Source organism: Biomphalaria glabrata, chromosome 7 (assembly GCF_947242115.1).
Source record: "Biomphalaria glabrata chromosome 7, xgBioGlab47.1, whole genome shotgun sequence".
NCBI lineage: Eukaryota > Metazoa > Mollusca > Gastropoda > Planorbidae > Biomphalaria > Biomphalaria glabrata.
In genome coordinates this window covers 33520209-33645943 of record NC_074717.1, presented here as the reverse complement: position 1 = coordinate 33645943, position 125735 = coordinate 33520209, and the positions used below count along the sequence as shown (strand labels likewise).

The 125735-nt window shown below is 35.8% G+C and overlaps 5 protein-coding genes across 13 annotated transcripts in view; all 5 read right to left on the bottom strand.

Annotated features, from left to right (window-relative positions):
* Nucleotides 1-4322: 4322 nt before the first annotated feature.
* Nucleotides 4323-23949, bottom strand: LOC106076438 (uncharacterized). Of its 2 annotated transcripts, XM_056034258.1 has the most exons (16): nucleotides 23810-23949; nucleotides 22267-22381; nucleotides 20714-20813; nucleotides 19961-20107; nucleotides 18307-18383; nucleotides 17313-17473; nucleotides 16639-16702; nucleotides 14777-14868; nucleotides 13539-13718; nucleotides 11992-12144; nucleotides 10736-10900; nucleotides 9582-9649; nucleotides 8552-8594; nucleotides 5383-5446; nucleotides 4805-4881; nucleotides 4323-4473 (listed from the first exon to the last, which is right to left on the bottom strand). In XM_056034258.1, exons 2-16 carry the CDS (start codon nucleotides 22379-22381, stop codon nucleotides 4408-4410), a joined length of 1572 nt encoding a protein of 523 aa, XP_055890233.1. In that variant the 5' UTR covers nucleotides 23810-23949; the 3' UTR covers nucleotides 4323-4407.
* A 2539-nt stretch (nucleotides 23950-26488) lies between these two features.
* On the bottom strand, nucleotides 26489-40011 carry LOC106072537 (bactericidal permeability-increasing protein-like). 2 transcript variants are annotated; one of them, XM_056034256.1, is made up of 16 exons: nucleotides 39854-40011; nucleotides 38939-39057; nucleotides 37424-37523; nucleotides 36933-37067; nucleotides 35058-35131; nucleotides 34527-34681; nucleotides 33874-33937; nucleotides 33085-33176; nucleotides 32775-32954; nucleotides 32404-32478; nucleotides 31769-31924; nucleotides 30314-30381; nucleotides 29759-29801; nucleotides 29401-29464; nucleotides 27111-27187; nucleotides 26489-26813 (listed from the first exon to the last, which is right to left on the bottom strand). In XM_056034256.1, exons 2-16 carry the CDS (start codon nucleotides 39042-39044, stop codon nucleotides 26766-26768), a joined length of 1437 nt encoding a protein of 478 aa, XP_055890231.1. In that variant the 5' UTR covers nucleotides 39045-39057; nucleotides 39854-40011; the 3' UTR covers nucleotides 26489-26765.
* Nucleotides 40012-44907: 4896 nt separating this feature from the next.
* Nucleotides 44908-63208, bottom strand: LOC106072536 (lipopolysaccharide-binding protein-like; the record flags this gene model as incomplete). Its single annotated transcript, XM_056034366.1, has 16 exons — nucleotides 44908-45223; nucleotides 46021-46097; nucleotides 47163-47226; nucleotides 47803-47845; nucleotides 48825-48892; nucleotides 49862-50017; nucleotides 50876-50950; nucleotides 51320-51499; nucleotides 51828-51919; nucleotides 52401-52464; nucleotides 55037-55191; nucleotides 57962-58035; nucleotides 59130-59264; nucleotides 60790-60889; nucleotides 62557-62670; nucleotides 63181-63208. Coding segments are annotated over 16 exons (1473 nt in total), but the record flags the coding sequence as incomplete, so codon positions are not given.
* A 5513-nt stretch (nucleotides 63209-68721) lies between these two features.
* LOC106057878 (lipopolysaccharide-binding protein-like) lies at nucleotides 68722-95560 on the bottom strand. 4 transcript variants are annotated; one of them, XM_056035185.1, is made up of 16 exons: nucleotides 95415-95560; nucleotides 95036-95153; nucleotides 93187-93286; nucleotides 92541-92675; nucleotides 92370-92443; nucleotides 89939-90093; nucleotides 79914-79977; nucleotides 79626-79717; nucleotides 78279-78458; nucleotides 77656-77730; nucleotides 76527-76721; nucleotides 75252-75319; nucleotides 72425-72467; nucleotides 71539-71602; nucleotides 69139-69215; nucleotides 68722-68958 (listed from the first exon to the last, which is right to left on the bottom strand). In XM_056035185.1, exons 2-16 carry the CDS (start codon nucleotides 95139-95141, stop codon nucleotides 68911-68913), a joined length of 1476 nt encoding a protein of 491 aa, XP_055891160.1. In that variant the 5' UTR covers nucleotides 95142-95153; nucleotides 95415-95560; the 3' UTR covers nucleotides 68722-68910. The 4 variants fall into 4 exon arrangements, with proteins under 4 accessions (XP_055891160.1, XP_055891159.1, XP_055891157.1 ...); XM_056035184.1 differs by lacking the exon at nucleotides 95415-95560 and adding an exon at nucleotides 95301-95399; XM_056035182.1 differs by lacking the exon at nucleotides 95415-95560 and adding an exon at nucleotides 95321-95399.
* Nucleotides 95561-110487: 14927 nt separating this feature from the next.
* The window catches only part of LOC106057877 (bactericidal permeability-increasing protein-like), a 16947-nt gene continuing 1699 nt past the window's right edge, over nucleotides 110488-125735 (bottom strand). For all 4 annotated transcript variants that reach the window (XM_056035190.1, XM_056035188.1, XM_056035187.1 and 1 more), the window contains exons 3-16: nucleotides 124153-124252; nucleotides 122028-122162; nucleotides 121845-121918; nucleotides 120945-121099; nucleotides 118379-118442; nucleotides 118097-118188; nucleotides 117032-117211; nucleotides 116159-116233; nucleotides 115365-115520; nucleotides 114353-114420; nucleotides 112510-112552; nucleotides 111859-111922; nucleotides 111669-111745; nucleotides 110488-110680 (exon numbers count right to left, since the gene is read on the bottom strand). In XM_056035190.1, the coding sequence (XP_055891165.1) occupies nucleotides 110633-110680; nucleotides 111669-111745; nucleotides 111859-111922; nucleotides 112510-112552; nucleotides 114353-114420; nucleotides 115365-115520; nucleotides 116159-116233; nucleotides 117032-117211; nucleotides 118097-118188; nucleotides 118379-118442; nucleotides 120945-121099; nucleotides 121845-121918; nucleotides 122028-122162; nucleotides 124153-124252 (1331 nt within the window). In that variant the 3' untranslated portion in view covers nucleotides 110488-110632. The remainder of the gene's footprint in view (nucleotides 110681-111668; nucleotides 111746-111858; nucleotides 111923-112509; nucleotides 112553-114352; nucleotides 114421-115364; nucleotides 115521-116158; nucleotides 116234-117031; nucleotides 117212-118096; nucleotides 118189-118378; nucleotides 118443-120944; nucleotides 121100-121844; nucleotides 121919-122027; nucleotides 122163-124152; nucleotides 124253-125735) is intronic.

Sequence of the window (125735 nt, the reverse complement as noted above, 5' to 3'; positions counted from 1 at the left end):
CTATTAAAAAGCTTGAACGATACCTCTATGGCTCACATTTTATCTTAGAAACTGACCACCTACCTCTGACGAATATCCACAAAGGTAAATTGAATAATGGACGTCTGATGCGATGGGCTCTTACCTTACAGCCACACCGTTTCACTGTAAAAAGTATTAGGGGCAAAGACAATGTAGGGGCGGATCTTCTTAGCAGGTGTCCTATAGAATAGGCTGGCAGGACAGTATGACTGATAATGCCACTGTATGAACCTAATGTGCACAAGTCAGTCAATCTACATTTGCATTATTGTATTCACTTAACTTCATTTTTATTATTTTATTATCATTTATTCTATTTCAGCTTAAGTAGATTTGATTCAAATTCTCATTTTTATTTTTGTATGCAGCCTTTCGTGCTTATTGTCATATCTTTTCAGAGTTGTATTAGATTAAGTATCTTAATTTTGATTTTCGTATATCTACATATCTAGTTTAGTTCTATACACTATACTCATGTATGTTAAAACTGCTTGTATTTATACCTATTATTTACTTGTTAAAAGGAGACTACATATTCAGATACTACGGGTATCGAAATGAATACCAGATGTCTTACTACTATGTATCTATTTGTTTCTTCTTTACATAGCTGAGTATTTATATACTATTCATTGCATTGTATCCATTGGGTTCGTTTAACTGAATTACTACGGTACTTCTTTGTTCACGTGTGTGTGTGTGTGTGTGTGTGTGACCTCAATGGGTGATTAGAATACATTGTATTACTTTGTAGCAATTTCTTTAATTTTTACTTTTTCTGCCAATGGGTAGACGAATGTATACCTAAGAAGTTTTTTTTTCCCAATTCTCTGTTAGTTGTAGAGTTGTTAGAGAAAGAATTTTTGTGTTTTTCTTACCATTTCCAACAGTAACCAAAATGACCCTATTAACCGTGTTGTTCTGCTTGAGTTGGGGGGTGTGTCACAAATGGCTGTGAGCCCACAACCGTTTGTGTGTGTGTAGCAGAACAACCGTAACCCACTACGGGCCTAGCTAAGGAATGTTAACCTAGCTGACCCTTAGTTAATGTGTAAAGTTTTAAGTTGATTTCTGTTATTTATATTTTAGATCTAATGTCATTATTTATGTTTTAATATATTTTAATTAGATTTGTTGTATTATTGGAAGGGGAAATAAGTATTTTTTGTGTGCTTTAATGTTTATTTTGTTGTCACGGGACCAGAGTACCTAGGCTACAACGAGGGCGGGGTGATCTGGGAAATCTAGGGAAAGGGGCAGTGGCGCGGCCTACGTCATCACTGGTCAGATACCGATGATGCATGTAGACGTAACCACTGAGGTTAGGCGTCACTGATGATGCAAGGGGACGTAACCACTGTGTAGTCCACGTGGGAGGAATTTTTGCTCTGAGAAAGGGAGTTAGTTGGCGTGGGTCTTGTAGAGCGGAAGGTTGTATTTCCCGCTCCTGCTAGTTTCCTAATCTGGTACGAGAAAACTATAGCAGAAGGACTTCATGATTAGAGACATAGTCATTAGACATCTGAGTTTAGTTTTAGTAGTTGATGTACCTGTATATAACGTTTCATTTGGAAGTTTATTTGTTGTGTGTAAAATAAAGTTACAGGTTAAAGTGATAGCCTCTAACTACATTCCGTGTTGAGTTGCATATCTCAGTTATATGTATGTTAGTTATAACACCAAAATCGCGACAAGGCTAAAGCTACCAAAGTTCCAGCGTCAACAGTCGGGCCTCCTGAATCACCCTAGACAACGACCAGTTGCAGGAGGCGCCAGCACACTGCTAGCGTCTTGTGACAGTAACGATGTACTGATACACAGGGATGAAATACATTCGATAAGAGACGAAAAAATACTCAATGAAATCCTTATGACATACTTTATATACATTATCGATAAGCCGTAAGGGCTTGATCAGAAACTTGAAAATATGAGAATACTTAAAAAAACAACAACAAAGATTGTATTGATTGAAATTGCATCAGTCATTTTGAATCAATCATGTAATTAATTTTAATAGATCCTTTTTCAAAAGCAATTAAAAATATAAATAAAAAATTTGCTCGAGTTAGAATATTTTTTAAAAAGTTTATAGTTTAAAAATTTATGTATAAGATTCCACCAAGACAGTATGAGACTATATAACTTTGTTATTTAAATGTAATCAAAAGTACTCGGTTGGGTACTAGAAATATCTTACTTTTTTAAAACTGTCCTTTAGATGTAAAGGTGGTAAACATAATTAAATTGGTTTTAGATTTTGCCTTACACCTTAGCTAGGGTATCACAGTATCTCCTTTGCCAGGCACTAGTACCTACATCTATTTATAATTTGTAACTAAAACATGTACTAGCTGGCTAACGTGGAATTTATGATTTATGTCCAGAGATGGCCTTTGGTGGTTGCAAACAGGGATGACCGGCCAAGGCTTAGCGCCTGAGTGGACCAAGCGCTATGGAGATGATCTAATCACTATCAACTATGCGCGGCCTCTGCCTAAAATTCTAATGCACCGTATCAATGCACTACAGACATGGCTATAGAGTTACTATGGACTATAAAACTAAGTACAGTGCAGTGTGATTATCGTAAAACAGTTCTCCTAAACATGGCCTTGTTACTCATTATTTTTGAAACCATTCTGGCATCTTTACCAATTATCATGAACGCTCTTAGCATCATATTTTGGGTTAGACTAAATGAAAGGCCTTGCATTTGAGTCATAACACTCGCCTAGGACCCTGTTTATGATAAAGGCCACCTCTTTTATTTAATATTATCTCTTTGTTCTCAGAATATGACTAAGACTTAGACTAAGACTGCTTTATTGATCCTTACGGAAATTTGTTGTGATTACAAGGACTCTTTTCTCATATAAAGACAACACAACAGAAAAATACACATAAATACAACAGACAACATAAAGAGTTCATTCAGCTACTACACACAGGTATCTTGGTGCATTTCATGTTCCCTGATCAATGAGTGGCGGTGATAGAGTCTGACCGAGTGAAGTACGAACGAGTTTTTGTACCGCTCCTTTCTTGTTTTGATTGACAGCAGTCGCCCACTTCAAGACGACCTGACGTAGTTCTGATGGAGCGGGTGGCCGTTGTCTTCCAAGATTTTTTCGATTTTTCTTAGGCACTTTTGTTCAAAAAGTTCCTTTAAATGTGGTAGTGTTGTGAGTGTTATTTTTGATGCTTTTTTAATGATGTTTTCTAGACGTCGCAGCAGTTTAGATGAGGCATTGCCCTGCCAACAAGTTATTCCGTATGTTAGCAGATTTTGTATAGTCGCGCCGTAAAAAGTCTCAAGGATCTTCTTGTTAAGTTTAAAGCTATTGAGTTTGTATAGAAAAAAGAGTCGCTGGGCTGTTTTCTTTGTCAGAGTTCCAAGGTGGTCTTCCCATGAAAGCTTGTCTTTGATGATAACGCCTAGATATTTATATTTACTTGTTCTATAGATGTAGTGTTTATTTGCCGTTCACGTATAGTTTGTATATATGAACTCAATCAACAGACCTACCATCACATCTCAAAACAAGCTCGTCATTTTATGTGGGGTCCTCTTGACCTGTTCATCTTATCAACCATAACGGTTGAGTGATCTACTCTAGTGAAACCTTCCTGTCTTTTTCAACTCCTCCTATCAGCTAGCACTCTCTTAATTGGTGAAAAGAAAAGCTTAAGAAAGGATGGTATTTCGAAAAATGATATTCTTAGGAATTTTAAAGTTTCTGAATATCTCTAAGAAAACAAATTGTTGGATGGAATTTTTTGTTATGGTATATTGCTCAGAGCGCTCTGGTCTAATTCCCCTCGTGGACGTATTGTGGAGATTTCCACAGTGCACTTCTGGATCTAACGTTTAGTGTTATACAGCATCACTTTTCTTCTATCACCAACCATTGAACATTTTTGAATGAAGTTTAAAATTCAAAGGAAATAAAAAAAAAAGTAATAACACACTTCATCCTTTCGTTGTTTTGATTGTGTTTTTAAATCAGTGGATTTGTTCTTCGGTCGTGAGCTCAGAGCGACGGAGAGAGAGAGTTAGACGTCATGAAGTGATTTGATCCAAGTAAAAACATACAAGAGATTTCTGAAACTTAACGTCTGCTTTGCGGTGCACCAGTGGGAGCCGATGCAAACAGCCTAAGTTTGTGCCCATTTGATATCAGAATTAATCATTGATTTCAAATGGTGTTGGTGTTTATGCAATACAAATTTTGTTACAAAATTAACACAAATACTTTTTTTTAAATTTTGAATAACAGACAGACAGACGAAGAGTAAAATATTTTTAAAGAATCCATTTATGCAGAGTTTATTATCTCTTCGAGTTTATTGGCGATTTATCGTTTTTACTCTTTTGTTTTGGCATCAAGGGAAGAAATTGAGGTAATCCTCCTCCTTATAACTAACATCAGTTGACACGAGTATAGACCCCTGAAATAATTAAAATACTCCTTTAAAATTTAACAGCTAAAACAAAGCAATGATAAAACATTTTGTTTTGATAAGCATGGAACATGAACACTAGGGGTACATTAATTTCACTAAAAAACACATTTGTTAGGCTTACTAATAGGTTATAGATGGTAATACCTAAAAAAAAAATAACACCGCCACACTAAATTCTTATATTAATTACTGGAGGTATATAGGTACACGACATTATACTATTGTATAATTTCATAACTGCTGATTAGCTAATCCTCTAATTCACATTGATAATGACTGAGAGTTCAAGACATAGGTGAAGAAATGTGAACCTTACATTTAAGTGAGTCAGGTTAGATCTTTCCAGCTTGGTTCCTTCAATGTTAAATAGTGGAAGTCCAAAAGTTGCGAGCCCTTGTGGAGACATTAGTAAGAAAGATATTAAGTCACAGATATGCATTATGTCACACACTCATTATTCGGCTAACAATTAACGCGTAGAAAGAATAAAGTGAACATTGTATGTTTTCAGCCTTAGGACCGCAATGGCCTTAGGGAGGTATGAAGCGTGTAACCCTCTCATCTTTTTTTAAAAATGTAAGCCACATTTTGTATGCTGTTTTTAAGTCTGATTGCTATTCTTAGGTCTATATGTTGTTCATAAGTCTCTATGTTGTTCATAAGTCTGTATGTTGATCATATGTTGTATGTTGTTCATTCATAAGTCTGTATGTTGTTCATTCATAAGTCTGTATGTTGTTCATTCATAAGTCTGTATGTTGCTCATAAGTCTGTATGTTGTTCATAAGTCTGTATGTTATTCACAAGTCTGTATGCTGTTTATAAGTCTGTATGTTGTACACATGTTTCAAAACTAATGTAGAACAACAAAGAATCACATAGTTTAAGACTTACTCTTCACTTGTGGGATGAGAAACAGGTCTAAAAGAGTGCTTACAAATTCACTGGTTTGCGTCACCTACAATAATAGAATTGTATATAACGATATCTTAATTATCTTTAAGCCTATAAAACGTGTTTAATTTTTATATTTATCATTATTAATATGGCTGTGGCATAGTGGGTCTTATCTGCTGCTTTAGTAAGTTTTTTTCGCTCTGGTACAAACTTGTGGAACTGGTTGGGTTGGGGGGGGGAGTGCCTGGGCTCTGTTCTACGCCAGGAAGCGAGGATTGGACTTATTAGCCATATACGAATTTATAGGGAAAAAAATGTGGTCATCTTTGACCACGCTAAGAAAACACAAGTCAAATGTAGAATTAAAAAAAAACTCTATTCTGTATGGGGATTCAAACTCTAAGTTAGGTAAGTAAAAGTATTTTTGGCTACTCAGCCACACTATCCACTACATACTATTGTAAATCAGTTCCCCCGCCCCTTACTAACAATTGTTTTCCATGTGCGAACTAGTTTAATTTTTTGTTTATTTTGGAGGGCGTAAAATGACCCCTGAAGTCTGTTACTGTGGGACATTTGTTTAGGATTTTCTAGATAAATAGATTGAAGATTGTTTTCTTTGTGCGTTTGTGGATCAGAGTTTGTGAATTCTATATGGAGTATTGTAAAGTATTTCTTTTACTGGGTTTAATGACAACTGTATTGTGCATCAGCTAGAAGTCTGCAATCAGATTGATAGCGGCGTCCGAAGAATCGATAAGTTCTTTTTTTTTTTTTTTATTGCTTTAACCCTTAACCCACGTCCTAATAAAACTTTTAACTCTATGTCTCCCAATCGTACTTTCTCTTCCCTCTACCCCATCCCCCTGTTTAGATGTTCTCACACTATATATAAAAATCTTGGGAACAGAACGGCTGTAAGATAACATGGAAAACTAACACAAAACAAGCTCTTAAAAAATCAATTCCTAAAGCTGATGCTGGACTATAAATTCTTATTCTATTTAATTCTTGTAATGCTTCATTATAGTAAGAAATCTTTCCAGTGAGTTTCCACAAGCAAGTTCTTCTATTTAGAGTCCTGCTGATGATTTCTACATAAGACAGTGCACACAATTTACACGAATGTCTATTGACAAAGCTTAATTCAACTCACTCTGTCTGTCGGGTAAAAGCTTGTATATGTTATTTCTTAGACTTCCAATCCCAAATTAAGTTGAAATTTTGCACAATAATTTATTTTACCTGACAACACGAGAATCACTTAAAAAAAACAACAACCAATTAGTTAATTAACTATATGTAATTATTTTGTTTGGTATAGTGAACAAGTGAATGAAATTTTACTTGACTGAAGTGGTGGTATAAACTGAATTATTCCCTTTTATACGTCGCTGCTTTAGAGTAAGTTTGAAACAAAAAATAATAACTATACAATCTTCTATTTTCATAATCAATATTTTGTTAGGAATATCGTTAGAGATGTTTTGGAAATGATGAAGCATACAAGTTTCACCCAACGTAACCCTTACCTTTTTGAACCAATAAAAATTGCACTTTCAATATTTTATGACCAATTTGTTACACCTAATACTTCTTCAATATGAAAAACTGTTACGTGAGCAGTCAGACGTAATACACGGTGGTCAAGATTTTAGACAAAGTCGTGATATGATTACACGGGAATATACTTTTAAAAAATGATCATATCTTATCTTATATAATACAGACGTTACTTCAAAACAGACAAGGTTACAAAGACAGTTTGTGTGGAAACACAAACTTAAAATCGGCCCCCTTAGTTGTCCTCCCAGGCAGGCTTCAATATTTTCAGAAAGAACATCCGAATGAAATTATATAAAAGACAAATGAGAGATAAGAATGGAGAAAGAAGGTTGACAGATCTTATGTAGTGCCCCAACGGTGCAGCAGATCAAAGGATAGGTGCAAGTGAATGTAAAGTTAGATGTGAACCTGGCCTAACTAGTTCCCCTTTCAGACCTTGTGGTCTATAGGGCAGATGATGTAAAGTTCATCTGTTTTTATGGCCTACGGTTAACGAGGGTGTCATGTAGCCAGCACAACGACCAACCGCCTTTACTTTTCCTCAACTAATGTCAGGTACCCATTAGAGCTGGGTAGACTCAGAGGCGCCCAAGGATTCCGAAGTTGAATATCCCAGTCTTCACCAGGATTCGAACCCGGGACCCTCGGTTCTGAAGACAAGTGCTTTATCACTCAGCTACCGCGCCTCTCCAGGCCTAACTGAAGTCTTATTAAAATTGTAATTGTTTTGAAAAGGCTCAATCTCTTATTCGAATCTTCAAAAAAAAAAAAAATTCCGCTAGAAAATAAAAATTTTCACAAAAATAAAGTTTATTAGATTACTATTCGTTTTAAATTAGGTCTAACTTATAATGCATACTAATTAGCTTTTTCTCTTTAAAAAACTGCTTGCATAACTGATTTTAAAAATTAGATTTTTCGCTTTCAGGAAAAAAAAAAGTAGCCGTTGCATCAGAACTTTGAATGGTCTAAAATATTGTGATGTCGGATTTTCAATATCTTTTCTAGTTTACGAGATCTAAACGGGACAGACGGACAGACGGACAGACATTTCACACAAAACTAATAGCGTCTTTTCCCCTTTCGGGGGCCGCTAAAAATGATTACGTCCTACGTGTCATGCATATATATATATAGATATATTAATTTATATATATATATATGTAATTATATATATATATATATAAGGGAAGAACTGCATATTTACACGCATATAGCTCAATACTGTAATACTTTTCCCCTTTTCGCTATCAAACAACATTTATTAACAACCACTAATTAACTGACTAATTGGTTAATTTTTCTAATGATTCATGTTTCGTTAATCATAATAAATAATTGTGCAAGGTTGTAACTTGATCCGAGAATGGGAAGTGGGAGAAATAACATTTACAAAATTTTGTACCAGACTGACAAAGGGAAGAAGTGAGTTGGTATAAGCTTTGTAAAAAAAAATATGAATAACAATTTATAAAGCATTTCCTAGTTCTCGAGCGATTAAACTATCCCTTGCAGCAAGACTCAGGGACTCTATTATCTAGGCCACCTTGTACTAACATTAATGTGGGCAGTGTTCTATGCAATCTTTACAAGGACTTACATTTGTTTGCAGAATGATTGATGTTAGGTTCTTGATCTGATAGCTGAAGAAGACAAAAAAAATTATAAGGATGTTTTATAGATATTTATTGAGATAAAGCCCTAGATAGGTCATTGAAGTACATACTGTAGGCAAAACTTGAAATTTTTTTTCTGAACCAAATAAACTGAATTTTTATTGACACATATCTTCATGTTTTCTAGACCAGTGCAGAATTAGCCAAACTAGAATGGTTCACAAGATGTTAAAAGACTTTTTATCCATCTCCCAAAACATGTGAGTCTTTTGGACTCGCTGGTCAGTTTGTAGACAAGTCCCTCTGCCATCAGATGTACACATGCAATCCATGTCTCATAAAAATAACATACTCATAGTACACGTATAACGTCAGTCTACACACACACACACTAATATATATATATTCAAACACTCAGACGTTATAACGAAGGCCAAAGAAACAAATATTTTTTTTTCACATTTCAAATCAGGTGCCAACTCTAAATTGAAGCTTAGCATATGAACACTTTTTAATTTTAACCTTTCAATTCTGTATAACTTTCTATAGTGGCTATATGTTATATCTTGATCTGATGGAGAAAGGATTTATTAAGAAAAGGTGAAAAAAAAAGGTGAAAAGATAAAAAACCGATATGGCACGCTCGTGGCTATACATTGGTTATACCAGCTTTACATTTAAAAAAATATCTTTCGGATGTTTCATCAGAATTGAAGATAAGTACATTCTTGCCCAAATCTCCCGCGGAGGTCAGGGTTTCGAACCCGTGATCATCGAGAGGACAGTCCAGAGCGCATGCCAGACGACCAGAGCTAGAAATCAGTATGAAAGCTTATACAATAGATTGTCGTCAAAATGTCAACATATTGACTTCAACCACACCACCTCCTCACAACTTCACTCACACAGGTTTCATTTCACAACTACCATACAACTCCCGATGTGCACCCTCCACACCCACACACAACTTCCAACACTCCTCCTACAACAAGAGACGCAGTGACGTGGTCTAACCTGTATTGTTGTATTTTAGCTGCCAGTCTGTTTCCTTCAACGTAGCTTGTTCCATTCAGGTTCAATACCTGGTACAGTAACAGAAGGACGTTACAAACATCTATCTAGTCAACACATAAGTGATAGAACATACACTCTTCAGTTTACACTATAACAAGACGAAAAACATGAAGTTTCGAGCAGTCTGAACATTTCTTTTTTTTTATCGTACTATCTGTAAAGAAAGTACCATTAGGTAACAAAAATATAATGTTACACTAGGTTACATAGTTACATTAGTACATGTCTCAATTGGTGTATATTAATAGAAGGTTGTATCGGATAACGCACATAAGGCGCTCTTGTTTCTATAAACGAAAGCAATAAACTAAAACACATATTTTATGACTTAATATGTGCTTTATGAATACTATTCTTTCTTTTACAAAGCTTATTGATATCAACTCACACTCTGTCTGTCTGTCTGTTTGGTAAGAAGTGTGTACACGTTATTTCTCCCTCACCCATTCTCAGATCAAGCTGAGAATTGCACAATTATTCATTGACATAGACAAGACATGAATCAATAATAATAAAAAAAAATTAGCCAATTAGACAATTTATGGTAATTAATTAATTAGTTAATTAATCAATGTTTCTTTTATTTTCTGAGCCATTCAAGCCATTCAAGTCTTCGCTTGCTTGGTCATGTCGGTCAGTTGGTGGACAATCGTATCTCGAAAGTCATCCTTTATTGACAACTCGCAACTGGTTCAAGAGAAACTGGTGGTCAGCATCTCCGATACGTGGATGTAATCCAACTGGACCTCAATGCAGATGATATATTGATGTTCACTGCTGGGAAGACATAGCCCTATACCGCACTATGCTATGCTAACTAAGAAAGCTATGGACATCGAAAGAAAGCATTGATGTCTGCTCTGGAACGAAAAGCGTGTTAAGCTTGAAATAGCTGGCTCCTCTACCCTCCCCCCAAGCAAATGTCACCTTAACCTGCGATACATATGGACGGGAGTGTCTCAGAGAATATGGCTCCACACACAGTCACGTGAAGGAGCGTAAAAGGAAACGAACTGTAGTCGTTCCACGGGTGAAGGAGGTCAACAAGCCATCACATTTGGTGACAGTGTAATGCAAAACGTATAATCACTGACCATTTTAATGTTGAGCACACGCGCGACAGTATCGTTGGTCTTCACATCCAGGTTCAGGCTTCCGTACAGGGTGACGGCCAGCCCTTCAGCCGTCAATACTATGTCCGGAACTTGGTAGGACCTAATGGCCACGGCGACGTCAGTATTCGGGTATCTCTGCTCTATCTGTCAGAAGTAAAATGAGATTTGAATACCAAACGTACTTTTACTTATAACAGTCCATCTTCAAGGGAGGCAACTCAATATCAGGAAAGCGGAATAAAAAGGGAGGGGGGTAGGTGGTAAAGGGCGAGGGAAGCAATAATGTAATAAAAATAGTGTATTAATTGAAAAAAAAATCACTTCTAGATTGGTGTGCAATCTTTGAAGAATAAAAGATAATTACAGCGCGCTTTAAAGCCAGTTCGGTGGTAGTGTGAAATGTTACGTTAAGAGGTATCAACAGTTAAATTAAAAGAATCAACTGTCCATTTGCCACACCATACAAAACATCTAGCAAATTTTTTTCTCTAAACCACTCTATTGACAAATAGTTAGTTAATGTCACAAATATAATAATTACTTACCACAAAGTAGCATTGCGGCACTTCAATTAATTAATTAATGGTTTATTATTAGCAAAACAATGTTTCATTGTTTATTGATGATCTTTATACTCTTTAAAAAGTCATCATTGTTAAATAGTTCTTACTTTGGTTTTCTTTGTCTAAAAAAATATAGTCCAACTTTGATTGAACAGTTATGATGCAAGAGTTCCCCTTTCAGACCTTGCAATCTATGGGGCAGATGAAAGGTCATCTGTGTCTGTGGCCTATGTTTAACGAGGGTGTCATGTGGCCAGCGCAATGACCAACCGTCTTTACTATTTCTCAACTAATCAGGTACCCATTACAGCTGGTGGAACTCAGAGCCGCCCTTAATATCCCGATATAAAAATTCACAGTCTTCATCAGGATTTGAACCAGGAACCAGATGAGTGCTGAGCATAACGTGCCTCCTGGGTGTGGCACAGCCCTGAAGGTAGCCACCGAGGCATCGTGCGCCCCTTGCCCCCCCCCCCCTAACAACGCCTCTACCCTGAACCATTCGATTAGGAAGCCAAGTGCTTTACCACTAAGCCACAGCGCCTCCCCATTAAGACAAAACAGTTGCAAAAGCAATTTATAAAAGTTGTACTTAAACACAGGGGAATAGAATGGTGCCCACTCGCCCCCTTAAACATCCGCCCTTGATAATGTCTTAGGGCGTCTACCTACCTCTTTGATAACACATCCTACACATTGTTTATCAGGGCACGAGGTACGAAGGTAATCGTCCAAAGTGTCTTGAGTCAGACACGAACTGAAGCGAGAACTTCTCGGGTTGCACAAGTAGCGGTCACGATTCAAGTCCTGTAGGCCAGGTAAATTCTGTCAAGTGCAAAACAAGAAAGTTGTCAACAGAAACAATGCCGTAAAAAATCAGGAGAAACTACAACCAAATAATTAACAACAAAATCTAATTCAAACATTGGAAGATTAAGGACTTATTACTGCACATGATTAATGGATGCAGTGGCGTAGCTAGGATGGGGGGAAAATCCCCCTATTAAATATTATGCCATTTTTTCATGTCATTAATTTAAATGTCAAAATGCAGGGGCCCCCTAAAAAGGTCAAGACTCCTGTCGGGGCGTAAGCTATGGTATTCTAGCACCAATGTTTATTATGTGCACAATTTTTGAACGCACTTTCTTTGTTGCCTTGCTTTTAAGCTTTTGGAGGGGTTCTGTTATTATGCTGATGTAACGTTTCTTTCGTCTGTGTACCCCTGTTTAGGGTGAGTATCTAAGGCATTACTTCATTTCGCAGTTGTTTCTCTGCCATAGTGTATTAGACTTGGCCCTTTCAATTAGTCGCTTCTTACGTCTCTACAGGAAGTTAGTTCTGGGATTATCAAGTCTACACTAAAGACTAGAGTTGGCACTGGCAGTGGGTCAGTGTTGGGCGTACTAATGTGTTGAGTTGTGGGATATCAAGGTGCGGAAAGATTGTTTAATTAATATAACCACAATATTATAATGTTTTCAACTCAATGATATTACTCCATCAGTTTGTCATAATAACTTACATTATTATCATTAAACTATTACATTGTTGACAGCGAGTTAATTATTTATTGTAAGCACGAAGGTGCCTGTTGAATGTCAGGGGCCCGAGGAAACTAGCTAAGGCTTTAACACAACCCTGACAACTCCCGAGTCTCAAATCCTTAGCTACGCTTTTAACTTACGTTTAAGCTTGCAGTAGACTTGAATGTAATCATCCTAGATCTTCGGAATCAAATAAAATGGCGATAGACCCAACTTCAATAGACCTAACTCTAGTAGACTTAAATCTGGTAGACCTAACTCTGTTAGCCCTAACCTTGGTAGACCTAACTATGATAGAAATAACTCTAGAAGACCTAGAGTACACCTATCTAACTCTGGAGGACGAAAATTATTCTAATAGACGTAATTTTAGTAGACCTTTGTCCAGGAGTTTTAGCCTCTAGTAGCTCCATCTCTCGTAGACACCCTAGTTGAGAGTGACATGAACTTCGCCAGTTTTAACCTCACTCTCAATTCTTAAACCTAGTTTACTCCCAAAAATATTTGTTCTATGTCTTGAAATGCTTTATTTATTTAAAGAATTCAATAATTGAAAACGTCTGCATGCAGTTAAAATTGCCTACATTAAATTTCTCTCTATTCGACTATTCCCAGAACTCGGATCTTTTGAGGCCTTCCTACGATGTGTACCTAACTGGCCTAACTACTTACCTTGTCGCGCGTCAGAGTATACTGCAGGTAATCCTGGGATTGAGCAGTGTAAGCCAAAGTTTTGGGTGTGTAGTCAGACATTAAGAAGTACACCATGCTAGAGTTATCATGTTGAAATTCTGGCAACTCTGAAGGCACGTAAGGGCTTGGCTTCTTGTCCAACTTCCAGTAGACCTCTCCCTTGGTTGAACAGAGGATGGGTTAGTTTAAATAGTACTAGCCGACCCGTGGCGTTGCATACGCCGCTATTTAGTGACGGGTGAACACTTCCTGAAAGACACAGTAGTCCAAATGGGGTGGGTTTGGGCAAACGACTGTATGCGCATGCCTGGAGAGCGAGGAAGGCGCGGGTGCGGGCGGAATGGGGCGGGAGGAGGGTTAGAGAGTCGACGTGCGTTCGTGGTGTCCCACATGGTTAGGCGACGTAGAGAATTATATATACGGACAACATTACTTGTTCTTCTCCCCCCCCCCCCCTCTTTTTTTTCTGAGCCGCGCTCTCTATCGCCGCGGAAGTTACGTGTGGTTTCTAGTCCGACTTGCAGAAATAAAAGAGTTATCTTTCCATGACTTTTTCATCGAGGGCTAGAGAGTCGGCGTGCGTGTGTGGTGTCCCGCATGGCTGGGCGACGTAAATAACTATATATACAGATATATATATATATATATATATATATATATATATATACAGATATTAGTATACACGATTAGAAATCATTAGAGTGACTCTGACTCATGACTCAAATCTCTTTGGAACGTTTAAACTATTCAGCTTTTCAAAACTTGGGATGTTCGAATTTCCAGGAACTATAGAGAGTAGCAGAAAGATCTTTCTGTAAAGGCAAATAACATTCTCTTTGTCTGGGAATAACTACATATATTGGTAACAGAAAGGGAGAGAATAGGTTTTTAGCTTTTACCTTTCGAAATGAAGAAAAAAAAAAGACCAAGTATGATCTGAAAATGACGCAAACAATCAAAATGATTAGCTAGTTTAATATATACTGGGGAAGGGGACTGAATTAGTTGCTATCGAGAAGATGTTTAATTTAATTTTTTAAATGATGTAATAATATGATTTGTAGGGCTGGTCCTAGAGACAGAAATATCACATAGCGTAGAGACTAAATGGCGAGAATTAGTAGATTCAAAAGCATTGAAAGTAGACGTCAAACTCTGGTAACATGAGACAGTGGATAAAGAACATTACAGCAAATTGAAATTCGAAAACTTCTTACCGAATGACGGGCTTCCATATAATCTTTGTTGAGTTCTATTTTTGAGGTATAGCCATAATCAATCACGAAGGAATCAGCTATTACTGAGTAAACTGAAAAAAGAATCATAAAACAAAATTCTTAGCTTAAAAACATAAAGTTAAAGAAAATGAAAGTGGTTTTAGTCAGTAACTAAATAATGGAGACAGACACATTGTCCAATTACAATATTTATTTACCTAATCATATCCGTTAAGTACATTAGACAAATACAGTAACACTGTGCTTCACAATCACTTGGCTACCTTCTTCAACTTCACCTATCTATTAGTCTGTCGGACCGTTGGGGCACCACACAAGATTTGTCATCCGTCTTCATTCATTCCTGTCTGTCGTTTGCCTTATATACAACCTTTTTCAATGGCAGGCCGTCCATTTTTTTTTATGTTGTCTTTCCATCGCTTTCTATGTCTTTTTCCTGGTACTGTTCCCTGAAGGAAGGTCTTTGCGAGCGCAGAGGACCTTGAAATATGGCCATAGAGGTTTAGTTTCCGTTTTTTTTCTTACACTAGTTAGCAGGTCATCGTGGGGTCCAGTCGCTGTAGTAACGCTGTCTCTAATCTCTTTGTTTATGATGCGGTCTTTAACCCTTAAGATGCGTGTGGTACTTTAGCCTCTAAACATGAACATTGTAATTTCATTTTGTATGTCTTCATTGTAAAACAGCCCAGCACTTTAAGGGTTAAATGTGATACTCTACATTGTGCTGTAGCATCTTAATTCCACATTAAAATTATGTATTCAAATTAAATTACAAAATTGGTGGGTGAGTAAAGAGGCGATATCAGAGATAAATAAACACAGGGATACAAACAATGAATTCATCTGTATTGATAATAGTCAGTATGACAAATAAATAGAAAACAATGCTTTTAAAATTTGATTTTATTAAACAAAAAAAAAAGGGGGGGGGGATTATAACGTTTACAGAGCGCGTTAGTCTAGATCTTCCTTCTCGAATAGATATTTATTGCTTTATTTTATACTACATGCTTTGTCTTGAGATGGATAAAGGCAAATAAGAACAACTGCACATTTTCGCCCGACACATTATGTCCAACAGTCGTACAAATGAGATGCATGTTTCTAACATTTGCCATTATTTCAATGACCACGATATTTCATTGAACCATGTAGTAATGTACAATCAGGCGTGGAGAAATTTTGATATTACTTATGGGTGTGTGATAATGGACCTCATTCACCAATCGTAAATAAACACATTTAGCCACGTCATAATATTGATAAAACAATGAAAAATATGTATCACGTGACAACCACTATGGATGACATACTTTGTATAGACGATATAGAGAAACACGTGGCTAAATGTTGTTTGTTTACTATTGGTGAATGAGGTCCATTGTTTACCAGCTTCCATCAATAGTTGATCTTGCTGAGGTTATCACGCGTCTAGTGATTTACCCCCTCACCTCCTCTATTATACCACTTCCCCACTCTACTGCCAAATTGACGGATAATTTTGTACTCCGGAAAAAGGTTATCTGCCATTGATCTGCCCCGAAAAGCGACGATTGATCCTCGTCGTTCCACTAGACTATATATTTCTGTTCGTCACCCTAAATGAACAATAATGGTTGCCTGGTCCTGCAGTATTCGCGCTGGACTACCGTTCGGTCGACTCGATGTCCCGGGTTCATACCCTTTCCGCTGCGCCCCCCCCCTTTCGTCATGCGGGAGGCTTGGACTAGGAAGTAGATTCTCTTTAACTCTGTAGGAACATCCGAAAACATGTCAAACTTTATTCCCAAGAAGGATTATGCGTTACTAAATTTGACAAAGATATTCTTTAGTTTACTTACACTGTATATTTTTGGTCTTATTAGCAGCGTTCACGTCAATAGCTTTAATTATATATCTGCAGATCTGTACAGAGAAGTAAGTTTTACAGCGCATATTTATTTGTTTTATATATATGTGAAATACATGTAGGACTAGCATTCACAAAGCTGGAAAGATCTCAATGAAAAAAAAATTCTCATTCTGAATACTAAGCAAAATAAAGTCTCACACTGAAAATATACAGAAAAGCAAGTAATAAAGAATATTAAAAAAAAATTATTTCCTACTTTATGTTCGAATAATCAAATGAACTAAACAAAAACATTATTGTTTGATTTTTCTTACGCGTATCTTGCCTCACCCTTCCATGGGTCGGTCGTAGACAGATAAGCTATTACTGATACTTAGTAAAAGAAAAATACACTATGATTGTTAGTTCCCTGGAGTACCATTTTAGAATCACTGGACTTAAAAAGTATTTAATTAAAAAAAAAATTAATTCAATTATTTATTAACAATCTTTCTGAATTGTTTAAATATAAAACAATGCGGCATGAGTTTATGTGCTACATTTCACCTCGATAGGTCAATGAAAAGTGGTCAAAATAAAGTACACAACGATATGACTACAACAAAACTAGGAGTTGACAGTGAGATATCAAAATAACTAAAGAACTCATGATCGAGTAGTCACCTGTTCCTGTATTGTAGTCTTTATGTAGTCTGAGAACAGAAAGCGTATTAAGTTCAACAGCCACTCAAAATCTCCATTAAAAACTACATTGAAGGTTTTAATGTTTACATTACAGCCCAGAGTTTTGATGACTGGCTGGTAGAGGTCTTCATAGTCAGAAGCTGAAAAGCAAATGAAAACACTCTTAATCGCTTTGATTTCCTTTTTTTTTATTTTTGACGTGATTAATATTAAATTAACATAATTAATATTACATTTTGGAATGTTAGGGCATACAAACTTATAGTATAAACACTGTCATGTTAATTTCAAAATACCAACTATACAACAATTCATTTTATTTTAAGTTCTGCAAAGAAAGCAGGACATAACATTGTACAATATGAACTAGAACAAAATACATATTAACATCAAGATTCTGAAGTGAAAGTTTATTAGTGCCGGAAGCAAAGGAGCGTAAATTACAAACAAACATTTTATAGAGTTGGGATAACGCAGTTATGGTAACCTAAAATTACACAAAACACAAAATATAATTTCTTCAAGAATCCAAAAAATGAGCCTAAATCGTTGGCCTACTTGTGAATCTCACTTCTAGTACAAAATTTCAATACGAGGTCTAGTGCTGGGGACTCAGCATCCACATACCAATGTCAGACCTGGAGACTCATACCAATGTCAAACCAGAAGACTCATACCAATGTCAGACCTGGATGCTGATACCAATGTCAGACCTGAAAACTTATACCAATGTCAGATTCAAAGCAAGACAGTATCAGAAATGGGAGCTATAAATAGCACAATAAGCAGTTGCATAATCTGTAAGAAAAACAAAGACAAACGCCAAGAGCAAAAGCTGACAACACTGCTACAGATCCAACCAATCCATGACATGTATGATGTCCAACCAATCGATGCCGTGTTACGGCCGTGTATGGGATCCAAGTATGCAAATTAAAACAGAAAATTTCTAAAAATACAAAAATATACTTACATAAAGAAAGCTTCAAGACTATCTGTATTTGATCCAATTGTGCTTGTGTATAGCCAGAGATAGGAAATTGAATACTTCTATAAAACACATAGAAACAAGGTTACAAAGACAGTTTGTGTGGAAACACAAACTCAAAATCGGCCCCCGAAGTGGTCCACTGAGAGTCTTCACCAGGATTCGAACACGGGACTTCCGGTTCCAAGTGCTTTTCCCCTCAGCCACAGCATCTCCACATATTCATTTAGCGTACACTTATATTTTTTTAAATAATAATTATTAACCTTATCCATACATTCAAAATTAATAACATGTTACATGTAATAAAGAGAAACTAAAAAAGATTTATTCTTCTAACAAAATTAGATAAATTGGCAACGCGAAAAAAAAAAATTCTTAACCTACTTTTAGCAATTTTAACAATTGAGTACAAAGGACTTAACAAGACTTTCCCCCCGCAAATAAAAATTAATCTCCATTGTCATTTCATTATCATTTGTCATACAAACTAGACATAGATGTTATTAGATCTAGACCTAGTTTTAGATCTAAATCTAGATTCAAGATCTAAGACTAGGTCTAGAACTAGAACTAGATATAAGATTTAAGTCTCAGATCTAGAAATAGATCTGAACACAAATTCAAAATTGGCGATGAAGTGGTCCACCCAGGCAGGTAAAAAGGCAGGTTTCAATATTTTCAAAAAGACTATCAGAATGAAATTCTAACAAACACAAATGACAGAGAAGAATGGAAAAAGAAGGTTAACAGATCTTGTGTGATACCCCAACGGTGCAGCAGGCCAAAGTATAGGTGAAATTGAATGTCAAGTTAGAAATGATTATCTAATTGATCTAATTGTTTTGTAAAGGTTCAATCTCTTATTCAAAGCCTCAAGAAAAAAAAAATTCCGTAAAAAAAAAATTCCTTTCGGTAATTATTCCGTGCATCCTCCGTCGCGCTATAATATGAATAACTACTTATTAATTGTTGTTTTAAATTATGGTCTACTTTTATATACATATTAAATATATTTTTCTCTTAAAAAAGTAACCTTTTTTTATGTGTAAATGTAGTAGCTAGTATGACAGAACTTACTAAACTTAGCAATACATATGTAAAAAAAAAAATGGCCATCGCTAAGAATGTTACTTCTTGCTGTTAACTCTGTCAAACCAATGATGGCGGTCGCTAAGAATGTTTCTTCTTGCTGTTAACTCTGTCAAACCAATGATGGCCATCGCTAAGAATGTTACTTCTTGCTGTTAACTCCAAACCAATGATGGCCATCGCTAAGAAACAATGTAACAGAGGTTTTGATTGGATGCTTAAGTGAAACTAAGGCTCGAGCCGCGTTCAAGGAATTCACACCTCCATGATGACCTTATCAACCAGTGATGAACAAACTATGACTCGCGACCAACTTCGGCCCAGTGAAAATTTCTGCCAAGCCCATCACATATTTTATAATAAAAATATATCAAAACAATTTCACTCACAATGTAAAAAAAAAAGTTTTATACGAATTGATCTCTGTCATAAGAACAACGCATTCAAAGTTAATATAGAAAATACAATATCAATGGGCGATATCTGGGGTCCATCATCAAATTTCAAACAACCAGCAAGTGCTCGAGAATGTCAAGGAGAAACTCACCCATTTAAGAGTCTGTAGGATGCGTCATACTGTGTAGCCAGATTCACAGCCAGGTCACTCGCGACTACAGTGATCTCCCCACCACCCGATTCGCTGCCACTGAGTGAGATATTCAGTTTGGGTGGCTTCGCGGATTTCACTTCAGTACTGGGGAAGGAAACAGGGAATCCATTGTGTGTGTGTGAATGTGATTTTGTGTGCTTATAATTAATATGGATAGTTCTACATGCTAGTGTATTTCTTCAACTTTAAATTGTGAGATCAATTGAGTATGACAAGAACGTCTTAAATAATAATGCTTGGTCAAGGTAAGTACTGTCGTGAAACTCAAATAGGTTGTACAAAAGTTACAAAATATTATATGTGCATATGATATGTCAAAGTAGTTACATTAAATTCTTATTTAATTTGAAAGAAAAAATATATGCGCCAGGCTATTATATTACACAAACTTTACGTTTATTATATCTAAATATTATTTATTTCAATACTGGTCACTACAGTATATTTATAAAGGAGGATCTAAAATCAGAATAAAAGAGTAACCAAATATGTTTAATACAAAATGATTGGCTATTTCAAAACAACAACTGTTGTCTACGTGTTTCTGTGTTCACAAAGAAGAAATGGAACAAAGGAGTGTCTATATGTACACAAAGATGCCATAGAAAAGATTCGACGTAATCAGATGTTCAAAATCTGTTAAAAATATTTCATAAAAATGTATTTAAAATGCGAAATATAAGAACTTACTTTCTGAGTTTATAGTACAAGCCTCCATTATTACCTTCGATGTCTTTAATTTTCAGATTCCTTACGATGTATTCTATTTGTTTACTAGCGATTGCTCCAACTGAGGGTAAAATATTTGACTTCATTTGTTTACCATGACATATAATGGGAGAGATATTGCTGTAGGTGTTGCTAGAGTACTAAGTATGTAAAGAACTAGTTTTCTATGACAAGCATTTTCATTATTTACAAGTTTGAAGAGATTATTTTTTCAAATTGTAATTTTCGATTTTTATATTAAAAGTAGAAAAACAGAATTTTTAATACAAATCATGGACATCTAGATATAAAGTCCTATCATTGGAATATTATAAAGTGTAGTAGATCTATACATTTATTTAACCAGGATTCTTTCTCGGGGTTTTTAAAATCTAACATTCATTAGTAATTAAGAGCAAAAAAAAAAACAAAAAAAAAAAAAAAACTCTGTAAGTTGTATAAAGAAAGTTATTTTTTTCTTGTTTGATTTAGCTTTTTATGTGCGCTTTTCGTATTTAAAAAAAAAAAAAAAGAGATTTGTCCACGCAACGAGAATTAATATCCCATACACAGAACGCAGAAAAACGATTTCTGGCTATCTTTAGAATTTTTTTTTCTAGTATTTAAAACACGTTAAAATCATCAATTTTTTTTCCAAACAAAAGAAAAAGATAAAACCCTTTAGATTTAATAAACATCCTGTAACGTCCATTTAGATTCCAATCTATTTGCAATTAAAACCCTTCTGTACGTTTGTGTGGTCTCTTTTTGATCATATCCTTTAAACCGTTTTGGACACAACCGTGGGAGCTGATAGCACTCATTCAGAGCCCAGCTGTCAAAGTTTTCTTTTGAGCGAAGGGGGTCAATGGTAAAAGTTTGAGAAACATAGCAATTGTATAGACCGTATAAGGGGATTTAAAAAAAACAATCTACTTTCTACATAATAATTTCTGTTATTTTCTCTAAAAATTAATTTTCTATTCTAATAAAGTTTTAATGTTTGAGTCACGTTCAAACACATATCTGGGTCGTGGTGGCTATCTCTGGGGCGTGGGGGCTATCTCTAGATCGTGGTGGCTATCTCTGGGGCGTGGGGGCTATCTCTAGATCGTGGTGGCTATCTCTGGGGCGTGGGGGCTATCTCTGGGGCGTGGTGGCTATCTCTGGGGCGTGGGGGCTATCTCTAGAGTGTGGTAGCTAAGTGGTTAGCCGCTTTGCTCCCAAATCGAAGGAGTTTTGGATTCAAATCTTGGTAAAGACTGGGGATTTTCAGTTTCGGGGTTACCCAATGGGTAACTGACACGACACCCTAATTAACCGTCGGCCAAAGAAATAGGTGACCTTGACTTCGACTAACCGATAGATAGCAAGGTCTGAAAGGGCTTCTTTATTTTACAAACACATCTCCGGGCAAGCATTGGTAGTATCCAATAACTTATCACTGTCTATCGGATAGAGAATGGCCGCAGCAGTATACACAACGCGTGTGTGGCCCACCCTGATAAGTACGCCGCTGACAAAGTCATGCTTACTGAAACGTATTCCTTTATCTGTCAGTCTGATCTTGACACCACAGTTGACTGCCTGACACTGCCACTGTGAGACTAGCACCAGGAACACAACTGTACAGTACAATCTGACCTCCATCTGGTGCAGGGGGAAACATTGTAGGGGAAATAATCACTTGCCTAGATTCTTCATCTCAAAGTCTCTCTCTCTCCCTTTCCCTCGCTCTTTCAGAACTCTTTCTTATTCTCTTTATCCGCTTTTCTGTTTCGCTCAAACATCTCAAACATTTTCCCTCTTTCTGTCTCTTATTTCTCTCTCTTCTTTTTTTTTATCTCTTCTTATTTGTCAGTTTCTATTTCTATTTTTTGATTATCACACACACACATTTACATTAAATGTAGAGAAACAGATAGACAGATAGTTAGATAGACAGATAGATAGACCGATAGATAGATAGAATTATCACACACACTAATTTACATTAAATGTAGAGAAATAGATAGATAGATAGATAGATAGATAGATAGATAGATAGATAGATAGATAGATAGATAGATAAATAGATAAATAGATAGATAGATAGATAGATAGATAAATAGATAAATAGGTAGATAGATAGATAGATAGATAGATAGATAGATAGATAGATAGATGGATGGAATGCGCAGTGGTTGAATGGTTAAGTGGCTTGGCTTCCGAACCTGGAGTCCTGGGTTTGAATCTATATGGAGACTGGGATTTTGAATTTCGGGATTTTTTAGGGCGCTCCTGAGTCCACCCAACTCTAATAGGAAACTGAAAATAGTTGGGGAAAGTAATGGCGGTTATTTGTTGCGCTGGCCACATGACACCCTCGTCTTTAAAATTGGCCAAAGAAAAAGATGACCTTAACATAATCTGTGCCATAGATCGCGAGGTCTGAAAGGGGAAACTTTTTTTACTATATGTATATGTGTGTGTGTGTGTGTTTGTGTGTATTGTGTGTGTGTGTGAGAGAGAGAAAAGGGTATTGCAACAACTTTTAAAAAGTAATGTGTTTGTTCTGTTTAAACAAAAACACAAACTATGTTTCTCTACATATATCCCTATCGTCAGCATACAGATGTAACTTAAGCATCGCCTTTAAAGCACGATAATGAAAGATTTGTGCTTATTTTTTTTTTTTTTCTAATCTTTGATGATAATAGAATTTAAAAGTTCTTTTAAAGTTATCTAATATATAAAGCAAATTGTAAGGCGCGTGTTTTTATGTTTTATGTCCCGAATAGAAATCAAAACCATTTGACCAACTTGATAAAACTTGGCATATATGTTCCTTAGATCATAGTGAAAACAGTAGTGCGTGTGCAATGACCCCCCTCCCTCCGGCCAAAAATAAAATAAAATTGTTAAATTTATTTCTATTAAACAGCGAAACTCTTTTACAAATCGGGTAAAGCGAGTCATATTCGGCCAGTATAATATCAAATCAAAAAGAAGATTTATTTTGTATGTCAATATTCAGAGTTTAAAAACAACTTCATATTCTTTTGAGTGATGTAGAAATAATCCAAAAATAAAAGTTACCTCATGGATCAGCAACAAACTCCAAACCTTACCAAAAAGTTTTCGCAATTTAGTTTTACTGGAGGCTAATGTTAATTAAATGTCCATTCTGTCAATAGATCACCCGGTGTTGATTGGTTTAGATGGGTAAGTGGATCTCGTTAATATAGAGGTGTGTCCACAGGAATGTAGTCTTTAGATATGAAATAGTAGCGCTCAAACATTTTGTACAATTTAGACATTGGGTACGTCGAAATGGCTTAAACAGTAGAGTCAAGGTTTATATGACATTCCAATAATGACTTTTGCTGTGCACTCTGGTCCTATCCTCTTTGTGGACAACTGGGGTGCAGGTTGGAAAAGGGGGGGGGTCGGTAATCTGAAGTTTCCTTGCTTTCATTGGTTGCTCAGCAAATACAAATTAACATAAGTGAAATGCAAAATAAAAATGCTTTGAGATTCGAGGCACCCTCCAAACTTGTTAAGTGGTCAAGAAGTTAACCCCTGACAGTGGTAGTGGAAAATAAAATTAAAATTATTGCTTGTGTTCATCGTTTGAGAACCGCTGTTACCTAAGTGGTTTTGTTGTGTAAAACTAGTCACTGTACTCCTGCGTGCTGTGAGCTTTCTGCACTGCCGGCTACCGCTGTTTAGTGTCAAGGTCATAACATGTTCCTTTTTCCAATATTGACCACGAAAGAAGTACATGGACGCCGAAGTAGCAGAATACTCATGGAATTACTTTTACAGTTACATAGGGTATAGGAATGATTGTGTTAGGAATTATTTCCGTTAGTTTTCCTTTCTTACAATATACAAGTAGATGTTAGTCATTCTGATGTGGTACTCTGGTCTAGGACTAGGAATTATTTTTGTTTTTAGTTTTAGAGTTAATTTAAAAATGTGAATTTATTAATTATTTTCATAAGATTAGCTAGACCTGATTAACTTAAGAATGTACATCAGTAAACAAAATGACCTTTGGGGCACGGTAGAGTCCGCACGCTTGAGACATTTATGCCTATATCTTTTCTTTAGTCTGGAAGGTTTCCTAAAGGTTTCTCTTTTGTATGTTTAAAAACGTAAATCCAGTCAAATGGAGAATTAGCTCGCTTATGTCTGTAATGTTTGTCACACTAACGAAGCAGGCTTTTAGTCATTTATTTTGTATCTGGAATTGATTTTCAATTCATCAATACATTAACAGTTTATACTCAAGACAGAAAACAAAACAATGTTTTGAAGACTTCCGAGGACGCAGTCGTCCTGAGTGACTGTTTTCCAACATCTACTTCTTCCTACTTTGAATCACCATTGTTGAGACAGTTCGTTGTTATAGGTTATGATCCCCAACTCAGTTTCCAACAGCCTGATTCCCCCCAAACATGAACTGTTCCACGAATCCAACGTGCACGATCATCACCCAGTCATCAACAAACTGTGAGTCTTGTGGGATCGGCAACATGAGGGGTTGTCCAGTGATGAGGTCTGCGGATTTTTTTTTTAGGTGGGGAGAGTGTGTTTACTAGCTGAGAGTTCACGGTTAATTTCAAGTATTATAAATGTTTTATGTCCAATATTGTATATTTAAAACTGGAGTAATCAAAACAATCTTCCCGAATGGGCTTGTGTTATATGTATCATTATGGAAATTTCCTGCGCAAACACGGCCATTAATCATAAAGCTGTCCAGGGGACTATTATTCTTCATATATCGGATGACCATGCATTTCCATCAGTGGGCTTCGCCAGTCTTTCCCATAGAAGCGGAAGGGAAGGATGCTCAGCCAATCTAGGATATTATGAAATAGATTTCAGATCAAACCAAATAGAATTCTTTTTTTTACGTAGCTACACATGGAAGAATTTAATTTTAAGTCTACTTTTTTTTTTTTAGGAAACCTCAGAATTTGCGCTATTCAATTTTAGCTTTATCATCATAGGAATCCTTGGCCTTAGGCTCTTTTCTTTGCATCTTTTTTGGGCTTTATATGCCTCTTTTGTGGGCTTTTTTTTATAGTTTTTTATTTATAAATTCTCATAATTCACAAGTATTAAATCATAAACAATTGAAAAGTGATTAACCTGAAAATATAATAACAGTAATAGAAATACTATTTAATATCATAGACATGCTTCCTAACTATTGAAACCACTAAGGAATATCTTTAACCATCGAGTTTTAAGAACAGGAACTTTAATTTCTTGCAAGTACGAGACAAAAATAGTGTTTATGGTCATGAATAAAAAAACCAATTGCGATGGCAAAAAAAAAAAAAAATTGAGGAACATAATGATACAATGAAATGGTGTCTTTAAACCAAGACATAACCTCAGAAAAATGTAATGAAGTTATAGGAGTTGATTTTCTAGCAAAAAGTAATAGAAAAAACAGTTTTCGTATTAATTTTTCTCTTAAAGGGGACTAATTTCAGCCCCAGAGTTTTCAGTTTAACTCTTACAATGTGGGTTATGTGGCTTAGTGGCATGACCCTACCGACTGGCTACCCAGTGAGCTTCAGTTTGAATCCTGATGCAGACAAGAATAAAAAAAAAATAATTTGACTCCAGCTGTGTTGTGCCACAAGTAAACCTCTCCCTTCCCCCACAGGTCCACTAAAGAGATTAGAGCTGACCATACCGAGCATGCTATAGCACACAAGTCACGCTAGTCAAAATCAATTTAAAAAAAAAAATCACCACAGGTAAACCAATTTTATTGACATATGCTTTACCATTTGACGTTTTAAAAAACAAAATAAACATGACAATTTCACCACATTATTTTTTTCTCTCTTTTTACTAATTAATTTATTCGAATACAACTCACGTGTAAGTATTTAGCACTAAGTCTGTACTTAGGCTGTAAGTCACCAATGTTGAAATATTTCTACATAAAAAAAACTACTCTTTACAACTTCTCCAGAATAAGATAAATTTTGCATGCCATAAAAATTACTCAATTTCGGTTCTATTTTCAGACTATTCCTTGATACTGAACGTCAGTGCCAATGATCAAGGCTCCCTGCAAAACAAAATTGATTAAAGATAAAATTACTGATATTCCATAGATTTTGACTTTTCATAGACCATTTTGTAATAAACTATGTTTTGTGATAGACCCTCTATTTGTGATAGACCGTCTATTTGTGATAGACCCTCTATTAGTGATAGATGCTATATTTGTGATAAGCACTTTTTTTTTGTGATAAGCTCTTTTTGTGATTTACACTTTTGGAAACAATGCCTGTATTTCTGTTGTTGTTGTTGTTTATTGTTTATTGTTACTCTTACTTAAATAGAACAACGTATAAATTCTTACGTCTAGATAGATGAAACTTGGCCTTTGAAACACAAGATCGTTGATCAATGGAAGTTTGACTCCAACATCAGCAACAGCTGGAAATACAGACGGATAAAGTTCAATGTCAAACTGAGCAGGTGCATGATTTTATTTATAAAGCCTATATCAAATCACTCTGTCTGTCTGTCTGTCTGTCTGTCTGGTACACATTTGAAACACGTTATCTCTCCCACTTTCCATTCTCGGATCAAGTTTAAATTATTCATTGTCCATTTACCAAACACGAATCAACAAAAAAATGACCAATTTGTTAATTCAATAGTGGTAATTAATTGATAAAGTTTGAGATCAAAAAAGGGAAATTAATCCTACATTTTTTTTAGATATACGGCTATAAGTGTGAAGTTCTTCCCCTTAGAAACTTTTTAAAAAAAATTCTTGTTTTGAAATTCGAAATAGCAAAGTCTTGCATTTATCCAGAGCACAGGTACTATCCCTTAAAAAGCTTATTAGCTTTCACCCTAGGACTACGCGCCCGGTAATTTGGTTTATCAATTTCTTGATTAAGATTTACAAGACGTCCTTATACTTGTGTTAATTGATCCTAGACTCATACACACACACACACAATCACACACACATGGTCATGTTAATAGTGACGTGGAGTGTGTGTGTGCGTGTTCGTGCTTGCTTAATAGATCTGATGTAAGCACGAGTAAGACCCTGAGGTTATAAATAAGCCTGAGTGGCTGGTGAAAGTCTGGTGAGGTCGGAGACTGAGCGTCAGAAGGACGTATGTTTGTTGCATTTGCGAAATGAGTTGCATTTTGTTTTAAAATGTTCAACAGATCATCATTACACTTCCGCATATCCACATTGGAATTGAAAGCTGTAGTGATGAATTAAAGTCTTTTTTTGTTTGCTTCAAAAGAAGTTTAAGTTTAGTATAAAGAAACCAAAACACCTACAACAGTTTAACTGTCTGGAGATACAATTCAACAACCATGTTTTACTACTAGCTTTTACATTTCGGCTATATCCAGAATTTTCATCCCAAAAGTTTTAGTTCTCCCCCCCCCCCACACACACACATACATTACGTAACCAGATACAATTAGATCACCTTTAAGCTCCTTACCTACTTTAAAATACAACTTGAAACAAATGTAGGTAAATGAAATGACATAGTTTATGACATCAATCTCACGTCGTGGGTGGGCCATAGAAGAGATTAGGCACTAGTGAACATGTTCCTACATGGTGGGAAAAGCTATAAATAGCTCGCTTTTTTTTGGTGTATCCGGTGTATAAACTAAAAGAACTGCTGATGGGCTTTATGTTTGTAGCTGACACTAATATGTGATCTGTCTGTACGTGCGTCCGTCCGTTCCGTTTAGATCGCGAAAACAAGAGAAAATAATGAAAATCCAATATCATGCAAAAGTTACTTTTCGCTTTCTTAAAGAGAAAGATTTAATTTTAAACTAAAATATGAAATATTCACATTTCAGAAATCACACCATTTTTACAACTGTTTATTATTAATAATGAAATAAAACAGGGGAGACTACAGTGATAGGACAAATGATTTATATGTACATTTTAAAAACAATTATGCTTTTTTTTTTCTTTTCTAAAAAATATTTCAAAATTTAAGTGTTTCCTAATATACAAACTGCTAAAATAGTAAAGAAAGTGTATTTGTTTAAAAAGAGAAAGATTATATTTACTATACATATAAGCCAAATATATATATTTGTTTAAAAAGAGAAAGATTATATTTACTTTACATATAAGCCAAATATATATATATATATATATATATATATATATATATTTATATATATATATATTAAAAGAACATAGGTTAAGAATTCTACACATTTAACAATTACATAGACAAAATGCTAAAATGTGGACCAATATTATCCTAAAATTAAAAAAAAACAACAACATATTTTATCAACAAGTCTTGTATGTATAAATGCCAGGTTTTCTCCATGTATCAAAATCTCCATTAGTGAATAAAATTGTACAAACTAGGGACTGCTTTTAATTTCTACTAATTAAATGTAGTATCAATTCTCTTTTAAAAATGGAGCGGAAGTCATTATTATCAAAATATTTTGTCTACTGGCATTTTCGATTTTTTAAATTAAAATTTAAATAATCTTTTTTTTTAAATATTATAAGGGAAGATGGAGAAGGATATTTGACGTATTTAAGATTTCATTTTACTTGTTTTTTCATATATTTTTTTTTAAAGAAACTTTAGGGCCAGAGAGATTATTGCCCAGAACATACGTACCATTCATTTCGGGTATTATTATTGACGTCAAGCCTTCCTCTATTGCATTGTTGATGACAGTCAACTAGGGAAAATATAAAACAGTTTGTTTGAAGGCTGATATATCATGATGATTATTGTAATACATTTTTGAAAGGAGCAAACACACACTGTTGCAGTCCTACGTGTAGTCCCGTATTACATTTCTGTTGACCGCTCGGACAAGCACGTTGAGGTCCAGGAGGATACGGAAACACTTTGTTATGGACTGCGTATGTGTGTGTGTTTCTAATGACTATATGACTTTTTCTAAATTGTATTTTGTCACTTTATAGTTTTTGGCCTAAATGTCACACAAAAAGAAATGACAATAACTTACATCTACGTCTCCAATGACAGAATGAAGAGATTCAATGATAGTGCTGCAACGGAATACAAGTTTCAAACATAAGCATTACTTGGAAGACACTTTCCTAATATATATATAAACCACAACATATAGGGCCTACAGAAACTTATAAGCGGGATATTTAGAGTAGTATTAGATTTCTATACTTTATCATTTATGGGATACTACAGAAGAAGCCCTGCAGGATTGATATATGTGCGTTTTATAATAATTACTAGGCTATAACAAAGAGTTTAGATAAACTGACTGTTTTAATAGTTCTCAATGCGAATCAGAGATTTGATTTATTAGAATAGACAAAGAACCAGGTGTCTTCAATTGTGTACAAGTTTTGTATTGAGATGTACAGTATATAACTAGATCAGCTAAAGATAGACATGAAACAGGTTTATCTAATTTGAACGGGCGAGAGAAAGTTAGCAGTGGTATCAACGGTGTTTACCAGCATTAAACAACAAATAGATTTTCTAGATCTACTGAGTCAGCAGATATATTGTTCTCTTTGCTTTAAAGTCGGTTACTTACCTGAAGCTGTTCACGTGACCAACGATACGGTCATTTCTAACATTGGCCAGTATTCTAAAGGAAACAGTCTGAGGAACAAAATAGAACTTCATGAAACTTATTGTTGAACGTGTAAAGGTTATCACTTATCTAATGTTGCTTCAGAAAGACTCGGCTGAACGTGTAAAGGTTATCACTTATCTAATGTAGGCTTCGGAAAGACTCGGCTGAACGTGTAAAGGTTATCACTTATCTAATGTAGGCTTCGGAAAGACTCGGCTGAACGTGTAAAGGTTATCACTTATCTAATGTAGCTTCGGAAAGACTCGGCTGAACGTGTAAAGGTTATCAATTATCTAATGTAGGCTTCGGAAAGACTCGGCTGAACGTGTAAAGGTTATCACTTATCTAATGTAGGCTTCGGAAAGACTCGGCTGAACGTGTAAAGGTTATCACTTATCTAATGTAGCTTCGGAAAGACTCGGCTGAACGTGTAAAGGTTATCACTTATCTAATGTAGGCTTCGGAAAGACTCGGCTGAACGTGTAAAGGTTATCACTTATCTAATGTAGGCTTCGGAAAGACTCGGCTGAACGTGTAAAGGTTATCACTTATCTAATGTAGGCTTCGGAAAGACTCGGCTGAACGTGTAAAGGTTATCACTTATCTAATGTAGCTTCGGAAAGACTCGGCTGAACGTGTAAAGGTTATCACTTATCTAATGTAGGCTTCGGAAAGACTCGGCTGAACGTGTAAAGGTTATCACTTATCTAATGTAGGCTTCGGAAAGACTCGGCTGAACGTGTAAAGGTTATCACTTATCTAATGTAGCTTCGGAAAGACTCGGCTGAACGTGTAAAGGTTATCACTTATCTAATGTAGGCTTCGGAAAGACTCGGCTGAACGTGTAAAGGTTATCACTTATCTAATGTAGGCTTCGGAAAGACTCGGCTGAACGTGTAAAGGTTATCACTTATCTAATGTAGGCTTCGGAAAGACTCGGCTGAACGTGTAAAGGTTATCACTTATCTAATGTAGGCTTCGGAAAGACTCGGCTGAACGTGTAAAGGTTATCACTTATCTAATGTAGCTTCTGAAAGACTCGGCTGAAGGTGTAAAGGTTATCACTTATCTAATGTAGGCTTCGGAAAGACTCGGCTGAACTTGTAAAGGTTATCACTTATCTAATGTAGGCTTCGGAAAGACTCGGCTGAAGAAAAGTAATAACCTTTCGTTTTGTTAAATATCAAACTTACGATTATGAACTATCAAAACTCTAGTTTTATTTAGTAAAAAGAAAATGATTGAAACTTATTTTTGTGTCTGTAAGAACGTTTGTGATAGAAAGGAATCAGGACACTTACGTCTGAGCTGTATAAACATGCCACAAGAAGTTTGAAGACGTTTCGTTCCTCATATATTCTTTACAGTGACTAGAACTATCGTAAGTAAGATGAGACCTAGCAGTCTACCTACCACGTTTGCGACCAACACTGATCCTGCTGATGGGATGGACAGATCCACTGTACCGTAAAATGTCATACCAACACCGTTAGTAGTGATATTGACGTCTGGGATTTTTCTAGAAGTTATATTCAAAGCCACTACTGAATTGGGAAACTCTTCAGACAACTGTTTTGAATAGGAGACAGAATTGTACCAATAGAGAATGAATGTAACCAAAATAATGATGGTTACAGCATAATAAAAATAATTTAAAATATTACTAATTATATTATTACAAATTAACGTTATGTTATTTTCTTTGACTTACATTCACAGATAAAAACACATATAGTACACACCAAATTACTTCAAATGCAAGGCAGTATATTTGTTTGTTTGAGATAAATATAGAGAAATAATAAATATTTTAATTCACTAGAAATGTATTTGTGTTTTAAGGCCCAATTATTTACATGTACAAAAATATATTTGGATTTCATTTTTTCCCCACAAACTGTATCTCTAATTTAATTTAATTATATCTATCAGATACTACTGAGCTTAAGTTATCAGATGATTCGATTTCTATTTATATGTTCACATAAAAAATTCACTTAATATTGCGTTTAATTTAAAAAAAAATGACCTTTGTTTTTAAAACCTACCTTTGGAATCAGAAACCCTACACAGAGAGAGTCGTCACAAGAAGTGCTAAGAAAATCTCTACGTTCTTCTAGGAGCTACAATATAAACACATTTAATGTATGGACTATGTGGAGCTGTAGGTCTAAGTAATGTTCACATACAAAGATAAATGATACACAGATGAAGACACCGAATGGTTGATGTTAATTTTGAACGGAACTTACAGACAGACAGATTGATAGACAGACAGGGTGAGTTGATATAAGCTTGTAAAAAGAGCTCAAAAAGGTTATTATTTCGAACAGTACATAGCAACAATGAAACTAATTAAATCAATTAAACAGAGCTATCATTTACAGCAATGTGAAAGGATTTGTTCAATAATGTATACCGTGTTGACTGTCATGGAGTATTGCAGACGACCACGAGTGTGCATTATATAGGCCAGTGATTTTAGTGGGTACTCGGTCAACCACAGGTAAAACATGTTACTGTAATCCCCCCATGCTGGTACAGCGCCTGGTGAGACTGGTAATAGGTCATTCCTTGCGGCTTTCCAGAAGACAGTTCCCTGTTCAATTCAATTAAAAGTACAGTAAAGTTAGTGGACAATGTTTTGCAGAGAAGTGACAAATGGTCCACTTAAAACGTGTGTCTGTAAAAACACAAGAGTGTCTACATCCTACTAGCTCGGGACTTACCTTTTGATGCAGCTCTAGGTAATTATTCGTAAACAATAGGGGTGCCAATAGTCTGTAGTCAATACCGACATTGTTTCCTATGTCTGCCTCAACTAGTGACAGAAATAAAACGAATATTTGAAAACATCTGTTATACTTAACACCACATACACAACGTAGGTTTTCATTGGTATTTATAAATACAATTTCTAAGTAGAAAATAAAATAACTTTTCCTATTTATTTCCTTCCTCACAGGGTTTTGTCCCATTACAGATATTGTACGTAGTATACAACTACACATATAGAAAATATGACTTCTTACTGTATCTATTTTTAACCTGGCGTAAGATTAAATATTTATGAGCACGACAGGGGGACTATTTTAATAGCATTTATATCACATTTGCATTAAACGTATTATTAAATGTACACAAATCCTGGTTTAAAAAGAAAGCTGTTGTTACATTTTTAATTTTAGAATAATTAAAATAATGTCTTTTTTTTTTTAAATGTGTAGTCTCCTCTGAAAAAAAGTCATTACTTGAATGAGCATTTTTTAAAAAATTGATCCTTGACCTTTACATCATCTTTCGCAATCAATTTTCGTTGCTACGAATGCAATGGAAGAACCTACAGCTAAACACCTTAGACCTTAGCATCCAAATAGACATAAAGCCTTGCAAATCGGAACGGTAGCCAAAATAACACAAGACATATTGCTACTACGACAATGCGATCCTTCGAGTTAAAACAGTCTTTCTGACAAAGTGTAAAGTGATTCATGACTTCGTTCATCTCTCTCACTTACGTGTCATGCGTCTTAACTTGTTGGCGGCGTCGTTGTTGACTGCATTGACCACTACCTCACAGATCTGAAACAGCACAATTGAGGATTCAGGCTGTTCAAGATGTTTTAGTTTAATTTCTTACATGCATCTATCAAAACCTAACCACCAGAACTGAATTACAATGTACTTATGTACCCACAAGTAAAGTTCTATAACAGAGAGAGAGAGAGAGAAAGAGAGATTGAGGGAGAGGGAGAGACAGAGATAGAATGACAGAGAAAGAGAGAGGGGAGAGACAGACAGAGACAAAGAGAGAGAGACAGAGAGAGACAAAAAGAGAGATACAGAGAGATAGATAGAGAAACAGAAAGAGAGAGACACAGAGACAGAGAAAGACATAGAGAAAGAGACAGAGAGAGAGACAGACAGAGAGAGACAGAGATACAGAGAGACAGAAAGAGAGACAGAAAGAAAGAGACACAGAGACAGAGAAAGACGTAGAGAAAAAGACAGAGAGAGACAGAGACAGAGACACAGAAGAAAATGAAAACGAGAGACAAAAAAAGAGTTAGAAAAGAGTGACATTGGAAGAAAGAGAATGAGTTATAAAGAGATACCACAAAGAAGAGAGCAACTGAAAAGTAGAGTCAAACAAACGTCATTTTATTTTTACCTTATTCCTTATAGAGTTGTGCAATTGTCCACGGAAAAGTCCTCTCAGTAGATTTAGCAGCCAGGCCAATCGCCCATGGAAGTGGATATTAAAATGGCCAATGTCTCCGCTGCAGCTTCTAGCTACAAGCTTGGGGCTAGTGTCTTGAAACTGGTCTGATCATAGGCGACATTAAAACATTAATTATCCTCCATTAAAACAATATACTTTAAACATTTATAGTACTTTCTGTATAGATAAATATTCAAGTTTTTAGTTGCATTATTATAGAAAAAAAACAATGAAATGTATAAGAATTGTTACAGAAAAAGCAATAGAATATATGTGAATTACTATAGAAAAAGAAATGAAATATATATGAATTGTTATAGAAAAAGCAACGGAAAATTTGTTAATTTTATAGGAAACGCACTGGAGTAAAGCGTGGAATTAAAATATTTTATACACATAGAGGGCTACTTATTTCTTCAAATGTTAAAATTAACCATATATTAGTATTTAAATATGTTTATTAAGAAGTATCATAGTTACCTATTCCGATGGTGACTGTAAGGTCAACTTGTCCAAAATTTACCGTCACGCCTCCTGAGTTCGTTAAACGTGCACTGAGAAGAAATGTAAAACAATGTCACCATGACACGCTTGTAGAGAAACAGAAGCTCTTATTGAAGCCAGTTCAGCAGGAAGGAAAATAAAAGTCTTAACTGTACATTAATCCATTCACTGTATTCCCTTTAAATCTAAATATTGAGATAGCCTATGTTGGACCTCATTCACCGAAACGAACGGTCACGTGATAATACTGATAAAACAACGGAAAAAAACGGTCACGTGATAACCATTTTGATTAAAATTAGATAGTAATGTTTTTTTTTAATGGAATGTAACTCATAATAAAGTAGTTCTTAGTCCAGGACTGTTGGACTATTGGTTATAGATAGAGATGAAGTGTAGACTCTAATTCTTTTCTGTGTAGTCATTTTCAGTCTATGGGATATTGAGCTGTTATATTCTAATTGATACTGGATATTTCATTAGTCAGACCTGAGCCTGTATTATATGTTATATGTCCGTGAATCGGCATTCTGAATCTTTATTCTATCGTTAAATGTGTCGTTACAGTATTGCCCAGGACTTGGTTACATTTAGTAATCAGCATTGAAGTACACATACGTATATTAGAGAAGAAAACAACCTTGACACTGACAATATAATTGTTTATGGCCGTAGAACAGTCTACAAGGGTCCGTGTTTATGTTTTGATTAGGCATACAAATAACATTCATGTAATAATAATAGTAATGTCATAGAGCTACTAGTTCTATATAACAAATCAACGTAATGGTTTCTTAATAAAATTCTAACAAATAAAAGAAATATTATAATAGTAACCATGAGCCTAGCCAGGATTTTTTTTCGGGGGGGGGGGAATTCCCCCCGCCCCCCCCACCCCCGCGGAAAAAATTATGTATGTATGTGTGTGTACCTAATTAATCTTTATTACATCCTGACCCTTTCGGAAGACGTTTATTATTTATTGTAGACTCCCCGCCCTTGCTAGCAAGGGGGTCTATGGAAGCTCGCAGCGCTCCCCCAGCGCGGGGCGAGCACTATTTCTGGTATTGAAAGCCAACAAAATGCATTTTCTGATGTATCTACAGTGCATTATCTTGCTATTAAAAAGTTTTATTTCAAAAACCTAATGTGCTATTCTTACTGACTTAGACCCTCTCGCGCCGTTCGGCGCATTTTCCGGCAAGCTGTTTCCGCAACTCTTATTTTGCGTAATTCATTTTTCGGAGAACATGTCCCACAAAACCTCATTCGACGCTCTGTCACAACCTTACTAAGGATTCGACTCCCAGTTCGGCATATGATTTCTTTGATTTAGACCCGATCTCTATGACTGACTCCTTAAATCTGTCTTAGCCATCTTTGTTGAGCCACATTTAATGTTTTTCAATTTCGGCAGAAGACTAATCACACTTTATTAATGGAGCCCCACTTTATTAATTCAAAACCCCATTTAGCTACGATCATAGAATTTGATGACTGTAGTTTGCTTTAAAATAATATTGAAGAGAGAGGTTTTCAACTCTAAACGGTGTTTAACTAAAAACCCCCTCGGCTGTGCCTTGGTAAGTGATGATTTAGTATTACAATCTCACCTAAAATAAACAAAATGAAAGCAAAAATCAGTCACTAAATTCCGTTCCCCCTGAGGGGGGGATTTCAATTCGGGGGGGGGAGGGGTTTAACCCCAAGGAACCCCCCCCCCTGGCTACGCCCATGATAGTAACTAATAATAATCTATCAGAATCATTCAGCTGACTAGACAAGTGTTGTTATGTAGAATCTAATATTAAGTAGAGTATTGATTTAAACAAAGAAGCAGACTTGACTTACAAGAGGACTCTATAGCTCACTCTGTAATCCAAATGAATGTCTATACCAAAGTTTCTCAAGCTCAAGGTCAGTCCACGTTGTCCAGGGTTGAGGTGCATGTTGATGTTTGGTATTCGGACATTGCTGGTACGGAAACTGTTTTAGGTTGGAAAGAGAACATCAAAATACAATCAATTAATACATGTACATTGTGGAGCGGAAACCTATTCCTAATCCTTTGAATGTCTGGGATGTGTGTGTGGCCTAGGCTGCCCGCCAAGGGGGGCAAAAGATGATTTTGTTTTCTTTTTGAAGCAGTCCTACTTACATTTGTGTAGAAAAAGAGATTAAATTGAAAAAGAAATATATGCACGGCAACATGATCTATATTGGTGTCAATTAATTGTATTTGTATCCTATTTTATTTCGTACCACACCTCTACCAGTAAACAAATACAAAACATACATAATAGTTCATAAGAAAGAGCATTTTTGACCATTGTCCGACTCACTTGTGCAGCCTATAAGACGTTTTTCCTTGTCTTCCTTCAACATCATCTAGTCGTATGTTATTCAGCAGTGGGACCAGCGAAGCTCTTGCAACATTTTTAGCTATGGAAGAAAGATCAAAGGAAACTTCAGAAAAAAATAACACAAACATCAATAACATTTATTAGCTATTTACATAAAGAATACAAATATCAGGTACAGACAGCAAATAATAATAATAATATAATAATATATAACACTAGATTCTCGAAGACGCCTTTGTCTGCGTCGGTTATGACAACATGTGTATATAGCATCTGGCTTTGCGTAGTCAAGTGAAATATCACACTCATCTTTAATCTTCGGACTAGAAGACAATACCTTTATATTATTGATCTGACCAGTGTCTCATCTTGACCATTACCCCGAGATCATCATCAGCGTGAAATCTTTGATTTATTTGATGTGTTCAACTTCCGCTCTTCAGCATGCTAAGAGCTTGATCCAGTCTCTATCGATGAACAGTAGGGGAGGGGAGTATCTGGGAGAATGTGTTCGTGCTACCCTGAGGTAATCAGCAAACGTAATTCTGCTAGATACGCTTGGATTTGAACTTGATCCCTCTTCTTGATTTATGTCACTCAGCCACACATTACCTTCACCTTCACCTATCCTGTTGGACCGTTGGGGCACCACACACGATCTGTCAACCTTCCATTCCACTCTGTCCCTTGCCTTGGCTAGAATTTCATTCACTGGGCGAAAGGCCTTCTCGACTTAGGCCATCGGCCATGGCGGAAATGTCCAAAGATGGACTAAACACTCGGCTGTGGTCAGGCATGGAAAGGGATGGGCGCCGCCTTGCAAGTATCTAGCCCTCGTTACACCAAATAAGACCAGCCACCCATCCCGCATCCAATTATACAGATCAATTGCTGACCACTTAGAACTAGGAAGTATGTAGGTATTCGGTATTTCTTAAGTGCTGGTATACAAAGATAAAGTCTTTCGTAATATACTAGTAGAGTCGTGATTAAAGAAGAACGTTGCAGAAGAGATACTGCCCAGAAGGTCCTCGGACGCACGTTGGTCTTAACTGGCAAAAAGGAAAGTAACTGACAGCGAATGGCCTCTGAAAGAAACAGGTGTGACTTTTACAAAGATAGCTGGACATACATTTGAAACTCAAAGAGAACGGCCCGGTGTGGAGAAATATGTTTGTCACAAACGTGACATTCTGCACACATCTTTAAACTTGGGAATCGTGGTCAAAGCCTTAGTAATATCCAGCTTGCCTTAATGAGAGAATAGTCATATGGAAAAGCAAATTAAGAACACATTCTCAACAATAAATTAATGCAGTCCTGGGTCAAAGGTGATGGGAGAATGTGAAGGGGTGACGTAAGGAGAGGCTTTGGGGAGAAAGTGATGGAGGCATAGAACGTGGGGAGGGGGAGAGGAAGGAAATATGATGGGAGGGACGATAGAGGAGCGTTGTATATGTGTTACTAAAAAAATTTATGTAAAAATTGCTATACCGTAATCAACGCCCTTTGCTGTTACTCGGATCTTCACCCCTGGATTTTGTGTCACTGTTAGTCCAATGGCCACACACAGCATTAGCAGGGTGATCGTTCGTGCCATGTTTATGAAACTTCTAGAAACAAAATGTAAAGAAATAAAATAATTAAATCATTAAATAAGAAAAACATAAACAATACGTTGAAAATAAAATTAAAGTTTACATTAGGTGTAGTTGTGTTAGTTTGGATTAGTCATGTAATTAAATTTGTAATAGATAAAAACTAACAATAATTAATCTGTGCGATTACAAATATGTGTACCAATTTTTGTTTTGTTTAGCGCAATTTCATGATTTTAGCTTTACGCTATGATCTTTTCACTTGTCTGGACCAGTTGGCAAAGGGGTGGCGGGAGAAAGAAGGGGGTATCTGGGTGATCGCTTTTCTTTTTTTAACTAATATGTTAACCACTATGCTACGAAGTGCTTATGAAAATATAAAGCTTTATAGTTATCTATTGTTAGTTTCACACTTTTCTCGCTACAAAGTATAAAGGGGACTAATTCACCACATCAGTACAATTTCTCTTTCCCTTGTTCGATATATCAAACAAAATAATTAATTACCATGAATTAATTACCTATTTGGTTTTGCTTTTTTTTTTATTGATTCTTGTGTTGTCAGATAAAGAAATAAGTGTGCCAAATAGCAGCTTGATCCGAGATTGGGTGTGCGAGAGATTATGTGTACAAACTTTTTCTAGACAGACAGGGTGAGTTGATATAAGCTTTGTAAATAGGGCATGGTTAGGGTAAAACAAATAAGCAAAATAATTGTTTTAGGAAAAAGCTATTTAAAATATTTCTTATTCGCTTTGGTCTTCGGGTAAATGTATTAAAATGAATGTCGTTTAAAATAAATTATACTTACACTTAGGCCTGCCTATCCGTACCCGTCAATTACACCACAGCAATCAAGTGGCAAAGACCTTCAGTACATTAAGATCCTAGATTCACAAAGTGGACAGACATTATTTATACTGTAAACAATGGCAGGTATTACGCATGCGCGGCTCATTTCCACCTACACGTTCCGAAATGCGGAAGCCATTTAGATCAGTATTTCCCAGAACAAACGCAATAGCGATTCATTTTAAGAAGATCGTTGGATCTAACTAGTACAATAATAATAAGTTGTTGAAAAAAATCACACACTAAGTCAGTGTTTCTAAAACTGTGACGCTAGCCTAGACGAATAAACAAAAACAATTCATTCGTGCTACTATTAGCCATTTGGGGGTTTGGGGAGGCGCTGCAACCACCATCAGCTAGGTTTAAAAAAGTAAACCAAGAAAAACATTTTTAGAAATACTTAAAAATACTCAAACTTTTTTAAAGTGTATTTGTATCAATTAGTTTGGATCAGTCACGTAATTAAATATGTAATTGATCTAGACTTCTGTGGCATTTTTAGTCTCTAGAGACGATCTTTTCTCTTTGCAACTTCTTGTCTCACTAAAGAGTCCAATCCTTGATACACAGCTGCGGTCACAGGTTGGACATATGTAATCACCAGGCGCTGTTGCATTTTCGCCCTTCCTTCTACTACTGTTGTGTATGGCATCTGCAAACTCCTTTATGCTCGCTCTCCATGTGGATCTTTTCCCAGCTGCCAGTGTCGATTTTAAAGAGCTTCATGTCGCGTTTGCATACAATCGTATACCGTAAAAGTGGACGACCAGATGCTCTCCTGCCTTCTGTTAAATCGCCTTACAGAATGTCTTGTGGAAGTCGACCTTCTGGCATTCTATGAACGTCGCCAAACTAGCCAAGGCGTCTGCTGCTGATAACATAGCGGATGTCGTGGCCCCCTGCTCTTTGTAGCATTTCCTCATTGGTTATGTTATCTTGCCACCTTATTTTAAAGATCTAGACTGACAACAATAAATCTTTGCGATTAGAAATATTTTAACCATTTTATTGTTTAGCGAAGCTGTTCTGGTAAGTACGAGAAAGCATTTGTAGTTAGTGTAGCCAATTGTGTAGCATTGACTATTGATATAGTTAGTTATTAAACTGCCGCATTGTTTTTTGAAACTCTTGTTGTCAAGTTCTTGTGTTAGATGTGTTGAGTTGTGCAGTGTTTACAGAAGACCTGGTTGAGGAGATCGTAACAATATATATATATTTATATATATATATTACAATATTATAAGGTCTTTAGGGCCCACAAAGACCTTCCTTCTGAGAACAGGACCTGGAAAAAGAAGAGGCAGACAGAAAGCGATGGGAAAACAAAAAAAAAAAGAATGGACGGGCCTTCCGTTAAAAGTCTATCCAAGACAAAAGACACAGAGGAATGGAGAAAGGTGTTGACAAATCTTGTGTGCATCCCCAACTTTCAAACAGACTAAAAGATAGGTGAAAATGAAATGTTTAAAACATTGATGATAATTACTTATTACGTATTTTTAATTAAAAAGATATTGAATTTTGTGTGTGTGTGTCTTTAAACATAAATTGAACTCTTTCACGCAACTTATTGTCAGTCAGTACATTGCTCAATAGATGGTTTGAGAAACGCTTCGTTAAATGTACTCAAGTGTTGGTCTGTTAGTTACTAAATCCTGTTTGTTGCTAACGCGCAAATCTGATTTTTAAATTCGCCGAGTCAAATCTTTTTAAAAGCCTTCCTGGCTTACTGGTATACCAGTATTTTTTTAAATGTTGAATTAAATAATTTAGGAAATTATTATTTTTTTTTTTTCAATTTTGTATTACGTTAAAAGGGAGTACATCGTGGACGAGTTGTGTATTATTTCCCTTTATCGTCTGTGTGACTCCTGGGTTATTAGATTGTACCAGACATATAGAAGTTATATGGAGAGTGTACATTCACTGTGAAGCTTTCTCTTTCTCTCTCTCTTTCTCTCTTACTTCAAAATCATTTCTAGTAAGATGGAATGAATTAAACCTGACGAGGGGAGATAATCTAATTATTTTTATACAGAGTTATCCTTAGATATCTGACGTGGCAACGAGCTATTGGTATCCGCAGCTCACAGGTTGCGAGGCCGCAGGTCAGTGGTGAGGCCTTCTCTGACGAATGGTCTTGTCTACATTCGTTTGGATCTCTGGCAATAAGTTGTTAGATTTGTTTGGATCTCTGGTAATAAGTTGTTAGATTTGTTTGGATCTCTGGTAATAGGTTGTTAGATTTGTTTGGATCTCTGACAATAAGTTGTTAGATTTGTTTTGGATCTCTGGCAATAAGTTGTTAGATTTGTTTTGGATCTCTAGTAATAAGTTGTTAGATTTGTTTTGGGTCTCTGGCAATAAGTTGTTAGATTTGTTTTGGGTCTCTGGCAATAAGTTGTTAGATTTGTTTTGGATCTCTGGTAATAAGTTGTTAGATTTGTTTTGGATCTCTAGTAATAAGTTGTTAGATTTGTTTTGGGTATCGGGCAAAAAGTTGTTAGATTTGTTTGGATCTCTGACAATAAGTTGTTAGATTTGTTTTGGATCTCTGACAATAAGTTGTTAGATTTGTTTTGAGCTCTGGCAATAAATTGTTAGATTTGTTTTGGATCTCTGGCAATAAGTTGTTAGATTTGTTTGGATCTCTGGCAATAAGTTATTAGATTTGTTTTGGATCTCTGGTAATAAGTTGTTAGATTTGTTTTGGATCTCTGGCAATAAGTTGTTAGATTTGTTTTGGATCTCTGACAATAAGTTGTTAGATTTGTTTTGAGCTCTGGCAATAAGTTGTTAGATTTGTTTTGGATCTCTGGTAATAAGTTGTTAGATTTGTTTTGGATCTCTTGCAATAAGTTGTTAGATTTGTTTTGGATCTCTAGTAATAAGTTGTTAGATTTGTTTTGGGTATCTGGCAATAAGTTGTTAGATTTGTTTGGATCTCTGACAATAAATTGTTAGATTTGTTTTGGATCTCTGACAATAAGTTGTTAGATTTGTTTTGATCTCTGACAATAAGTTGTTAGATTTGTTTTGAGCTCTGGCAATAAGTTGTTAGATTTGTTTTGGATCTCTGGTAATAAGTTGTTAGATTTGTTTTGAGCTCTGGCAATAAGTTGTTAGATTTGTTTTGGATCTCTGGTAATAAGTTGTTAGATTTGTTTGGATCCTGGCAATAAGTTGTTAGATTTGTTTTGGATCTCTGGTAATAAGTTGTTAGATTTGTTTGGATCTCTGGCAATAATTTGTTAGATTTGTTTTGGATCTCTGGTAATAAGTTGTTAGATTTGTTTTGGAGCTCTGGTAATAAGTTGCTAGATTTGTTTTGGATCTCTGGCAATAAGTTGTTAGATTTGTTTTGGATCTCTGGTAATAAGTTGTTAGATTTGTTTTGGATCTCTGGTAATAAGTTGTTAGATTTGTTTTGGATCTCTGGCAATAAGTTGTTAGATTTGTTTTGGATCTCTGGCAATAAGTTGTTAGATTCACTTGGGTAGCCTGCCACCGGGTCTAGTTAGATTCACTTGGGTAGCCTGCCACCGGGTTTAGTTAGATTCACTTGGGTAGCCTGCCACCGGGTCTAGTTAGATTCGCTTGGGTAGCCTGCCACCGGGTCTAGTTAGATTCACTTGGGTAGCCTGCCACCGGGTCTAGTTAGATTCGCTTGGGTAGCCTGCCACCGGGTCTTGTTAGATTCGCTTGGGTAGCCTGCCACCGGGTTTAGTTAGATTCACTTGGGTAGCCTGCCACCGGGTCTAGTTAGATTCGCTTGGGTAGCCTGCCACCGGGTTTAGTTAGATTTACTTGGGTAGCCTGCCACCGGGTCTAGTTAGATTCGCTTGGGTAGCCTGCCACCGGGTCTTGTTAGATTCGCTTGGGTAGCCTGCCACCGGGTTTAGTTAGATTCACTTGGGTAGCCTGCCACCGGGTCTAGTTAGATTCGCTTGGGTAGCCTGCCACCGGGTTTAGTTAGATTTACTTGGGTAGCCTGCCACCGGGTCTAGTTAGATTCGCTTGGGTAGCCTGCCACCGGGTTTAGTTACATTCATTGATGCACTTAGAGCAACAGGAACTAATTCAAACTTTAGTTCAGCTGTCAGGCTTCTGTAGCTAGATTCTTTTATAAGGTGGTCACAGGTTACACGTTCGTTTGTGTGTCATGAAGCCATTAGATAGCTTCGTAAGGGAAAGGTAGTTAGCCATAGCTTGGCGCCATGTGAAGGGAAACTTTGAACTTAAATAGTCAGATCGCTTTTCATCCCCATGTCAAAACAAACAAATGCCTTTCGTTACAGTAATTCAGACTACTTGGACATACTTCTCATCTACTTCCTGTTACTTCAGTAATACACACTAAGACCACTTCAACGTGAGTCAGAAAAGTTTGTACAGCGTTAAGTGTTTTACCCCAAAAAACAGCCAAGGGTGGCTAGGGCTGGGAGGGGGGGAGGGGCTTGAAAACGTAAGCTAAGTGAAATTATGTGATGCAAATGTCGGATTAATTTAAGGAGAAAGAGAATAAAGATCAAGGTTTTATATACTGTAAAAAGGCAGCTTTCAATATTTTCAGCAAGAATATTAGAAGCTGTGAACTACAAACTATCAACAACCACGACACTATCTCCGACACTACAAAAATAAAACACGTGTGCGTATCGAAATTGTGCCGACATTATGGTTATTTTGAGTTATATTATTACATTGAAGGGTTCGGATAACCGAGATGTACTGCGCTGTAGTTTCCAGATCAAGCAGAACTTCATTCGTTTGTTTGGAGGTCTTATTCTGTCCTCTCGATTCTGTATGTAGTTTTGACGAACCTAGTCGACATTCTCTGGTTAAACTCCACAAGGACCAAATTTTACTAAGTCCCAATGTTCATCTTCTGGAACATATGTTGTCGCATTCTGTTGTACTGATTGTATGGAATTATGTGAAACGTCATACCACTTGTACAAATTATTTTTAGTTTAATAGTATTTTAAAAAATCAGTAAAAGAACAAATCGTCTGTAACCAAAAATGTAACGAGATGTTTTAATAATAAGTTGTATTCCATAGTTTAATGCATTTGATTGTGCCACCTGAACAGAAAAAACCAGCAATAACTCAAAGCCAATTCTAAGAACTGTTTTATTTTGCTTGAACTAGTGGTTACCATGTGATCGGTTCTTAATTATTAAGTAAAAGACTGAATGATGCAGAGAAAAAAAAAAGTTAAAATCTTAGAAATAAAACTAAAACTTTTCCTCCAATCACGAATGTCCTAAGCCAAATGTTTAGGCAATGCCTTGATACTGTACGTCAGAACCCACGATGACTGCATTCTGAAAAATCAAATGTAAAATTCAAGTGTATGGATGGATACTAGCAAACATTCTGTACGTAAACCAACAATATATTGCATTACAAGGTAAATTTTTTTTCATATTGCCTCAGGGTGGTACTTCTCATTTCAATACAATATTTCTTCAGAATTTCACATTTACAGCCATATTTCTCAAAACTGCAAGACATATCCTTTTTTTTTCGATATCAAGCAAAATAAACTAATTACCACTATTTAATTAAGAAACTTTTATTTGATTCATGCTTTTTTAGGAACAATGCATAATTGTGCAATGTTTCCACTTGATACGAGAACGGGAAGTGGGAGAAAAAACGTCTTCAAAATTTGTAACAGACAGACGGACAGACGGACAGAGTGAGTTGATACAAGCTATATAAAAAATAATTAATTTTTGGGATTTATATTTATATATTTTCAGTAACATGGTAAACTTCTTCACTGTTTCTGATGTAAAGAATAAAAGTACTGAGTACTAGTGGTCATGAGTAATTCATAGATAAACGACTTGAGTTTTTTTAAAAACTATTTTACTTGAATCGTAAAGCAATTTGTATTATTTAGTTTTGAGACATTGACATTGTTCAGTTCATCTTTTATTTCAAAAAATTCTCCCAAAGTTCCTCCTTTTATTTTCCTGATGTTTTTCATTAAGTTAGCTAATATCGCCCTTTTTATTTCTCCATATATCTTTCTCTTCTTTACCTTGTCAGCATATTTTTTTTTATTGTCACTCCATCTTAAAAATATATCATGAAAATTCAGCATTGTACTTACATCTTGATAACTGATTCTTGGATTTTTAAAATTTAAATCAGGAATTACTGGCAGCATGACTCCTCCATCAGCTATAGCTAGAAATACAAATGGATGATTCATTAAATTTTGTTAAAACCTAGGTCAAATAATCTAATCTACTTTTTTGAGCTCAGTTATATGATGACAGTACAAGAGAAGTCCTTCTCCCTGGCCAGTCTAAATGAAGAGTTCATCTCAAATGATATTCGAGTTACTCAACTTCCTCGCCATTGGAGCGGATCGAGTTCATAATTACGTAGAGACAGTCCTATGTTGACGTTTTCTGTCTATTTCCAAAAGGCCACACTAATTTTGATGCAACTTCCCAAAGACATATTTCGATATATTTTAATATTTCGGAACTTGGGTTGCCTCATTGGCTGTGCTTTTTTGGATAACTAACAATGAACTTTTATATGATTTGGGAAATAACTGTTACATTTGTTTTTAGGTTCTTTTCAACAAATTGTGTCACCACTTCTGGCAGCAGACTCAGTTCTCTTCCAGTTCTTGACCAACTTGTTCAGATTTTTGTTTCTCTGTACGCTGGAATTCTTTGAAGAAGAGCCTCTTTTGTTTTTTAAATCCAACAATGCTGTCTTGAAGGGTTTAATGGCTGGAAGGACGGACCTGGTAGCTGAGCGGTAAAGCACTTGGCGTACGAAATAAGGTGTATCGGATTGGAATCTCAATGACGACAGTGATTTTGAATTTCGGCATTTTTAGGGCACCCCTGAGTTCCCCCAAATCTAATGGGCACCTGACCTACGTTAGGGAAAGTAAAGTCGGGTTGTTGTTGTGCTGGCCACCTGCCATCCTCGTTAACGGCCAAAGAAACTGATGACCTTTACATCGACTTCCCTATAGATCACAATGTTCTATTGGAACATTTTATGGCAGTAACATTTTAAACGCTGTTGTTTTGTTTCAATAGCTCTTGTGAATAAATTGCGCTATTTTAAAACGCTTTGATGAACCAGTTTTTGTGAGGTCTATTTAATGTCTTTCTTTCCTTGAAAACGCTAATGGTTTATTCTAATATTTTTTTTTACATTAACAAATATTACATTCTTATCCTAAATTATATATTTTTTAAAAAATCTTTTCAAACAAATACTAACCGTTCAATTGAGGAATTAATATCATAGTCATCCCTTCATCTAGTGCTCTGTTGATAGACGCTACCTAAAAATAGAACATAATACACTATTGTCTATACTCTATATGATATAATACTTTCTTTTAACATTCAGCCACTCGTATAGAGTTTAACACATAAGGCAAAGATATAATATCAATAATAATATCAAATTGCATAAAAAGATTTTTTTTCTTATTTTAGAAATAATAACTACACATATATTTCAAACTTGTAAAAAATAAAAAAAAAATATAAAAAAAAAATAGGGTATCAGGATATAGATTTGCCTTCTTAGTGCTACTTAGAAAATAACGTCTAGATTACCATCAGATTCGTTCTCTCTCTTTCTCTCTCTCACTCCATCTCTCTCACTCTCTCTTCAAAACTCATTCACTTTAGACATATTGATCTACATTCCAGATAGACCGTGAAATAACACTTCAAATGTTTTTAACCGCTTTTAGCCTGCCACCTTTTTCTTGAATATTGGCTATTGGGAGTAACAAGTGGCAATTGGGTGGCGGGTGATTATACTAGACAAAACCTTTAACGTCTGCCTAGCGCTGCTATCCCTCTTGTTACTTCCCTTAGAACTAGATTAGCAAAACAAATACACTTACGTCTACGTTTCCAATTTGAGAATGAAAAGATTCAATGACAGTTCTGGAGGACAAACAATCAACATTATTAGAGAAGTCCTAAATACTTATTTTAAAAAGAAGAGCCGGATAAACTGTCTGAGAGGCCCAGTGCAAACTTGAATGTCATGAAGGGTAGCCTCTGCCTCCCCTGTTACCTCACCCCCCCCCCTTTTTCCAACCTTATGATGACAATTTGACCAAAGTTTTTCTGTAAAACTGTGACCGCTACAGAAGTAAATATCTACAGGTTTCTTTCACCCACTCAGCACAGTCTGGCGCAGTGTTACTTAAATGAAGAAATATTGAACTCACTGTTAAAAAACAATTTTTTTTTAAATTAACTAACTTTAAGCATTTATATAGATCCGATGTCTGCATGTTCCTAAAACAATATTCATTTAAGATATCAAAAACTAGACACTCTTACGAAGCCAGCTATCAACAACTCAATTAGTCCAGCCTGTGATGAGGCCTCCCCACTTCCCTACTCTTCGGTTAATGCTGTTACCACAGCTGGCTTTTTAATAGATATGTTTTATTGGTTCGAAGTAATTTTGGTGTACAAAGTCTGCAATATTTATGTAGTTTTTAGTTAAAAAGAAAAGATAGTTCATCAATTCTATTACATCACAGAGTCACACTGGTGTAAACAGTGGCTTAGTTATGGTGGGGGGGGGAGGTCAACATGTGAAAATTCCCCCCCCCCCGGGCTCCTACTTGAGGGCGGCCACCAAATGAGAGTCTGAAATTAGTTTTTACATTAAATATTACGCCATTATCTCTTGTCAAGATGTCGAACGTCAAAATGCAGGGGCTCCTAAAGAGGTCAAGCTCCCCCCCCCCGTGCCCCCAAATCCCTAGCTACACCACTGGGTGTAAGCAAAACAACCACAATCACTTTTCCTATTTACTTCTGAAACCTCACAGGGAAGTGTTAAATTTAAATACATTTTAACTGGTAAAACCAGAGCAAATTGGAAAGACAAAATGTTATTACGTACCTGAATGTTTTCACTTGGCCAACGATACGATTGTTTCTGATGTTAACTGTTCCAACAAGCGATATGACCTGGTACAGTAGCAATAGATTAAAAAAAATAATAATGAGTTATAAACAAATATCAATTCGCTTCTCCTGTCCGGTAGGTATTTCTATATCTACCAAACAATACTTTAAATATTACAGTTACAAACACTATTGTGGTTACAAAGTGTCTGCATAAAGTGTGCTCGTATTCTCGTAATATACTCCGGATTGACTACATTGCGTAGTACATTTTTTACCACTAAAATATACTTATTAAAATTAAAATTAATTTATAAGCACTCTCTTTCTTTCATAATATGGCATGCTTTTAGATATATTGGTTATTTTATTAATACGTGTTGTTTTTTTTATTCCAGCTGTCGATAAAGTGTAGAAGCCTCCATAGAAATTCTGCCCAGGGGTCTTCACATACTTCAATCCGGCCGTATCATTTAGCCTGCTAGATAATGTCATCGGACTGGTCATTTGGGGAAGATGCACAAGGGCCGGTACCTATGAAAGCAGATATGACCACCTAATGGACAACTTTAAAAGAGAGAAAGGCCAGTAAAAGAGTTCATGACATTCTCTTATAAAAGGGTCACGGAGGTTAGTGATTTGCCCTAGCATTATCTTTTAATATTTTTATAAACGATATTTTACATAATTTACAGTGCGATACTAGATCTAGCCTAAAAAAAACTCCGCAATATTGGAAAAGAAAGCCTGGCATTTCCACACGTTTAGGCCAGACGCAGAATGTGACGCAGAGTGTGACATTGCAAAAGATAACATGTCCACTTCTTGATGGATGTCTGGTGATCTTAAAACATATAGAAACCAATTGTGTCAACCCACGCATGCGTGCGATCAGTTTTAGATGCTTTATTACACTTAACATTGTATTGGTTCACATTACATAGTAATGCCAAAGCCGATTTTGACACCCAGTCCGCCCCTGGATATCGTTGTGTCAAGTCTATGTCCAGACGAATGTGCTGATGTACCTACCACGTTAGCTGTCACCACGGCTGATGCTGATGTTGTAGACAAATCCAAAGTCCCAGAGAGAGTCAGTCCAAGGCCGTTACTGGTGATATTGAAGTCTGGAGCCTTGCTTGAAGATATTGTCAAAGTGACCAAAGAGTCCGGGAACTTTTCGGCCAGCTGTTTAAACCAAATTGTTTAATAAAGTAGGAATAGAGAAATATTCGTATAAAGTTATGAGGACATTATTTAAATTGAGTGCTTTCCCTTGCTCACTGACATTAAAATGTGACCAGGTATTGAGATGTATTATTCTTGTCTATCATACAAAAGCGTAGACCAGCGGTTCTCAACCTTTTAAGCTCGGCGACCCCTTTTTACAATATCCCACTATGCCGCGACTTCCCCCCCCCATACACACATACAGCAATAGAAGAATAGACAATAACAATCCTTATTTTTGATGGTCTTAGGCGACCCCTGGCAAATCGTCAATCTACCCCCTAGGGGTTCGCGAACCACAGGTTGAGAACCCCTGGCGTAGACGATATGAAACGATATCATTTAAAAGATAAATACAAACACTTAATAAATGTAATAATAAAATAATTGTAAATAAATGAATGGTCATTGTGCTGGTCACATGACACTTTCGCTAACCGTGGATTACAGAAACAGATGACCTTTACATCACCTGTACTAGTAACTGCAAGGTCTGAAAGTGGAACTTTAAGAAAAAATAATTGAATTTTAAATTTCGATAAAGTTTAGGCTTTATGATTAAAATGATCCAAAATATATTCATTACAGTTCTTTTTTATAGGAAAAATTGAATTCTATTATAACTTGAGATATCTTATATATGTAATTATTTAAAAAAATTATTTGACAGGACACAATGATAAAAAATGTAGGTTAATATTATCTTTTAAATAATTTAACTATTAATAGACTGGTGTTGTTTATTTGGTACAGCGCAATATTCACTGCACTATTTCATCACCATTTATTTATTTTTTTGTACAGAAATAAACCTACCAGAGGAATCAAGGTGCCAGCACATGCTGAATTTGGACAAGTTGTATTCAAGAAACTTTTGGCTTGCGCTGGAAGCTGAAAAATGTAAAGATATTTCTAGCAGCTGATAGTTGGAATGGACTATCTATTTCTAAATAATGGCAAGTAGTTTTTGTAAGTCATTTAATTAGAGCCAGGTTAAGAAAAAGTCTAATGCGAATATATATATTTTCTCTGTAATTCTACTCACTCTACCGTAACTAGATACCAGGGAGGAGGAATAGCGATCACAGCTGATTCATTCACTAGCTCACGCCCATTGTCATCAGAGAATTGGGATTTCAATCATTTTTTGGGTCTCTCACTCTCTTTTTCTCTCTCTTTCTCTCTCTTACAATTTCTCTTTTTTTTTCATTTTCCCTTATTTTCAAGTTTTCTGTTGACTTCGTCGTGGTCAAAGTTTACCCTCTCAGGGGAGATCAAGAATTGAAGATATCCATGTGAATGTGCAGCATAGCCCAATGTCTTCAGTACATAGTCTGTCATCCACAGGTAAAACATCCTGCTGTTGTCTGTCCATGCAGGTATAGCAGCTGGTGAGAAAGGAATCTGATTTTGTCTGTCTGCCTTCCAGTAAACAGCTCCCTGTTTTAAAATGAGACAAAAATATATAATTAACAATTTATTAATTCTCAAATGGTAATTTTACAATTTGTAATATATTTACTGTCACCTGTGCAAGAAGCATAAGAACAAGCCAATCGATAATAAGAAATAATGTTTTAAAAAAATAATGCATATAAACAAATTTAAACATAAATTATTCAAAAATGATTCAAAGCCTAATTAATTTTCATGTTTATCATTGCCTGATGTTACATATTATACCGTCAATGACGTTCCTCAAATATTTCCCCAGCATGTTTAGAACTGAACTGCTTATGTATTTCAATCAGTCAAACTTTCAACATACCTTGAGCGGCATCTCTAGGTAATTGTCAGTAAACACCACGGGAGAAAGCAATCTGTAGTCAATGATAAACTTATCTATAATATCAGCTTCCACTGAAAACAAAAGTTTCAGATATTTACGAATTAGGGAGTAAAAGTGTGATAATATAATCAGAAAAAAAGATCACATTACTACTAAATGAATTAGTAAATTTTTTTTTTTCATGGCATAAATATCAGAATATATTTTGAAGCTAGAGAGTATATTAACATAATAAAAGATACATTTTTTTGTTAATAACTAATCAATTTCTTATAAATTATGGCTTTTATATAGTGTTACTTTCATGCTTATAGTATGCTCAGAGCGCTTTGGTCCAATCTCAGTTGTGGACCAGTTGGGGGAGGGGGTATTTAGGAGAAGGTTTTTCTGTGCTGCCTTTAGGCGCTCAGTAAACACAACTCTGCCCGAACCTCGAGCCCCCTTCATAGGTAGCCAAGCCAAGCCAAGTTCAAGCGCACTTAGCCTCTCGACCACGCTTCCCACAGACAGTGTTGGTACAAATCCTCAGATCCTCAGGTCTCTATAACTCACATGTTATCTTTCGTAACTGGTTCGCAGCGTCATGGTTGATTACATCTTTAACTTTGTCACAAACCTAAAACAACAAATATAGTATTTCAAAACAATGATAAAGTCACTTTCAAACTAACCACATTTTCTAGAGTCACACAAGAATTTATTTTGTACATCATTGCGTGTTTTGTTTGTATACTCTAGCTCAGTGGTTCCCAAACTTTTTTCTTAACGGAACACTTCGCACATTCTGTGTATTTAACTGCTTATTGTTTTAGCCATTAATTAATTTAATATTTTCATTAGTTTGTGGAACACCTTTTCAGGCCTCGCGGAACACTAGGGTCCCCCGGAATACAGTTTGGGAAACATTGCTTTAGCTTACGAATAAATATAAGGACTCTTAAATATTTATTATAATTTTTATCCTTTTTGGAGACCAAACAAAAAAATTGATTTTTAGACAATTCAAATAAAAAAGTCACTTCAAAAAGTCATATACATCCGCAACAGCGTTGGATATTGCTCCAGAGTCGCTGTAATCACAAAGACATTGTTCAGAACACGTGAAGTGTCAGCTGTAACTCTATACAAACACATTTATATTGTGACGATGTTAACGATATGACATAATATTTAAATACAGAAGGTCTTCGGGTTACGACAGTCCCAAGTTACGATATTTCGCGGTTATGACACATCTCCAATATATGTATAAAGCTGTGTTTCGACTGAAGTGTTTTGTGTGGAAAAAGTCGTCAACACACACTTCGTGTGCGGGAAATTGTTGGTGTGACGGGACAGTGAACAGAGGAAGACGGCATCAACCCAGTCGATTTGTACGCAATGTTAGCTTATGGCTTTGTCATCCTCTTTCTAATGTGTGTTCCCATTTTGATTAACCTTTGGCCTTCATCGTGGCTCGGAGGCGTTAGGCAAACTCAGAGGGTAGCCTACTGCATCGAAGAAGAAGAAGCCATTACGATGGAGTAAAATTAGATAGCGTTACAGTATTTGCATGTACGCATGTTCCGACTTACACCGAAAATCGGTTTACGACGCGACGTAAGAACGGTCAACATCTCGTAACCCGAAGCCCCCCCCCTCCTGTAGTTATGTGGTTGACTTATGGCATTGACTTTTCCAGTGATTCCTCATTCGAGCCTCCAGGACTTTGTTTCCTTATTAGCTTGTATCTAGACCTACTCTCTGTCTGATGTTTATCTTGGAAACTTTTACTTCCCTCAAACTCTATATGGTCATGGCCACATTCTTATATGCTCGCGAGTCTTGGACGCAGAGTTAGAGAGGAAGAACCTAGCAATTGAAATGAGATGCTACAGAAGGATCCTAGGTATCACATTTAAAGACCGCATCACAAACCAAGAGATCAGAGACTGCAGCGATTGGACTCCAGGACGACCTGCTAACTATTGTAAAAAAAAACGCAAGCTAAAAAAACTATGGCCATATTACATGATCTTCGGGGCTCGCACTGACTTTCCTTCAGGGAACAGCACCCGGAGGCAAATAGAGACAGCGATAGGAAGACAACGTAATAGAATGGACGGGCTTGTCATTGAAAGAGGTTCTAACTAAGATAAAAGAACGAGAAGAATGGAGAAAGGCGGTCGCCAAATGGTGCCTCAACGGTCCAACAGAATAAGGGATAGGTAAGGTAGGTAAGGTGAGATATATTCTATATCAACGAGAAATCAAGCTATCCCTATGATTAACTCTTAAACGAGCATTTCATAGCACACACACACACACACGCGCGCACACACACACACACACACACACCCCAACTATGATGTTACGTCTTATCTTATAAATTACAGACGTTACTTCATAAGATAACGTCCTACGCGTATCCATTCGCCAATCCAGTCTTTGCTTTTCTTGGCTGATTCAGGCAACCCATTCCAAGTATTCGACAAAGTGAGTTTATTACATGAAAACAGTAGTTAAGACGTGACTGAAAGAATAGTTTTCAAATCTTTCAACTATATGTTATTTGCTAGGTGTTTCTACAAGCATTCTACATTGAGCAACTGTGTCTATAAGTAAACTAAAGTCGTTTAAATTATGCTTAGAAAGATTTTTTTAAAAATGTTATTCAAGATTTGTGTAAAACATTAAGTTATACGCCTTCAAGTACTAGTGGGACTAAGCTTATCTAGCTGTCTTAGGTTACAACCCGCAGACACCAAGAAACAATCATATAATAGATTTAAAATATCATTAGCACCAAACAATAGATTTAAAATATCATTAGCACCAAACAATAGATTTAAAATATCATTAGCACCAAACAATAGATTTAAAATATCATTAGCACCAAACAATAGATTTAAAATATCATTAGCACCAAACAATAGATTTAAAATATCATTAGCACCAAACATTAGATTTAAAATATCATTAGCACCAAACAATAGATTTAAAATATCATTAGCACCAAACATTAGATTTAAAATATCATTAGCACCAAACAATAGATTTAAAATATCATAAGCACCAAACAATAGATTTAAAATATCATTAGCACCAAACCATATATTTTCTCACACATTCAAAGGCCAACAATCTGGACAAGATTAAAAAACTAAACTAGCTCTGTAGATGCAAGCAGCAGACAACCTATCACTGACCTTGCTCTTTACGATATCTTTTATCATTCCACTAAACAGTCCTTTCAAGAGATTCAGAAGCCAGGCCAAGTCTCCCTGGAAGTTCACATTGAAGTCTCCAATATTTGCACTGCAGCTTCGTGATACAAGTTTTGGGCTCGTGTCTTCAAACTGATCTGTTCAAAGGTAGAATATGTTAGGCCGCAACTAATGTTTACTTAGTAGACGCAGAAATGCCACCAAATTCATTTATGTGGTTCTGGAACTAGACATCCGAACTAGTCTCGAACCATTGGATCTAACATCAAAATAACGGAACTAGTCTCGAACCATCGGATCTAACATCAAAATAACGGAACTAGTCTCGAACCATCGGATCTAACATCAAAATAACGGAACTAGTCTCGAACCATCGGATCTAACATCAAAATAACGGAACTAGTCTCGAACCATCGGATCTAACATCAAAATAACGGAACTAGTCTCGAACCATCGGATCTAACATCAAAATAACGGAACTAGTCTCGAACCATCGGATCTAACATCAAAATAACGGAACTAGTCTCGAACCATCGGATCTAACATCAAAATAACGGAACTAGTCTCGAACCATCGGATCTAACATCAAAATAACGGAACTAGTCTCGAACCATCGGATCTAACATCAAAATAACGGAACTAGTATCGAACCATCGGATCTAACATCAAAATAACGGAACTAGTATTGAACCATCGGATCTAACATCAAAATAACGGAACTAGTATCGAACCATCGGATCTAACATCAAAATAACGGAACTAGTCTCGAACCATCGGATCTAACATCAAAATAACGGAACTAGCATCAAGACTATAAACATTTAATGATGTGATCATTATGTAAACGCTCAGATTACAGACTAAATGTGTAGCTCGATCAATGTATATAGGCCTGCCAGCCTCCTCTAAAATCAAGAAATGATGGGGATTAAAAATGCGTACATTATTTCAATCTGCTACGTGCCTTCCTCTGTAATTCACATCTTTTGTCACATTTAAAGCTTACAAAGACGGTATCTGTCGGTAAGGTGTGGGATCAAGGCCGGCTTTACAAATCGATGGGCCCAATTGAATGGACGCTTGCGAGACCTCTTCTCTACATTTTTTTACAATAACTATCACTATTATTTAGATCATTCCATCAACATTTATTATAGAACATACATAGGAAGCAACTCAGACACCATCGAGTTAATTAAAGTTACGCCAATCAAACGCAACACTAATTATGTTAACTCTTTAAGTCCTACATGTTTAAAAGCCCGTGACAAGAGCCATAGCTGATAGTGATATGCTAAATGTAAATTGCGGTGCTCAATTCGGAGCGATCGGTAAAATCGGTTTAAGACCGGCCCTGGTGGGAAAGTTTTTTATATTCTATTTTATTCTACAAACTCTAAAGACAACTCAACCGATGAGTTGTAGGTTATATCCCTTTTGCTCTTGCCTTGTCCTTAAAGTAATATCCACATGGTAAATATGTGTTCAGATCAAGACAGAAAATAACTAGAACTAGACGTCTTCTACTTTGGAAAGGTCACAAAACATTAATGGAATAATAACTTGATTCGAGTTTATAGGTCATACATCTAGGTCATACATCTAGGTCATACATATAGGTCATACATATAGGTCATACATATAGGTCATACATCAAGCTCCTCCTTCGTGGTTGAAGATGTTCATATTTCTCATTTCCAATGAACTCCAAGATAGCTATAACGTCCAATGCTCGCCTTAAAAAGCCACCCAGATACATGGCATGGGTAAATTGGGTCTACTGCAGGGAGGCCTGCTTTTGGTACGATAGTTGGGACTTCCTTTAAAGGACGTGAGCTCCATAAGCAGCTGAGTAGACCAGACCGATGCGTAGTGGCAGCTTAATCGTGTGTTAACAGGTCGTCCTAGCCCAGTTCAGAGTAGGTCACTGTCCAAATGTGCTTACTTCGGACGTTTTCGAGAGAATTATGACAAACGGTGCCGCCACTGCATAGAGGACGAAGAAATGGTAGACATCATTCTTTGTGAATGTCGCGTTCTGCATGAAAGACAATCGGGACAAGGATTTGAAAGAGAGAGAACTGGTTCGTGTTCGACTTTAGGGCTGTCCTTGTACGGGGACAAGGCGACTTTAAAACTCACTGCCCGCTTCCTTTCACGTGCTCTTAGGGAGTGATTCTCAGCATGGTTCGTCACTATTGGGGTTTCTGATTCGGTAGGCCTGCTTCTTCTCTCAGCCTTTTGTTAACTCTGCCTTGTTTCACGCTGGAGGTCATACCAGGATTGTCGAAGGGGGGTAAATTACATTGTTTATGCCTTAATGCAAGAGAATGCAGTAAGCAATGTTAAATACTTGTTATTCAGGCATTGTGAGAACTCAGTAAGATTTCAGGCATTGTGAGAACTCAGTAAGATTTCAGGCATTGTGAGAACTCAGTAAGATTTCAGGCATTGTGAGAACTCAGTAAGATTTCAGGCATTGTGAGAACTCAGTAAGATTTCAGACATTGTTAGAACTCAGTAAGATTTCAGGCATTGTGAGAACTCAGTAAGATTTCAGACATTGTTAGAACTCAGTAAGATTTCAGGCATTGTGAGAACTCAGTAAGATTTCAGACATTGTTAGAACTCAGTAAGATTTCAGGCATTGTGAGAACACAGTAAGATTTCAGGCATTGTGAGAACACAGTAAGATTTCAGGCATTGTTTGAACACAGTAATATTTCAGGCATTGTTAGAACACAGTAAGATTTCAAACATTGTTTGAACACAGTAAGATTTCAGGCATTGTTAGAACACAGTAAGATTTCAGACATTGTTAGAACACAGTAAGATTTCAGAAAATTGTTAGAACATAATAACATTTCCATGAGATTGTATATGATCTATAAAATACAATGTACTGACCTATTCCAACAGTAACTGTAAGATCCACTCGCCTGAAATTGACTGTGACACCGCCAGAATTAGAAATAGGAATGCTGAGATTGAAGAAAAAGTTATTGTTAGTAATTATTAAGATACATTTAAATAATGCACTGCGGCCTGGTATTTGGTCATACATTACTTTACTAAGGCGTTCAAGGGATGTAAGAAGTAAATTATTTTCAACGTTATAGCTCCCTGTTGCTCTCCCTTGATGGACAGTCACACAGTACACACTCGCAAGGACAGGATTTTATCTACGAGTTGATGTTTGGCAGAATATCTTCTTTGATATCATTAGTAGAGAGTCCAAAGATTTGAAAACGATTCGACCCTGTACATTCTCCAGGTCTGTGGCTGACCAATGTTAGTATTAGTACATAACGTCTCTTTGACTGGTAGGGAATCAGCATGTTGTTTTTATTTTCCAGGACTTTTAAAAAGAGAGGAATCAAACCTCCAGGCCCCTGACGGAGTTTGCTGGTGGTGATGATTGCTCTCTTCTTTATAATTTCCAAGCTGTACAAAAAGGCCTGTTATTAGATTTATATACATGAATACTAATGAATTAGGGGAATGCTATGGAGCGAATGTGTAAGAGTACCTCTCGCCCCCCCCTCCCCCCCCAAAAAAAAAGGATTTATTTGAATAACAATCAATGTTTTTTGTAGGCGGTTAAAAAGGATTAAAAACTCATGATATTTTATTTTAACTTATAAACTAAATTAAAGAAAAAAAACTAAAGTTCCCCTTTCAGACCTTGTGGTCAGATGATGCAAAAGTCATCAGTTTTTGTGGCCTACGGTTAACGAGGGTGTCATGTGGCCAGCACAACGATCAACCGCCTTTACTTTTCCCCAACGAACGTCAGGTACCCATCAGAGCTGGACTCGGCGCCCGAAGATCCCGAAATAAAAATCCCAGTCTTTACCAGGATTCAAACCCCGGTCCCCGGTTTGGAAGCCAAGCGTTTTACCGCTCAGCCACCACGCCTCCCTATAAACCAAATGGTTATTTGAAAAAGAATCTGCATAGTTAGCTATGTGCCAAGCGTCTCCCCCCCCCCTCCTTCACAGCTCGTACCCCACTTTGGGAAACACTGTCTTAGATTAACAGAAGAATCAAACGTAACAGAATGCAGCACACTTACAACAAGAGCGTATAACGAACGCTGTAGTCCAAGACGACATCCACTCCAAAGTTTCTCAGGTTCATGGTCAGTCCACGTTGGCTAGGATTTGAAGACATGTCGATGCTGGGAATTGCAACATTGCTCAAACGGAGACTGTGAAAATGTTGACACTCAGAGTATAAAACATAAATTCAACAAAAATGAGACTGACAATGAGGAATTCTTACTATTAATGGACGCTATATTGAATTAAGGTGCAATAATGTTTTTTAAAAAGAATAGAGCTATGGTTTTAAACAATATATCAAGGCGTAGCAGTTAAACTTTATATTTTAATGAATTAGAAAAAAATTAGTTTGAAGTCATGGTCATGACAGGCCATGGAGTGAAATTTAATTGTTCTCCCAGATTGAAATTATTTTGTGCTACAAACGGAATAGCTTAAAACATTTGATCATTAAAACAATATATGATTTATATATATATATTAAAATAAAACGAGAAACATAAAGAAAAATGTTTTATGTTTATTTCGTAAATGATAAATGCAACAGCAATATAAGTTCTTTCAAAATCGTTAGTATTGTTACAAATGACCAGTGACAGGAAGAGGTTAACGTGTGACCCCGACGAGATAACACAGCAGGGGGTGTTCCCTGGAATGTACATGTATAAACAGAGACAGGATGTGACGTGTCCTTACATGTTATTCCAAAAGGTACTAGCAATGTCCAGTGACAGATAGAGGTCACAACTTGTGACCCCGGCAAGATGACACTGTAGCCGATGTTTTCTGGAATCTACATGTATAAACAAAGACAGGATGTGACGTTTCCTCACGTGTTATTCCAGAAGATACAAGCAGTGTTTGTGCAACTTTGGAGAAGCGATTAGGGACTCAATATAAGCTAGAAAGTTAATGTGAAAGTCAGTCGTATGAGTCGTATGGAGTCGTGAGTGAGTCGTGACAGTCGATACAGACGATGTAAGACGTGTGCGGCTCTAGTGGAAGTGAAATGTGTACGACTCGATTCAAGTTAACTAGGGTAGAGTTAACTGGAGTGGACTACTGTCGTTAAAGTCTATACAGAGAACTACAGTGGACTTGAACCGTTACAGTCGATACAGTCGATGTAAGACGTGTGCGGCTCTGATTCGGTAGACTTGAGTACGACTTGGTTCAGCTTTGGGAGACCTGGAGCGACACTGGGAAGTGTGTCGTTGGTCTGTTCTGTGGAATACGGCTCGATGCAAGTTGAGAAGAGAGGAATTGCAACGAAGTGAAGAGAGGCAGTGCAACGAAGTATAGCTAACTGTAAACTGACAGATATTGTACAGTCTTCTACGCTACATGTTACAGTAACGAATTGTTAGAGTTAATAGTCATTAAAGTTATATGAAACTGAAAGTTTAGTCGTCAAGTTCTTTGCAGTGTTTTTATTTGTGTGCCTTCTAATACATTTAGCCAGAAGATTCAGAAATACGTAACAGTATTCAATATATTCAATTGCCAAGTACTCTCATAAAAACCAGCGTTCAAGTGTAATCGGTATTAATCCAGAACTTTGTAACATTTACGCGAAAAGATGTAACTCGCCTAGACTGCTTTTTATTTGCATAACTATTTTTAAACAACTTTTTTTTTATTTTAGATATTGATTTAATTTGTAGGACTTACTTTTTCAACCAGTACTCAAATTGTCCATCTTTTCCTTGCATGTTGTCCAAACGAATGGTGTTAATGGCTTCGGTTAGTTTTTTTTTAGCAACTTTCTCAGCTAAAGAAAATGTTAATAATTAATAATAATAATAATTGACCTCACAGATACATTCATGGCCCTTAACATCCCTAAGAAGAGTCTCGTTGCCTATCAGAGGGCGGTACGGTTGCAGACCAACCACAACGTAGCTCGACCTTGGCAGTGCCAATGAATGAAACTTAGTTCTTTTTTCCCATAATAATAATAAGGCTTGTATTCCGAATAGTAAGAGGAATGCAGTATTTCAGGTGAGAACGGAGACCCAGTTACTTTTTATTTTATCAGTTTGGGAAATGGAAATTCTGATACAGCCATTTGTTGTTCACAGCAGTATTAGACTACTGAGCCACTATGGTCTTAACAAGTGGAATTGGTTTGTGAAATCAAATTTACACAATAAAATTGTTTAGATCTGGCTGGATGTCTTGTAGTGTTTTCATCAACCTACGTTTGGAAAATATGTTTGTACTAATAATGAAACATTGCTAACTAGTAGATCTAAATAGTTTACAACTATTAAAACTAATTTTAAAAATTGCATTTAATATTTTGGTGGACACAAAAAGTTTGCTACCAAAGTGTGATAATCTTAACCTCTTTATTATTTCACTTGAACCACTGTACAAGCATCAAAGCTTATTAAAAGAGTATTAAAACTTTGAAACCAAGATACTTATTGGCCACGAAAAGACTTCTAGGTTTCATAATGAATGCTGTGTTGTCAACTTTGCTCAATAGGCTTAGTCCTTGTGCATAAAGCCTAGTTTCAGTTAGATTCGTTCTGTCGCCAGGTAAAATTGTAATTAACATGTTTCTTAATATGGATCTCAATTGTTCACTGCAACTTTTTTCAATGATGTATCTTCGTGGTAATGGTCTTAAGCCCATCATTACCTATAAAGTGCTTCCAATTGCATGCGTCTCAAATAGCCTCTGACAACCAGTCAGTTACTGAGCCTGGCGGAACCGTTACCACAGACAGGAGAAGGGGCAAAGGCAAGCAACTGGCGACTAAACTAGTAAGCTTCGGGCAGGAGGGGCTCGTTAGCCTTGGTTGGCTACCCATCTAGGAGAAGGAAAACTCTGAATCCAAACCTCCGCTGCCCTGCGGCTATACCCAAACACGGGAAAGGCTTCGGGAGACAACCCTGAGGAAAAATCAGGAGCTGGTGACCCTTAGACAGACTGTGGCACACCGTGCTACAGCCTGGCAGATCCTGCGGCTCTACTGATCCCAAACTGTATTGGATATTCCGTTCCTTTGGCCACATCAGCTGCGCTGATAGGGGGGAACTGATGTGTAGGCAACATCGTTCCGACCATAAACAATGCCCAGGCTTTCATCTCACTATGCTCTGAGATGAACCATAGTCGTTCTACGACTGAAAGAGGCCAATGATCTTCGTCTAATTAAAGCGTTCTGCTTCGCTTTCTTTTGAAGACATTGAGAAATATATGACAAAACGTATAGGTGATTAAGAAATAAAAATCAGGTTTCCTAAATTTTGTATAGTAAATTATAAAAACGTATATGCTTTTAATTAATATAAAATACAAATTAATCATAATGAACTTGTTGACTCTTTTTTTATATGCATATAATAATGTTAATTTTATAATGTTTTATAGGTAACAAATTTCACTTTTTTTTTTGTCTGGACATAAAGAGCCATTAAAAAAAGTACCGTAATCAATTCCGTTTGGTGTCACTCTCATCTTGACCCCAGGGTTATTGGACAATGTCTGGCCGATTGCCAGAGTTATCAGTAACAGTAACAGTGTTGTTCCCATTGTGATTCCTGTTGCAAAAAAAAATTATAATCCTATTAGAAAAAGAATAAATACACTGTAACAACCAAATAAGTCCTTGATTGAAAGACAACAAACATAATCAATCAATCAATCAATCAATCAATCAATCTGTCTGTCTATCTCTATATATCTCTATGTATGTATGTATGTATGTATGTATGTATCTATGTCTGTCTGTCTGTCTGTCTGACTATCTATCTATCTATCTATCTATCTATCTATCTATCTATCTATCTATCTATCTATCTATCTATCTATCTATCTATCTATCTATCTATCTATCTATCTATCTATCTACTATCTATCTATCTATCTATCTATCTATCTATCTATCTATCTATCTATCTATCTATCTATCTATCTATCTATCTATCTATCTATCTATCTATCTATCTATCTATTTATCAGACAGCTGTAACACAAACAGTTCAACATAACTTATCTATAAACACAGAGAGAACATTTGACATGACAAAGAACATCAATTAGCTGATTACCTGAATGCACGAGGCTCAAACTGCGACAAAGTCATAACAAAACATTATGAACCTTGAACTTTATATAACGAATCCCACGCCAACACATGGTACAATATTTGATCACTCAGCTTTAATATCTCAGGTTATCGATCCCGTTTGCAATAATGTCTTTAGTAATAACCTTTTTTTCTCTAAAACTAACAGAAAATAGAAAATGAAAACAGAAAAACGCCTACATAGACTAGCCATTTTAGTGAGTTTAATTGAATTTTTGTTTTTTAATTACTTAAATAAACGTTGGTTAGACATATTTTGTTATTAACTTAAGTTTTTCTAGCAATGTTCAAACACTTTTGCAATCTCAATGGCTATGTACACAGTACCAGATTAAGATTTTAAGCGTTCATTTTTGGTAAGCGCTCTTCTTTGCTACCTCCTCCTTTCCAGGCCAATGCACATCGGTAGCATGGTGGTCATGTACTTTGAACTGCACCATGCTTAACCTCAATATTATTAAAATGCTTGCACTAATTTGATGACATCGCATGATTGCCGAAACGCGTTATCGCCATATGAAATAATCACTTCATCATATGATAACAACATCACATGATCACCGGATCACATGATTACTACATCGCACGTCATATGATTGCCGCATCAGACAATCACCATATTAAAGCATCACCACAACTCATGATCACCACTTGCAAGGTAACTACATCACATAAACACGTCGTCATATGATCACCACATCACATGATCACAACATCAAATGATCATCACATCAAATGATCACCACATCACATGATTATCTCATCACATAATTAACACATCGTAAATCACTTTACATGATACACACATCATATGATCACCACCTCACCTTATTACATCACATGATCTCAACATCACGTGCTAGTAAAATGCTTGTAAAATGTTTCAGATGTTTCTTTACATTTGAAGATAGTCTACTTCCTAGCCTAAACCTCCCGCAGGACGACGGGGGATGTCAGCCGGCAGGGTATGAGCCCGGGATCATCGAGAATTACGAACGAAAGTCAGGCGCACATACTGTACGACCAGACAGCCACATCAAATGATTACCACATGACATGATCGCCACATCAAATGATCACCACATGACATGATCGCCACATCACATGATTACCACATGACATGATCGCCACATCAAATGATTACCACATGACATGATCACCACATCACATGATCGCCACATGACATGATCACCACATCACATGATCGCCACATGACATGATCGCATCTTATGCGATGGAACAAGAATAACTTTTATTCAGATGAAACGTCTCTAGGTTAATGATATTAATTAATTTTTATGAAATCGAATATTAAATCAGATGTCACAACGACGCGTGCTGTATTTGGTATCTCGGAATATCTGAAGACCCAACAATAATTTGATCATATCATGTTGTATTTAGATCTCCATATTGGATCTAGTGGAAAAAAAAAGACACTTAAAAAGTGTCGAAATTGTAACTAGATCAGAGAAAAGATCTGATGAATCCATTCATTCTGACCTAAGCCCATGAAATTGTAACTAGATCAGAGAAAAGATCTGATGAATCCATTCATTCTGACCTAAGCCCATGAAATTGTAACTAGATCAGAGAAAAGATCTGATGAATCCATTCATTCTGACCTAAGCCCATGAAATTGTAACTAGATCCGAGAAAAGATCTGATGAATCCATTCATTCTGACCTAAGCCCATGAAATTGTAACTAGATCCGAGAAAAGATCTGATGAATCCATTCATTCTGACCTAAGCCCATGAAATTGTAACTAGATCAGAGAAAAGATCTGATGAATCCATTCATTCTGACCTAAGCCCATGAAATTGTAACTAGATCCGAGAAAAGATCTGATGAATCCATTCATTCTGACCTAAGCCGATGTAATTCTCAGAGTGAGACTTAAAGTGAACATAGGTCAGAGATTTTGACTTTGTTTTTGTTTACTTTATACTTATTATTTTTTATTATATTTTTCTCTTTTTTTATATTGGTACCGACTATGTTAATGTAATAGTAGTGCAAAGTGTATTTAATCGGTTGACATGAGTGACGAGTCGTAAGATCAGGTAAGTTTAACAAGCATAAGTATGTATTTTTTTGTTGTTTTTTTTAATCTCTAGTTCAGTTTTGTAATCTCTGGAATTAGAAAACAGAAAAATAATATTTTATACGATTATATATTACATAAAAAATATAGAAACGATTCTCGTAGTATATTTTTTTCAACAAGTTACATCATTTAATAAGGACATTACAATGAAATAATACTGGTTTGTTAGTAATAGAAAAGGGCAATAATAAGGATAAACTTAATAAATCTAAGAGTTATGTACTCTTATGCTTTTTTTTCGAGTCTCTCCAACAGAACACAAGACAATAGTAAGAACATTTCTTGTATTATGTGGACGTCAGCTCACCATTTTGTACATTTGGATTAGAAGAGGAACACTTTCATTAACATTCTCTCCCTCTCTCTCCCGTACTTCTGATTCTCTTTCGCTCTTTTTTATTTATTCTCTTTTATTACGTAACTTTTTTTGTTTAGAATAACAACATTTCTGATGCAAAATATTATACCTTAAACTGTGAAAAATAAGCAAAATATTTGAGGTACTGTTGTAACCCTGCCTTGAACCAGTGCTTGAGGTGCGCACTAGCGCACTAGTGAACGTAAACAGGAAGACACTAGAACGGAGAGAAGAACAGTGCATCAGGGATTGTGAAGAGTCTGAATGTTTGGGAAACTAAGAAGCCAGCTTTTGTTGCTGCCTGAAGGTTGTAGAAGGGACCTGGAGCGAAGCGGGAAAGGCTGTCGTTGGTCCACATTCGGGTTAAGTAGCAAAGGACTGGTATACTTAGTAGTGAGACTCTGAGGAAGCTGAAGGATGAATCATCATGTTATGTGTTTACCCTAGTGAATAAACACAACTATTTATTTCCTGTTAAACTGTGTTGAGTTGCATGCCTATTCGTTGTGTGCCTAACCTAGAGTTACAACAGTACTTAAAAAACAAAACAAATCTCATCTAAATTGTAGAGCCCTATATTTACAGTCATATCTCTCAATACTATAAGAATTATGCTTTTTCAATATCAGACAAAATTTAGTAATTATGAGTGATTAATTTTTATTTTTTTTAAATTGATTTTTTTTTCGTATGAACAATGAATAATTGTGTAAAGTTTCAATGTGAAACGGGAGAAATAATGTGTACAAAACACGACAGACAAAGTGAGCTGATATAAGCTTTGTAAAACACGACAGACAAAGTGAGCTGATATAAGCTTTGTAAAACACGACAGACAAAGTGAGCTGATATAAGCGTTGTAAAACACGACAGACAAAGTGAGCTGATATAAGCTTTGTAAAACACGACAGACAAAGTGAGCTGATATAAGCTTTGTAAAACACGACAGACAAAGTGAGCTGATATAAGCTTTGTAAAACACGACAGACAAAGTGAGCTGATATAAGCTTTGTAAAACACGACAGACAAAGTGAGCTGATATAAGCTTTGTAAAACACGACAGACAAAGTGAGCTGATATAAGCTTTGTAAAACACGACAGACAAAGTGAGCTGATATAAGCTTTGTAAAACACGACCGACAGAGTGAGCTGATATAAGCTTTGTAAAACACGAAACACAGAGTGAGCTGATATGAGCTTTGTGAAACACGACAGACAGAGTGAGCTGATATAAGCTTTGTAAAACACGAAACACAGAGTGAGCTGATATGAGCTTTGTGAAACACGACAGACAGAGTGAGCTGATATAAGCTTTGTAAAAGAGATTTAAAAAATCTGGCACGTGAGTAAACGACCGGTTACCAAAAGATGAAAGAGAAATGGCCAAGAAGGCATTAGGAAATAGAAACAGTTGGCGCCCTGTAGATTAAATTAATCTGTTGCGATCTGATAGTCTTGAGTCATGAACAACATGTGCGATACAAAGCAAAGGGTGAAGTGGGACGTCTCCGGACGAATGCAGAGGCGCAAGAAAGACAAAGTTTGACAGTTTAATGACCTAATGTCGAGCTAAGTTACTGAGTTAAGTGGTAGATTACAAAATTAGTGGTGGGCATGGCATCGAGTGTGACGACGCTAAAAAGAACAAAATGGAACATAAAAACAAGGAAATATTTTAAAAAATACTTTAAAAAAACAAAAAACAAAGCTTATTTACTTGTATCGATTAGTTTGGATCAGTAATATAATTAAACTAGTCGAACGGCGGCGTATCATACGCCGCTATTTTGCTGGGCCGCATTACGTCACTGCAACCTATGTGACCGCAGTGTGCCCCGTATTAAATGAAACCATTTTATAACTTAAAACAGATTTTCCCCGCCCTTTTGTCGATTTACCAGGAGCTGCTGGAAATCTTCCGAAATCGCAAAATATACGAAAAATGTCCTTAAATTATACGGAAATATATTCACAAAAATTGTCAAATTGGGGTGTCATTCAATATTGAAAACGCCAATCCTACGCGCGTTAAATAAAAACGGCATTATGCATTAGCCGTAATTGTGTAAGCTGATGAAAGAAGCTTCTCGCACCTCAAACTAATGAAGAATTACTTGAGGTCAACAATTCTCAAAGATAGATTGAAACATTTGGTAATTCTTGCTATTGAGCGTGATCTATGTAGGAAACTGAATTATTATGATATACTGTATGACTTTGCTACAGACATGGATCGTAAAGTAATTCTGTACGTAGTAAAGAATGAATAAAATGCATAGACGAATTTATTTTCTAATACAAACTCTTAAATTTCACTTATTATCCGCTTCCCTACCCAAATTTGGCCCCACGTAATCCGTTTCGCATAGGGCCCCACAAGGTATGCTACGCCGCGGGCCGACTAGTATTCTAATATTGTAACAACATGTACCTTACAAAGATAGACACAAATTCTTTTACTCCTTGACAATCCAATTATTAAATACGATTCAACTGTCTAATATAAACAGTTTACATGTAACATTTGAGTTGGTGTGAATGTATATTTTGTTTTTTATAGTTCTATTTTTTTGGGTGTAATGCACAAGTACAGATTATTATTATTATATTATTATTATTATTATTATATTAGAAATGAAGGAGTAGTCATTCTCTGGCGCTGCCAGGGTCGAGTTTCGCTAGAGAGAAACAAAATTCATCGTAGTCCCTTTAACAGTTTCCACTGAGGAATTTTCTGGTGATGTGGCAGGTCTGCAGCAGTACCGCCCTCTGACAGGCAACAAAGATGTTCCTAGGAATGTTAAGGGCCTTGAAGGTGTCTGTGAGGTCAGTTGTTATTATCCCCTCGGTTGATATAACAATGGGGTATATTGTTATTTTGGACAATTTCCATAGACACTTAATCTCCAAGCCCAGGTTCCCATATTTTCAAATTTTCATCCAAATATAAGTGTGTATATAGTATCTGCGACAAGAAGGATTATTAAAGTATTCCATTATCAAAGTAACTTAAGAAAGTATTTTCAACAATAAAAGTCAATAATAATAGTTTTTATTCTTGCTTGACCTTTGCTTGCCTAGTTTTTTAGTACATTGGTGCTCAAAGTAGGTGCAACAAAACCGAATGGGATTGATAGAAACAACAGTAGAACACATACACACACACAAAGAGACACATTTCTTTGAGAATCGTAAACAGTTTGAGCTAGACCTCTAGGTAGGAGATCAGACAATGCCTTGATACTGTACATTAGTACTTATAATTAATGATTTCTGAAAAATAAATGGAATTCATAGTATTATTATGAGGCAATAAATGTCATAACATTCAAATAATTTCAATCATTTCGCTGTTCAGCTCGTTTTAGCCCTCAATTTAAAACAAACATCTTGGTATCCATAGAAACACATGCTACAAGTAATAGAGATGACGAGCAAGCTCTTTCTACTTACATCTTGATAAATAATTCTTGGATTTTGAAACTTAAGATCTTGAAGTACTGGCAGCGGAAATCCGGCATCGGCAATAGCTGAAAAAGAAGGAAAAATGTACATAATTCTGCATATATTCTGCTTTTAATAATACCTCTATTCAAGTCAGAAATTCATGGAACCTGGAATCTGGAACCTGGACGCAGATCTCAAAAATGGCTCAAACAATTTTCCTAGAATTTAAAAGTTGATGTATGTCGCTGAGAAATGAATTACAAGCTCGTTAGCCATACGGGGAAAACTCTAGTTTGAACGTTATAATATATCAAGTAAAAAAAGAAATATATTTACATTTGACTAGAGAACTAGATCTAGGTCTAGATCTAACATCGGTTCGGGTATTTCCGGAATGTAAGGCATTATTGATTCTAGAGTTTAATAAATTAATGTTCAGTCAAATTTTGTGCATCGTCTTCTAAGTCTAGATCAGGTATGTCAGACTCATTATAGGTTACAAACGTGCAAAACTAGCTATGACCTGAAGTGCTGCAGCCAAAAATCAGTTATAAAAATTTGCCTACTAATTTTATGTAAATTAGAAACAAAACAATAGAATACAAAAATTAATGGAATAAATGTCCCTTATTTAGCTAAATTTGTAGTACGAATTTCATAATAAAAAATTACTATGATTACGAATTATTTTCATTGTTCTGATGCTTGACATCATTTCTGGGGAAAAAAAGTTTATTAATGTCAGGTTTGTTAGCCACTGACACTTTCATCACTGATGACACATTTTGATCAGATAATCTCGAACGGTGTCCATAAAGGAGTTTTTGTAACTTTCATTGTGGAAAAGAACTGCACACAGAGATGAGTGCTTGTAAACATAGCAAGAATTATGGCTTTCTTCAATTCAACATACCGTTCAGGTAAATAATTGTAAAATTTTGTCACAGCCACTTCTATTTACTTCGCTTTCAACAAAGAATCTGACGGCCAAGGGTAAAATTGATAGCGATTGAAACTGGTCTTAGCACATGTTGAAACTGTAATTGTTCTGCAAATAATGCTTCTTAGTGAATGATGCACTGAAAATGAGCAAATTGAAAAATTTTTCCAAGCAGCTTTACACGAACACTATTTTTAACCCCAAAAATGGTTGGTGCGCCATCCGTTGCTAGACTAGTTAGCTTTTTCAAAGGTACATTCTCAAAAACATCCTCGCTTGTTGTGGTTTTATGTATAGAACAGAGTTCAAACAGTTCCTAATGTATCTTAAAATTCCTGTCACAGGCCCATATGAATACAGCCAACAGTGCTACATCCGTTACATCACTTGGCTCATCGAGAGCCAATGAAAAGAATTCGAAATCAGCTCTTTCATTTTGTAATTGTTCATGCAAGCTGACTGACATGTCATTTATTCTATCTGCCAGTGTTCTTAGTTTACGCTATATCTTTGAATGCTTTCACCTCTTCTGGACATATTACTTCGGCAGCTTTAACGACACACTATGTTTGACATGCCTGGTCTAGATCTATATAGTTCGTCCATCGTGGTTCGATGATGACCACTTTGTCATCCAGGGGGCTGAGGGCTTTGCACTGAGGTTTTATGCCTCCTCATGTGGCTGGTGAGACCTATGTGAGCCCGGAATGTTCGGCCGCACACTGGGCAGGTTATTCCAGCTGGAGATAGTGTCGTTTGTCTTGCTTTTCTTTTCTGGCGTTTTTCTTCTGTCAGCGTTGTTCTTTTCTCCTCAGCAACCTGTGCGCCAGTTTTCACAGCGCGACGCCATGATGCTCTGTCATGTGCCTCTGTCTCCCAGGTGCCTGGGTCTATGCTGAACGCCATCAGAGAAGCTTTGAGGGTGTCCCTGAATCGCTTTCTTTGACCACCTTGTGAGCGCTTTCCTTCGCTTAGTTGGCCATACAAGAGTCGTTTAGGGATGCGGTGGTCTTCCATTCTGTAGACGTGAACTGCCCATCGCAGCTGGGACTGCATCAGGATTGTGTGGATGCTTTGCAGACACGCTCTTCGAAGGACTTCTGTATCTGGTATTTTGTCTTGCCATTTGACATTTAGTATTTTTCTCAGACATATCATGTGGAAGTGGTCTAGATCTAAAGGCCTACCGTTGCAATATTATAAAGTGTAGTAGATCTATATTTTCACTTAACTAAGAATTCCTTCTAGGGGTAGCGGGGTGGGTAAAAGTTGTTCCATTGTTTTCTAATCTAACATTTATTAGTTATTAAGAAACAAAATCGCTCTATAAGTTGTATAAATGAGGTATTGTCTTTTTAAACATGTATTTGTAATGTTTTTTCTTGTTGTGAACATTTCTTTTTGGTGTCTCAATATGTTTTCACTTCTTTGGTATTTTGGTATATTTGATAATAAAAAATACTAACCATTCATGTGAGGGATCAATATTAAATTCATGCCTTCATCTAACGCTCTATTGATGGCTGTGATCTGAAAAACAGAAAATAGATTATTCTCTATAAATCAATATCAGTAGTTTGTATTTATTGTGAAATCTAATTTGTAATTAATGCTACAAACAATGGAACGTACCTGATACTTATTAAATATATACTTTAGGAATAGGATTTCTAGTTTTGTTTTTAATACGTGCCTTTGTTCGTTCACAAATTTACGCATGTAAAAACAAGGAAATGATGTAGCTCGGGGTCATAGGTCATGTTTTAACTGGGAAATGATTTGTTTTTTTAAAGTAAGGATCCCGTATTCCTTGACTTTCTCCTTGCCAAGAGACACACTATGAGCTATAACCTTTGTATACCCTATTCTTATTCTCTCTCTTTATGTGACTTATAGCAAGACTCTCTCTTTATGTGACTTATAGCAAGACTCTCTCTTCATGTGACTTATAGCAACACTCTCTCTTTATGTGACTTATAGCAACACTCTCTCTTTATGTGACTTATAGCAACGCTCTCTCTTTATGTGACTTATAGCAACACTCTCTCTTTATGTGACTTATAGCAACACTCTCTCTTTATGTGACTTATAGCAACACTCTCTCTTTATGTGACTTATAGCAACACTCTCTCTTTATGTGACTTATAGCAACACTCTCTCTTTATGTGACTTATAGCAACACTCTCTCTTTATGTGACTTATAGCAACACTCTCTCTTTATGTGACTTATGTGACTTATAGCAACACTCTCTCTTTATGTGACTTATAGCAACACTCTCTCTTCATTCAATAACAGTAGGCATACCAGATAGTGCACGGAGTCTGGAAAACAATATATATGACACTACTCACGTCTACATCTCCTACTTGAGACTTCAAAGAGTCAATGGTCGTTCTGTCAAAGAAAATGTTGGTAAAAGATTAGCACTTTATAACTACATGGTTAGATATAGTCCAACACGAATCTCTGATAGGTAGGCCAGTGCAAGCCAAAATCTCATAAATGAAGCAATATTCTTTCCCCCCCCCCCTTCCAGACCTCAGCATTAGTAAGGTCTAACCATGGGCGTAGCCGGGGGGGGGGGTTCAACACCCCCCCAAAAAAAAATTCCCCCCCGGGATCGGAATTTAGTGACTGATTTTTTGCTTTGATTTTGTTTTGTTTATTTTAGGAGATTTTAATACTAAACCATCACTTTCCCAGCACAACCAAAGGGGTTTTGAGTTTCGAACCTCCTACCAGGGGGTTTTGAGTTTAAAACCCCCTACCAGGGGGGGTTCGAGTTTAAAAACCCCTACCAGGTGTTTCGAGTTTAAAACCCCTACCAGAGGGGTTCGAGTTTATAAACCCCTACCAGGGGTTTTGAGTTTAAAACCCCCTACCTGGGGTTTTGAGTTTTAACAGTTTTTTGCAGTTAACTCCCCCTCTTCTATAAAACAAAACCAAAAAAATGAAAACGAAAATCCCCTAATTCCAAGAGCACAGTTATGGAAGATTTTGATTTTAAAACCCCCTCTAAAATTTACGATAAACCCCCTCTTCAACATAAAAAAAAGCTAATTACGCACTCAAACTGTTATGAGCGTAGCTAAATGGGTTTTTACTCAGTTTTGAGTTTAAATCCCACTTCAGCAGGGTTTGAAGGTAAAAAATACCTCTTTAATAATAAAAAACAAAGCAAATTATACACTCAAAATGTTATGAGTAAAAATGTTTTACATGTTTCGGATGTTCCTTCAGAGTTGAAGATAGTTTACTTCCTAGTCCAAACCTCCGGCAGGACGACGGGGGATGGGAGCGGGCAGGATTTGAACCCTCGACCATCGATAAATCCGAACGACAGTCCAGCGCGCAAACCGCACGACCAGGCAGCCATCCAGTGTAGTCAAAGGGGTTTTGAGTTTAAACTCCCCTCCAAGTGGAGTTTGAAGCTAAAAAGTACCTCTTTAATATAAATAAAAGCAAATTACTCACTCCAAAACCTATGAACGTAGCCAAAGGGGTTTTGAGTTTAAACCCCCCGCCAGGAGGGTTTGAGGCTAAAAAATACATCTTCAGTATTAAAAAAAAAGCAAATTACGCACTCAAAATGCTATGAGCGTTGCCAAAAGGGGTTTTGAGTTTAAACCCCCATTCAGAGGGGTTTGATGCTAAAAATACCTTTTCAATATAAAAAAAAACAAATTACACACTAAAATTATTTGAGCGTAGCCAATCCAATCGGGGGTTTTGAGTTTATACCCCTCTTCTACAGATGGCTTTTTTTTAAAGTTTAAAACCCCTCCAGATGGTTTTGAGTTTAAATTCCCCTACAGAGCATTTTGAGGTGAAAAAACCCCAACAGATGATTTTGACGATAAAACTTCTCTTTTCGATATAAAATCTAAAGCAAACTACAGTCACTTAATTCCAAGAGCGTATTCAAGAGAGGTTACACATTTTTACCAGAGGCAGGGCTCCATTAATAAACTGCATTGAATAGTCATCTGCCGAAATTGTAAAACACTAAATGTGTCTCAACAAAGATGGCTAAGACAGATTTTAGGAGTCATTTATAAAGGTCTAAATCAAGGAAATCCTATGCCGAACTGGGAGTCGACCCCTTAGTAAGATTGTGAGAGAGCGACGCATGAGGTTTGCGGGACATGTTCTCCGACAAAATGAATTACGCATAAGAAGAGTTGCAATAATATCCTAGTACAACTTGACGCCACTCATTCATGGAGGTCCTCATGGCAGGTGGGAAGAGGCTTCAGACGATACCAGTGACAGATTGTTATGGAAACAGCTTGACAGCAAATGCGACGAACGTCAGTAAGAATAACACATTAGGTTTTTGAAATAAAACTTTTTAATAGCAGGAAAATGCAGTGTAGATACCTCAAAATATGCATTTTGTTGGCTTTCAATACCAGAAATAGTGCTTGGCGGCGGGGCTTCGCCCTGCTCTGGGGGAGCTCCTAGCGCTCCACAAGACCCCCTTGCTAGTAATGTCGGGGAGTCTACAATTTTATGGAAACAGCTTGACGGCAAATGCGCCGAACGGCGCGGGAGGATCTAAGTCAGTAAGAATAGCACATTAGGTTTTTGAAATAAAACTTTTTAATAGCAGGAAAATGCACTGTAGATACCTCAGAATAAGCATTTTGTTGGCTTTCAATATCAGAAATAGTGCTTGGCGGCGGGGCTTCGCCCCGCGCTGTGCAGCGCTATTGCTAATTATGGCAGGGAATCTACAATTTTTCCACTAACTCATGGAAGAACCTATTCTAGGGCACAATAAACGTCTTCCGAAAGAATGTAGGGTCAGAATGTAATAAGGATTATGTACACACACACACACACACACACACACACACATAAATACATATAATTTTTGTTTGCGGGGGTTGGGGGCGGGGGGGGGGGAATCCCCCCCCCCCGAAAAAAAATCCTGGCTACGCCCATGGGTCTAACCACCTGTAGAACTGAGACTTCAGTCTTGTAACCTGGCGTTTACAAATAAGCTCGGATAGAAACATCTTTTAATTTCAAAATTATTGTAACTGATAACAATTATGATCTTATCTTATCATATGGTACTGAGGATTTTCACACGACAAAGTCGAATTCGCATACATCTGTAAAATATCGATACAGAATTCGTAAGGTTAAAAAAAACATTATATTAATACCTACCGAAATTGAGAAATGCGACCAACAATTCGATCGCCCCTGACAGAAGCCGTTCCTACAATCGAAATGACCTGATACGAAATTAAAAATAAAGATGAATAAATATATAAATATCCACAGTTGCTTTTTTGAAGCCGATTAAACCTACATTAACAAAACCAAACATTTCTGAACGCAGTGATAAATGTGTTCCTTCACGAGACCAACGAATACAAGATGTCACATTGGTATAGCTAGTGATTTTGTTCCACTATTTTGTCGCATCATTCTGTCACATTACTTCTTCTCACTATTTGTCGCACTTCTTCGTAGCACTTCTTTTGCTTACTACTTTGGCGCACTACTTTGGCGTACTACTAAGGCGTAAACTGGGTCATGCTTAAAATTTTATAGCGGGAAATAATCCAATGACACTTAGAATGACTACACTTGTGGGGTGTGTAAGATTCTACATAAAATAGAGTATATAAAAACAAATTTACCTTTACCGTTACCTATCCCTTAGTCTTTTGGACCGTTGGGGCACCATGCAAGACTCGTCGACCGTCTTTCTCCATCCCTCTATGTCTATGTCTTAGTTAGAACCTCTTACAATGGCAGGCCCGTCCATTCTTTTATGTAGTCCTACCATTGCTTTGTCTGCCTCTTCTTCCTTTCCTAGTACTGTTCCCAGAAGGAAGGTCTTTGCGAGCCCCGAAGATCTTTTAATATGGCCATAGATTTTGCGTTTTTTTTTACGATAGTTAGCAAGTCATCATCAATAGGATAGATAAAAATCATATCTAAACGGCTAGATTACTAGCTTCTCTTTGCTATGGTGCAGAAGTTGATTGTATCAACAATATTATATTGAACTTATGTAGAGTTATGCATTTAGTGATAATTCAAAGCTTCATTTTGACCTTTCGATCTATTAACTTAAATAGCACACTAATCTAAAATAAACTTTATGAGATAATAAATGCTGCTATTAAAATCATTGGAAACAATAAAAAGACAGTAAGTAGACAACTATTAGAGAAATATATTGCTAAGAAAGCTAAAAAGATTTTTTTAAATAGCCTCTGGCTTACAATGTTATTATTTTACCATCACAAAGAAGATAAAAGACACAATAAAAAATAATCCACAGTCATAATAACACTACTGATCATATGACACTGTGCTAAACTTTAAACATTTTAAAGAAATGAAAATAACAATTCTCTTTTCCCAATCCTTGACAAGTCTTTGATTTATTGTTCAAAAAAGTGTAGACGAATGAGTAGATCCACCTACCACGTTAGCTGTCACCACGGCTGATGCTGATGTACCTACCACATTAGCTGTCACCACGGCTGATGCTGATGTTGTAGACAAATCCAAAGTCCCATACAGAGTTAAGCCTAGGCCATTACTGGTGATATTGACGTCAGGAGACTTGCTTGAAGATATTGTCAAAGTCACCAAAGAATTTGGGTACTTCTCGGCCAGCTGTTTAAGAAAACAAAGAGAAGTGAAGTAAATAAGTATCATGTTTGTAGGTGTATAAATTATTAAATTAAACCATTGTATAACTTATAACAGATTTCCCGCTGCTGGAAATCTCCAGAAATTGCAAAATATACAAAAAAAATAGTCCTGGAAATATCCGGAAATTATTAAAATCTGTAGAAAACACATACAAAATCTCCCAAAATATTTAGACAAATATTGCCATTTTGGGGTGTCATTCAATATGGAAAACGCCAATCCTACTCGCGATAAAAAAAACAAAAAACGGCATTATCTAAGCAATACCCGTTAATTTTGGAATCTAGTGAAAGAAGCTTCTCTCGCCTCAAACTAATGAAGAATTACTTGAGGTCAAAAATTCTCGTAGATAGATTTAAACATTTGGTAATTCTTACTATTGAGCGTGATCTATGTAGGAAACAGAATTCTTATGATATACAGTATGACTTCGCTACACGCAAGGCTCGTAAAGTAATGAATAAAATGCAAAGACAAATATATTTTCTAATACAAAGTCTTAATTTTCACTTATTGTCCGTATCCCTACCCAAACTGGGCTCCGCGAAATCCGTTTCGCATTTTGCCCCACAATGGTTATGTCCGGCCCTGCTATTTAGAGTATATTACTTGTTCTCTTTCCATGACTTCTTGGTCACAATGGTTCAGTCCGGCCCTGCTATTTAGTGACGGGTGAATATTACTTGCTCTCCCCCTCCCCTCTTTTTTTTCGCCTCTAAAATTACGTTGGGTAACTCTAGTCCGTCCGACTTGCAGAAATAAAAGAGTGATCTTTCCATTACTTGGTGTCCAAACTCTTGAGCAATGAAGAGAACTGTATATATAGATATAACTGGACAGAAAAGTTTGACTGAATCTCTCTTTCTTCTTCTCCTTTACCTCACAATCGACCTACCAGGGGGATGAGGGTCCCAGCGCATGCTGAATCTGGACAAGTTGTATTCAGGAAACTTTTACTCTGTGATGGAAGCTGAAAATACAAAGATGGATACGGGGAGTGAAAATAATTTCGAATCAAGGAAACTACGTTTTTAATGATTGCATTTTTAACATTTAGATCTATTTATCCATTTGTTCTTCTTTTTCTTCCTCTCGCGTTATTTTATCTTGTTCCCTAGTCTCATTCTTCCTTTATGTCTCTATCTTTCATGCTATATATCACTTCCTATAGGACCTATATTTAACCTCGTACGCTGTCGTGTAGGATATTTCTTTTTAGTAAATAGTTAGTGGTACATTTTGTTATCAAAAAAAAAAAAAGTAAAGCAATAAGCTGAGATGTAGATCTAGAGCCTTTAACTTATGACATACAGACGTTACTTCAATAAAGAAGATGATTACGTCCTACGCGTGTTCCTAGTTTCAATTAACAAGGAAATGAAAGTCTGTAGATTGAATCGATGAGTAACGTTTGTGATATTCAAGTAGATTTTTTAAACACAAAAATAAATGTTGAATAATAACATTAGCCCCTGTGTTCGTTACAATACGACCCCATCAAATAAATGCTTTGTTCACCTTGTCAGGAGAGATGACATATTGAAGATAGCCATGTGTATGTGCAGCGTAGCCCAACGTCCTAGGTACATAGTCTGTCATCCACAGGTACAACATACTGCTGCTTTCTGTCCAGGCAGGTATAACATCAGGTGAGAAAGGAATCTGGCTTTGTCTGTCTGCCTTCCAGTAAACCGCTCCCTGTTAAAGAAAAATGGTAAGATATTATTATCAATTATATATTAAGTTTGATTTTTTTTATAGTTTGTTTATTAAGGATACAATTTTCTCAACCAAGAAGATTTGAAAGAATACAATTAATCGCGTAGATCCTGCAGTGAAAAAAAATCAGATTGATCTATATATAGTAACATTTATAGATAAAATACAGGTTTGTCAGACATTTTTCCTAGGTCTTTCATTAGATATTTTAAAACAAGACAAATCAGGTTTCCAAAGTTTAGTCAGTTGTATAGCTTGATCCTATGGACGTGTACATCAAAAGTACAAGAGATACAAGTTTCTAGCTCCATGGTCAATACTTCTCGGCCTCAACGTGGCGCTCAGGTAGAAACAATTAGAGTAGACGATTAGGAAGATGGGAAAGCAAAACAGAACCACCGTTGTGTTGCCTAAGAACCAAGTCCATTGCACTGACGAGAATGGAGCAAAACCCTAATAAACAAAGTCAATATCCACACACCTTTGCTCAATGGACCTTTTTTTATTGCGGACTGTTGAGGTACAGAGAAAGAAAATATGTGGGAGTTTCCCTGGTGTGCTCAGCCTTTTGGCCTCGCTTGAGGAAGCTTGTAGCTCAGAATCGTGTAAGTAATGTATTCATTCTTTTAAGTATCTCATTTCTCAGATGCCCATTGTCTAATTAGATGGCTGAAAGACATCACACAGTAACATGCCTCCAATCACAATAGCCAAATATTGTATACATAACACGATGGCCGTCTGGTAGTATGGTATGCTTTCTGGACTGTCGTCTCAATGGTTTCGGGGTCGGATCTGTCTGCCGCCCTCCCCAACTGTCTTGGGGGAGTTTTGGGCTATGATGTAATACTTATCAATTCTTAAGGAACATCTGAAACAAATCAAATAGATCAACATAAGTTTTTGTTTGCTTCCAACAAATTCACCAATGTTATACATAACTAGCTCATGCTGTGAAGTGAAAAAATTGTCCCATTTACGTTGAGGCTCAAATTTTGTCATTTACACGATAACTTTATTTTAATAAGCTTTTTAGTTAATCAACGTGAAAAATTGTCTTAATGTTGACCATTAAATGTACAAGACAATTATTTGTTTCACCCTTTGGAAGTGACAATGGATTTAGTAACAACGTCTTCAACGTACCTTGTGCTGAGTCTCTAAATACCTGTCCGTAAATAGAACTGGAGACAGCAATCTGTAGTCGACGACAAACTTTTCGGCAATATCAGCTTCCACTAGAAACAACATTGATGAGACGTTATAAAAAATAGAATTCTAGTTATCTAGACTAGTCAAGTGTTAAACCAAAATCACGAATCAACATGCTCTATATTTTCAATTCATGTTATAATTATTTGAGTTTTTATTTCTGGGAGAGAGAGAGGTATATAGATGTAAAGCTGTAAAAAATCAAGCCTGTATATTACTTACATGGAAGCTTTCGTAACGTATCTGCACCATGAATGTTGATAGCTTCGTTCACTTTATCACAAATCTAAAACAAGGAGCAAGCAATATTTCAAAAGTCAATGTATTACTGATTTCATCTTAAGACTAATGATACATAAATAAAGTAACCGCTTCCTCTTTGTCAATCTAAGTGAACCATTTTTAGCGGCCCCCGTAAGGGGAAAAAGCCGCTATTAGGTTTGTGCAAAATGTCCGTCTGTCCGTCTGTCCGTCTGTCCGTCTGTCCCTCTGTCCGTCTGTCCGTCTGTCACACTCAGATCTCGAAAACTAGAAGAGATATGAAAAATATTATTTCATCATTAAATCCGGCTTGAAAAGTTTAGGTGCAACGGCTACTTTTAGTTTTCTAAAAGCAAACCGTTTAATTTATAAAATTAATTATGCAAGCGATTTTTTCATAAAAATACACCAATTCTAAAACAATTACGTAAATGTAAGGGAGGCAATGTTACAATATGCTAACAAAGATGGACAATTTTTGTGTATTTTCAGTATCACTAAGTCAAATATATTTTTAAAATGTACAGGAAATGTTTACAACAAATACAAATAATAGTTAAAGACGTTTTTTCTGGTCAACTAGCTGCTAAAATTAAAAGAAAACATTTCTGTTTGTTTATAAAGGCTAATAATGAACTTTGTATGTAAATATCACGCACATTTTTTAAATGGACTTTTTATGCAGCGATTTTCGTGCAGTAGCGTAACGTCGCAACATGATCAGGTGCTAAACCAATTCCTTAAACTTTTTTTAAAAATCAGATTTTATTTATTTTTTGTTTAGTGCCCCCATCCGAATAAAAGAAGCTTATTTTTGTGCGTTTTGTCTGTTGGTCGGTCTGTCCGTCACGATTAGATTTAAAAAACTAGAACTCTAAAAGCTATTGAAAATCTGATTTACCTTTTAATGTTCCTCCCATAACATCTCAATAGTTTTAAGTATCTAAAATTGATTGTTCCGGATTTTTTTGTGCAAAACTAATCAACGCCAACAAATGTTTATTTGCTCTTCTAACTTATATTACATTCAATTTCCATGCTTAAACGTTGCAAAAACACATTATCAATAATATGTTGTTCCGTTTTTTATGTAAATAGCATATTAATGCTAAATCATAATCTCTATACTGACTTATATTTCATTAAGTGTAAAAATGTTCCGGATATTGTTTTATAGAACATGAATTATGCCTAATGATTGTTTGAAATCGCATAAGGCTTTTAAAAAAAGTAATTTACTTGAATTGATTACTAAAAATTACTTTTTAGACATTTAATTTTCTTGTAAAACAAACTGTCACCACCTCAAAGTTGGTGCCATAGAGTAGAAACCCTAATTCTGTATTGTGTATGTTAATTCCATATTGTGAATCTTATTCACAACCCATGTTGCACTAAGGTGAACACTTTTGACCTTAGGTGAACCAGGGAGTTAAAGGCAGTCAGTCCACATAGAGATCTTGTAGCAAGCACTTGTATTGAGTCACTTAAGATATAAGCAGTAGAGTTAGATGTTTAAAGTAGTTGGTTATAGAATAAGTACTAAGTTGTGATATTCGTATATTACTGTTGGATTAATACTGACCATTCCTGGGTCGAATTGTATGGTGTATTCACTATGTGGTGTTATATTAAACTTATTGTCTGCTACACCCAGCGTCATTTCATTATTCAGTGATTTGTAACAAGAACCCAATGTCACCACCACGCCTACATTGATAACTACAGCCACATTCATAACATATAAAATAATTCGGTGACATTTATGGTGTCAGAAGTGTCAGCAAACAGCATTTATAGTGTCAGAAGTGGTGTCAGAAAACGACATTTATGGTGTCAGAAGCGGCCGAAAACGACATTTATGACAGCATTGTTCAAAGTCACTTTAACATGATATGCTGAGACAACCTGCGTGGACGAAACTAGACAACCCTGATCTTACAACCTGTGTGGGTGAAACTAGACAACCCTGATCTTACAACCTGTGTGGGTGAAACTAGACAACCGTGATACTACAACCGGTGTGGGTGAAAATCTAGTACTACAAGTCATTCAAGTCATCGTTTGAAGACAGCTGATATATGGTCAGTCGAAGTAGCTGACATATTCAAGAATCATCTACATCGAGTGCTCGTCATAATTCTAATGACACACTCCTATTGTCGCTGTCTAACAGCACATTTAATAAGAGAGCGCTCTTACTCTTAGACCTCTCTTGTCGTCACTACCTATGGTCATTTTTAGTTATTTATATTTGTTTCAGCAACTGTATGAAAATGGATTACCTGTCAAACATCTGAAGTATTTATTGGATTACTTATGAACTGTAACATTGTACTGTGGATTTAACAAGTGGATTACTTATGAACTGTGGATTTAACAAGTGGATTACTTATGAACTGTACTATTCTACTGTGGATTTAACAAGTGGATTACTTATGAACTGTAACATTGTACTGTGGATTTAACAAGTTGATTACTTATGAACTGTGGATTTAGCAAGTGGATCACTTATGAACTGTACCGTTGTGCTGCGGATTTAGCAAGTGGATTACTTATGAACTGTACTGTGGACATATTTTATGTGGAGCATCACCGGAACTTTATGTACAAGTCAAGCATCAAGTGAATATTTAAGGGAAGTAACTTTAATTACCCTTAGTATTATCAATATTGATTAGTTCTCTTTGAACTACACCACAATTTTTTTCATTGTTTACATTTGTATTTATATATACACCTGACTTTAGGGACTAAATTTAATTATCTATTGAGTCTGAGCATTTATATTTTTTTTCAAGTAAGCATCCAGGTATTGGTAGGGACTCTTTAGATAAAGTAAATACTTGATCGTATAGCTGTATTAGTCAAGTTTGTATTTCGTCAAGTATCTATCATATTGTTAAACTCTTGGTATTGTCTTGTTTACATTTGTTGAATTTTTTTGCGTCATAGTTATTTCTCATTGTAATTCTTTTGTCTACTATTTCTACTATCTTGTAATGTCTCTTTAAAGCAGACTGTTTAGTATCTATAGTGTATTTATGTTTGTCTAATTACTTATTAATATATATATTTATTTTACTTCTTATTTCAACCTATTTTTTATTATTATCAACACTACACTACACACTTGATACACTATGGGATATATTTTGATTTGAGATTGACAAGATTTATATTGTATATACTCTTCAAACACATTCAACTATTTTGATACTATTGATACATTGATCACTATTTATCAGACTAATAAGGTTCACATGATTGTGAAGTATTTATTGCAAGTGGAGATACTAAAAAATACATAATCACATAATTGATCAGTAAAGTATTACATTACGAACTAGACAAAGATACCTCATAACCTCAATTGTTTCGCACAAAATATATATCTACTATTACCTGTAGTTACTATTTGAGCAATAATAATTATTTATCGTACAATATTCATTTACAACTACCTAGTGTACACATATCTATTAATTAACTAATTTGAATCTTTGAAAATGGCTGAGTATGAAAAACTAATAGAGATAGTGGATAAACTAAAGTTAAAAGAAGATGATAGAGCTGCATTCATTAAAATTGAAATAGATAGAATTAGAGTAGAAAAAGACAAGCAACGGGAAGAAAGGCTACATGAAAGAAGACTGAGAGAGAAAGAACAAGAAAACTTAGAGAAAGAAAAAGAACGCCAGCATGAAATAAAATTAAAAGAACATGAAGAAAAAATGGCAAAACTAGCAAAAGAAAACAAAGACAATTCAGCAAGTCAAACTTCATCTCATCATCAGTATCATAGCAAATTTAGGAACTTTGACCCAAGAGAAGACACATTGGAAAATTTCATTATTCAATTTGAATACATCTGTCAAACAGCAAATATGAATAGTGCACAAATGGCTCAACAACTTCTAGCTAACCTAAGAGGTGAACCACTAAACATCATCGACACACTAACTATGGAGCAAAGAAAAGACTACAACACAGTAAAACAAAGACTAATTGAACATTTTGGCAAAACGGAGGAGCACTATCGAAAACTTTTTAGGGAAATAAAACTAGCCAAGAATGCAGATTTAAAAAGAACAATACATGACATGCGCCAGAACATGACAAAGTGGCTACAACTCGCAAACTGCAACTTAGATGACCCCAAACAGATATTAGATTTCTTTCTCATTGAGAATGTGCTAATAAATGTTACGGATGCAGCATTCTCATTCCTGAAGGAGAGAAAAATAAAAAATGAAGCTGAATTGATATCAAACTTAACAACATACAAGGACTCCCACCCAAACATCACCATTGACAAAAGGGAATTGTACAATGTAGCTGCAACAGTGACAGAAAACCATCCAAGAACTACAAATAAATTTAAATATGCCAAGAGCATACAATGTTTTTTCTGTGGCATATTGGGTCACACCAAAGCAGAGTGCAGAAAGAGAATGGCATCAGAAAAACAGCAACATGTAAATAGAAACCATAGATATGGAAGAGATAACAGAACTTTCCAGAGCTTCAGTCCTAACTACAATAGATCCTATCAACAACAATATAACAGAAGAACATGGCAAAGCTACAGTCCAACTAACAGTAGATCATATCAAACAAACAGAACCAAAGCAGCAAACAAAACAAATAATTATACAGATCACATAGTTAAAGTTGAAAATCTTTCAAGAAATACTAGATGGCAAACCATCATGAATTATTTTAACAACACAGCTTTTGTAAAATGGGTAGATATCAAAATAAGTGAAGACAAATCAAACAAAACAGCTTTAGTCTATTTGAAAACACAAAGAGATTGTAACAAAATTGTTAATTCATTTGATAATACTTTATTTCAAGGAAGATATATTAGAGTAATGCACTTTAAAGCTAGCATAAATTCAAGGTCATAAAATTAAAGTCACAATTGCTAAAGTTCAAAGATTTAAGATTCACACCTTAAAGTAAACACAATTATTTTTACAACCAACTATGATGTCATTATTCTGTAAACATTGAACATTATTCTGTAAACATTGGGCATTATTTTGAAAACATTGTACTCTATATTTGTAAACATTGAACTAGAACTAAGACTTCATTTTTTTAAAAAAACTCTATTTTTGTAAACAAACTTTGGGATTTGATCACTACATTGTAACCAACAATTTTTTCACATTCTTTTGTCAACAAGAAAAACATTTTTGTACTCAACAAAGTAAACAAACATTGAATTTTTTCCCCAAACTTATTCAGTACCTAGCTTAATTTTTTCCATACAATGTAAACATTATTTTTTCTCATTGTATTGAGAACAACTGTGACAATTTTTTTTTTCTACAGCTATTGTAAACAAGATTGGAATTTTTTTTACTATGTCATTTATCACAATTATATAACTTAGTCACATTTTTCAATACTATTAAAAAAGGAGATGTCAAACCTCATATTGAAGTAAATGGATACATTGAATTGGTAACAATGATCATTAAACAATTTGATGTTGAATTTTGACACATATTTTGAATTTTTCTATACTTATCACTTACATATTGAGACTTACTTGTAACATTTTCTACATGATTTGTACATATTGTACTATTGGTGTCAAAAACCAGACTTCTAACATTTCTATAGTGTCAAAGATTTTTTTTATAAATAGATATTGTGAATTAAAACTTGTATTAATTTTTCACATTGTGACATAGGAGATTGTCATTGAAATTTTCGTCACACTTTGCACATATTATTATGAAAAAGACTTGTAAATATTGAACACATTTGAACATTGATGTATATATTAGAACCACATGTAAAGAATTATTTGGGATGTTAAGTATTTAACTCAGAGATTTATTTGAATTACCTTACAAGAATATGATGGATTAGAGAATTTTGCCCTTGTATGAATTTTTTTTTGATTCAGCAAATATTTTGTGTAACACTGTCATATTATATATTTTATTGCAAGTTTGTAGTTCTATTTGAACTCTGCAATTGTACATTTGATAGACCCCAAGAATTCCAATTGATCCTACTTATGATAATTATGTCGTCAAGCTGAAAAAAATTTCTTCAAAATTTTTTTCAAAAGGGGGGTGATAGGTAATGTCACCACCTCAAAGTTGGTGCCATAGAGTAGAAACCCTAATTCTGTATTGTGTATGTTAATTCCATATTGTGAATCTTATTCACAACCCATGTTGCACTAAGGTGAACACTTTTGACCTTAGGTGAACCAGGGAGTTAAAGGCAGTCAGTCCACATAGAGATCTTGTAGCAAGCACTTGTATTGAGTCACTTAAGATATAAGCAGTAGAGTTAGATGTTTAAAGTAGTTGGTTATAGAATAAGTACTAAGTTGTGATATTCGTATATTACTGTTGGATTAATACTGACCATTCCTGGGTCGAATTGTATGGTGTATTCACTATGTGGTGTTATATTAAACTTATTGTCTGCTACACCCAGCGTCATTTCATTATTCAGTGATTTGTAACAAGAACCCAATGTCACCACCACGCCTACATTGATAACTACAGCCACATTCATAACATATAAAATAATTCGGTGACACAAACATAACATAGAAGTTTTGTAATCGATAAAGAAAGTTCCGGATTTTGTTTCTTACAAATCGTCGCCAGAAATTTCCGAATTTATTTAAAAATCTACTAACGCCAAATAATTGTTTGAACTCCCTCTTCTAATTAATAAACAAATAATCTTCTCATTTACGAAATAATGTTTTTACGGATTTTTATGAAAAATATTTTAACTCACTACTCTCTTACAGTACATTTAACTTTCTACCTAAAACACTAAAAAATCTAATTATCGTTAATATTATGTTCCGATTTTTAAGGAAAACAGAATCCAAACACCAAAGTAAGGTATGAAAATCTCTCCACGTGGCTGTAGTACATCTAATTTTTATACGAGACCATCCAAAAAATTCAATTTAATTAACGGTATTACATTTATCTGAAATTCTCTTTTTCTTTTACTATTTATACAAACATCCGGAACAATCTATTATATAAACTTTTCAATTGTGTTCATACCTAAAAATTATTGCGATGTTTTGAAACGTAAAATAAAGGTTAATCAATTTTTAATAACTTTTAGTTGTTTTTTTTTATATCAAGATAACGGACAGACCGACTGACAGACAAAACGCAAAAACAATGTGGCTTTGATCCTTTTTAAATAATATCTGTTAGAACTCAGTGCACCAATGTCTATGAACCCTCGTTAAATATCTCGTGTAAATAAAGACATTTTTTTTTATGGTACCGGTACTAGCCTATTGTGAGGTAATGGAATTTTTTTTCTTTGACGTCATATGAATGGACTCTTTAAATGTAATGTTAAAAGAACGCACTCGGTGCACCAATGTCTATTAACCCTCGAAAAAATTGCTTGTATTAATGAAAACATATTTTAGTCTAACTAAGCCGTGTGACGTAGTGTTTTTTTTTCCTTTGACGTCACATGGAATGAAATCTTTAAATGAAATGCTAAAAGAACGCACTCGGTGCACCAATGTCTATGAACACTCGAGAAATGGCTCGTGTTGATAAAGGTGATTTTTAGTCTAGCTAGGCCTTGTGACGTAGTGTTTTTTTTTCCTTTGACGTCATATGGAATGAATTCTGTAAATGAAATGCTAAAAGAACGCACTCGGTGCACCAATGTCTATGAACACTCGATAAAAGGCTCGTAATGATGAAGGCGATTTTTATTCTAGCTAGGCCGTGTGACGTAGTGTTTTTTTTCCTTTGACGTCATATGGAATGAATTCTTTAAATGAAATGCTTAAAGAACGCACTCGGTGCACCAAAGTCTATGAACACTCGATAAATGGCTCTTATAGATGAAGGCGATTTTTAGTCTAGCTAGGCCGTGTGACGTAGTGTTTTTTTTTCCCTCTGACGTTATATGGAATTAATTCTTCAAATGAAATGAAAAAAGAACTCGGTATAGTAATGTTTATTAAGCCTCGTTATGTGACTCGCGTTTAAAAAAGGAATGATATCTTGATTTAGATCTAATCTAGATTTTTTAAACTAGATCTAGATTTTTATTACAGTATATCTAGATCTGGATTTATATTCTAATTAAAATTATTTTAGAGTCTAGATCTAGAATTTCTAGATCTAGTTTAGACTAAAATAGACTAGATTAAGATGTAGAATTTCAATTTCTAAACTTAAAGTGTTAAAAAAATGTGTAGATTTTCATTTCCAAACGTTTTGATCAATATTGTAATGTTTTAATATACTAAAACTAATCTACTATTTTTTTATTAAATTTAAATTTACGGCAAATGAATCTTTGAAACATTATTACTTTTGACCATCGGATGGCTGCCTGGTCGTGCGGTTTGCGCGTTCAGATTTATGGATGGCCCAGGGTTCAAACCCTGCCCGCTCCCATCCCCCGTCGTCCTGCGGGAGGTTTGGACTAGGAAGTAATTATCTTCAACTCTGAAGGAACATCCGAAACGTGTAAAACTTTTTACATCAAAATTAAATCACCTCTTGAATATTATTTGCGAATATGCAGATCCGACAGGGATCCGACATCGACGGGGGCCGCCTCTGAGTTTGTGTAACACAAACTCTCTTTGTAATCTTGTTTTAAATTCATTTTTTTGCAGGTTTGTGCCTTTGGTAAAAGTGGAAAATGCAAAGGATGAAAATCTCATAACCAAACAGTGAAGGGAGGCTATTGTTACATTTACACAAATAAAAGTAAAGATAATCCTAGAATGAGTTAAACACACACACACACACACACACACATATATATATATATATATATATATATATATATATATATATATATATATATATATATATATATATATATATATATATATATATATATATATATATATATACACTATAAAGCAGAGAGTAAGGCGTATGTATGGGTGTATGTCCTTAATAGAAATCGAAACTGTTTGACCAATCTTAATAAAACTTAGCATAAATGTTCCTTGGAACAGTAACGTAAGTAAAGTAGCCCCGAGACAAACCTAAGACCCTCAAAGGAAAAGTTTCTCAACTCTTTGAAAGTATTACTATTTCATGGATCTAGGCCATGTTTACATGAGATCGAATTGAACTAGATTAAGAACTAATTTAAAGAACTACATTTTGCACAGTTTTTTACTTTGACACATGAAAATATAAAATTGATTTCATTATTTAATCAAAAGAACCTTCAAATATTTACATAAATTCGTTCCTTATATTTGCGAACTTATCTGACGTACCACAATGACTCACAAATATAGCAAATCGGGTAAACCCGTTTTAATTGTACTTTATATCCCATTCATCTCGCGCTTCTTTCATTTTAATAGCTAAATATATCTCTATTAAAGAAGCTTTTAACAAATCGGGTAAACCCGTTCCATAGTATTTTATATTTGAGATGAATGTAAACTCATTGTCGCAAAACTAGCTTACTTTTATTTTCGTAGCGAAAGAGAAAAACTTGAAAGGATCATTAGCTAAGTTTGATATAGATCTAAATCCAATCCACTAGATTAGTGATACACAAACTAAGGTCCGCAGGCCGCGGGTAATGTCCGGCTAGTATATACATATAAAAGGCTGGAGAGCAGCTGGCGACCCACCATCACGGTATACGGATGTATGCAAACGCGACATGAGGCTCTTCAAAATCGACACTAGCAGCTTGGAAAAAGTGGCACTGGATAGAGCTACATGAAGATAGAGCATAAAAGAAGGTCTCGGACTGCAGATGCCATACACCACAGAAGCAGAAAGAAGGGTAAAATGCAACGGAGCTAGGTTATTACACATGCCTAACCTACGACAGCATCTGTATATCAATGATTAGCCTCCTTAGTCACACAAGGAGTTGCATAAGATATAGATCATTTCTCGAAACGTAAAATGCCACAGAATATATATATATATATGTTCATGTTGATGGTCTCAGTCACAAACCGTATTTTTAATGCTATCTCGTATAGCTCCACTAAAGAGTCCTCTAAAGAGATTCAGCAGCCATGCCAGGCTCCCTTGGAAATTGACGTCAAAGTCTCCAATATTTGCACTGCAGCTTCTTGATACAAGTTTAGGACTGGTGTCTTCAAATTGATCTGTTTAAACAAAATAGTAGTGCTTGAAGATTATCACGATAAACTAAACGTTGTCAAGGACACTAAGTTTAACTTCAAAATTGCCAACTATAAATTAAGTTAAAATCTAGAAGAGCTTTAAACATTTCATTTTGCAGTGCTACAAAGTGCTCAGAAAAATTCATGTAACTTCTAAACAAGCGAAATAAAAAAAACACTTTAAAAAAACTTATTTAAAGGGAAAATACCAATAAAGTACTAGTTATTTCCCTTATTCGATATAAACCAAAGTAATCAATTACCAATAATTAATTGACTAAATTGAGTATTATAGTTTATTGATTCATGTTTTCCTAGGTACAATAAATCATTGTTTAATGTATCAAGTTGTCGGAAAATGCGTGAGGGAGAAATAGCGTTAACAATTACTTAAGGGGACTTAACCCAGCAAATCTACCCATATCTCTGAATACTGAAGTATTATTTTGCTTTGTTGTTATTAATCAAAATAATGAATTACCAGTAATTATTTGTCTAATTGGTTGCCCTTTTTTTTTTGTTATTGATTTATGTCTTGTCTATGTCAATGAATAATAGTGTTAAGTGTCAGCTGGATCCAAGAACGGGTGTGGGCACCGTGTGGGAGAAATAACGTGTACACACTTTTTACCAGAGAGACAGACAGACAGCGTTAATACAAGCTTTGTAAAAACATTACTTATCAATTCTTCCTTCAGCTTGTACACGGGATTCACCAACAAAGCCTGCTATTTAGTATTTATAGGTTTTCCACAATGGTAACGTAAACATTAAAGAATTGATTTCTTAACATGTAGGAACATTCATTGAAACTCATTAGATGATCCTCTCATCTGTCCCTTGACTTTCGTCGCAGGAGGGTGTGACAGTTCCTTAACTAAATCCCTCCATTTTTAACTGTCAGCGGCTGTCCTTAGTAGGATATCAAGATAGACGCTGATCCATTCTTTTACATTGTCAAGCCAGCTTTTAATTGGACCACCCTTTCTTTGTGCTACTTCAACTGTACCTTGAAGGATGACATTGACCTATGTCTTACAAGATGATCATCCGGCTCAGCTTTCGTCTCTTCACAGTATTGAGGAGTTCCTCCTTCTTGTCAGCCAGATTGTTGACATGTGAAAGTACAAACTAATTTGTTTACTTTTCCTCGCTTCTGATATCCAGCATGTTTCTTTAACTTTTACTCTCAAAAGGCTTGAGTTCTTCTTTCAGCCTTATCGTTCAGTGTCACTGAGACCACTAGCGAAGAATACAGCTTTGATTTTACACGGAAACTGATATTACTCTTCGAGATTTCCCACATTTTGCTCATGGCAGCGGATGCTAAGCTCAAACGTGTTCTTATCTTTTTTATTAATCGTCCATTTTTTCTTCTATTTGACCCTAGGTATTCAAATGGGTCAACGACTTATAAGCTTTGGTCATTCAACTGTATGCCACATCTTGTACTATCTCCACCACAAACTTGTGTTTTGCTTTTTTTTTTCTGCACTGATTTCCATGTTTCAATGGAACAGCCAGCATTACAATGACATGACATATTTTTTAAAAAAATTCCTTCAGTATAAATTGATCTTTCTTAGCCATTAACTTTTAGTCCGAATAAAAAATTGTTTTGGTAAATCTAACAGTTGCGGTTTCAATCCTGAAAATGGCTTAGTTGATCTGTGTACCAGAAAAGTAATAACAGGTTTAGTTTAAACTTTCGTATTTGATCGTGCACAGTGTTATGAAGTGTGTGTGTGTGTTTCTATGGTGACGGTGGGAATTATAGCCCCAGACTGCAGTTAGACAACTAAGCCGCTGTAGGCGTTTTATATTATAACTTGTAAAACTGGAAATGACTTGAATAACTTCTTTGTGAACAATACTAAATAAAACTTTTATTAAAATAGAGATAGAAATTAACTTGTGATAAAATGCAGTGAATGTAGTAGACTTTAGTGATAATATAAAATGGTATTTTTAAAAAAATCTAACTCACTACAATGACACTTCTTTTCAGTCTCACGTTCTTGAGTCGTCTTTCCTAACTAGGACCCCTGACAACAATTCCGCCAATCTTGCATCCTTCACAACCAATCGCTAACCTCTTCCCACTGTCACCATAGAAACATACACTCCATAACATACAGCAAGTTGGAGTGCTAAGGATTATTCTTCAGTAATCAGGGCCAAGGATTTTATAGTGTATATTTATGATTAATGCCCTTAGCTTTGCAGCAGACGAGACTAATCAAATAAAGGGCACTAACCTATTCCAACAGTCACCGTTAGCTCAACTTGTTTAAAGTAAACAGTGGCACCTCCAGAATTATCAATAGGAATGCTGAAATTGACAAAAAAATATTTTGAGATACTTTTACATTACATTCATATGGCATGAACTAGGATCCAATCAACTTTCCATAGTTTAACACACTTACAACCAGAGTTGATATCGAGCTCTGTAATCCAAGAATACATCGACACCAAAGTTTCTCACATTCATGGTCAGTCCACGTTGAGCGGGACTCAGAAAGATGTCGATGTCGGGAACTCGAACATTGCCCAAACGGATGCTGTTTAAATAGTGACAAGAAGTTTATTGACAAACGTAAATTTTTATTAATTAAAGATACAACAAAGTTTAGTAGAATTGACAGTATTGTGCCGAAGATCAATTTTCAAATGTAAACTGAAGATTAGCTTTCAAAAGACAGCTAAATTCCGCTTCCAGACGATAGCCAAAAATCAGCTTTCACTAGGTAAAGATCAGCTTTCTGAAGATATTATCACTAAGAAAAAGAAATCGACTTAAGGTTTAAAAAATTTAAATCACGTGTAGTTTTAAAGCCTTGAATCGAGCAAGATATAGGCCCACTTCTTTAATAACTGGCGTGAGCGGAAAATTTAAAAGTGCAGAAAAAGAAACTTAAAGCTGCATTTAGAAAAACTACACAAAGTTAGCACATGGCGCAGACTTAACATATGACTAAAGCTGCAAATATGACAAATGCTTTTAAGCTTTCTTAAAAATTAAGTTTGCAAATTTTTTAAACACTAAAAATGATAGTTTTATTAAATGCTTACTTTTTCAACCAATACTCTAAGTTTCCGTCTTTTCCATTGAAATCTGGCAAACTGATCGTGTTGAGTGTTGTGGTTAGTGCAGACTTTGCAACTTTCTCAGCTGAAGAAAAATATTTTCGCGCTCAAAACGTAGCAAGCATTACTAGTAAACATTAAACAAATCTTTGAAATATTTTTAAAATATTAATTTACTAGCATTGCTAATTGGTGTTCATTTAAATGATGTGAACTGCTGGAGCAATCTCAAAAATATATACGTAAACATTTTTTATGAAGTTTTAAATTTGGCCCTATACCTTATGTAAATATCTACTAAGCTGGCATAGAAGAGAGCACCTGTTTGCATGCGTCTTTAGAACGAGACAGAGGCCACGTGATACACATTTAAGACCGAAAGAAAATCCACTGCCGAGAAAAGACGCAGACGGCGATAAGAAAATCTTAATCGACCACCGGCGGACAATGGTTATGCTTGCCCTGGTTGTGAGGAAATATGTAGGTCACAGCTGGGGCTGCGTAACCACGGGAAATACTTCACTCCTCATTAATCTTCGGACTCGTAGACAATCCTTATTATTATTATTATACATTTGTTCCATAATAATCTACTCACGCAAGCGTGTTTTTATGTTTATTTTGTGGATTTAATGTGAATGCATCTGAAGTTTTAGAAACAAAATGGTAGCGAAATGTAAATATTGTTTAACTCTAATAATATTATTTAACTTAAAACATTTTTATCATTTTGGTTCGGACTACTAGACAACATTAGCACTGAGTTGTAGGCACAGACCTTTTTTTTTAGTTTTTAGTCACTGTAGTGCAGTTTTTCTGGCACCTGATATGTAATATAAATGTTTCATTAAGTATACTTCTGTTCTTCTGTTAATGCTAATTATCATTTGTCCATGTCTAAATCATATTTTAAATGTTTTGTTATCATGTTACAACCTTAAATATTCATTCATCGTCTCAACAATATCTATAACATTCATGCAAAATATCATCTATCAAAAGATCTCTGAAACCGCATGCTTTCTGTTAAACCTCTGCATTTCCTAAAAGTGTCCGCAGTCTATATAAAGCTTAAATGTTCAATAGCACAAATTAGACTTTTTTAAAGCCCATTTTCTTTCTTTTCCCATAAATAGGAAATAGCTGCGTGAATGTGTATAGCTGCGTGAATGTGTATAGCTGCGTGAATGTGTATTTGTGTGTATAAAGGGAGAAGAAAAGTAAATACAATAGTTCTTTGGTGCGTAGCTTGCCGTTGTGGACACTTTGATAACCAACATTTATATTTTAATTTAATTTTCTCGAGAATACCAATATAAATGATTGACTGTTAAAAGTGTGTGTGTTTTGGGGAGGATATTCTGTGTGTCTAGTTTGGTTCCTAAACCAAAAAGCAACATAGAACCTACAATATTGTAATATTAATTGAGAAGCCGAAGAAAAGTCAGAGATTGTAGATCTATGTGACGCAAACTTTTTGAGGGCGAGGGTGGGTGGGAAGAAAAGTGATACTAGAGTTAACGGGCCAAAATGTTTTTAATGTTTTGGGTTCAGGAGGGTCATAAAGCCGGGCGTTTCAATGCAAGTCAAATGTCTATGGTATTACGTTGCGCCGGCTGCAAAAAAAAAAAGGGAGAGGTTCAGACACTGATAGATAGAGAAGGAAAGAAAAGAGAAAAGGGATTGAGAAAGAGAGGAAGAAAGAGAAAGAATGGTCCGTTCAGTTTAATTCACGGGCTAAAGGGATGTCAGCTGGGGGGGGTATTAAAATACAGGACGTTTTATTGGAAGTGCAAAAACAAAAAATGAAAGAAAGGAGAGAAGTTTTTCTTACCATAATCGATTCCAGTTGACGTCACTCTCATCTTGACGCCAGGATTTTGAGACAATATTGGGCTAATAATCACAGCGATTACTAGATAAAATAATGATGTCGCCATTTTAGTTACACCCTGAAAATAAGTGTTAAAGTTAAACGCAACATAAATATACAAGCCTTTAAAATATGTTTTTAAAAATTTCGCCATACAAACACCAACAGACATCAGATAAATTAAAAAATTATAAACATTATCATGAAATAAGTGATAAGTAATTACAAGTTATCTTTAAAACTAACATAAGACATAAGACACCACCAGTGAAAACCAGATTGATATATGAGTATATATATACATTTAGACTGTCAAGTACAGACAAAAAAATATTGTAACCTTTTTAAAGCTGTATCACCTCTACTAAATACTATTTTCTCTTGGAAGCTAATGAAGTGTCAATCAAACAATGAAACCTTCACAGGTTGAATCTGAATGTTTGGAAAACTATTTATCAAAAGGCATAGGACAAGCAGATGATTATCTACAAAGTTATCTATTTTATATGATAAACTACAGCAGTGTATTTGGATTCAGAGACATAGGGAGAGCTACCCAAAGTTTTTCTTGTTATTATATTGTTATATATATACTTGTACATCTTTATTAATAACCTAGTGTAAGGTTTAATTATGTTTAATTTTGAAAAAAAATTAAGCATGACTTAAGCCTCGATTTTTTTATGACCGTCTGCAATATATATTTTGCAACTATGAATTTGTAGGTTACAAGCTATTATCTATTGCTATTGAAAAGGTGATACTAAAAAGTTTGATATTGAAATGTTGGTTGAAAAGTTTGTATTGAAAAGTTAATACAAAAAGTTAGGTATTAAAAAATTGATATTGCCACTTTGATTCACGCAAGTTGGATAGAAATAGTGATTGATTAAAAGTTGTTTATTTTATAAGGGATCTTTTCTTTTTTCATCTTTTAACTTGAATGGAATAACACACACACACACACACTTGTTTTCTCCATCGCTTGCAGACGATAAGAATAGAACATCTTTACTTTGTCTTCTCACAGTGCAACAGAGAAACAACTTTTTTTTTTCAATTTAGCACCAACACACGCTAGTTTTATCCTATGGTCCAAATAATACTTCATATTGCTTCCCATTCGATTCCCATTTGTAATTAGTTCAAATAAGGTTTAACCCCTCCACCTTTTTTATACACACACGCAATACCCATCATCAAAAAGTTCTTGATCCGCCATTGTTTATAAAGTAACATCTGACAACAGAAAGATCCTATACAGCATGTACAAATGAACATATGGTAAACATCTGGGAAATTTGAACACACACTATTAAAGTGACATTAAAAACAAGCTCGGTTTAACACCTTACCAAATGGATATAACACTTTTTTAATAAAAGCTATTAATAAGTTCCTTGTAGGAAATACTAATTCTAAAAATGGTATATTTGTATGCTCCTTTATTTGATGAAAAGATTTTGTATCCACATAGTCACATAAAGACACATTTTGGTTTGATGCATATCATAGCACTTTTGATTTGTTGATTCCATTTCAGATACAGTACATACTGAATTCAGTCGATTCACGTGTATGGGGAGATGTGAACTTCTTAAATAGATAGATAGATAGATAGATAGATAGATAGATAGATAGATAGATAGATAGATAGATAGATAGATAGATAGATAGATAGATAGATAAATAGATAGATAGATAGATAGATAGATAGATAGATAGATAGATAGATAGATAGATAGATAGATAGATAGATAGATAGATAGATAGATAGAAAGATAGATAGATAGATAGATAGATAGATAGATAGATAGATAGATAGATAGATAGATAGATAGATAGATAGATAGAAAGATAGACAGACTGAAAGACAGACAGACAAAAAGACATCTTCATATCTCATGACCAAGACCTTTGCAACTTATCGGGTTTGGGACAAGTAGTTTCTTCAATATTGAGGTCTTACTATTTAATAGTTCTTCCCTTATTTTTTATAAACCTTTAATCCACTCACTGTCTGTCTGTCTGTCTGTCTGTCTGGTAAAACGCTTGTACACGTTTTTTCTCCGACACCCAATCTCGGAGCTTAAATTTTGCACATTTATTTCTTTTATCTGACAACACAAGAATAAAAAAAAATAAACGGTCAAGTAATTAATTTGCACAACAACTGGACAGGGACTCAATCTTAAAATTCAATGGACATCTAGAACTCTTTTTCCTTTCTTGTCTAAATCAGGTGACTGACTTCTATGTCACATGTGCAGACTAGCGTGCCAGTGTATTTATAAGTAGGTTGATATCAACTCTGTTCAAAGTCTTGTACACGTTTTTCTCACATTTCCCATTCTCAGATCAAGCTGAAACTTTGCAGAATTGTTCAGTGTCGATGACAACACACGAATCAATCCAAAAATGAAGCAATTAGGAATCAACTAGTCAAGATTAATGAATTTTTATATGGAAAATATACTAAGCTAACGGGAAATAAGCCTAGCAATAATGAGAAATATGGCAGCATTGAACGGCATTCTTCAACCTATAGAGACCCTCCCTAAGACCAAGGAAGTAATTTACGCATTTTAGTGCAGTTATGATTGATTTAGATTATCGATGCAATGTCATAATATAAGCAAGGTATTTTTTCTAAATTGCGTGTTGCTGGTGGTTTGGACTAATGAAGTACATTATCTTCAACTTTGAAGAAACATCTCTCTGGTTTAAAAAAAAAATAAAAAATCGATCTGGGGGGGGGGGCAGAAATATACATTTTCGTCATATATTATATAGATACTAATAAATGTCAAAGACTAAGCTAACAGTTGTACTTTCTTTTGTGACCTTTACTTTAATGACAGAGAAAAAAATCTAGAATAAATTATAGGTATTGAGAGGTTATAGTTTTTTAAAAGGTAAAAATAAAGTATAAACTTAGTAATCTCAAGAAGTATTCTCTTTGTTCTCCTTTGGATCTCAAACAGAATGACAGGAAAAAGAGCATTTCTTGTTTTTTGTTGGACACTGTCTAAATTGTAGACTTGTGTCTAATACAATATTACTGTACTTGGTCAAAGAATATTCCCACGCTTTTTAACAGGCCTCTAAATTATATCAATTTTTAATTTCTAAAATAAATATATTCTGCTTGAACAAACGTTTTACAAACTCTTCAGCATTATTAAAGCGTTTTGTTTCTTTTTAACAATGGACATAGTTTCAACGATATTAAGCCAAAGACAATAATAAGAGCAATTTTTATTGTGCCTTTACCAAAGCCTGTAGTACATAGATACTCACATGTTTGACAACAAAACCCAATAGGATAAACAATCAGGAAAAATAAGCAATGCGTTAAATCTGTAAAGCATGAGAAACGTCTTTGAAAAATCACAACTTGTCTGAGCATGAGATAAGGAAGAAGATCAAACAATGCCTTGATACTGTACGTCAGGACTTATTATTACTGATTTCTGAAAAAAAAAAAGCATTAGTGGGCGGCAGCAAATATATTTTACAATTTTGCAAGAAATAATCATAATATAATTATTTCTGTTCATTTAGACTGCATTTCCAATCCATATTTTTGTTTGCATCCAAATGTCCAGATGTTGCATATGTAAGCTACAATATGTAAGCTAATGAATAAGTTCCGAAAAGCTCTTCTACTTACACCTTGATAAATAATTCTTGGATTTTGGAAAGTAAGCTCTTTAAGTGCATCGGCAATAGCTAGAGACAGAAGAAAATTGGCAATTACATTAGTAATGTATTCACCAGAAACAAATATGTTACTCTTGGACATTATGAAAAAAGCAAGGGAAGAAATACTAACCATTCATTTGAGGGATTACTACCATATTCATGCCTTCATCTAATGCTTTATTGATAGCTGCGATCTGAAAAGCATAAAACAAATGAGTCTCTGATAACCTGTAATTATTTTTAAGCACAACGTTTTCTAGTCTTTTACTATATTATTATATATGATGATACTGTTATGATAAAATCCGAAGCACGTTTAAATCACGTGCCTGTCCAAACAAGCTAATCGATAACTCAAAACATCTCCTTAATTACCGATAGTTAATTGTCCATCTGTTGTTACAATACCTCTATTCAAGTCACTCCTTCATTGAGAAACCTGGATGGGTGAGTGGACAGCTCTAACAATGTATCTAGAAATTTAACTATTGATGTATATCGCTGAGAAAAGAATTACAAGCTCGTTGGCCTCACTGGGAAAACTCTAGTTTCACCGTTATATTTTTTCAAATTAAAAATAAATAAATGTAAATTTGGCTACATACTAGGTCTAGATCCTATTTCGGTTTTGAAAGGACTAGCGCGTTCTTGAAAGACTAAAACTGCTGTGTTGCTCCTTATGGAAATTTGTTGTGATTACAAGGACTCTTTTCTCATATACAGACAACACAACAGAAACATACACATAAATAGAACAGACACAGCATAACGAATTCATTGAGCGACTACACACAGGCATCTGGCATCTTGATCATTTTCATGTTTCCTACTCAACGAGTGGCGCTGATATAGCCCGACTGAGTAAGGAACGAACGAGTTTTTGTACCGCTCAGTTCTAGTCTTGAGGGACAGAAGTCGCCTACATCGCGACGACTTGACGTGGTTGTGATGGGGCAGCCGGCTGTTGTCTTCCAAGATTTTTCCGATTTTGCTGAGACATTTTTTGTTCAAAAAGTTCATTTAAAACTTTTAATATGTTAGTGTTGTGCGGTGTTGTGCCTTTGATTTGCGTTCGGGAATTTCCGAATGTAAGGCTTTATTGATTCAATAGTTTCTAATGACATTTGGCAATGTCTTTGATTCCGAAGATTAAGGATGAGTGCAGTGTTTCACATGGCTACGCGAACCCAGTTGCGACCTGCATATTTTCCCACATCTAATGCAGACAAATGCGCTAACCGCCGGGGGTCCATTTAAGTTTTCTTTACGTTCTCTACACGGTCTGTATTCTGGGCCTTAAATGCGTGTCCTGCTGCCTTCGTGAGAGCTCTCCAAACTATCTCTTTCTGAGGTCATCTGCTGCCAGCTACTTTCCTCTATGCCATTGAGGGCAAAATGGCCCCTGCGTCGACCCTATAGTGCTTACGGGGGGGGGGGGGAACCTCTGTTACGCCGTCGTCCTTAAAGCTATCCAAAAAGATTGCTTTTGGCATGCGCTTGTCCGCATTGTTGTCACAACCATACTAGATGCAGGATGAGCAAATAACATTATACATCCTGTATTCATATACAACTGACGCCTATAGCTCCAATATCAGGATTTAAAGATTCAATGATCGTTCTGTACAGAAATGTAGACATGACATTTGACCAGCTTTTTATCAAAATTGTTTTATTGGTGCATTTCTTTAAATTATTAAGTGGTAAATGAGATCGGGATAAACTGATTTAGAGGCCCAGTGGAGACCAAAGTGCTGTGTAGGATAATAACTTGTAGGATCGCCTTTGTGAACTAAATGATAATAGTTATTTGTTTGTTGTAAAGAAAAATAGCTACGAATTAGATAGTCTCTTAGCTTTGAAATTCGGGACATTCAGTCATATGTTCAACAAAATATTGAATAAAAACCTTAACCTTTGAAATGGTTACATAAGACCTAGCAGTTTGCGGAGGCGGGGTGGCTGAGGGGTAAAGCTCTTGGTTTTCGGGGGTCCGAGTTCGAATCCTGGTGAAGACTGAGATTTATTTTTCGGGATCTTAGGGTATCTCTGATTCCAGCCAGTTCTAATGGGTACCTGACATCAGTTTGGGAAAGGTAAAGGCGGTTGTTCGTTGTGACGAATACACGACACCCTCGTTAACCGTGGGCCATAGAAAAGGGTTATCTTTATTTAACTTTATTTAACTTCGCAACATCTTTGAAGAATGATAAAAAGTTAAAAAGCTTGCTCCTGTGTTCGTTACACTAAGACCCCATCAAATAAATGTTTTGTTCACCTTGTCAGGAGAGATGACATATTGAAGATAGCCATGTGTATGTGCAGCGTAGCCCAACGTCCTTGGTACATAGTCTGTCATCCACAGGTACAACATACTGCTGCTTTCTGTCCAGGCAGGTATAACATCAGGTGAGAAAGGAATCTGGCTTTGTCTGTCTGCCTTCCAGTAAACAGCTCCCTGTTTGTTTGTTCTTTAATAGTAGCTAGCCAGGAAAACCAGTGACTTGGCAGAATTTAAGTCATTGGTTAATATGCATGACTAAATGCATGACGCGTAGGACGTAATCATCTTCTTTTTTGAAGTAACGTCTGTATTATATAAGATAAGATAATGCAGAATTTAATCAACCTCACCTTAGCTTTAAGATATTTATTTTACAGCGTGGACATAGATCTCACAAAGTGAGCCCTCTTCAAGAAATTGCAATAGAAAGCAATTCATAATACATAATGTTTAAACAAAATAAAGCATTTAGATATTTTAGTATTTAATGTACAAGTGTTAAGTTGTAATATTGTTGTTGTATAGATTGATTCAGTTCTCTAAAGTTAATTCAGTGTTACACCTTGAACTTAGTGTGCATCAAATGTACAAGATATCACACAACCTTCTAGCTCTGCGTCTGCAAGGGAAGTAAATGTATTCACCTTAAGTTTCGTTTCGCCCTACTGTTTCTACTGTCTAGAAATATCTGAAAGAAAATCATATTTGAGACGACCCGATTCTCAACGAGATATACCACGTTAGGTTGTGATTCCTTCGCTCGAGCTCACTATCTTATAGAGTAGAACAAGCAAAAAAAAATACTTGCTTATAAACAAAGCTTTTCAAAGGAGAATAACTCCATATTTACAGTCACATCTCTCAATACTGTTGGATTCATTTTCTTTTTTTCTATATACATCAAGTCAAGATAGATTAGTTACTAATATTTAATTAATTATTTGGTTAATTTAATAATTGATTCAAGTGTTGTCTTCGACAATATATATTTTTGCACAATTTCAACTTAATCAGACATTGTGAAGTGTGAAAAATAACATGTTCGAAATTTGTATCAGAGTGAGTTGATATAAGCTTTGTAAACGCTAATATATTAAAGTGATGACATAGTCCAGTTAAATATATAATAAAGGAGCAGTGAAACGAGAAGAAATGTGTTGATGAGACATTGTGTATAATTAAGTCATCGCCAGGAAATTTGTGCTTTAAATGTTCCAGTTATTCGACGTGAACAAGTCTAATGTTTAACCCATTTTCTGTAACTTTAAAAAGTCAGTATGTAATTTTATAAACATGGGCTTATACAGGAATAAAGCTGCCTCATTTGATAGTCCTAAGACAGATTCATTATCACGCACGCACTGTTGCAAAATTTGACGTTCCAGAATGTATTGAAGGTCAGTCTGTCCCTATGTATTGAGAAGCAATCAACTGTCAGTATAAACAATGGGCGATAGATCTATTAATCTGTAGTCGACGACAAACTTTTCGGCAATAACAGCTTCCGCTGGAGACAACATTGATGAGAATTAATAGCTGTTGCGTTCTATCTTTTACATAATTTCATTTCATAGTATTGGAGTTTTTGTTTCTCCTAAGAGAGACAGAGAGAGAGAGAGAGAGAGAATGAGATTGTTTTATGTGTATAACTTGACGTCTCCACAACTTACAAGGTATTTTTTGAAACTTGTCTGCACCTTGATGGCTTCCTTCACTTTAGTACAGATCTGAAACATGGGAGAAATATATTGAAAACCTTAGCAACACCAAACACTGGTTCTCAATTTTATTTTAAAACTACCCTAACTAGTGTGAGGAAATTGACTTTAGCAGAACTGACGATTGATTGCGGATGTATCGCATGCAATGTAGTTTATACGTTTCAACATTACCGGTATCGGCGAATTAGTTTAGTTGCTTACTTGCTATAATTGATTACTGATATATTAAACATTCACTGCCACATCGATACTATTTTTTTTTCTTGAGGTTCATAATAAGATGTTCATAAAGTTTTCCAATGAACATTTCAGCGAACTTAAAGACCCACGGATAGGTCCATAGTTTCTGTTAAACTACGTTTTTTAGAGTAAAATAAATTTTGTAAACCCCGCACCTTTGCATACCACGCACAGCTGCCATTCAGTCTTAAGGACTTTTATAACCCGCGGGCTATATGCGAGAAAATCCGTGAAGTTGCTTCTTATAGTAGTTCCATCCCTTTACCAAACGAATTTTAAATACGACCCGTTTTCTAAAAAGAAAACAACTTTTTCTTTCTGTAAGTGGAAGTAGCAAATGAATACAATACAAAAAACAAGCCAGAGCTACAAAGTGAAGAGTAAATGAGACACTAGGCGAGTTTGTAAAAAAGTCTCATTCATCCAAAGCAGCGTCAGAAAAGAGATCTTACTTTAATAGCAGATAAGGGCTTGTATTTTACTTCACAACTATACAGGCTCTACGTGAGCAGTGTTAAGGAAACCACTAGGTCTTATAAGTCTTTAAAAAAAATTCAACTTGTTTTGTAAAAATTGTGTTTGATCAAAAGCAAATCAAGGAATAAATAAATAATTAAAACAACAACAAATTAAAACATAAATACTTTTAACAAAAAGACGATCCTCCCATAATAGAACCTACAGAGCGATATTTCTTCTTTTAATCATAACGAAAATTATAAATTAAAATGACAAGTTAAAACATCCCCCCCCCCTTCTTTCCCTAAAGAATCCAGGTTTAGTGAATGTATAGATCTGCTACACTTTAGAATATTCCAATAATATGACTTTGGATCTAGACTTATAAGTCGATGTGCAAACTTTTCCTGAACTTTAATAAACTCTTGAACGGATAATGCCTATTGCCTACATATCTTAAGACAAAAGTCAGTTTAAGATAAATATTTTCTCCTTATCTAGTCACATTTTTTTTTATTTTGAAAAATTAGAAACAGTCAAACTAGAGTTTTCCCTGTGTGGCCAACGAACTAGTAACGCTTTTCCCAATGATAGGCCAATACAGCAATGGTCAAATTTCTAGGATAATCGTTACAGCCGTTTTCAAGATCCATGTCCAGGTTTCAGAGCCCACCCACCAGAAGGTTTCAGGTTCCATGAAGTTATGAGTTTAATAGAGGTATTGTAAAAAAAAAAACTACATATAATTCCTACAAGTACATAACTAAAGAAAGGAGAATCTTAAGGGAAGACAAAATATAATTATGATTGCAAATAAATAAACTCGAGCCCCAGTGTCTAACCGTATCCCTTATACTAGTTCGTATTGATCCACTAAATAATCCTGATAATACAAAGACATCCAATTGCAAGAACCCTTGAATTAATAATAAAATGACAATTATCACATTTTCATCTAAAGAACTTTTCTAACGACTGAAACATGCGATCACTTTATGGTAGGATTGTTTATAACGCAGCTCAGAATGCAGGACAACGCTTGACCCGCTGTGGGGAAGCTTACAGCAGTCTCCTTGACTTCCTCGCTGGCTAAGGGAGGAGGGGGGCACCCACTGGGTTAGGGGCGTCACATATGAGTTCAGTGCGTGGAGCAGGTTAATAACAGCTAATCTAGAAGTCATTAAATAGAAAGTGGATATTTAGGGGATCATTTCTCTATGCGTCCGAGTGATAGCCAGAGCTATTACTAGAAGAAAGAATAATGTTGTCATTTTTAGTTTCACCTTGAAAAAAATTACAGCATGCAATAGTGAAACATAAATATACCAGACAATAGAATAGTATTAATTCGTTAAGGTCACTGGCAGGAGTAACAGCAGCAGAGGAAATAGAAGTATCAGCAGAAGTGGTATTAGGTATAACAGATAAGAAATACACTACGGCACACCTTTTTTGTGTCCCCAATTCAGTGAAGTTAGGCCACGCATGATTTGAACTGAAAATCTTCATTAAGTTTTGTATTAAGTCATTGAGGCCCTGTGACCCGTGGTCTATATCTGACCCCTCGAAACACCTGGCCATATTGCAGTATGAGGTCACACAGGTTCTATCACTGAACAATTTATTTTTGTTTCGCTTAAGTTGCCGGTGACACTTGTTTGGAAAGTTCTGTATTTAGTAATAAAGGAAACTGCGAACACAGTGAGCATTGAATAATCCTGAGCTATAAAGACTATGAAAAGACAACGCAATAGGGAAATATACGAAACACTATCCGGACATAGGGTAATAGTGAGATAAAGACATAACGTCGTTAGATTTGAACACGAAGAAGACACATAAAAATACGAGTTCTACAAATATTGGTAAAACATGATTGATTAGCGAACACAAATATAAGCACAAGAGATGTGTCACCTTGGGTCGAGCACAGGACCCAGGTACGAGTGGGCTACTAAATAACAGGGTACTAGAAATGAGTGAGCAATATATACATTCAGGTCTACCTCGCACCGTACGATTTAGCTGCTATAAATTTAGACAAATCACACTCACACAATAATATTATGTTGTTTTTTTAGTTTGTTGCATTTTAACTGCGTTTCACCCAAACAACGAGGACCTAATTAAACGAGGATTAAACTTGATATCTACACGTCTTGTAGTGGAAGGTGCGAGAGAAAGCCACCTCTAAGCTGCTGTAGATTGTAAACAAAAAAAAATAATTACTATATTTTTCTTGATTCTTCCCTTTAAATCAAATCTCTATGTCAAGTATATAAATTAGTCTTTAAAAATTAATTGTTTTAAGGCAATTAAATATTTTAATTTTTTAAAAATAAACAAAGTGTTTCTTTTCACACACTTTGGGCAAAAACAACCTTCAATGAAGACATCGATAGATAGATAGATAGATAGATAGATAGATAGATAGATAGATAGATAGATAGATAGATAGATAGATAGATAGATAGATAGATAGATAGATAGATATAGATAGATAGATAGATAGATAGATAGATAGATAGATAGATAGATAGATAGATAGATAGATAGATAGATAGATAGATAGATAGATAGATAGATTAGAGGTAAGAAAAGCTGACTTGTGCAATCAACTGTTTTAGATACGTCGCACTATACAAGCTGTCATCAATTCATGTTTTAAAACAGCTTCTCTAAAACGATTTCCGGATATAACGCCATCACTATACACACGAGACATGCTCGACGTAAACTATACTCCTATAAGAGTCCTATGTCGATGAAATTAAATAGACTAGTTTTGTTTTATTAGCAGTTTTTGGTTGTTATATCGTGTGGTGGTCTGTTTTTCTGTCCGTCCGTAGATCTTTCAGATTTAGATCTAAAAACAAATTGAAAGTTAGTAAAAATCCTATTTGACCATATTTTGTGAGTTGCTAATTTAAAGTGCAAATGCTACTTTGGGTCATCTTTAAGTCCTTTTTTTGTGTTAATTAAATTAATTATACAGCTTTTTTTCGCATTGATACACCACTTTTAAAACAATAAAAAGAAACTTATATATAATGTACAAAAAGAGAATTTCGGTTGCAATAAGGCAAGGCATAAACAACAATTATATTGACTTTAATAGAATAGCTTTTACATGCTTAAAGAGTCATGATAAAGGCCTCTTAGACCCTTGACCAAATGAAAGCTAATATTCCAGAATCCAGAAACGCAAGGATGGCTCTTTGCAAAAGGTCCCCAATCAATGTGATGATCATTTAGTAACTACCTTTTTTTAGGGGGGGGGGGAGGATCACGACTCCCTGGGGCAAACCTCGGTTCCTCCCTATTAATAACGCTAAAAGCTGAGTTGTACGAATTTTAAAATAACTAGCCATTAGTTGCGTGAATGCCGCCACCACAATGTGCAATTCTAGTGAGGGCCAGCGTGGCGGATGGGGCAAGAGTTACTAATCCCTCCCATTTCCTTCGGGGCCCAATAGGAGGCAATGTTTTCCTCTCCCCCTTCTTATCTCATTTCTCGCAAACGCCTCCGTGGGCCACGTTGAGGTCAGAAAAAGACTTCACCGGATGTTGTCATCCATTAGATCTAACATGATTAAGACGAGAACAAATTTTAGTGGCTGATGATGAGAAATTCGCCAACGTACTAAATTATTTTTATTCTCGTTTTGACAAAGAAGATTTTTTTGATCTACACAAAGAACTTTTCAACACTCTGTCCAAAGGAAAACAAGAGCCCTACGTCAGTTTTGTAACTGAGGATGAAGTGATCTTGTTATTTAAAAGAGTAGACGTAACAAAAGCTTCTGGACCAGACAAAATTAGTGGCAAGCTGATCAAGCTATGTGCGGAGCAAATTTCTTCTATCTTCAGTCATATCTTTAACCAGTCATTGCAAACGTGCGTAATTCCAAACATCTGGAAAACTTCAGAAATCATACCAGTGCCTAAGAAACAAAAAATAGATTGCTTAAATGATTTCCGCCCAGTAGCACTAACACCTATTGTTATGAAATGTTTTGAAAAATATGTGCTTAAACAACTTGTAGCAAAAGTCAACAACAGCCTAGACCCTCACCAATTTGCATACAAAGCAGCTAGAGGAACTGAGGATGCCATTCTATTGCTTTTGGACCAGCTTTATAAGCATCTCGATATACCCAAAACATATGCACGAGTCCTCTTCGTAGATTTCTCCTCGGCTTTCAATACCATACAGCCACATCTAATGATAAACAAACTGAGTAACTTAAATGTAAGCCCTTACTTACAAGCATGGGTTCTAAACCTTTTAACCCAACGGCCCCAGTATGTTAAAGTCAACAACACCAAATCGTCAACTCGAGTACTATGTACGGGTGCTCCACAAGGTTGTGTACTTTCTCCTGTACTATACACTCTTTACACTAATGACATAAGAAGCATCTATGACTCAGTTAAACTCATTAAATTCGCTGATGATACTGCCATAGTCGGTCTTATTTCAGGAGACGAAACTCAGTATCGAAGCTCAATAGAAGAGTTTACAAACTGGTGCACCGACAACTTTCTAGAACTGAATGTAACAAAAACTAAAGAACTTATAATAGATTTTAGAAAGAAAAAACAAACTATACGTGAACTGCAAATAAACACTACATCTATAGAACAAGTAAAGGCATATAAATATCTAGGCGTTATCATCAACAACAAGCTTTCATGGGAAGACCACCTTGGAACTCTGACAAAGAAAACAGCCCAGCGACTCTTTTTTCTATACAAACTCAACAGTTTTAAATTAAACAAGAAGATCCTTGAGACATTTTACGGCGCGACTGTACAAAATCTGCTAACATACGGAATAAGTTGTTGGCAAGGCAACGCCTCATCTAAACTGTTGCAACATCTAGAAAACATCATTAAAAAAGCATCAAAAATTACACTCACAACATTACCACATTTAAAGGAACTTTTTGAACAAACGTGCCTAAGAAAAATCGAAAAAATCTTGGAAGACAACGGCCACCCGCTCCATCAGAACTACGCCAGGTCAACGCGAAGTGGGCGACTGCTGTCAATCAAAACAAGAACGGAGCGGTACAAAAACTCGTTCGTTCCTCACTCGGTCAGACTCTATCACCGCCACTCATTGATCAGGGAACATGAAATGCACCAAGATACCTGTGTGTAGTCGCTGAATGAACTCTTTATGTTGTCTGTTGTATATATGTGTATTTTTCTGTTGTGTTGTCTTTATATGAGAAACGAGTCCTTGTAATCACAACAAATTTCCGTAAGGATCAATAAAGCAGTCTTAGTCTAAGTCTTAATTGGAAGCGGTTCTTACTTACAAGTACGCATTCACCAGGACTCCATTGTTTTCATCTATTTGATCTAACATGATAGAGATTTTTCTCATCTCGTTGTCTGGCAATAAGACGGACCTAGTATATTAGATGTGTGTAGTAACAGGCAATCAAGCTTCGAAGTAAAAAGTAGGATTGTGATTGTTGTTAGTTTGTAGTTCAAAGCTTCTGATATTCTATATTTCTAACCAAAAAACTTTGTGTTTTGTTTCATAATTTTTTTTATTGGCCTATACGAAAAGAACTGTCTCTCTGTCGTTATTACATTTAAACGCTTTAAACTAAAAGTCGGATCTCATTATTACTTTCCCTATGCTTGAAATTTTTAAAATAGCATTCTCAGCAATATGTAAATCTTCTTATCTTATCTTATATAATACAGACGTTACTTCAGTCATGCATGTTAACCAATGACTTAAATTCAGCCAAGTCACTGGTTTTCCTGGATGGCTCAGGCAGCCCATTCTATGCTCTAATTGCACTTGAGAAGAAGAAGCATTTGTACAAATTTGTCCTAGCATATGGAATGAGGAATGTGCCTTTATCCTTGTGTCTTTCTTAGTTTTTAATCAGATTTTGTTTTTATATTTGAAGATTATGGTTCAGTGCTTTTTGTATAATTGCTACTTTACTTTTGAGTCTTCTATCCTGAAGGCTTTCTAAATTTAGTGATTTTACTAAAGGTGTTACTCTAGTCAAATGTGAATATTCGTTTCTTATGAATCTCACTTCTCCAATTTGATTCCCATTTCTGTAATTCATCTAATTCTCTTTGTAAAAAGTTCTGCAGCTTGTGTTGTTTTTATCGTTCTATGTATAATGCAATCATTTGCAAATAATCTGAAATGTACTGTAATGTACATAGCTTGTGTATATATTAGTTATATAATGTTTTTATGCGTAACTCATAGAATAATTATTTGGCCCAAAAGATCATATTTCTTGCCAAAAAAAAAAAAAACTTAGCATAAATAAGTTTTTTTTTATGTTAGTTTTGGAATCTTTGTGTTTAGTATGCATTTTTTTTTTTTTTTTGTAAATTGGTATGTAGCCCGCTGGAGCAACATTGCGAATGGAAATGTATTTTATGGTTGTCAAATTATCTAAAAATCTAACACTTGTTAAATATAATTTTTAAAAAATAATTTTACTTTAAATGTTACGAGTTTAGCTACTCATATTTTAAAATATGATAGTAAGACGTAATATTCTGTTTTTCTTTTTGAGGTATTGTAAAAGATAAGACGATGTGTTAACAAAGGAAAAGGTGAACAGAAGCGTGTAGGAGTAGTCTAAGAAGGTCAGTGCGGTCAGGGCGCAACATGCGCTCCCAGACTCCGCGGGCTTTTTGGGATTTGTCTTAGCACTCCAACCACTTTTCCATTTCTATTTTATGGCTTGTTGTCAGAGCGTGATGAAAGTTCACAGCCTGCTCGGTAGTCGGTGTTAGCACCAACCGGTGAACCAAGGAGTCAGCAATGGTGTTTTTAGTCAAACATAGGTCACACTCTTTTGATAAAATATGATAAAACTACACCCTTTAAAAGTATAAACCCTGAAGATTGGATCGCATGACATCATTACTTTTAAAAGTTGTGGCCCTTGATTCAACAGGTTGTTTCTAAAATAACAAAATTAAAACGCAATGGTATCAAGTCAAAATCAATAGTAAGGAATATTTTATTTCCAGTGACACAGAGAAAAATGACCATGGTACTAGAACAATAGAATATTTAAAAATCTTTTAAAATGTAAAACTTTTCCAAACATCCCAACGGTTCGAGCAGAACATTTAGTCACAGGAGATTTAAACAATGCCTTGATACTGTACGTTTGTACTTATTAGGACTGATTTCTGAAAAAGTTAAAGTTATAATAAATAGCATTAAATTACTATAACTCTTTACTGAACTAGCATTACACACAAAACTATATATTGTTTATTGAGGCCGGAACCTCAAATTTTTTTGTGCACCCTGCAAAACGCATTGCTTTTTCACATTAACTTTTAACTTGCCTCTCCACATACATAAGCTCGTACATACTTTAGTCCCGAACCTCAGCCCCCCACTCTCCAACTTACTTTAAAGTACGCTTGAACTTGGCTTGACTTGGCTACCTATGAAAGGGGCTCGAGGTTCGACACCCGACTCGGGCAGAGTTGTGTTTACTGAGCGCCTGAAGGGAGCACGGAAAAACCTTCTCCTAGATACGCCCTCTTCTCCCCACTGGTCCACAACTGAGATTAGACCAAAGCGCTCTGAGCATGCTATAAGCATGAAAGTAGCGCTATATAAAAGCCATTATTTATTTATTATTTAATTTTAAAATCTGTTACGTTACATTTGAACGACCCGCTCTCTCTTTATATCACATTTCTTTCCCTATTCCAATACACCCACCCTTTTGTTCTGCCCCTACACATCATAATTCTCTCCCACATACACTTTCATGATGAATTGGAATGGCACGTTTTATAAATCCCTCCCACATGCACACATCATTTTGGCCCGTGAATTCTAGTATCACTTTTCTGCCCCTTGCACAAAAAATAAAAAAATAGTTAGTCTAACAAAGAAGCTCTGACTTTTCTTCAACTTCTCCATTCAATATCGAAGTACGTAATCGTCTCTAGGTCGGCCCCACTTCCACGATCCGGTTCAAACAAAAATCCTCCCCAAAGCACACACATACACCTTTAATAGTCTCTTACAGATATTCGATTACATATGTCTCTTTGTTTTCTCTTTCTAAAAAATATTAGCTTATGTTACATGTAATAGTACTATATCCGGTACAAAAAGAGCACAAATATATAGGTACTGAAGAGCTGTTCCACTTACATCTTGATAAACAATTCTTGGATTTTGAAAAGTAAGATCTTTAAGTACCGGCAGCGCTATTCCTGTATCGCCAACAGCTAGAGGGGAAAAATTATGTTTCACTGTATGAATATACTCTACAAAACTTTTATCATACAAAAATGTATTGGTAGTCTTTAGTCTCTTGATGTATTTCATTCTAAATACTTACCATTCAATTGAGGGATTACTACCATATTCATGCCGTCATCTAATGCTTTATTGATGGATGAGATCTGAAAAGTATACAAATATATTAGTCTCTGAGAATCAATATCAGCAACTTGTAGTTATTGTTCAACGGACTATTTTTTTTTTTGCTAGCTTGAGCTCATCACAGTTTTTTTGACGTGTTTTTTGCACATGAAGTGTGTGTTCCAGGAAATATATTGGAGTAGGACAAAAAATACTACTTAACAAAGCTTAATAACAAAGGCAAAAACAAATCGATTTTATTAGCTTTTTTTTCGGTAAATGAAAAACTGATATATATTAACGTAACCATGATATATGAACTGATCTAGATTCTGGCACTACTTCGATTCAAAGACCAACCATTTTAACATTTTCTGGTCTCTCCTTCTCTCTCTCTCTCTCTCTCTATCTTATATATATATATATATATAAATAAATAGATAGATAGATAGATAGATAGATAGATAGATAGATAGATAGATAGATAGATAGATAGATAGATAGGTAGGTAGATAGATAGATAGATAGATAGATAGATAGATAGATAGATAGATAGATAGATAGATAGATAGATAGATAGATAGATAGATAGATAGATAGATAGATAGATAGATAGATAAAGTCTTACGTCTATTTCTCCAATTTGAGAGTTTAAAGATTCGATTATCGTTCTGTAAAAGAAAAGTAATATATTTATATTAACATTACGGCAAGTAGATATTCATGAATGTTCTAATATACACACACTTCAGTGTAATTAAGAGAAGTCTAATTCACTCAGTGCTCATTGCAGACCATTGCATGACGCGTAGGACGTAATCATCTTCTTTTTTTTTTTTTGAAGTTTCGTCTTTATTATATAAGAAAGACCAAAATCTCGTATACCATCTCACTTTCTTCTCGTTCTCAAAGACTTACATGCTGAGTGTGCTTAAAGACATACCTAGATCTAGATTCTAGATTCACCAGCTGAGTGTGCTTAAAGACATACCTAGATCTAGATTCTAGATTCACCAGCTGAGTGTGATAATGACGTACTTAGATCTAGATTCACCAGCTGAGTGTGCTAAAGACATACTTAGATCTAGATTCACCAGCTGAGTGTGCTAAAGACATACCTAGATTACCTAGATCTAGATTCACCAGCTGAGTGTGCTAAAGACATACCTAGATCTAGATTCTAGATTCACCAGCTGAGTGTGCTTAAAGACATACCTAGATCTAGATTCTAGATTCACCAGCTGAGTGTGCTTAAAGACATACCTAGATCTAGATTCTAGATTCACCAGCTGAGTGTGATAATGACGTACTTAGATCTAGATTCACCAGCTGAGTGTGCTAAAGACATACTTAGATCTAGATTCACCAGCTGAGTGTGCTAAAGACATACCTAGATTACCTAGATCTAGATTCACCAGCTGAGTGTGCTAAAGACATACTTAGATCTAGATTCACCAGCTGAGTGTGCTAAAGACATACTTAGATCTAGATTCACCAGCTGAGTGTGTTAAAGACATACCTAGATCTAGATTCACCAGCTGAGTGTGCTAAAGACATACTTAGATCTAGATTCACCAGCTGAGTGTGTTAAAGACATACCTAGATCTAGATTCACCAGCTGAGTGTGCTAAAGACATACCTAGATCTAGATTCACCAGCTGAGTGTGCTAAAGACATACTTAGATCTAGATTCACCAGCTGAGTGTGTTAAAGACATACCTAGATCTAGATTCACCAGCTGAGTGTGCTAAAGACATACCTAGATCTAGATTCACCAGCTGAGTGTGCTAAAGACATACTTAGATCTAGATTCACCAGCTGAGTGTGTTAAAGACATACCTAGATCTAGATTCACCAGCTGAGTGTGCTAAAGACATACTTAGATCTAGATTCACCAGCTGAGTGTGTTAAAGACATACTTAGATCTAGATTCACCAGCTGAGTGTGCTAAAGACATACTTAGATCTAGATTCACCAGCTGAATGTGCTAAAGACATACTTAGATCTAGATTCACCAGCTGAATGTGCTAAAGACATACTTAGATCTAGATTCACCAGCTGAGTGTGCTAAAGACATACTTAGATCTAGATTCACCAGCTGAGTGTGTTAAAGACATACTTAGATCTAGATTCACCAGCTGAGTGTGCTAAAGACATACTTAGATCTAGATTCACCAGCTGAATGTGCTAAAGACATACCTAGCTCTCAAACCACCAGCTGAAGTGAGGTAGCCACACGTTGACTTGTCTACGTAACATACATAACAAGCAGTTTTGGTTATCAAATGTTTGAATTCAAATTGAGATCAAAAGTGTTAGCAAACAAGTTGGCAGTACATTGTATGTTGATGAAAAAAATATTTTGCTCCTCATCAGGTGGAAAAGGGGGGGGGGACACTAGCAAGAAGGGCCTCAGTCTCTGTAAAAAACTCTTAGAAAATCCTATTTAGTTAGTACCTAGTAGTACCTACCGAAACTGAGCCACGTTACCAACGATACGATCGTTTCGGACAAAAGCTGCTCCTGCAATTGAAATGACCTGAAAATGAATTGAAAAAATTAACAGATTTTTAAAGATAGACATTTTTTTCTTTGGTTACAGCTATTTTAACACGTATGCTACATAAATGTTGGATTACTTTGGCACACCTTTTTGGTGCAAAACAGGGCTTGCACAACAATATATATTAACTGTTATGTGGCGCTACAAGTTTCAGAGTTTTATAACTAGCTGTCGCCTACACATGAAACATGAGGCAGGAGAAATCTATTGTGATAAATCGTACAATACATTATACACATTTATGTCCAAACATTTCACGTCAAGACCTACGTTTAAAAATTAAATTTTAAAAAGGGGCGTATCTAATGGGAGAACTCCACAGTTATAATATCCCTTTATACTGTCAGATTATTTCCCTTCGTTTCGATATCAAATAAGATTAATTAATTACCTATAATTAGTTAATTGATTGACTGACTTGAAAGTTCCATAGATACCTAACTTTACACACTATGAAATTTATAAATCTATGGTGTTACTTGGCTAAGTGGTCACACTTTACACTGACATAACGTAACAGTAATACCTCGAGGTTGTCCCGCTGTTATAATAATAATACATTTTTAAAAACCTGCAATCGTGTCACGTGATCATGTTTACGTTTTTAAGAAGTCAGCAGTTATTAAACAGAAGAGGTCAAGGAAACGATGCAGACGACATTTAGGGTGTGGAGAGAAATCAAACTGGTTTGGCGGAAGGGAAGGGGGGGGGGTAATGACTACAAAACTGGGGAATGGTGGACACATATTTTGTGACCACCTAGTAATCAAATAAAGTAAAAGGCAAAGAAAATTATGAAATGTGTTGTTGAATTACGTCATTTTGAACTGAAAATACATTTCCTGTTTTTGTAACTCTGGTCAAGTCGTTTGCTGTGTCTTTTTTTTTTAAAGTCCGGACGCATATGCTGATGTACCTACCACGTTTGCTGTCACCACGGCTGATGCTGATGATGTAGACAAATCCAAAGTCCCATACAGAGTTAGGCCGAGACCGCTGCTGGTGATATTGAAGTCTGGAGCCTTGCTTGAAGATATTGTCAAAGTCACAAAAGAATTTGGGTATTTCTCAGCCAACTGTTTTAAAAGAAGAAATTAAGAAGTAATTATGCATTGTATTGAAAACATCCTTTAACTCTTCAACTGTCAATATTTTACTCACAGAAAGGGAAAAATGTATGAGCAACAACTAATAAAGTATTGGAGAGTGAAGGTGTCGACAAAGGGAGATAAGTGAGAACTATGTTAGTGACAGCCGCTGAGCACATTTTTTTCCCTTGAATTCTGATTTTCAATTAGATATGTTATACAGATAATAGAATTTGATAGTCAATTAGATGAGGCTAATGGTAGATTGTTTAAATTGAGAATTAAGTAAAATGCTTAGTTGACTTATGACAACCAATATCCAGACAACTGGAAAATGTATTTTTAGTAAATAAAATAGAATGCTGCCCCAACAATTACTATGGAGGATACTATGACATCATCAACAGTATGGGCCCTTTCAATGGGCTCCGCACTGTCCGCTCACTGGTCAGGAGCTTGAACCCGTCCCACCGTCATGTCCTTTAGTCATCCATAAGGCTTGAATTAGGACTAGGACATAATAATCTCCATTCCTGAAGCAATATATATATATATATATATATAGTACACCTTTTAAAAACGTTTTCACAAATATGTAATAGACTTTTCGATAGAAATAAACCTACCAGAGGAATGAGGGTGCCGGCACACGCTGAATCTGGACAAGTTGTATTCAAGAAACCTTTACTCTGTGCTGGAAGCTGAAATTACGAAGATATTGAAAATAGTTTCTGAGTAAAATGTTTATATTTAGCTCCTAAAAATAAATAATTTATATAGATTTGGTTGGGGGTATAGGGGCTTCTGTAGGAAGAGGAGAACCTCTTTCAACTGGGCAGTCGGACTCCAACTTTCACCTGTGGTTCAAGTAGATGTCAGCGTGTGACAACAGCCAAACCGTGGTAAATCGTCTAGGCGCAGATAAAGATGTGGGCGTGTTCTGTACATTGGATGATAGACTCTCTCTAACACATTCTTCATTTACCTACAGAATTAACTTTTTCTCTCCTAACTGACGATACCAGCGTTGATTTCACCAGAATGTGGTAAATAATTACGGAGAGAAAGAGTTAACATGGGGAGGGGGAGAAGAAAATACTCAACGCCTTGTATTGTCTTGCCATTAGCAAATACGTGATAGAGCGATGGAATTCTTTATCATATTGATATTTGATCTCTTCTTTCTCTTTATCTCCCAATCTCGTTCGTCGTCTCTTTATTTAGCTCTCTTTTATATCTAACCTTTCTCTCTATAGGAAATATTGTATAGCCTGGTTTTTCGTCTAGTAGGATAGTTTTATTTTTTATATAAAGTAGAGGTTTGCTTTGATTTCAAAAATATCATAATGTTTAGCTGAAATCTACACATTTCAATCATAAGCCCTGGGTCACCGATTGACACCCATTCTAGCAGTTTGAAATATTTGGGCATTTTAATAAAATAAAATAAAAAGCTGTGTTGGTTGCATAGGACCCTGTCACGCAAATGTTTCCTTCACCTTGTCAGGAGAGATGACGTATTGAAGATAGCCATGTGTATGTGCAGCGTAACCCAACGTCCTAGGTACATAGTCTGTCATCCACAGGTACAACATACTGCTGCTTTCTGTCCAGGCAGGTATAACATCAGGTGAGAAAGGAATCTGGCTTTGTCTGTCTGCCTTCCAATAAACAGCTCCCTGTTTGTGTTGTTTTTTATATGGAAATATTAAAGAAATTAATTTTTAATATATTCGTTATACTTTCTTTATAATTTGGTTATTTTACAAATTATTGTTACCTTTTTAAAAAAGCGAATCCAGGAGGTATAAATGATAAAAAAAAATATTTAAGAAACCACACAGGCGGGACTGCTTTTGTCGTTATTGTGTGTAATCTACAATTATGTCTGTCACTAGTTGTCTGTTTGTTTTACTCAATATTTTTTTAAATATTTGTTAATAGTTCTCTCTACACTCAGTCTACAGACTCTTCACCCACACTGCTATTCAATTCTTTTTTGTCCAGTTTAGTCAAAGGAATGATAGTTGGAATTGTGGATAAAATTATTGAACAATTTAAAGAAACTTTCTACAGTTTCTTCAGTTGTCTACCTAGTAGCTGAATCTATTTTAGAAAGAAGGATCTTTTTAAGGTTTGTATATCCTCCTTTTCCCCTCACGTATAATTGTACATTATTGTTTCTGCGTCTGACACACTATCCATCTATTAATCCATCCCAGTGGCTCTACAGCCCATAGAGGCCTATAGCCTGCTTCAACACATCCTCCCATTAAGATCTCACCTGGGTCTTTCGTCTCCACGCCCTACCCCCAAGCTGTTGTAGTTACCTGATTATCATAATCCAACGAATTTCTGTTTATCTCGTTCATGAAACCGGATCCTTCAAAAGTCATTAATTAAAAAGTACATAAATAAATACTCGCGTGGGCCTTATAGTTATACAAAAGTTGTGAATGCAAAAGAAAGGGATAATATAGCGAGCATAAGTAGGCTAACTGCGACTGTTGTGTTAGTCATCCCCAAGTGCCAGTTTTCTAAGAATTTAAATTTTTTTAACGTACCTTGTGCTGAGTCTCTAAGTAACTGTCCGTAAATAAAACTGGAGACAGCAATCTGTAGTCAATGACAAACTTGTCGGCAATATCAGATTCCACTATAGACAAAAATAGAGACAAGTTATTAGACATTTCTTAAAACATTTCATAGAGATGAACACTGGTTGCTAACAAAAATACTAATTTATATTTTTATTTCATAGAATAGTTTCTGATGCTTGAAAGAGAAAGATTATATAAGCCTGCAAACTGTAAGTGAAACTAAATCTTGACGTCTCCATAACTTACATGGAATCTGTCGTAACTTGTCTGCACCTTGAGTGTTGATTGCTTCAGTAACTTTGTCACAGATCTAAAACATGAAGAGAGAAACATTTGAAAAGATGTATTTCCAAAGTCATCTCTACCTAACGATACTTTCCCTGTGACATCTCTAACTAAAGATACTTTCCCTGTGACATCTCTACCTAACGATACTTTCCCTGTGACATCTCTACCTAAAGATACTTTCCCTGTGACATCTCTACCTAACGATACTTTCCCTGTGACATCTCTACCTAACGATACTTTCCCTGTGACATCTCTAACTAAAGATACTTTCCCTGTGACATCTCTACCTAACGATACTTTCCCTGTGACATCTCTACCTAAAGATACTTTCCCTGTGACATCTCTACCTAAAGATACTTTCCCTGTGACATCTCTACCTAACGATACTTTCCCTGTGACATCTCTACCTAAAGATGCTTTCCCTGTGACATCTCTACCTAAAGATACTTTCCCTGTGACATCTCAACTTAAAATTGCTGTCCCTGTGACATCTCTACCTAAAGATGCTGTCCCTGTGACATCTCTACCTAAAGATGCTGTCCCTGTGACATCTCTAACTAAAGATGTTTTCCCTGTGACATCTCTACCTAAAGATGCTTCCCCTGTGACTTCTCTAACTAAAGATGTTTTCCCTGTGACTTCTCTAACTAAAGATGTTTTCCCTGTGACTTCTCTACCTAAAGATGTTTTCCCTGTGACATCTCTAACTAAAGATGTTTTCCCTGTGACATCTCTACCTAAAGATGTTTTCCCTGTGACATCTCTAACTAAAGATACTTTCCCTGTGACATCTCTACCTAAAGATGCTTTCCCTGTGACTTCTCTAACTAAAGATGTTTTCCCTGTGACTTCTCTAACTAAAGATGTTTTCCCTGTGACATCTCTAACTAAAGATGTTTTCCCTGTGACATCTCTACCTAAAGATGCTTTCCCTGTGACATCTCTAACTAAAGATGTTTTCCCTGTGACTTCTCTAACTAAAGATGTTTTCCCTGTGACTTCTCTAACTAAAGATGTTTTCCCTGTGACTTCTCTACCTAAAGATGTTTTCCCTGTGACTTCTCTAACTAAAGATGTTTTCCCTGTGACTTCTCTACCTAAACATGTTTTCCCTGTGACATCTCTAACTAAAGATGTTTTCCCTGTGACATCTCTACCTAAAGATGTTTTCCCTGTGACATCTCTAACTAAAGATACTTTCCCTGTGACATCTCTACCTAAAGATGCTTTCCCTGTGACTTCTCTAACTAAAGATACTTTCCCTGTGACATCTCTAACTAAAGATGTTTTCCCTGTGACATCTCTAACTAAAGATACTTTCCCTGTGACATCTCTACCTAACGATACTTTCCCTGTGACATCTCTAACTAAAGATGCTTTCCCTGTGACATCTCTACCTAAAGATACTTTCCCTGTGACATCTCTACCTAAAGATACTTTCCCAGTGACATCTCTACCTAACGATACTTTCCCTGTGACATCTCTACCTAAAGATGCTTTCCCTGTGACATCTCTACCTAAAGATACTTTCCCTGTGACATCTCTACCTAAAGATACTTTCCCTGTGACATCTCTACCTAAAGATGCTTTCCCTGTGACATCTCTACCTAAAGATACTTTCCCTGTGACATCTCTACCTAAAGATACTTTCCCTGTGACATCTCTAACTAAAGATGCTTTCCCTGTGACTTCTCTAACTAAAGATGTTTTCCCAGTGATGTGTCTCCGATGCCATCTCTAAATAAAGACATGTATTTCCATTGTTTCTAGTGTCATCTCTATCTAATTTTTTTTTTTGCGATGTCTCTTATTTTAAACTAACAAAGCTTAAAAATGGACATTAAAAAATACTTTCTGTGGGCAAGATCTTTGCCTTTTACCAGCATTAGGGGAGTAAGTCATCGATCACAAAAACAGACGCAAAACTCTTTTGTTCCCTGATCAAATAATTAATTTTCTCAAAGCCAACTTTTTATTAACGTTTTTTTTTTCAAAATAGAAGATAATAAAATCCTTCGCGTATCCATGTGTAAATCTCGTCGTGCTAAGTTTGATTGTCCTGACGGATTCGGGTAACCCGTCTTCTGCCCTAAAGGCACCCTTTCTAATTTGTCCTAGCATATGGAATAAGAAATGTGCCTCTATTTTTTGTGATTTCTTTGCCATCACCTGCTGGTATGGTAATACTTCACTGGCACAAAGACTTAGACTAAATAGACTAATTAATTAAAAAAGCATCGTATATCACTCGAACACAGCTATCATCTCTTGAAGAGCTTTTTCATGAAAGATGCCTTTCCAAAACACTCACTATTCTTAAAGATAACCTGCACCCATTAAACCATTGTTACATAAGATCTAAAATATTATTAAACTATACACCAGCAATGCCATTCCATAGAATGTGTTTATGACTTAACGTAATATACACATACACTCAAACAATAGAGGCAGGTGAATCCAAAAGTGAATTCAAGAAAGAAGAAACATTCATTATTGAATCACGAAAACAGCAGCCACTAACCTTACTTCTTATAGTATCTCGTATTTTTCCTCTAAATAACCCTTTCAAGAGATTCAGCAGCCAAGCCATGCTCCCACTGAAGTTGATGTTGAAGTCTCCAATAGCTGCACTGCAACTTCTTGATACAAGCCTAGGACTGGTGTCTTCGAACTGATCTGTTAATACAACAGTAAAATGAATATGTTGGCAGCTCGCATGCAAATATCTAAAAGTTAGATCGTGCCAAGAAAGCTCCCATTAGAATAAGGGTTCCACAGAGTTTCAAACAATGATAGAATAGAATGTCAGGGAAATTTATTCATTTTCTGGAACTGGAACATTTTTCAACAACATATCTGTCATAATCGAAAGACGACCAACAACTTTTTCCAATAGATGAAAAACAAAGAGTAGTTAATTATAATCACTGACGGATCCAAGGGCGAGGGGGGGGGGGCAGTAGGGGTCATCCCCCCTCACCCATTCGACCGACCCAACCCCCCTGCGGGAGAATTTTAGTAGAGAAATCACAATATTTGTATACAAATTCTTGACTTTTCTTAATAATATGCCCATACACTATTAATTTATATTTAAACACATTTTATATTATGTCCCCCCCCCTTTTTCTAGTGATTGTAACTGTCCAGAGAGAGAGAGAGAGAGAGAGAGAGAGAGAGAGAGAGAGAGAGAGAACCAGTGCATGTAGGCTTGTGTGTTGATGACACTGATTGACACTATTAAAAAAAAGGAAACCCAGATTCAAGATCATTGGAAGGCCAATAAAAGTGAGAGAAATACTTGGCTATGTGCAATGATAAAACAATTGAAAATGTTCCCTTTGGCCATTTATAATTAATTCGAATACACGAAAGTCTGTTTATCATTTATTTATTGTACAATAAAATCAAAGGCACTGACCGATTCCAACAGTAGCTGTCAGTTCAACTCCTCTAAAATTGACAGAGACACCGCCAGAATTAGAAATAGGAACGCTGGAATGGAACATGCGAAATTTTTGATCAAATCTTAAAGCCTCTACAAATACATTCTTAGAGCATTAATTGAACTTCCAAAGCCTGCTAGGTAATGCAGCACACTTACAATAAAAGTTTATAGCGAACTCTGTAATCCAAGAGCACATCCACACCCAGATTTCTCAGATTCATGGTCAGTCCACGTTGACCAGGATTGAAAGACATGTCGATGTCCGGAATGGCCACATTCTCTAAACGGAAACTGTTGAAGTAGTGACCAAGTAAATTTATTAATAACATTTTAAATATTTTTGAAACATTGTATTGAGGGAGAAAAGTTTTTAAAAAAAAATGTGATATATGTCAGATTAGGAATACCAAAATATAGCTGAAGATCATCTTTCAGTTGATAGCTTTGGTTTACTATCCAGCTCGAAGGAAATCTAAATACCAACCTCTCCTGCCTCTGTTCTATTGGAAAGGGTTTGGGAGTCACAAGGAAATATCAGGAGCCTGTTACCCTTGGGCAGCTTGCAGTGCTACTTGCTGGCATAGCCTGTGACGTCACTGATTCCAAACTGTATCGGATATAGATCATTATGTGGACAGGAATCTCTCCAAAAAAAGGAGCTCCACAGCCATATAAAAAAAGTGTTCAAGATGAACCACAGTCGTTCTACGACTGAAGGAGGCCAATAATATACTGTATTTTACGTTTATATTATTTTTTTCACACTTCCAGTTGAATAACTACTAGAGTTAACAATTTCTGAAACTTATTTTAAGAATATTTTTTTAAACTGTATTATTTTTACTTCACAACATGTCAGCACAAATGTAAAGTTGTACTTAATGTGAAGTATTGAACTGTTTACACTTGTGATTAATGTTCTGGAACAACGGAACTAGCTTACTAGTTGTTATCTCTGTGACTTCTGTCCAATTACAGTCAGTCAATATTGACCTGTTCTTACACTTGTTTATTGTCAAACAAGGACATTTTGGCTCATAGAAGTCCGTGGACAAATAATCTTAAAGTTTAGCAGCAAACTTTTTAAAGTGTGGAAATAAAGTTTCTGGCGTCCATAAAACTCCCTAGGAAGAATTGACTAGAACTTCTCTTTCAGGTCATAATTTGATCGGAGACATGTCCTCTGGACCTAAATCAGCTTCTGCACTAAATGGTGAGCTGAGAGTATTGAAATTGGTTCTTAAAATTAGCTTTCAAATCCAACAATCAATGAATCCAAATATGTCTTGTACTTTTCAATCATATCTCTAGAAATAGTTTCATCTTTCAACAAAGGAAAATGATAAAACCTGTTTTCACTTGCTTGCCTGGAGAAGCGGGAGAGCTTTGTTTGAAAATAACCCATTGCAATACTTCAGATGAAAAACATGAAGTCTGTCTTACATTTTTCATTCAAAATATTAGTAACAAAATCACAATCAATGTCCTTCAAGGAACATAACAATTTCTTCCTTGACATCCCATATTCTTCAAATTCTTCTCAATACCTTGCCCATGATAAGCCAGCAGATATTACTGTGGTACCGAACATCAAAATGTTTTGTTTCCAAATCTTCAAGTACTTCTTGGAACTGCCTTTGATAAAGACCCCTAGCTCTGATGAGTTTGATCACTGAGATGATTGGGTCAATAATAGGTTTGATATTCAATGCAGCTTTGCGCAAACCTTCACGTTTAGTATTTATAATTAGGACATTGTTCTTTAATTAATTTTTATTTTTTATTTTTCTCAGTCAAACCACGGCCTCCATCAAGTGTTAAACAGCATTGAAAAAATTACTGGCCTGAGTTTGTGGGTTTGACTAAATGTTTCGAAATATTGCCAATAAAAATATTCTTCTTTTCCTTTAAACGTTTTAGAAAGACATGTAGAGACAATGTTTCTTTAGCCTCTGCATCATAAGAGATAAGAACCGAAAGTTTCTATAACTTATATAGATATTTAAAATTATTTGTATTTAATATATTTGAAATTTTTATATGTATAATTTGTGCACACAGAGTCAGCAAGCTAGGGTATAACTTTGCACAGTAGTTTTGTACCAAGGAATGTAGGAGTCTAAACGTCTTGGGTAACTGACAAGTGCAGGGATATTTGATGCGCTAAACAGAAAACTAATCGTGCGAGGAAGTACAACTAACTCCAAATATAACGCATTTTTCTAGACTGAAGACTGGCAATGTCCCAAACACTGTCAATGTATGTTGTTGAATTACTTACTTTTTCAACCAATACTCAAATTTTCCGTCCTTTCCTGATACGTCTTCCAAACGAATGTTGTTGAGTTTTTCGGTCAGTGCAGATTTGGCAACTTTTTCAGCTGGGAGGAAATAGAATGTTCTTAGTAAAGAAGAAGCTATACTAATACCAGAGGCGGCCTTATGGGTAGTGAGTAGGGCAACCGCTCCAGACTCCGCGGCTTACGATTACGGTGATAAATAAAATTCTTTGTCACCGTCAGTCAAATATTCCTGACCCTTTTATAATGCTCGCCCAGAGCCCTGCGCATTGCTAAGGCTAAGGCGGCCTCTGTAATACTAAACAAAACACCATAATAAATGAAATTATTCCTTCTATATACTACATAAGATAGTACATGGATAGTAACATGTTTGTTGGGTCCTTCATCCATCCCCGCCAGTGCAATGGACATGGTCCTTAGGTACCCCAACGGTGGTTCTGTTCAGTGGTGCTCGTGGGCCCGGGCTCAAGAATATGATATGGGGCCCCCTCCCTAATGATATGAGAAAAATAAATCTAAATACGCATAATTAGGTTGTATTAAAGAACAGAGGAGCCAAATTTGTATACCGGCAAAAACAACAGCTTGGGGTTCGGGCGTGGAGACGAAAGGCTCAGGAGAGATCGGAATGGAGAGATTTATTGAAGCCGGCAAGAGCCCTTCATGGGCTGTAGCGCTAATAGGATGGATGGATGGATGTATAGATTATATTGATAAATAAATAAATATGTATATATAATACATTTATATACAGTGCTTTTTTGTAAAAAAAAAATAGGTGCCGGTACTACTAATAAATTAATAATATACGTTAAAATACAAGAAAAGTAATAATTTTTCCACACATTGATAAAGGTGCCGGTACGTCGTACCGTCATACCGTCACAAAAAGCCCTGTATATATATATATATAAGACTACTACTTTCTGGAAGTACTGATGTAATTCGGTGTTTCTCAAACTTTTACTATTGCCTCCCCCAAGTCGTTGACGAGTGCTCTAGAATCCCACAGTGGAGTTCGTGGTGTGAGGGGGGGGGAATAAAAAAAACTAATAATAATCATAATCTAATTTTTCCAGAATGATTCCCAAGAATCCAAATGTACGTTATGTATGTTCACTAGAGCTAGTCTGTTTAGTCTAGTTTAATCGGAGAGGTAGCAGATTTCCTCTCCTTTCAGCAAGGAGGAAGCTCTCCCAGCTGGGTTCGGGACCGAGCCCCGACGCTAAACGTTTTTCTGTGTTCTAAGCCACAGTGACTCGTACCAACGAAATAATAATTTTTGCGATGTCCGAAAAATGAATAAAGTTTGTTGCATTTTACTAATAGATTTTCATCGATTTGTTATTTCGTAATTCTGTATTTCTGTTAAAGATTATTATATAACAATATTTTGAATTTAATGAAAGTAAAAAAAAAAGTAAAGTTCCCCTTTCAAACCTTGTGGTCTATATGGCAGATGGTGTTAAGGTCGTCTGTTTCTGTGGCATACAGTTAACGAGGGTGTCATGTGGCCAGCACAATGACCAACCGCCTTTACTTTTCCCTAACTAATGTCGAC

Excerpts from the sequence above, each read along its gene's own strand:
- LOC106076438 (XM_056034258.1), bottom strand. The coding sequence starts at position 22,381 with ATGGAGGTCAGATTGTACTGTACAGTTGTGTTCCTGGTGCTAGTCTCA. Across the intron at positions 18,384-19,960 it reads TCCTACAGACTCTTAAATGG|AAGTATTCAATTTCCTATCT; the intron begins GTGAGTTTCTCC and ends TGTGTTTTATAG. Across the intron at positions 17,474-18,306 it reads AGTCTTGAAGCTTTCTTTAT|CTTCTGACTATGAAGACCTC; the intron begins GTAAGTATATTT and ends TTTGCTTTTCAG.
- LOC106072537 (XM_056034256.1), bottom strand. The coding sequence starts at position 39,044 with ATGGCACGAACGATCACCCTGCTAATGCTGTGTGTGGCCATTGGACTA. Across the intron at positions 29,465-29,758 it reads CTGTCATTGGAGACGTAGAT|TTGACTGTCATCAACAATGC; the intron begins GTAAGTTATTGT and ends TATTTTCCCTAG. Across the intron at positions 27,188-29,400 it reads AATAATACCCGAAATGAATG|CTGTTGCTGATGTTGGAGTC; the intron begins GTACGTATGTTC and ends CTGTATTTCCAG.
- LOC106057878 (XM_056035182.1), bottom strand. Across the intron at positions 72,468-75,251 it reads GGTCGCATTTCTCAATTTCG|AACGACCATTGACTCTTTGA; the intron begins GTAGGTATTAAT and ends TTTCTTTGACAG. Across the intron at positions 69,216-71,538 it reads ATTGATCCCTCACATGAATG|CTATTGCCGATGCCGGATTT; the intron begins GTTAGTATTTTT and ends CTTCTTTTTCAG.